At 43.4% G+C, this 142,670-nt stretch overlaps 3 protein-coding genes and 1 long non-coding RNA gene across 6 annotated transcripts in view; 2 read left to right on the top strand and 2 right to left on the bottom strand.

Moving 5' to 3' along the window:
- The first annotated feature begins 31,715 nt into the window (after positions 1-31,715).
- On the top strand, positions 31,716-100,470 carry MRTFA (myocardin related transcription factor A). 2 transcript variants are annotated; one of them, XM_041481747.1, is made up of 14 exons: positions 31,716-32,011; positions 69,937-70,002; positions 85,240-85,295; positions 86,828-86,903; positions 87,569-87,730; positions 89,161-89,336; positions 89,806-89,961; positions 90,460-90,710; positions 91,066-91,237; positions 91,379-92,473; positions 93,627-93,767; positions 95,587-95,763; positions 96,139-96,199; positions 96,638-100,470. In XM_041481747.1, the coding sequence occupies exons 1-14, from the start codon at positions 31,966-31,968 to the stop codon at positions 97,135-97,137; spliced, it is 3,135 nt and encodes a 1,044-aa protein (XP_041337681.1). In that variant the 5' UTR covers positions 31,716-31,965; the 3' UTR covers positions 97,138-100,470. The 2 variants fall into 2 exon arrangements, with proteins under 2 accessions (XP_041337681.1, XP_041337680.1); XM_041481746.1 differs by lacking the exon at positions 31,716-32,011 and adding an exon at positions 51,702-52,164.
- Positions 37,302-41,953, top strand: LOC121361238. Its single transcript, XR_005956315.1, has 2 exons — positions 37,302-37,586; positions 41,764-41,953. It is a non-coding gene; the product is annotated as an uncharacterized LOC121361238 (long non-coding RNA).
- Positions 100,471-101,314: 844 nt separating the features above from the next.
- On the bottom strand, positions 101,315-130,606 carry SGSM3 (small G protein signaling modulator 3). Of its 2 annotated transcripts, XM_041481748.1 has the most exons (23): positions 130,533-130,606; positions 129,701-129,750; positions 120,892-120,974; positions 119,596-119,681; positions 118,366-118,432; positions 116,748-116,956; positions 116,492-116,599; positions 115,190-115,333; positions 114,573-114,768; positions 114,223-114,368; positions 113,117-113,344; positions 112,226-112,280; positions 108,493-108,620; positions 108,043-108,198; positions 107,474-107,528; positions 107,003-107,052; positions 105,638-105,790; positions 105,470-105,540; positions 105,159-105,207; positions 104,853-104,938; positions 104,376-104,498; positions 102,907-102,967; positions 101,315-102,518 (listed from the first exon to the last, which is right to left on the bottom strand). In XM_041481748.1, exons 3-23 carry the CDS (start codon positions 120,896-120,898, stop codon positions 102,435-102,437), a joined length of 2,262 nt encoding a protein of 753 aa, XP_041337682.1. In that variant the 5' UTR covers positions 120,899-120,974; positions 129,701-129,750; positions 130,533-130,606; the 3' UTR covers positions 101,315-102,434. The 2 variants fall into 2 exon arrangements, with proteins under 2 accessions (XP_041337682.1, XP_041337683.1); XM_041481749.1 differs by lacking the exon at positions 129,701-129,750 and having other exon boundaries at positions 130,533-130,592.
- Positions 130,607-133,004: 2,398 nt separating this feature from the next.
- ADSL (adenylosuccinate lyase) overlaps positions 133,005-142,670 on the bottom strand; it is a 16,964-nt gene continuing 7,298 nt past the window's right edge. The window contains exons 5-13 of the mRNA XM_041481579.1: positions 141,312-141,483; positions 140,982-141,028; positions 140,499-140,589; positions 139,604-139,673; positions 138,393-138,540; positions 136,451-136,541; positions 135,513-135,602; positions 133,460-133,636; positions 133,005-133,147 (exon numbers count right to left, since the gene is read on the bottom strand). Coding sequence (XP_041337513.1) covers positions 133,061-133,147; positions 133,460-133,636; positions 135,513-135,602; positions 136,451-136,541; positions 138,393-138,540; positions 139,604-139,673; positions 140,499-140,589; positions 140,982-141,028; positions 141,312-141,483 — 973 coding nt within the window. The 3' untranslated portion in view covers positions 133,005-133,060. The remainder of the gene's footprint in view (positions 133,148-133,459; positions 133,637-135,512; positions 135,603-136,450; positions 136,542-138,392; positions 138,541-139,603; positions 139,674-140,498; positions 140,590-140,981; positions 141,029-141,311; positions 141,484-142,670) is intronic.

The following is a 142,670-nucleotide window of genomic DNA, read 5'->3' as shown; positions in this document are numbered from 1 at the left end:
CCACAGCCTCTTGCTGCACTCCATATGCCTCTGTGAAAGGGATAAAATGCCATGATAGGTGTAGAACGACAGGGATATAAAACTGTATGCAGATATTTTCTCCAAGGTGTAGAATGACAGGGATATAAAATTGTATGCAGCTCTTTTCTCCAGTTAGTTGCACAATTGTATGACTGGGATATTACCAACACACAGTCTGTGTTTCGATTCATCATGATTTAGTCTGATCACTGAATGGCAGGATAACAAGACAGACCCTTTAAATGTAATGGTCTTTTGAGAAAATTATGTATTCTGTGGTTTTGCTTAAAAATAAAAGGCTAGAAAAAGGGCACTCTGTCTAAGTTGCCTCAGATGTTTCCACAGCACTTTCAAATCCAGTGTAGTGACATCTGTTGCCAGGTAAGTAAAATCAGTGTGGAAATATTTACTCTTGCCCCTTACTGGGACATGAGTGGCTTTGCACTCTTCTAAACACAGATGTGAAGATGCCTTTCTTGGCTCTTGAATTGAGGTAAGAACGTTAAGTTGCTGTCAGGAGAGTAACTATGGTTTCTTACTCCCAAAGACTGGAAATGCTCACTCCTTACCCTGTAACTCTCTTATCCTTGTTTTGCTGATAGCTGTGTCTGTCTTCCTGATGCAGATTCTGATAAAATTGCTGTAATTTAGCTATCACTTCACAGGTGGCAGAGACTCTAGACTCCTCCTCTCTGTTCTCTGAAGTTCCTACTCTCTATTACAAGTCATTGCATTGCAATCATATAGATCCCAAACATTTTGCAGAGGGAGGCCAGAGTCATAAGAACTGGTAGACCAGAATTTTGCCCAAGATCACAGTATGACACGGAATGGAAAAGCCTCCAAAAGATGCTTTCAATGCCTTATCCATTCAATGTGCAGATTAATAGACCAGTAGCAAGAGCTGCGATATAATGTGTGGTTAGAAAGGTAATATTTGTAACATCTGAAAAAACACTTCCCCTCAAGCTGAAAGGGAAGGTCAGTGCCAGATCAGTGCACTTGTGTGTCACTGTCTGTCGCCGTGGCACTGTGGGAACAGACCAGGGAGGCAATGAACCAGCACTGGGAAGTCACTGGAGGGGAACAGGCAGGAAATGGGGCTTAGGGACCCATGACAAACTCCTGCTGCATAGCTCTCCTCTGATTTTGGGCAAGCTGCATGCACTACTGGTGAGTCACAGGCAGCCTGACGATGGGAGTTTGGCTCCATCTAAGGGAAGCAGGGAATACTACAAAGCCCCAGAAACGAGTCGGTGTCTGTTCCAGTCCTTTCGAGCCAAAAGACCATGGCCAACCTTCACCTCTTCTCACAAACCACAATGTAGCTTTGTCCCTGCACTTTTGAACCGATGAGTTTGTAAACTGTGTTGTTTACTACGTAAATGCTTTTCTATCTATATGGGTCACAACTTGGAAGTCACAGCCTCAAGTTAATGATTAGTGTATTCTTTGATAGAAGACAGTAATTATTAACCCTGGACTCTGATACTAATCCACACACTTTTTAATGAGCACTTCACTTCCCCAAACGATTTCTTTATTGCAATTTCTCGTGCTTGATATTTGCCTAAAGGACATTAAAAAAAGATTTCAGTTTCTTTTGCTCTGTTTTCCCCATATATTACTCTTTCTTTGAGCAGCTGAGGAGGCAAAATCCTCTTTTTGTGTAAAGGGCACACAGGAAGGTAGATTCCTCACCCAGTAAAACTTAGATTAATAGAAATACGTTTGTGTTTACCAAAGTGAAACGGCTGAGCCATTTCAAAACAGAAAATCCTTAGTAAGACAGGAAAATGAGTGTCTCTAACATTTTGAACAGTCATTGAACTGCCTCTCTAAGAGGTTTAAATCCTTGCCCAACTCCTTTCTCAAAATACACTTAAACTGTATGGATTTTAGGACAGAAATCAACCACTGATGTGCAGGTCATGGAAACAAAGAATGAAACCACGTAAAGAGCAGGGTTCAATTTAAAAAGTGAAAGCAACTGGCCTCACCAAAGGCAAGGAATCTTGTCAGGCACTTTCCCCAATTGTCTCTTGCTTGTTAGGACTTGATTAAATAAGGCTGAGAACACACCATCTCCTCCTAGTTTTACCATGCAACCCTGAAGTCAACTGCTCCATTTAAACTCTCCCAAGAGCTCCCAGCACAGCAGGACTGTGGCACCACCGTGGGGGTTGCAGCAGCTGCCTGCTCAGAGCTGGACCATTCACAGCCCTCTGCTTTCCATCAGGGGCCCAATCCTCAGTGTCCACAGCCTACTCCTCCTCCTGTGTGCCAAACACATGCCTGAACTCCAGTACTTCTGCATCCACCTGTTCCTTCCCTGCCCAATGTTTTCTGGCACACCCTCCTTCTCAACCTCTGCCCTGCAGCCTGTGAGGGCATTGTAGGCTCTGGCTCGAGGTCAGACAGGGAAACTGAGCTGATCAAGTGATGGACAGTGCTTGGTCTGCTGTAAGGGCTGCTGCAGCCCTGATCCAGGCAATTCTGGCTCAGCAGAATCCGTGCACATGCAAGAGCTCACCAGTGGTGCTGGGGCAGAGGTGCCACAGGGCTGGCTTCCCTCGAGCACAGGTCTTGCAGGAGCCTGGCCACAGCAGCTGGTGTGCAGGCTCTGCTGAGCCCAGGAGTGGCAACCATCCCTGTCTGGCCAGCTGCCTCTGGAAGGATCTTCCCCAGAGCCCTGGGAAGCCCCTGCATGCTCTGGCTTGTGGGTGCACACACACACGTGAGCACCTGCTGCTGGGGTCTGTGCAAACCACTGGCAAACCTGGGGTCTTGCTGAGCTGCTAAGATGCACGTTGCCAGTCAGAAGCCAAGATAGCAGAATGCATTGCTCCCCCAGAAATGAAGCTGGACCAGTTACCTGTGCCAACAAGGTTCTTTCTCCATCAGGAGATGATTTGTCCATCAGCCTAAAGCCGAGGCACTGTGTTAGGCATGTTCTGAGCTGTTGGGTCATTAAGGTTTCTGTAATAGTTTGTGGTTTTAAGCAGAGTCATCTTTAGATGGCTGAAGGCTATCCAGCCTTTAATGTTAAGCACCACATTGAGCCATTTTAAGAACTTCAGAAACACTCTTAGGGACACCTTTTGCTTTGTTCTCTTTTGATTTTTCCCCCCCTCCATTCTTACTTGCTTTTCTTTAAAGACAAAGGAAATCCAAATGCAAAAGTGAATCTAATGCTAAGTCAATGATGACTAAGATATCAGGTCAGGAAAATCCAATATTTCTGTGTAAGATCCCAAGCTTGGTTACAGTAGGCACCCAGAAGTAACTTGATATTGTAATTATGCAATAGAGTTCAGAACTGCACATATATGGTCTCACTATAACTGTATTGAATTCTACTTTATTCTGTCATACTGCACTGGTGCCTTCTTTGTTCAGTGCAAGCTTTCATCTAACGTTAAATCCAATGGAAGTAATTTAATAGACTTGATTTGCTGCCTTTACTAATGCTGCAGATGTTCTTATGCGTTTGTTAATAAAATGCGAATTCAATTAATTCATTATGAGTCTTAAGGAAACTGAAAGCTACTGAAAATAACGAGGACTTCAAAACTAAACCAAAAAATATAGCTTGTATGTAATACAAGTTCTTCACTTGTCCCTGTTCCTGGTGAAGACAGAAGGATTTTATGGACAAGCAGAATTATTTCTTTATGGTTTCCCCTACTGTATATTTATCCATGCCTGTACCTTTGGAAACTTGGAAAAGCATAGTGGCACCTACTGAAAACAATCTGTAACAGGCAGAGCCTGTAAATCAATTCTATCTCTTAAATGTTCTTATCTGATTGAAGGAAGATACAGTGAGTAGGACTTCAGCGTGTGAACTGGAAATAGGGGCAGAGCTGTGAGTTTTGCCACCACTTTGTGATCAGCCCTTGCACACATCATCCCTCCTCCCCTGTTCTGTAAACAGATCTACTAACAACTCTCCCAAGTGAATGATTTCAGGAATCAGACACACCATTGTTGCTAAAATTGGCAATGTAGAACAGGAAGACGTCCATGCTTTCTCATTCACTTGGAGTATTTGTCTCAGATCCCTAAAGAGCTGTTAGAAAACAAGGGAGAAAGGAAGGTAAATATTCCTGACTTGTCGTTAAACCAGAAACTCCCAGAAATATCATCATGCATGGGAATGTTTTGTGTTTTTGACTCTATTCTTCCACTAAACTACCTCTGGAGGGCTAACCCTGTCAAACAGCAGGGAGAAGAATTATGCTACTTCAAAAATTTATGTGTGTAGCCAAAGCTGAACTGGATCCCTGGGAAGGAAAAGCAAAAAGCTGTAAATGTCAGGATTGAAAACCAGGGCAACATAGGGGCTGACTGGCAGTAACTGGCTAAGAATTTTGGTTCTTCTTAACATACTTGTATCATCAAGCTTCTTATCATGAAGTTCACAGATTAATTGTACACGGCACAAACATTTTTTCCTAACTACTTCACATACATTGCTTTGCAGTTATATCACGTCCTCCAGTTCTCAGACTGTAGGGGAGAATAAGGAAAGGCCCACGACGCCTTTTTTGTATCACTTGTGTATTATTGTATACCTCGCTCTTTTCTTTGTTTTGGAAGGTGATCCTAACTTTTTCAGCTTCACAGTGCGAGCCAATCCTTCACAGAGCATCGCTGCAGTCTCTGTCATGACTCACTAAGCAGGGGTGAGAACATCACCGCAGGTGAAGTGCCCTGACTATTTATAATGATACGGTAACACTCCAGCTATGGTCCTCTGCCCTGCTCTAGGGATGCCACCATTCCTCTGTTTTCTGCACAACCCCAACGCAGTTCACCTTATAAGTTTTCCTTACGGACATTTCGCCCACTTGCACCATGTATTTTCTTGGCTCTGTAGCACACCAAGCAGCTCCGTGTGTCTCCAAGAGGAGGAGCAGCCCGCGCTGCCCGGCGGGCCCCAGGCCGGTGTCGGCCCGGCCGTGAGGGCAGCGCGGCCCGCACCGCTGCCTGCTCTGCGATCCCGACACTCCCCGAAATCGCTTTCGCACGTCAAAGCGTGGAAAAGTTAGAAACGCATTTCATTTGAAGATTTCTGCCGGCCAGTCCCTAATTTCCAGTAAACTTGCTCCACTGAATGTTATCTCCTGATTTCAGATTGCGACAGGCCGCGGTAAAGCTGAACAATCACCACGCTGCCGCATTTAGCGCGCAGCACTTAAAATCCATCCAGCCTCTGCCGGGAACCCCCACTCCCACCCCAAGGACAAGGAGACGGCGGTGCTGGGAGGGAACATGGGAGAAAGGAAGGGAAATATTGCTGGCTCGTCAGGAAACCCGAAGCTCCCAGCAGTGCTAGCACGACTGGGCTCTTCCACGGCTTTGCCTCCCCTCGTTACTGACTCGCCCCCACAGCGCCCACAAGGGCGGCGCTGCGCCTTTAAGGGCGAGGCCCCGCCCCTCCCCGCCCAGCAGGCACCCGCCCCCTCCGCCCCGCCCACGATGACCTCATTCCCGCCTTTCCATTGGCTGCACCTCCCGTCAGTCAGGCGGCGCACGCCCCTCTCTCCCGTTAGCTTCCCCAGGTGCTCGCGATCTATTGGTAGCTTCTCGTGCCGCTCACCGGCGGCTCTGCGCTCTGATTGGCGGGGCTGGCGGGGGGCGGGCGCTTCCGCGGTTGCGAGGCGCCGGCCGGCGGTGGCGCGGCCGGGCTGCGGGAGCGGGGGCGGCGCCTTCTCCGCCGGGGACGGGCGGGCTCGGGCGAGATGGAGCCGTGACCAGGTGAGCGCGGAGCTCCGGCTCGGCCGGGACCTGCGACGCGGCCTCGGAGAGCGCCAGCGGCAGACAGAGGGAGGGTGGGCGCGGGCCCGCCCCGAGGGGCCTCCCCGCGCTGGGGCACGGCCGCTCCCCGCGGGCGCGGGGCGGCTGCGCCCCCTGCGAGCCCCCGCGCCGTGCCCCGCTGCCCCGCAGCGCCCTGCACCCCTCCCCGCCCTCCCCCCGGGAAGGGCCCGGGCGTTCCGCGGGGCGGGGGCGGTGGTTCTGGGGGCTCTTTGCGGCGCTCGAGGCCGGGCAGCGCTGGCAGGGGCTCGCAGGGGTTTGGGCGGCAGCCGCCGCCGTGACCTGCCAGCCCCAGCGGGCTGCCTGGAGCCGTGGAGCTCCCCGCTGGGAAGATGCTGCTCCGTGCTGCGGCTCGGTGATGTCTGGGGTAACATCCGCGTGTCTGACCCAGCCGTCTGTCTGCTCTCTGTGGCTGTGAAACCCTGCAGCGGAGGGGACTGTAATTTCACGTCTCCCCCGATCGCGGGTGAAAGCTGACAGTTCTGTGTGTGTGTTGGTGGAAATAATCCTCCTGAGACCTTTGTGGTCGGGATCTGTGTAGCCTTACGCTGCACCATGCAAACTTTGTGTTCGTGCGGTTCTGTGTGGCTCTGTTCGACAAAACGAGCCTTGAGGGAGCTGAATAAAGGGTTGCAGGTTTGCTGCTGCTCATAGCAGTCCCCTCCTGGTATCGTTGGCCCAGACAGCATCAGGGCCTGTGAGAGTGCATTTTAACCTACCATCCATAGAAAATACATTTTGAAGACATTAAAAATGTTTCTGTTTAAGTCTGTAGCTTCTTTTCTGGATCCTTGAACCCAAAATGTGCTTTTTGTTTCTTGGTAGGCTCTGAAGACACAGCTCTGAATATTTGGAAAATACAAAATGTAGATATTCTGGGCTGGATGTGCATATCCCAACATTCTGTCTTTATTTTAAATTTGTATTTGACATCAGGGCTAGTTGTGGCATAGCTGACTTATTGGAAGTGTGTTTTTTACTTGTGTGTTGGTTTTCAGATAAAAATAAAAAGTAAAAATACAAATCCACCACTGATTTTAAAATATATCTGCTGCTTGCACAAAACTCGTCACTAGGTTTCTGTAAAGTCCGCACTGTTGAACTGGTGGAAGTGTAATGCCTTTAGATCTTCATAAGTATTTCCAAAAATATTTCAGTCATTACTGAATATGAAATGACAGGGACACCAATTTGTTCCCATTTGCTGCAGTGATTTAATGAGTGATCTAATAATTGTGATTAAATAGGATCTAATAATAGAATTTAAAATAAGTGTATGATCTGAAGCTGACTGTGAACTCCTTTTCTGTTCTTCAGATTCGTGCTTTCTGCTGAAAGGAGAAAAAGACTTGGGGCTAAAAGCAAAATGCCTTAAGCTTTCCATAAGTAGGCGAATTTGCCCTTCTTAATTACCAGATATTGGCTTACTGAGCCCTTTCCATTGCTTCCTCAGTTATAATTTAGAAACCAAATGTGATTTCTGGCAGAGTGAAATAATGCCAGTTACGGCTTCTTGAGCATCACACTGTTCTGTACAAAATGTGAGCAGTGCTGCGTTCGCTGGTTCCAGCAGTTGTGGAAGCAGCTTTAATCTCTCTTTAATTGAGGCCATCCACTCCTATCATCATGTGGGAGAAGGCTTCCAAATCTTCAGGCAACAAGCAGATCATCAAATAAAATGCAAAGAAAGGGAGTATAGAAGACATTTTGACGTAGAACTAAGAGAATGTGGCATTTTTCCAAAAGCAGTCTTTAATTTTTCCTCCTCTTGTATATGAAATAATGGGAAACTCTCAGGTTTGAGGAGGAGTGCTTGCTTACTTGTTTTGTTTGTTTTTTTTTTTTTTAATGCTGACTCCTACTGGCATGGCAAAACAGCAGCATTTTTCACAGACTTTCATCCTTGAACCTCCAGGTGAAATGTACATTCAGGCAATAAAAGTACCCTTTAATTTAATATGATGATGATGATAATAATAATAATAGCAATCCCTACTGGATTTCCTTCACTGTTGAACCGTGATTGAATTCCTGTATGGTATTTGGTGGTGAAAACAACAGCTGTACTAGAGAGAGAAATATCAGAACAAAAAAGGTTTGGATGTTGGAGCAGAAAGCAGATGAATTCTTACGATGTGTCAAAACATTATCACAAGATTAATTGTTGCACTCATTTGGAATGTGCAGTGTGTCTCCTTATATGCTTTTTACCTCAAAAGCTCAATTTATAACAACTCCAGCACTCTTCTGCCTTTTCTTTCTATACTCAGCTGTCCTTCCTGTGTTGTAGATAATACAATTGGACTATCTCAATGTCTGTTTACTTACTGATAACTCAGTATTTGATTAAGATTCTTTTTGAGGAGTACAGTTGACTTCCTCCATGTAAAAAGGGGTAATAATTAACAAAACATATTACAGTTATACAAAGCTCTTCCTTAAAAGTTGGGGTTTTTTTTTTTGTTTTTTATTTTTTTTTTATTTTTTGATCAGTTGTGTCCTGAGGGTCAATGTCTTTTCCTGAGAAACTGTTGGAGAGGAAGCAGAAAAAGCAATTGTTCAGCAGTCTCAAACTATCAGACACCTACTCTGGGAAAGCCTAATGTAATTATTTCCTGTTGGACATATTTGCTGAATTGAACTGAGACTGCAAATAGAGGATGTGGTTACACAGACATTTCTTTTAGTGGTGGGGCTGTCTTAAACAGCTTATATTCCCATTTGCCTTTTTTCCCCCTCCCCACCATGTGCTGTCACCTCAGTAGTGATGTGGAGTCTGTGGAGCTGCATGCTAGGCCAGGTTAGAGACCTGATTTTTAATCTGGGTGTGTTCTATTCCTCTCCCCCTGAGACCCCCCAAATAAAAAATGGAGAAGAGCTGCAGGAATGCGTAGCTGAAGTGGAGGAGTGCATTAGTAAGAGCTACAGCTAAAAGAACTACACTTTAAAATTGTTCCTATGATTATTCTTTTATGTGTGGGTGTTAGATGAAATGGATGAGTTTGTGTGAGTTCAGAGACGAATTTCTTTGTCAAATACTCTGTTCAGTTTTTCAGGGATGCTGTGTGTGTGGTTAATGTGGAAGTTTTAGCTCCCAACCTTTGAATGCTTTCTGGGGTGCAAACACTTAAGTGGCTTCTTCAGAGGAAATGGATGGCATTGGGCTGAGGACAGTTTTCATTGCCAGGCCCAGATGAGCCACACTGGTCGGTCAGAGCCTTCAGATTTTTAAATGTGGGTTGTCCTTGCGGAGGGCAAGCAGTGCATGCAGCTTGTACAGGAATCTGCCCTCAGTCTGATACTCTGTGTGCAGATGTGAAGAAACAAAGCTGCTAACAGTATTTCACTTCCTTTGATACTTTCCTATTTCTTATGCAAGACACTTATTTTCAATACAGATAAATCTTAGAATTTGTCACTTAGTGAGGTAATGCAATTGTTTAAATTAGTTTGGTTTATATTTCAGAAATTGATGTAATGAATTTAGTTTGTGCAGCATTCCTTTCCATTTCCCTCCCCCATTTTCCTGTGTGTGTGTGTGCAGCATCATTATTCTTGTGTGAAGAAATATTTTGGATTTAGGCACACAGCCATAGTGATAACATCTCTTCAAGAAGGTGAGATTTAACATAGAGTCACAAGTCTCTTTAAATCTTGAAAACTAAAGGCTGAGCTTCTAATTGGAGATTTCTGCACCTTAACCTCATGCCATCCATCTGCTTTTGCTCTCCTACTGCAAACTGGAGTGTTGACTACTTCTGCTTATCCTTCTTAATTAACTGGTGCTCCCTTTTTCAGCTTGTTTGAGCCCTGCTGATCCAGAAAAGCAGAGTTTTTGTGGAGTACAGCAGAGGAAGCATGGTAGCTGCTGCGTGTGCCAGCATGTTATTTGTTAACAGCTTATCACTGGGGGCTGCCTTTTTGGCACTGAAAGAAAAACTTTCTCCTGGACAGGGTCAGGAGTTGCTGCTGCTGTTGTCTCTGCTTGCCATGGGTGCATACTGAAATGTGTATGTACCACAGTGCAGGGGCCCTGGCATAAAGCAGTGCAGAAACTTCCCTATTTTGTCATCTTCTAGCGAGGCAAATCAATGTGCTGACCACACATCATCTTCAGATTATCTTCGTGTTAGGGGAACAGGAGACTGAAATGATAATGTCTAGTTCTGTGAAATTAATTTTGGTCTGGGACAGTCTACATCACAGATTGTTTCAACCTCAAATTAATGTTTCCTGTAATATATGGCAATTACAACTAGTTGTAGACACACCAGGGAGGGGATGTGTGATTCCTTGAGTCCTCCCCTTCCTGTGGTTTAGTGGAGCACTGAGGATATATCTTCATTGCACAACTGATCCATATGGTTGACACCCTGTTTAGGCTTACTCAGATGAGATCATCCTTTACACACAACCATAGCCATGTTATGATTAACTCGTTTGCTCTGCAATTGTTTATATGTGTGATGGTACAGCTCTGAGCAAAGATGAGACAGGATTCACTTTCTGTCAATTACAGGGAAGCTTTTCCTCCTCAGGCAGAAACTTTTGGAAAAAAACATTGAAAGACTCTACTTGAATGATTTAAAAAACCCGAAAAAACATTTTTGCCCTCCCTTGTGATTTTTTTTGCAATATAAGAAGTTTTCCAGCAGAATTATGCAATTACTGTCCACATTGTAACTTAATTTCTATTCCACTGTGCAAGATGGATCTGCATTCAGATGAGAGCTTTCTCTGAGGTCTGGTAGGGCTATGTTAATGTTAGGCCTAATATAACTGTCTCTAAATTCACTCTCATATGTCCTGTTGGATATGATTTACAGGAGCAGATCACTTGAGTCTGAATCTTTTGAAAGCCTCCATCTGAGAGACGGTCTGGGTGTTGGAAGGGTGGGATATGAACTCTGCATTGCCGTGTTCTGATCAGAGTTACGAGTCATGTCAGTGAGTTTCTGTGTTGTTCAGGCATGCTGAAACTCCAAGTCACCAGTGAAGGCAATAAGCCATTGTAATCACTGGAATAGCAGCCATTTGGCTTGAACATGTAAACACTGACATACAAACTTTTCCATTGGATGGAGAAGTTTATCAGCAAGATGAGAGTTCTGCATTTCTTAGAGATTACACTATTTTTTCTTCAGAAAATCTAGGACAGTCGAGTTCTGCCTGCATTGACTGTAGTGAGAGGAAAAAGGAGTGTTGGAGGAATGTTTTGATTGTGCTGTGGGCAAAGAATAGCAAAAGCAGTTTAACTGTGGAATTTTGCCAGAAAATGTTTCAGTTATCAGATTAATCTTTGCTCACTCACTGCAGCATAGAAGGAACAGTAAAAAGCTTGTCTTTCATTATGGTTGTAAGGCTGTTCTGCTAAATATTTGTGAAGTTTGACTTGTTAATTTTGAAGGCAGGGTGTGTCTGGATTTTGTGGTTTTTTTATCTTGAAGCTGGATTGAAATTTCATGAAGTGAGTGAATAAGAATAACGACAGGAATATGTTATACCTGCAGCATTTCTTACCTTAATAGCACACACATATTAGAAAAAAAATTAATTAATGACTGTTCATGCCTATTGCAAGCTAGTTATCTCCTATTTGGTGTTCATATGACCAAGCAGTAAATTGCAGGATGCAATACTTTAACTGTCTCAGGCTGAGCAGGAACTTTGTTGGCAAATGGGACTAAAAGTTTTAATGTTGACCTTTTATTGGCCAGAGTATCTGGAATAAAACTTTAGTTCTTGGTAGAGAAAGTAAGAAAAATGTCTGATGTCTGGGAGGATGAGTTTTGAGTGGGAGAACAAGGGTCTCTGGGCACCTGAGAAGGCTAATGGAAGTGTTGGAAAGTCAGGAGAGGTAAGTAAGCTAAGGCAAGGAAAAAAATGCACTGAAGAAAATACAGAGATTATTTTGACTGGTTATGGGGTTTCACGTCTGTAGAAAATGAGCAGATTCCCTGTTCCAGGACAGGCAGATAAAGAAAAAGCTCACTGTTGGACCTGTCTTGACTCAACTGAGACTCTGGAGAACATGGATCTTAAGTGCTGGAAACTAAATGGAGCAGCATGGTGATTGTTCAGCCTTATCACTGCTGTTGCAATCCTGGATTGGAAGATAATATTCAGTGAACCAAGATTACTGGAAATTAGTGATTGGCCAGCAGAAATCTTCAAATGAAATGCATTTCTAACTTTTCCACATTTCCCTGTTGTGAAAAGTGGTTTCAGGGATACCTTAGTCTCCAAAAAAAAAACCCAAAAAACCCAAAACAACAGCAAACTAAAAAAATAACAATCCCACTCAAAACCAAACTATGCCAAAAACTTGCATTGAAGTCAAGATTTAATATATGGATAAATTTCATTCACTTATAATTTGTGATTCAGAGAACCCGTATCATCAGAACTAAATTGTGATGCTATGTGCTTATTGCTGTCATTAAGCACAAGAAGAATGTTTCAGCAGAATTGTTTTGTAAAATTCTCAGGTGCCTTGTTCATCATGTTGGAATAGCAAACTCTTAACAGTGGTTCGCTGTTTGCTGTCTTTGTGGAAGACTTTCCTTGACTTCTTGAGGCCTTTTAGCCTTGCCTGTTAGGAAATCTAGGATCTGCAATTCTGTAAAAATTACATTGTAAGTATATCCTTCATTGTGTAGTCTTGCATCATTATTATGTTATAATTACAGTTGTATCAGTTTGACTGCTTTATTAAAGAAAAATAATTACTTATTATGGGTTCTCACATTAAATTAATTAAGTAGTTGTAAGTAATTTTAAATATTGACTTGATGACAAATACAGTGAGAGGTGGCAGAATGACTCCTTGATTCTGTGATAGAGCCATGATTAATGTGTGCTGGCACACTTTATTGAGGGAAAAATAGGAACATTCTCTGTAAGGGAATTTTCTGAAGTAGTGGTGTCCTTGTTGTATTTTTTTTTTCCTTTGGTAGCAGTATTGTAAATCCCTTCTCCTTCAAATTAGTGGAGTTAAGTGGAGGAGAGTGGACCAAGCAGGAGTGCAATTCATTACTTATAGCTCCTTCTAAACAGTGTAAACACAATTAAAGTCTTTTATTTGTTGGGAATCAGAAAACTCACATTTTGTGTTACGCTTATTATTCAGGCATTGAGACTAATCAGGCATTGAGACTAATCAGTCTAACTGATCTTACTCCTTCTGATGTTGAAGCAGTAGATAGCTTATACTATTTTTTTAACATTTTTTTTTCCTTTTCAGTAGAACTATGCTAATACTCATGTCCAAAGTCCATCTAGTCTGAAGTTCGCATTTAGGGAGGTGCCTCTTTCTTTTTTATTTTATCTTCTTGACAAAATATCATGGCATCTTGACTGCAGTTCTGTGCTTCTGATGTCTAGGAAGCCCTAAAGTCAGAAAAACTCAGAGGAGGAAATGGAATGGAAACATTTATGATGTGTTTTTTTCTTTTTTTTAAAGGTGGCTAAGGAAGTAGGAGTACACATATGGCAACTTCTGACCCTTTTTATTGCCATTTGAAACAACAGTCTTCCACAGCCTCTGAAGTAATTATTTTCTAGTTAGGTGCTGCTGGGTATGCCTTTTAGAATTGTATTGCCAAAGAAAATGAAGTGTTACTTCAGTACATTTATGAGTTTTTAAGGTGCATGGGATGATTCTTTTCCTCTCCTTCAAAATGAGATTCCTGTTGCTGTCTTGACAGATGTCTGTAATGTATTTTTATCATTTCCCTGTTTTTGTGTGAGTGGATAACCTGTTGTCATAAACTATTTATAACAGTCTCCAAGTTCTACTATCCAGTAGAATGATTTCAGTAGAGGGACTAGAAAATTGAGTATATGATTTATGTGAATATTATTGAATATTTATGTGAATATTCTGCCTTAGTAGACCTCAAACAATGCATTCTTCAGAACTGACAAAGCAGCAGTCCTAAAATAAAAGTTCTTCTCTGCAAGTAACACGGTGTGTGTTTACCAGCGTGGCAGTCTTGATGGTATTTCAATCCAGCTTCTGTAGTGTGTTCCAAATGAATTAAAGATTCTGTTTAAAAAGAATACCGGATAAAGGACATTGCACCTTGCTCTTAAAGGAGAAAATGGGATGTGTTTGGTTTTGTTTGGTTGTTGGTTTTGAAATCTCTGAATATTTGTGTCCTGTTTTCTCTTTCAGTGACTGGGGAGAGAGCTGCTGGCATGGAAGTGAGCTGGGTTTGTCCGTGGGAACTGTGAGTAAGGTATGTATTGTGTTCTTTATTTCTGTCTTTAGTCTGCACCTTTTGTTCTTAGGTTTTGACTTGAAAATTGCTTGTAGTCACTAAAAGTGAGGGATAGTATTGTTTAGAGTTAAAATATTTTGAATTTGTGTTAGTGTTGTTCAGCTGTGTAGCAAGGACTGTATAGTGTCAAGAGTATAAACAGCACATGTGTGCACTTTTCTGTGCTGCTGAGCAATTAGTAAGACATCTTTCAAAGAAAGAAGCAGTTGAATTTGGTAGCCTTTGAACTGGCAAAGAACAGCAGCAATTCTGATTCCCCCATCCCTATACCATGTCCTTTACTCATGTTGTTTAGATTTCCATGTTATGGAGTACTTGCTACTTCTTTTCAATAAACTGGTTAGCTTAAACAAGGCAATAATATTGGTCTTAGCTTCTCTGTGAAGCACTGAAGAAAATTCTTACCTATTTTCAGTAGTGGGGAAGTCCAAGGGTGGAAAGTTAGCTGTTTTAAGGGGAAAAGGGAACAGAATATCTAGTAAATCTCTTGCTGGGCCTTCCACTTAATGAATGTCATGCTGGGTAGCTGCACTAGAAGATGCCAATAAATGCAAAGAAATTTGAATTCCACACCCAGTGTCCGTTGATGGGGAGGAGAGACAAAACCACTTCAGATTGGTTTAATTTTTGTAGACCGTTTCATACTGTCATGACTAAAGAATGTCACTGGAGTCAGAAAACTTCTTGTATGCTGTTTCAGGCTTTGGTTTCACACTGTACTTCACATGAGGTAACTGAAAGCTGTCATTTTTCAGTGGGTCTTGCTCCCTGTTTCTTTTTTCTTTATTTGTTAGTTTAGGGCAATTATTTGTTTTGTTTGTTTGTTTGTTTGTTTTAATGAGATCTGAGAAATCTATGGTTGCGGGGTTAAGATTGCTATCACAATGGGGAAACAAGCATGTTTCAAGGTGTAGCTTCCCATCAGAACAGCAGGCTGAATTGACTTGCTCTATGGCTGCAGAGTCACTGCTTGAAGGAGAGAAGGTGAGAATTGCAAATTGTGGTGTGGTGATACAATTTGGACATACAATCTCAGTCACAGCCTGTGATCAGACTGAGTTAGATAAATTGTAAAATTACTTCCTCAGACACACAAAAGTAAGTTGCCAAAAAACCTTGCCAAAAAATCCTTAAGATTCTAAAGTTTTGCAGTTTTGCTTGCTGCTTTGTGCTGCAGTGAGTGCTTGTGCCAGGAACTGAGCTGACTGAAATGTAACTACTTTATCTTTGTTTTAATTCTTCCTTTTCTGTTAAAAATATATAAATTTAAAAATTTATTTTCTTTTATTTTAGTCTAGATTTGTTCCCTGAGCTGTCTTTCCTGCCTTGCCTAAGCCACCACTTTATTATGCCCTGTGTCATTCACTTCTAGACCCAAACTTCAATTCTTCTGTCTGAAAGTGTACTGTTTCTTCTGAGGCCTTACTTCCTACGCTTTTCTTGTCCAATGACTTTCTCATCCCAGGCTGCTCTAAATCCATATTCAGCAAGAGTTCCTTCCTACTTTTTCAGCTGTGAATTTCCAAGTCAAAGCTCACATCTGGCTGCAGATCATCAGCATTCCCTTTTCTAGTTTGCTGTAGCCTCCCTGCTTCCGTCGATCGTTGGCATCCACGGCCACATGCCTTTGCTGGCTGAATCCATTGCTTCCACTGCTTGCTCTGATGGGGTGAGGAGGAATGACTTGCCTTTAACATGAAGGAAATTTTAAAAGATGCATCAGACAGTGATTGCAAGGAAGCCAGCCAGTCAGAAGGTGGAAAGCAGGCAATCCTGTTCTAAACACACTGCAGTTCATCATGCATTTCTTTGGCAGCAGTGCAGGCTCAAACAGCTTGCTCCCTTTCTCAGCTCCCTCTGTTTTGCTGGCATAGCTGTTTTTGTGGCCATGGTGAACCACTCTGGGGAACACATCCTCCTGGAAAGAAGTGTTTTTCTCTAGATTATTTTTCATCTGGTCCAGTACATGTTGTCTCTGTAAGATTTATGCTGGTCTCACAATGAGGAAGGTATGAGAGTGGGAATGTGTAGCAGGCTGCCTAAGTTGGCACCGCTGCTAGATATTTGAGTGTGCTCTTTGACATTACAGTTAAGCTGATCTTTCAGCGTGCTGCTCTTGCAAAGGCAGGTCAAACCTTTGCACAGCCTTGCACTCCTGCTTCTTCCTTTGCATCAGAGCTGGTGATTGTGCAGCCACAGGGCACGGCCAGCCAGCCGACTGATCTGGGAAAAAATGGTTTCTGATGTTTCTCAGAGTGCATTTTCTGCTGGTTCGGCTGACCTGAGTCACCCCGTGGGTGCACAGTCATTAGATCAGACAAAAGGAAAGCAGCAGGAACCATCAGCTTCATGGCAGTAGGCTGAATTCTTCTTTCAATTATGGTGCTGACCTCTATCGTGACCAAGGCCTAAAATACATTAGTGTACCCACTGACACATGACACCTGAACATGACATTTTTTTTTGCTCTTTTGTTGTTTGAACTTCAGCAAAAACTGTTATTTCTTCAGTAGCTATCATCTTTAGTCTCACAAAGTAGATAATTCATTCAACACACTGAGAGGTATGAGAGAATTAGGTGTCTATAAAGAACTTCACCAGTCTGAGGCTTAATATCCTCTGAAATTAGAAGGATGTTGTCCTCATTCATGCTTTGAACTAAAGTAAGAACTCCAGAAATTGGTGGAGAGTTCATTTTCTTTTTCCAGCAAGGATTGTTTGTTCTAAATATAATTGCTAATCTCAAAACTAGCTTTGGTATTATCAGTTCTCTGTGTACCCAAAGTTCCATGGGCTTGAAAGCCACAAAGTTCCTCCAAATACATATTGAAGAATGAAAAATATTTCTTAAAAAATAGCTGGAATGTCAAACTGCATTTCTTAGCTTGCTATTTGTGGCTTTGAGAAATTAATGTTTATTGATGATTTTCCAAGACCTCTTAAAAACTTTCTATCACTGCTGGATGGAGTGAAGCAAATGTTAATATTTTATGAAGGAAATATTTAGGGCTTGAGAAATACCTTAATTGATGGATGGTTGTTAAAATCATGTGCAAGGCTGTGTTTGTCAATGCAGTTGATTGCTTTGTACTAGATGTACATCTTTTCTCTCTCAAGTCCTCACATCTCTATACAGCTGTTCATGCCTTTTGTCTGATAACATTTCTTGCTGGCCCAAGCATATTTTGGCTCTTGTACTGCTAGATTTGCTGGAGGTGGTAGCAGAGAGAGACTGTGAAGATTCAAAGATATCCTCTGTTACTGCAGTGTTATCGGCACAGCACACATATGGATTTGGTTCTTTAGCTCAGATAAAGTTGTACTCATCTGTGTTTTACCAGAGTCTTCATTCCCATGTGTTTCAGTCTTTGCTTCTATAATACAGGCTTTGCAGTGCAGTGGCTTGTGATCATGACAAAATGGACAATTTACACATCTGAATCACTGTTTCTAATCCAGAATGAATTTTGACTGCTTTTTGACTGCTTTCGCCCCTCTGCCCATCCCTGCTCCCAATTACTTTGTAAGTGAAGGAAGCTGATGACAGATTCATTTTGCAGAAGTCAAATGCATGTGGAATGTGTGTGTTAAAATAAAACTTCATAATCTAAGGTGGCCTCTTTTTAGTGGTCTGCATAGTTTAGTTTCTTAACTTAAGGTGGTTCCTGAAGAAGTCCTCAAGGCTGTACCTCTCCCAGGATACAGTCCTTGTCATGTTTGCCTCACTGCTGACTCTATTGTATATTCTTTATGGACAGTGTCATCATGCTGGCTCTCAATTAACTGGAGAAATAATTCTGCCAACAATTGTGTGCCTAAGTTAAGCTGACTGACAGGAAATGAAATAATTTTTTTAATATACCTTTGTAGGTTTTCCTGTTGGTGACTCTGATATCTAGAGATATTTCTCGTTCTGATTGTTATAACTTCTCAAGCTAGTGTAGTGCCTCTGCTTCCACCTGCTGTAAACTTCACTTCTCCTGGGTTATTCTTTTAGCTTGTGGTGACCTGGGGGATGTAGTTGCTTTTGGGCATGTCATGGCATTCTCTTCCAGTCTTCTCACTCATTTCAAAGATTTGTCCACTTAAAGCAACTTTGCTCCAAGATTGCTTCTTGGCTTGCTGATCTGAGCTGGCATGATAATTTAACAGAAGGCTGCTCATAAGTTTAAAATAAAAAAATGCCCTGTCTACTCAAAATAGCCCAGCTGCACACACATGCTGTTGCTGTTAGGTGCTGGAGGTTGCTTAGCAATTTTTAAATCAGTAGGAAATTGCTATTGCCCTGGCAACTTGGTCCTATAATGCAAACAAGGGAAAGCTGTTTAGAGAGGTGTCCTTTCTTGATTTGGAAATTGCATGTGTTTTGTGTTCTTTTCTCTGTGCTTCTCTGATTTTTACTCACTTATTTTAAATTTTCTTATGTGTTTTAATTTTAAGTTAAAATTCCTCTATGTTTTACTCTGGTTATTGAGTTTTCATGTATGGGAAGGGTGATAGTCCTTGGTTCATTTAAATACTGAGTGTCAAAATCTTAATTGTATCATGAGTATGTGAATATTTCCAAAATCATGCAGGGGCAAGAGCATGCTCTCAGGAGCCAGGAGTTTTTATGTTGCTATAAAACACAAACCACTGTCACAACAATACAAGCATGAACCATGACACCTGGGAGGAAACAGATCTGCTCAAGAGAAACAGTGGACATTGCTTGTAAATAATGACTAATCTTTATCCATTTCTAACTTCTGAAAGCATTTAAACACTTCAGTTTCAGACAGACAAACAAGACAGAGTCAGTTTTGCCAAGGTATAAGATTAAGAACAACAGCTATAAAGAATTTTCTGAAAAACATTGCCTTTATCCAACATGCAAACTACAAAGACTAAACTGCGCTGAAGCCTGTTTTACAAGGTAGCTGCTCAAGTGCATCCTCTTGCCATTGCAATACCATATCACAGTAAGCACACAGGAAACCTGATTAACTTAGTCATTGGTAAAAACAGTATTCTGCTTTACATTTACCATATGACAAAATTACTTAAAAGAAATTTCTGTTAAAGCTGCTCACCCAAGATCACTGAAAGATATCTCAAAGCCCGTGAGGTGAGAGGGAAACAGAATAGACACATACAGTATGGAAACCTCTCTGACCAATAGTAAATTAGTGAAAAGTAAACTGGGAGTGGGAGATGGGATTAGGATTAGTTTCCTGTCATTTCAGCTCCATTGATCATCCCATCATAAGGGCAGACAAGCACCAGTGTTGGCACAGGGAAGCAACAAAGGCATGCATCCAAGACCTCTCCTTTTGGCAAGGGCCAGCTTAGACCAACTTAGCTGTATCATACAACCACATCCTCTGGTTAGACACTAAACTGGCACTGCCAACAAAAGGAGCAGTCCAGCCTGCTCATTCCTCACCTCCTGTCAGCCAGCACAGGCTGAACCAGATTGAGGGACTGATCTGTGTTCATTTCGACCTGGTCATACACATACGCTACTAGTTTTAATCTGCATCTGTTGCTGACCTGGCTTGCCTGCCAGCCACACAAAAACTTGGTTATCCTGAGGGAGAATAAGGGACAAGGAAGTAAAAAAGAAATCAGGATGGCTACTTTTGGTAGCAGTCATCTTAAGGCATTATTAAATTTAATCTGTCCAACATTTGTGTTGGATATGGACACAGGCACTATGGTGACCCAGCTATGTGAGTAGTTGGCAATGGACTGGGAAACTGATTTTATTGAATACCCAAGAAATGAAGTCTAGTTTTCAGCTAAATAGATTCCCTAGTCAAAGAAGGGGCAGTGTAGGGACAGAAGTGAGCAGCTGGACAGTGGAGGACTTAAAGGTTGCTTAAGCTGATGTTGCTGCTGTAGGACATCTGTAGCATCACAGCCACTCTTGTCCCAGAAGCAGCTGGCCTAAAAGCAGGAAAATGCCATGACAGAAAGCTTTTGCCTGGTAAGGCAACAGATACAAATCCTTGAGGGTACTTACTCTGAAACCCTTATAGAGGATAAGAAATACTAGCTCTTAATACTGTCCATCAGCTTCTGGGTGACTCACTTAAAGATCATGGCATGGCACATTTCTCTATGGGAAAGTTTCTAGTCTGGTTGGAAATGACAGGAAAACAAACATTGTAAAATTTTAATTAGGTTCTAGATATTAATGTGTGTAACTATCTGATTGATCATTCTACAATGACAGTTATAGAGTGGTGTAACTGTCTGGGAAGTCTAGAAACAGACTGATGTTGGTTTGCAGAGAAGGATTCCACGTCTTTCACAGGACTTCCAAATACTGTAGCTTGAATGCTTATAAATCCTCAAAGCATCTTTGAAATCCCTCTCTGCCCTCGTCAGACTTGTAATTGAACATATTTAAATCAAACTCATCCAGTTACAGCTTTTATTGTAGTCTTGAGGATTGGATGCCTTTTTTCTTTTTTTAATTGTGGGGATGTGTTCCATACCAAAACTTGGCACTGATCTGAAAAAGAGCTCTCTTGGAAGAGGCTGGATGTTTGGATGTACTGATGGTATCAGCTGGTTCTGTCCTTGTGAAGCCCTGGCACAAATGCTGGTGATGCTGCACAGGGAACTGCACCAGGGACCCAACTCAGCTGGAGTGTGAACCAGAAAACTGGCTTTTACACCTGGTTTATTGTGTGTCATTGCAGCGTCTTGTGCTGGCCTGAAGTGGGAGGTGATGTGGAGGAAGGAGAAGACAGGCTTACCAAATGCATTTTAATTGTTCAAAATGTTTCATCCCAGTTTTGTTTCCTTTGAGCTGCAGCTCTACTTGGACTAACAGAATTGCTGCCCAAATTGTTGATTTTTTTTTTTTTTTAAATTTTGTGGTGGTGTTCCACTATACCATGCTGGTGCCTTGTATAGAGGAATTGATCCAGATGAAAAATTCAATTTCAGCTAAATCAGCTTTCTGATACAATTCACAGTATGGCTCTACAAACAGCACTTCAGCACAATTCAGGACATAGTGGCAGAGCAGGAATGAGTGTCAAGCCATGGTTTGCTTAAGCTGTGTTCTTTTGATGTGGGACAAACACTGACTGACATGCCATCTAGGAATAAGATACCTTCCATCTGTGGCTTTTTCTGCATGAGTTAGGAAATGTGCAGGTCCAGGTGCAATTTTAGATAGTCCAGCTGCTGTGATGAAATTTCATTGGACAATTTAATGGAGAAAGTCTGGTTTATAATCTCAATACCAATTAACACTGTTTGGTGTGGTGTTGCTCAAGGTCACATACCAAAAAGGTGTGTGAGCATGGGTCTCTTGGTCCTTGTTGTGCTGTAGCTGCCTCTGCTGAACTGCTTTTACTTAGTACCCTGCTTTTCCATAAATGATACAGTTTCAGTAGTCTGGCTAATTTCAATATACTGATTAGGGAAATAGATTCTATTTTACAACACTGTTGTTAAAGTGGTGTTTGAAATGGGATTTTCCTAGTTCATTGTGCAGGTTATAAATTCCTCTTGAAAAGAAAATCCAGTATGTTTGAAGTTCCTAAGGACATTTGCTGTTTACCTCATTGGAGCAGATTTTGCATATTTGAGACATGTCAAGGGTTTTTCTTCCCTTTAGAGAAGAGGAAGAAAATCTTTCTTTTCCAGGGTAGATTGAGGAAGGAAGGTTGAGAATCCTGCTGTTCCCTACCCTGGTGGGGTGACTGTTAGATATGTCTGTCACCTGTTCGCGATTTCAGGCCTGGCTGCACTTGTTGTTCCGCATGATCTGCCCTCCATGTGGAGCTAGGCAAGGTGTAATGTCCCCAGTACATCTCCTTCCATGAAGCACGCTGGCTTTGGCTCCTCTAGCTGGTGACAGCAGCCCCTACCAGCCAGCCTCCTGACTGGGCCATTACTCTGTCGTTTAGCCCCTTTCCACAGGTCTCCCATCCTACAGGGCCTGAGGCCAGCTGTTATTGCTTGTGTTTAACTCTTTACAGCCTTTGCAAAGGTTGTTGTGGTGTACCAAACTCTCTTCTTTTAAGGCTGTGGTTTAAGAGTATGTGTTTTCAGGTTTTCTCTATCCATTATTAAGAGAAGGGCATGATACCATTTTTTTCTCTTTTCAGATTACTGTTACGATTTGCTTTCAAATAGATATGATTTCATGTTTACTTTGGACAGGAATAATATCAAGGAAGGAGTAGGCACTTTCTAGCCAGATGTTAACTGAAGTAAAAGCAAATACTTCATATGGCAGTAAGGTTTGGCCCAGTCTCATTTGTTTTGTTTTAACAAGCACCAGCTTCAGTTGGTGGTTTTTGTTGTTTTCTATTTTTTTTCTCCACCCTTCTTTTCTTTGCTTCACTTCAGATCATGACATAGGGTCCTGGGAATGAATGTATGACAACATGGATGAAATAACATGTTTTCATTACCAGTGAATTTTATTGCTGTCTTAAATATACACTGAAAATTTTTTTGAAACAAGTTTTTGTACCACTTATAACTTTGTTCTGGATATTACAGAAAAAATGGTGCTTCTCAACTGAAATATGCAAGTGGGGAAAGTGACTATTTGAGCTCCTTTGTCAGCTGTTGATGTGTGGATGTTGTCACACTCATCCAGGTTAATTATGAGTGTTAAGTTGGGAATACTTAATAAAATCTGTATTGCTAAAATCCTTGTTTCCAGTTGATGGTTTTTGATCGGTTTCTGGAGGATTACCCTGATGTTTTTGACTTTACTTTACCTGCATCTTTTTAAAGTTGAAGGTTAGCATCTGCAAGTACCTTTTACTTGCTGAATTCCAACAGTGCAGCCGAGTCTTCTGAGTTGAAAGAGCAGAATGCTATGGAGCAGGAGACTTCCGTCCCCATTAATCAAAACCAAATATGATTGCCCTTGTATAATGTCCATTATTGTTTAAATGTTGACACAGTAACCATTTCACTGTAGACTTACAGCTGGTTTGTTTCTGTTTAAATTACTGAACAGAAAAGAATTTTAATTTGAACATAGAAGTGGCCTTTGAATACTTATTTAAAGAATTATGGAAATATAATAAAACATTTTAAAATTACTTATTTTGTTAAAGCCCTTTATATGTTGCACATTTTGGTTACTGTAGCTGAGGTTTAAGACAGAAAAGCTTTTTTGTGTATGTGGAATATTTTTCTTTTATTCACTTTCACTGATTCTGAATGGGGAGGACAGAATTATTTTTGACATGCTGTTGATTTTTATCTGAAAATCCTCATTTGTTATACTCAGCTGTCCTTCCAGGTTTATTATGATGGATTACTTTACCCGACTGGATTTCAAATAGACTGTTGTTAAAACACTATTGTTGATATAAAGGATAGTAGTCAATAGTTCAGCAAGGTTCCAAATAGGCTGACTTCACTGGAGTGAATCAATCTGTTCTCAAGACTGGGTTTCTAAAATACCAAAAATTGAGAACATTCTCATACTTTCTAAGAAAATTATAATAATCTGTAGTTTCATCAGTGGTTTCTGTGGTGATGCTGTTGGAGCTTTCTTCAAGTTTTTAAACTGCTACGTTGAGCAAGTTTCATTGGATTTCAACTGATGATGGTCACACAAACTCAACTTGTTTCTCTGTAGCATGGAGGGCACCATGATGAACTGGACATATGGCTAAGACTCTCATTTGAGATTTATGGTCTGTTTTTTGCTGTTTTGTCTTGCAGGTTGCCATCACGAAAGCCAAAGTGGATTTCTCCGGGGTGGTGTGCCTGCCCCCTTCCGTCATTGCTGGCAATGGGCTGGACGGAGGAGGGGCTGGCGAAAATGACGATGAGCCGGTGCTGGTGTCCCTTTCGGCGGCCCCCAGCCCGCAGAGCGAAGCTGTTGCCAATGAGCTGCAGGAGCTCTCCCTGCAGCCCGAGCTGACCCTCAGCCTCCATCATGGCCGGAACCCCAACCTCCCCCCACTCAGTGAGAGGAAGAATGGTAGGTGCTACAGTGTGCTCATGTCTCATGTAGTGTGTCCTCACCAAGTGGTGGTGTCTCGGTAGACGTTCTGATGATAGGTCTGCTTTTTATTGCTTTTAACTATGTTTTTTTTGTAGGAAAAACTAGTGATCCAGAGTTCACAAAACTTATTTGCGCTGTTCAGTTGGAAGGATTGATGTTAGTGGCTGTGGAAGTTCCACAGAGCTTCAGTGATAAATGCTTTATATTATTATTTTAGGTGAATCCCAGAAACAGCTTCCCTGTTGTTTGTGGTGACTGGGTTGTGCAAAAGTGAGACAGTCAAAGGAAGTGTTAGCTCACCTTCAGACTGTAGCCATAGGTGGATTTTTCTTTGTCACCTTGGTCTGCACTTGCCAAGGGTGAGTAAGTCTCTCACTGCAAATGTCTGAAAGGTTCTTTCAAACTTCCTGGAAGAAGAAGCAAGACCTAGAGTTAAAAATCAAGTGTCCCAATAGGCCTTCCGGTCCTAGAGTGAGAATGGCCTGTGCATGTTTATCAACTTGCAGGTGTCTTATGGGCAGCTATATAGAGGGTTACAATATAGTGGCAAAATGCAAGGCTACTCAGTGACCAGAATTCTTGGCTTTGAAAGTGTTAACTGTCTGAAGCTCAGGATCACCAGGCTGCCGTGAAAGCCTTTGCACCTTCAGCCTCATCCTATGGGAGAGTGATGAAACCATATGATAAGCAGTTTGGCAATTCCTTTTGGTGAGCTCCCTTCACTCCATCTTCTGGGGTATATTTTGGTAACTCTTGGCAATATGAGGGTCTTGCTGCAGTCTGCATTCATGCTATCATTTGCAGGGTCCCGTGGATTTGAGCATGGTCAAGTCCCGTGTGCCTTAGTGTTGGACATTATGGAGTTGCATGACACAGCATAGGAGAAATTCTGGGGAGCTGCAGAGTGGCTTTATAGCCAAAACATAATGCTTATGATTAAGTGATTTAGAATATGTGCACTGAAGGACAATAATTTGGATTGAAGGGGTACCTCACTTAACGTGGCTGGATCTTTATATCTAGAAAATGTCCATGCCTTTTTTTGAATGGTGTATCAATATTTTGCAATCTGGAAGAATTGATTAACTTAAACCCAAAGTGTTGGGTTTTTAGGAGGTTAAAAAGAGTTTCCTCATTCATATATGTTATACCATCATTATGTAATCACAATTATATTTACAAAAAAATGGAGAAGATAGAAATGACAAGAACAGAAAAAAAATTTCATCCTTAATGTTTGCAGTCTAAGATAAAATACAACAGATACAGATAAAGGTGGTGGTGGTAAATAGAAGAAAATTGGAATGTTAAGTCAGCAAGGTAGACTGTGATCTCAGCATATCTCAACTAGTGGTAGACTTGGGCATTTTATGGTTATGAAAGCAAGGAGAGAATTCAAATGGTATTTAATCAAGATAGCAGTGAAACTGATAGAGAGCTGGAACATGGGAAAAGCATATGAGCCTTTGTTTCCAGCACCTGACAGCTGGTGACATGAAGGTGACATTGTGATTTGTCTGGAAACAGGATTCTTCTCTTAGCCAATAAGAGATAATAATGATCAAGGATCCTGAAGTGGGAGGAAGCAGTTTATTTTTGATGCCACTAGGAAAAGGATACTAGTGCTGGGAACAGATAAGGGTACCTTTCAGAAAAATGAAACTTATGGCAGCACTTCGAATGGTATTGTTATAGTCAGAGGAAAGGATATTCTGGCACAGGAAAAAAGTTTTTACAGGATTCAGTTGTTTGGATAAGTTTAAAAATTGGTGTTTTGGGAATATTTAACAGAAATAGATAGTTTTCCTCTATCCTGAGTAATGTTATTTTTATGGACTGAGCTTTGAAGCAGTATCATAGTGGGCTGCAAATCTGCTGGACTGGAACAGGTAAAATGGAGTTGTACTTTTTAAGTATTTGAAAAGGAACATCTCTGCCCATAGCTTTTGCCAAAGAAAATTAGGATATTCCCGGAAATGACTCATTAGGTGGGCCTCTTCAGAGCTGATTCTTTATCAGGACTTAGCACAATTGTGGGAATTTTACTGCTGGAGGGGCAGTTTTTCAGGCGAGGCATAAAGTCCAAAGTCCCTGAGCTAGATTATCTGAATATTCCTTATCTTTGGAGGTACACAATGCGCTCTTGTCCTAGGCTGCAGTATTCTGTTATGTGTTGTGTACATTCATTAAAGTATTATGGGAATGAAAAGTGCTGTTGAAATACGGTTATTTGCAAACTGTCACAGCATAAAAGAACACTTGGTTTAGTGGGCTGCTAGGAAATTTAGTGAGCTGTTAAGAAATTTAGCCGATGCATTTTGCGTTAATAAATGTTTTCCTTCAAATGGGAACTTCTCAGTTATCTTGGGGTGGAGGTTGCACAGCTGTTGAAAGCTGTTGAGCTTGTTAAATCTCCTTTCTTAAATATGGTGTATCTTTGTTGTTGTTGTCCTCAGTTCCAAAGATGTTAAAAAAAGTTCACAGATGATCTGCCAGTTGAGATGGCAATCTGCTTAAACATTTGAGCAATCCAAAGTGGTTGTAGAACGTATCTTGTGCAGTGAAACTGCTTCTGTGACAACTTGCCAAATTCAAGGTATGAGGAAGATTCAAGCTGAGTGGCAGTGGGAGGGGAGGAGATGGTAAGTAAGAGACTTGCTGGAAGCTGCCTATCTGTGTCAAAGGGTCTCCTGTTTGCAGTTCTAGACAGGCACTGCTGACTCACAGCTGAGCTAACTACTTATGCTGAGAGTTTCTAACAGATTAACTCTTTCTGTAGCTTTTGCTAAACAGACTTGGCTTATCTGTAGGTATCTGTAGAAAAGTATTACATGGGTTTGTACCGTGTTTGTTGTGACAGACTGCAGTTCTGGAACATAAACTATTAGCTGACTTAAAATAGAAATGTCGTTGGCTTGTGAAGCATCATGGAATTATGTATCCCATGGGAAAACTGGGAGGGCAGTCCTGTATACACATGCTGCCATATGCCCTGGGACAGCAGATTCCTTTTTAATTTTTTTTTTCCTTCTCTTAGAACTGAAGAGCAGCCAGAAGCAGTTTCTGGGGGTTTTCTTGTTGGTTTTGGTTTGTTTCAGATCCAGATTTCTCTTAATATTCTCCCTTATCATAGCTACATGTTCTCCTGGAAGGATAGGTACACCTGGACACATGGATGTAAAGACCAATTTGACTGGACAGCTGTTAAGTTACACAATTAAAGTGCAATAAAAGATATTAAGGATATAGAATTCCAGGATGAAGCATTTGAACAGATAGCTAGGAAACAATTTTTTGTCACTTTGGTGAAAGGAAACCTTATGTGGTAAGGTGTTAGTAAACTATTTTGACACAGTTATTATGTTCTGTTCAGACTTAAAGCTTAATGAGACATTTAAAGTATAGTTATTTAATTTGTGCTTCACAGTGAGTTTTCTACCCCAGATTTACATTCCTTCCCCTTTTCTACCTGTGTTCATCAAGGCCTTAACTTTCTTTAACTATGAGAGATTACCTGTGACTGACTCATTTGTTGCCACACAAGCCAGAAAAAGGCCATTATGGAGTCATCTGAAGCTCTTCAGTATATCTTGATTTTTGTCAGTCACCTTACTAAGATGCTAAGATAACTTATCCCAGCCCTTAGGGCATGGTTAGAGCAGGTCCCCATGTTGACATTTACAAAAAAAAAAAAAAGAAAAAAGAAAGAAAAACCCCAGGTGATAACTACGTATCTTAGGTAGTTTGATAATTTCTAAATAACAAAGTCCTCTTCTCCTTAACTTTCATTTGAAATTATGATAATTGCTCTGTTAACTTATTAACACTCTCTCTTGACCTGCTTTCCCCAGATGAGTTCATAGTTGTCTTTGTCCAGGGGTTATGAAAAGCATTGTGTTAGAATCCACAGACACTCCTGGTTTCTTCTCTCTGTGGGGTTGTTTAAGATGAGGTAACATTCTTTCCAGTGAGCTGTTGCATTTTATGATTGCTGGTTTGGAGGGAACTTGCACCAGCTTGCAGGTGTTTGGGGTTTACTTGATCTGGGATGCTTGCCTTCTACAAAGTACCGTATGTGTTAGGGGAAGAGATTCTAGCTGGAATGTGTGGAATTTCGGTATGACTCAAGTCATATAAAAGGCATGTGCTTTAGGTATGGGAAGGTACTCCTGTTAGTGCTGTACAAAGCATGGGATAAATAGTTGCTATGTAAGCTGTTGGTGATTATACTCAGAAATTGCAGAGCTGAACTTTTAAAATGGTACTAAAGACTTCATTTAGTGCTTGTGTTCTTATGCCCATTTACTATTAAAATACGTGAGTATTAGGTCACCTTATTTTATTGTAAATAATTGTGTAGGTGATTTGCTCCTGTAATTCTGTTATAAGGCTATACATTCCCATCTCCGACTGCTGCTATCCCTTTCCCATTTTGAATTGTCATTACACTGAATACAGTTAGATTCAAATATTTCAAATATAACTTAGTATAAGGGGTTTGCAAATTTTATTATTGTCTTCCTGTTATTCTGACTTTAAAAACAAAAATGTTTTCTTAAAATCATGTCATAAACTGTCATTTAAGAGAGTAAATTATGTGACTCATGAACTCATTTGAGATGCTAGGCATGATTACTTATAAACAAGGATTGTATTTTTTCCTGAGAAAGGGCTTTAAAGAGATGAGAGTGTTCTGAAATTTTATCAGTGTTTGTGGCCTGATGGGGGGGTTTTTTGTTTGTTTTTGGTTTTGTATTTTTTTTTTTTTTCTAGTCTATATCTGCTTTCTGGAGACTCATAGTTACGTTTAATTACCAAGTGGTGGTTACTGCCTCATCCAGAACTTAGATGTGAAGAAGATTAAGTCTGCATTGTAGCAAAAGGACCAAGACAGGAAATATATAGCTTTTTCTGATCTGTCCTTCACACACATTCCAGTGAGGCTTGCTGTTTTCTCTTGTGTGAGAGTAAGGGGAATGGTTGTTAGAACAAAAACAACCAGTCTGTCTTGGATAGATTTGTGTTACGAGACTTTGTGTTCCCAGGAGACTGTAAATTTAGCATGCTGTCTGAAAGTTTCTGATAGAGCTATGAGATCCAGAGCATGACAGAATGGCCTGTTACTGATGGGAGCTACCAAACAACTGAGAAGGGGTAATCTCCTTGAAATATTTTAAACAAACTTTCAAATAGTGATGGGGGAATAGTTGAGCTGGAAAGAATACTGTCAAAGGCAGCTTTAACATAATGGCTTTAACAAGTTAGCTCTCAAAAAAGTTTTTGTTCCTTACCAAGGTAACAAGACTAACACCCTTCTACAATCACTGGCTCATAATATTACTCTCCCTTCTGTTTTTCCTTTCTAGTTTCTCTCTTCAGTTTGCCTTTGAGGTTTCAGGGTTAAGCGCTGCTGGATAAATGTTAGACATACAATTTGATAGCTGTTTGAAAAACATACCTTTTTCATGAATTTAAACTGCTTGCTAAACAAGTTAGGCCCAGATCTGGGCAGCTGTTTTGTCTGTGTAAGGACTTCTGTTGCTGGTGTTGCTGTTTTGAGTGTTAAGGGCAGTAATGGGGAAAAGAAGCCTGGCTCTTTAAAGGGAGAATGCCATTCAGCAGGATTCTCAATGTGTTCTACTTAAACAGAGAGAGGCTGCTCCATGAAGGAAAGATTGCACTATTTCACAACAGTCAGTTGCCCTTAGTGCTTAGCCAGCTGAATCCTAACTTTGGGGCCTTTGCTGCTTCTGTGGCTTTCTATAACTCATTTTTATTGGAGTACTATCAGCCACTTCTGGAGCTGTAGCTCTGCCCCTGCCACGATCAATACATTGCCACAAAGTATAATGAAGGAATGTGTTGGAATACATCTGGTAGTGAAGTCTTCGTCTTCCTTGCTGGTCAAATGAGCAATATCCTGCCTAATGCTGTAAATTTCATCTGCCTCTTCGTGGTCACCAACAGTGCACACCTGCATACTTCAGAGAGTTAATTGATATTCCTGGAAACTGTAGGAAAGATTTCCTTTCCACTTGGGTCATACTGCTTCCTCTTATATTTCCATATATCACAACAAAAACAAGCATACCTTCTGCTAAAAATAGGTGTTTCCTTTATTTACGATGCATATGAATATTCAGAGTAGGTGGTATAAAACGAGTTATTTCTGTCACTATGTCTCTGAATGCTCAGGATACAGTGCACTGCTGCAGTTTCTTTTCATAAAGATTGCATAGCAAGAAGGAACATTTTAGGCCTGCGATTTTTGCCTGCTCTGGCTGCAGATGTAGGACTGCAAAGGTGGCTTTGGAGTACTAGAGAAGCCCAAATGAGCTGATTCTTGTCCTTTTGCAACACACTGCTGATGTACAGTGTGAAAACCAGATACATACTACAATATCATCACTTTAAGGGATTTTCCTGCATTGTTTAAAGCTGCTAAATGAGTTTTTCCTGTCTCCTTTAAAGGTCCAGGTGTGTTTGTGTGTGGGAAGGAAGATACGCTGCTAAAACCTGCCATGCTCTTCCCTCAGCAGTCGAGCAGCTGCCGGGGAGTTCTTGTATCTTAGTGGTAGAGAAGTCCCAAAGTTATTTCACATTAGAGGGGTCAGAAAATAGGGCTTAAGCAGTTTTGCACACCTAGCTACTCATTTTTATGTTGTGGCAGGACAGGGATTCGGATTTGCTAAAATGGGATTTAAAATCTAAAAATTTGTCTGTCTCTTAGATGTGCACAGCTCAATATATTTTAGGGCTTGGTACAAATATATGCAGTTAGTTACTTAAATGACCTAAAGAGAAATGATGATGAGCCTTGTGGAAAGATGGGGAATAAGGGAATGATGCTCTGGGGACAGAAGTGTTGGAATTAGTTTGTTAAGATAATTAAATTATCTGTTGGGCAAATTACTTGAGACTCTTTAGAGACCAAGACTGAATTTCCTTTCTGTTGGGAGCTAGAATCATCTAGTGAGGAAAGACTTAATTCTATTTTTATCTTTTACTCAATAAATACTTGGCTGTAAAATTTTTGTCTACTATCCCAAATAATCTGAAACTGATCATGTGGATGTGGGAAACAAGACTGAATTTTTTTAACCCCTAGTCTGGTTAGATGGAGGGAGTGATCCATGGAGGGAGTGATCCATGGAGGGAAAAGTCTGAATGACAAAGGGCAGATATTTTGTTTTTAAGAAGCAGACACTACCATCTGTTAGAGTAGCTCAGGTTTAGTGATCAGCAAGGGGAGTTGGTTAGGGAGTAGTTTAATTATTGAGAAAAAGGACTGGCAAAGACTGAAGAAAAGTGACTGATCTATCAGCAGGATGTATATGTCTTTGGCCATGTTGTTTCAAAGCTGAGGATATCTGCATGTTTATGTTAACACTGGGTCTCCTTGTCCTTGGAACGAAATTGCCTCATCAGCAGAGCCCCTTAGGGGATTGCAAGTCTACCCAAGACGTCATCCTCCTCTTATAAAAGGGGGAAAACTGCCAGTTCCAGTGTCTGTGACCTCGTCCTCTCCCCTCCCTTCAGCTTACAGAGCGTCAAGGGGCGGACCTTACTTCTGCAAACTTCACATCTTGCTCTCCCTTGGAGTATTCATTTTTGTCCTCGCAGCAATTTGATCCTGGGCTGTTCCAACTTGCCTGTAGTGAATAAGCAGAGGACTGCATATTGAAAGACTTGAGTTTTCTCACTAGGCACAGTTTTCTGATATAAGGATGAGAATGTCTTGGAAATTTGAATGAGATTAAGGTTGAGAGGTCCTCTTGGATTACATTTTTTCTTTAACATATCTATGCCTATATAAAGAGAAGTCTTTAAGGGCTTGTAACTGTTGAGAAAAGAATCAACATGACACTGCTGGAACCAGAAATGCAGATGACAGCACTCCAATCAGGTACCACTCCAAACATATCCTGTGGTTAATTTTTGCTAGTGAATCATGGTTGCTGAACTGTATAGGAAGTGCCAGGAGGCTGTGTGACTTCAGATAAAGAGAAATCAGAGAACTGTGGTGATTTCATGTGCAGGTTGCAGATGGGTACTTTTTGGATGATAAGTACTGTTCAATTTTAGAGCTTGAAAATTCTCTCTTCTTCCCTTGTTGGTCTCCAGTGTTAAATTTATGTGGCTTATGAAGATGAAAAAACTCCAATCAAAGCTAAGACTTGTTCTAGAGACTTGTTCCTCCACTTAGCTTTTCACTGATTTATGTGTTTTTACTGTTAATTATTTTTCTGATTAAACATATTCTTGTTACTTTGGAGAGATTTAAAATTGTGTAGTTTAGGAAAAACTTGTATTAGAAACTTTCCAATATTTGTTTTATGTCTTGAAAGTCTGTTTCCTTGAGAATGGCAGTGGTTTTTGTTTACATGATTCATTGGTAAGTACTGGGGCCTTCTGGTGATACTGTGCTTACCCCTTAGATAGGTACAGGGTTCCATTTCTCACATGTTAGCCATGCTAGAATGAGAATTATCTATCAATAGGAGCATGAGATACTTCTGTAGGGTGTTTTTATCTGAGGCTCTAGGACATGATGTAGTCATGAAAATAAATATATATATATATATATAGATATGAATGGCCTTTGCTCTGTGGATGGGAACAGAGACTGTAACCTTGGTAAGATTTGACCACAAGCTTGTAGTAGCCTAGGAGTTGGGGTTTGTGTACTCTTAATCTCTTGGGCAGCCTTGTCTGAAAAGCAGCACATAGGTAATGCCACAAGTGTGAAGACAAACTTGTTCCTGAAAGTCAAATGCTTTTTCATTTCCTTAAGTAGTGACTGGGAAAGAGACACATAAAACAATAATTTCTTAGTTTATTTCCCCCCCCCAAAATTGCTGGATTTTGTTTGGTTATTTTCGGTTTGTTTTGTTTTTTTAGGTTTCTTTTCCTGAATTGACCATGTTAGTTTCCCTAACTTAATTTCGTGTATTTTTAAAATATCTCTGAAGGTTTTTTATGTCTATAAAGATTCAGATGTTTGACCTTTATTTTATAGTCCTGACATATTCTTTGTTGTTTAGAGAACCAAAGTATGGTTTTTTGTATCTCCTGTTGTAGATAGGAAAGACAGGCCTAGATCTTATGTAGTGTTTGTCTCAGTTTAGAAGAGGGTTTGTACATAATACATCATCCCTCTAGCTGGACTCTTGCAGTCTGTGACTTTGGAGGTAGGGTGTAGACACTAACAAGGTGTTTGGTATTGAAGAGAATGCATAGGGCTGGATAGTATCTTACCTGGCTTTGTGGGGAAGAAAGCTCTTATGTGAAGGCCTGAAAAAAGATGTTGACTTTAACATGCTTTATTTCTAATAAGGTTTTTAATTCACCCTCCCCCCGCCACCAACAAAGAACAGCCATGAAATGTATATTTCAGGGTTCTTGTAATTGAATTTGTGCATTATATTCTCGGGAAGATGACATAATTAAGGAACATTTGTTAAAATTAGGAAAACTGCCTTCATATTAGTATTGCTTTTTGTCAAAACTGTGTGGTTGTGTTTCTTGTCTCTTCCAAATTATGGTAACTCCTGAGGCTTTCATTTAATTCTGAGGGTGAGAGTTTCTCCCACTAAAGAGTACTTGTATGGGGCTTTTGCTTAAGTCCCCTAACCCTAGTCCTAGATTATGCAGGGGCGTTCTGTAATGTTGAGGCAATTTCCTGGCAAGCTTAGTTTACCTTAATGAGGGATACAGATTTATTGCGCCTCTTCCATCAGCAGCCACTCTCTCCTCTTCTGGATCAACCACTGCTGGAAAAACCTTAAGCAAGAAGTAGGCGAATGTTTACATAAATGGATTCACAAGATTGGTGGGGAAATGGAGTGTGACAACAGGAACATTATAAGTTTAAAAAATTTGTCTTGAATAATGGAAGTGTATTACAAGTTTCTAGATAAGGAAAACAGCTACTTGATGACGAGGCCAATTTGTTCATTTGTAATACTTAGGGACTTCAGATGATGTTGGTCTCTGCTCTTGTTTGGCTTAGCGAGGTAGTTGTGTGTTGGGCAAACTATTTGAGACTTCAGAGGCTGAAATTGGATCTCCTGTCTTTTGAGAGCTAGAATGAGGAAAATGACTTAGCTGAGGAAAGACTTAACTTCTCAAATCTTCTTCATCCTGATGTTCATCTCCAGAAGCCCTACTGGAAAAATGGAAAATGGAAACAGTTGTCCCAGTCAACTCCTCAAAGTTTCCAAACATCCACTGAAGAAATAGGAGAATCATGGCCTAAGCTGGGTAAATAAATGATCCTGGTAGAGTTTACACAGCTTGCACTCCATAGACCAAAAGTTCTTCAAGACCACAGGTCATGAGTGCTTATTTACTGCTTGGTATTGATGGGAGTCCACTCAAGAAGCAGGAGTAGCTGAAGCTGTTGCTGACCCAGGACATAGTGTCTGTATTCCATGTTGGTGGGCATTCCATGTGAAAAGAAGCTCCTTTGATGCTAAAGATGAGAAAACATTCTTAACGTTTTGGAGAAAGAACTGAGGGCGACATTACAACTTTACTCTTCTGGGAGCAGAATAGCTTAAGCAGAGAGAGACTGTTTCTTCAGAACAAAGAATAACTGAAGCAAGAATAATATGAACAGTGAGGTGCATATTGTATTAACCAGAGAAAAGTTAAAAATGCCTGTCAAACTGAAAAAAAAGAGGAGTAAGAAAACCAATGCAGGTGGTGACAGCGGAGGAAGGAAAAAGTAAAAGTGAAAATCAAGGTGAAAAGACATTCCAAAAAAGCAGTAGACCCAGGGGAAAAAAAAAAAAAAAAAAGCAAAAATAAGACCAAAAATGTAACAACTCTATTTGACATCTCATTGGACTACTAAACTTCTTTAAAGAACTGGTGTTACTGATCCAATCATTCAAAAAGCAGACATACACAGTGGGGTGAAATTCCTCATCCAGTTTCAAGTGTGTAGTTTTGGAACCAGCCCTGTGCCAGTTTGTGTGTTTTCATTCTGCTGACAATGAAGCTGATGTGTGATCTGTACCAAGCTCTTAGCAGTGGGAACTCTCTCTTTAGTGTTTTTTTTCTCCAAGAATCACTTGGTCTTTTTTGCTGCCTTGACTCTTTCAGCATCTGAATCATTTGTTTTCTTTATATTTATTTGCTGATTCCAAAAGCTTGCTGTTTCCTTCCCATTATATACTTCAACCTAATCTCCCCATGTAGCCTCTTTTTTTGTTCCCCTGAAACCTTTTTGTTATTTGTTTCATTATCTAATTATCCCATATAGGGATCTTGCAAATTCTTTTGCCGTTGGTCACTTTTCAGTCAGGATATGGACTAAATAGTTTTTGTTGTTATTTGGCTTTGTAACAGACTGGCCACTAAAGGAATGAGCAATGAATATTATGTTTTCTTTTCCTTTTTTTTTTTAATGGAGAGGCAAGAGTGCTAGAAGCATACTTTATTTTGGACACAATCTACAATTTAATAACACTTAAATATTTTTGAACAGCCATATGAGGGACTCATGCAACTGGGGGAAACCTCAGGAGTCTTGGGTGTGCCTCTATATGCAGGTTCTGTGTTTAAATAACAAATACAAACTTTCAAATATACTTTCACTTTCTTTTTAATTTATTTCGTTTTGTCACAATTTCCTTTTTATGGCTTCTAGCAGGTGGCTGGGCAGAGGTGTGCATGTAGTACACATACAGAGGTGCAACCAGCTGGAGAGAAACCCTAAATTTCAGGTTGTTTTTTGCCAACGTTTTGCATGGATGGAGAAGAGTTATGGCCTCTTAGGGTCATGTGGAGTCTAACAGTGCATTGCCAGAATTAATGGATGTTAGCACTTGGACAAATGGCTACTTCTGTTAATGAATTCTATTTCCTTATGGTTTTGCTCTACTTAAAACCTTTGTTTACTGTTCTGGGTAGCTTTGGTTTGTTTCAGTGCACAATAATGTTGTTTGCAGTGTCTTGGTATATATTGAATGTTAACAATTGTCCCATTTCAATCTTCTTTCTGTGAGTATACTGAAAAAAATTAAGATTGTTCAGTGTAGGGTAGTCTATTGAATAGCATCTTTGGGTTTTGATATGTTTGTTTTGTTGACCTGCTGAAAAAAAATCTTAAAGTCTATTAGATATGAAGACAGGTATGCAGACCCAGAAGCAGGTGGTTCTAAACTGTCAGAAGTTTGGTTTAGATGAACAAGAGGGTTTTTTTCCATGCATGCTGAGAGAACAAAAGAAGAGCTGTTTTGAAGTCAGCACTGTAAATGAGCACAGAAATAATTTAGTTCTCTGTAGTGGATAAAACTTGACTTCTGTGGTCTAATTTACTTTGTATCCAGCTGGTTCTGAAAAAGGAATAATTCTTTCAGCTAAAAATTAGTGTTATTTTGAATCAAATGCAAAACTTCCCTCATTTTCTGGGGAAAAGTTGGATTTTTGAGCTACTTTAGCAGATTAGGGATATATTAAATTCAATTTAGAAAAAAATCAGTGCTGATCCCTTAATTCTTTCTTTCAAAACACAACTTCCAGGCTCTTTTTCTTCCCTCTTTACAGGATTTAAGTGCTTTAGGGATGTCAGCTGCTAAACTGCTTTTAAAGGGAAGAAAGGGGACAGACAGCATATCTGTGTATTCTTAGAAGGGATATATCCCCCTCCTCAGCTCTTTCAGGAGTGGCAAATGTCAGAGCTGCAGTTTGTTGTTGGTGTTCTCATTCCTGTTTTAAATAGATTTGAAATTCAGTATTGGCTTTTAGTACATGAGGAATGACCTTTCCTTGATGCAGTAAAATGCTTTCTAACTTCATCTTGTCTTTTTCAAGCATCAGTTACATGGATTTTTTTTTCCTTGCTGTTGTTTCCATTTTCTAATGAGAGGTTTTTGTAGTTGTGAAGTTTTTTGCATTTCATTTTGTTTGAATAGTAGAACTTTTATTTTTCTTCTCTTTTCTTCCTCCCTCCCTCCCTCCCTCCAACTTGGAATTTCAAGATTGCAATGAGCTCTTGAATCAACACAGTTGGGATTTAGGTTTTGGGTGGAGGGTGGAGCTGAGGGGAGAACATTCCTGGCTCTATAGTTTGCATCATCACTACTTTAAAAATAGAACTTTTGATTTCTGTTTGGCATCGATGGCATTTGGAAATGTAACCTTTTGTATCTAGGTAGAAAGTTCCTGGGAAGTGTAAAGAGTTCCCCGGTTACTGGTGCAGCTCCCTGGGTGTGTATATTCTGAGTAGTGATAAAATGACTCTTCACTGGCTTTTAACCAGAATCCTGCATGTGATTCAAAGACTGAACAAAGCTATGTGAGCCTCATCGTCATCATGCAGTGGGAATTCTTTCCGAAGCAGCAAATGGGATGTTCCTGAAGTCAGCTTTAAATATGGAAATTTTTGTGCTGGAGCTACAAACTGCACAAAGTTCTGGGTTGGCTGTTATAAGACGTGGAGAGAGGAGTGCACAGCTGTAAGCTGCACATTAGTGAGTTATTCCATTCATGAAAGATCTGAACATAACCTTTTGCTACCTTTTATCCCTGTGATTAACTATTGAGTAAGCAAATCACAGTGTGATTGTGTTAGCCAAAGCAGAGTTAAAGGATTGTACTGAAACGAAATATATAAAGGATGCTTTTCTTTTTTCTATTTTTTTTGTGTCAAGAATGACAGTATACAATAAAGAGTACTCATTAAAATAATTTAGTTGAGCAGTACCTATTTCTACTGACAACCTTAAACTTAACAAGAAACTCCTGGAACTCTCTTTAACCCTGTAGTAAGTATTTGTTGAAGCATTAAATCATCTTTTGAAAATAATTTTTTTTTCTCCATCTGCTTTGAGAATACTCTGTTTATTCTTTTTATATGGCAAGGGTTACCCTACAGGTTAAAAAAGAGAGAGTAGGAAAACAACCATTCAGGCAGCTTTTTGCCCTTATCCCTTCTGTGAAGTAAGATTAACTTGCAGGGGGACACAGACAGGCTGCACTTGTTCTAAAACAGTAAAGACGTGGTAGACACAAAATGATTATTCACTGACTGCTTTGTCTCATAACCCTTCTTATGGCTTCAGCTTACTTTAAAATCCAGCTTCTGAAAATTAACTTTAGGGGTGTGTGTGTGTGCATTTTAACCAGTTTCCAGTGTACACAGTAAGACTGTCATCATCATACTGCAATTTTTGGTATCATTCACTTTTGTTATTAAAAACAAAACAAATGTTTAAAATGCATGTAAAGTCATGTCAGGTTTTATATGTTGTAACTGCAATCAAAACAGAGTCTTCCTTTCTGTGAAATTAGTGTATTATGTATAATGGGTCTTGTTTAGTTGTTGTCATCATACTCTTTGAGTTACCCACTCACATGATGAATATGAATCAACTTTTCTTTAGGAACATAGTTCAAATGCATTGGAAGAAAGAAGTGAAAGAGGATTACTTTAATTAGGTTCTTATTTGGGGTCTTTAGGCACACTTGTACAGGAATTATTATTGATTTTGTATCTAGGCTCAGATTGATAATTTTTCTTTTTGTGGCTCAGGCAGATCATAGTCATCTTCGTGGCCTGCCACTGATTTAGGCTCTGGATTAATATCTGAGCGTGTGCTGTGCTGAGTCTCTGAACTGGTATGATGATTACAGCACATTCTTTGCCCAAAGGGATGCACTGCAGACACACATCCGTTCTGTCTCCCAGTTACCTGGTGATTCCTTGCTATCCAGTGTTTGCCAGATTTTAGAGATGACTAATGTTTAACAAAGTGCTCAAGTTTCCATGCCTGTGTGATAGCAGAAATTTGCATTAGTGTTTATAATCAGGATTTTTTAAAATAATGGGATCCAAGTCTACATTTTGATTGTAGACATTAAAGAACAATTTTTTTGTGTCTAAGCATCAATGTAAATCAATCCCTAATGTTCTAATGTGTGCCCAGAGCTGTATAGATCAGTGATAGGGATTATAGGTAAGTCTTGAGGTTTTGGGAATGTCTCTGATGTTATTGTTTGATGTTATGTGGAAGCTACTGTAAATAAATTTTTGTAGTAACCTGTTTGCTGTCTGCTTTTACCAGTCTCAAATGACTCCTGCACCACAAAAATGCTTCCAAAACCAAACAAAAAAAACCCCGACAAAAATCCCACCCCAAAATCTGAAGTAATCTACAGCTTCATGTTGCATCTGGATTCTCCTTGCTGCGGAGCTGCCGCACCTCGGTTCAGACTTACAGCACCCTCTGCTGTTCTGACCTTAGGGCTCTTCCAAGGAGAGACTGGCGTTTCTTCCAAATTGTCTTTTTAAATGCAGAGACCTCAGCTGCTTGTCGTGAGTTGGTCTGGTTTTTCATTTGTGGCTAAGGAAACAAGAGCCCTGCTTTATGGGGGCGAAACCAGAATCTTTGCCTTAATAGAAGAAATATTGACCCCCTTTCCCCTCAATTTCTTTGTCAGGAGAATTTTGCTATCAAAATCAATATAGAAAACTGGTTTAATTACATTGGCACAGCTCCCTTTTGTGATTAACCTTAGTGTGGTTTAAGAATGCTGTCTAATGTAGCAATAGTTTAGGTAGGTAAGAGTCAAGAAGCGATGGAACTGGAATTACTCTTCAGGGCTGCGGAGCCCCCTCCTCTGCTGCTGCAAGTAATCCTGTCATATAGTCCTCTACAAAAAGTTATTGAGCACTACTTTAAAAAGTGTTAGATTTCACACTCATGTTGGACAGCTGTCCTAGAATTTCTCTCTTTGGTTAAGTCTTCTTATTTTCAATATTAAATGTGTCGGTGGGTTTCAGTGCAAATAACTCCTCGTAGTTTAACTGATGCAAACCTTAGTGCAGGCAAAATATTCTCCCTAGAAGAAGCTCCATCTACTTAAAATATTCTTAAAGTAGGCAAGTGCTAAAATAGTATCTGCTAATGTGACCTGCTTAATGTTTTTTTTTTGTATCTTTCTGTAGTGATGCTTATTTTAAATCAGATCTTCTATGTAGTGTTAATGATGCTTCCCAGGCATTATGCACAGCATTGGATCCCCAACAGGATATGAACCTATTTAATTAACCCGTGAGAAAAGTAGGTTGAGAAATGTATTTGTAGTTCTTTTTTGTCTTCCATTTTCTTTGCCCTGCTTGTTTTTCCTCAAAAAAGAGTATATTCCAAATAAAGAAGCTGCAGCTTCCAGTGAAGCACAAGCAGGCTTGATCAGTCTGTAATCACAAGTGACCTTGAAGAGTGTTTTGCTTTCTTTTTTTTTTTTTTTTTTTTTTTTTTAATTTTGCTGGAGATACTCTGGTTGAAGCTCTTGTTCCTTGTCTGTGTTTTTCAGTATTTGAGATTTGGACTTTGTGTTCACTGATGTCAACTCAAATATATGCCTTTTAAAAATATATTGAGTGTTTTTGATTTATTAAAGTTACTATGTGACACTGAGGTACCACTGATGAGAAATTGCAACTTGAAAAACATTTGCTTCAGAAAGTACCTTGAGCTTGACTTACTGCAAAACATTCCCTGAGCTTAGAGTCTTCAATGTTCTTTCACTAAAAACTGAAATAAAAAGAAAACGTTTCAGTATACCTTTGCTGATTTCATGTTACCTCTGAATAAGTAAGAACAAGATCCAGATTAGTAGACTCCTTTTGGAAAAACCACTGTTGCTAATCTTACCTTGAAAATTGAGAGATTAATGAGAGTCTGGAATATGTATGAAAAGTGGTCTCTAAGGCAGGAAAATTTCAGCCCATCTAACAGTCAAAGCATCTTTTAAGTTAAAGCTAGAAAGTTATTGGCAACTTTAAATGGTCCAGAAAAGAACAGCAATTTGAAACAGACTTGCAGTGCTCTACAGAATTTAACATTTGTTTGCTGTTTAGTTTATTATGATTTCTATATAGTGCACAACATACAATCTCCATTCTGGGATTTTAAAAAATTTGTTGTTCTTATGATTATTTTTCTTCTTCTCTTTGTACTGGGCTTTTGCATTATGGTGACAGACAAAGTGGCTGCATATAATAAGAGACTGCTCCACTCCTCCCAGCTTTCCTTGGAGAGAGGCAGTCACTGTTTGCTGTGGTTGTTGATTTAGTGCCTGGGAAGAATGAGGTTTTTTTGGACCCCTTCCTCATCTCTCTCTTGCTAAGGGAGCCTGCGTCATTGAGAAATGTTTAACCTTCTGGCCCTGAAGCAGGACTGGAAACTTTGCTGCAAAATCTAGAAGCTAAAACTGGATCTTGCAAATGTTATTTATGTGAGCTGCTCTTTCCTTTGATTTAATTGGGACAGGAGATTGCAGAGCTTGATTTAGAATTTTGAGTAGCATCTAATTTGGAGAGTTAGCAGGGGGGAAAATAATTTCTTTAGTGAAAAATGGTGAGTAACTGATTTAGGGAAAGAAGAGAGAAGAACTGGGAGCAGAAAACAGAAAAGTGTGGGAGGACTTAGTGGAGAAAAATGTCCTAAGATCATAATTCTGGCATTGTCAAGTACTTGAGTACTTCTTTCTAACTTGTATCAGGAGGCTGGCTGTGTGTAGTTTTATTCCTGTAACAGCAGTTGGTTTTGGAGAGCCAGGGGCCTAAATTGTGGTGGGAACCTAATTTCCAGGGGGTTGATTTAATAGCAGATACTGCTTCTTGTGTATGTCTTATTTTCCCAGACTGCCCACTTTTTCCTTCTGCCTCCTCCCCCATCCTGGACCATGAGGGTTCTTCTAACACTTCTGCAGAATTTCCAGATGTCTGGCTGCCCTGCTGCAACTTCACTCCACTAACCGAGAGGGAAGAAGACATTCAGAAATCCCAAACATTTCTGCAGCATAATCATAATAAATCTGACATATCATGAAACTGTTGTACTTGTGCTAATTAAGTGTCTAGTGTGCTTGTAGTACAAAGAGTAATCCTGATGTGCCCACAGAGTGTTGATTTTATTTCACATGCTCTGGCTGTCTATACGCAGCACATGCCTGTATGTTTATCTTCAAGATATTCCAAACAGAAATGTGGCAGCTCTGTCTCTTGGGACCCAATATCTTTATGGTAAACTAAAATAAAGAAACTAAATTGAAACAAAAATTAAGAAGCTTGTCTCAAGGGTGAAATAACACAAAACAGTTTAAATTATTTGTCCCAATGATTTGTTGTGAGCAGTGGAAGGGAGGGGAAGGGGTTGTACTTTCCTTCACTCCTCTTTTGTAGCAGCAGTAGCAGCTCAGTGCACCTGCTGCTTAGCCCCAGCTAGCTTGGACAACTGGACTTTCTTGTGAGGAGTCTTAATTCACTTTTGAAAACAAAGCCATTAAAACCCCCTCACTTTTCTGATAGATCAGTGACTTTAATTAACTCACTGAACTTTTTTATTAAACCTAGGGCTCTCAAAAAGAAGGAATGATAAGAGCATAATGCCAGATTATTTCATGTGGCTTGGGTAATAGCACTTCAACTCTGTACTGAACAGTGAAGCTGAGGAAGCAGATAAACAGTTTCAACTCTGAAATTGTATGTAGGGTGAGAAAACTACTGCATTCTAGGTCATGGAGCCTATAAATGGTGGCAGTGGCTGGGTAGTAAGTCCAAGAGACAGAAAAGATGGGCCAGCAAAGAATAATATACAGTGCATGATAGACTCAAAATATTAAGAATGAAATTAGAAGTGAGTGATTCTTAGGAGAATATTAAAAATATGAGCATTTCCCCAGTATGAGGTTTGCCATGTTAGAATTTGCTTTGATTTTACTCTGAGGTTACCTATTTATGAACAGACAAACAAGTCTCTGGAAAAAGGGTGGTTACACATCTCTCACAGAATGGTTGAAGCTGGAATGTTGCCTTCCCCAGCCCCCCTGCTCAAGCAGGTTCCCCTAGAGCCAGTTGCCTAGGACTGTGTTCAGATGGCTTTTGAATATCTCCATAGATGGAGTCTGGCTCTGTGCTCTTTGTACCTTTGTACCTTTCCTTCAGGTTTTTAGATGGATAAGCTCTGTATTATGGCCATGGCTCTCCTGTACTGGGGACCTCAGAGCTTGAGCCAGCACTCCAGGGGTGGCCTCACCAGGGCTGAGCAGAGTAGGATCACCTCCCATGATCTGCTGGGAGCTACTGCAGCCAAGGATGCCTTCCTTACCCTTCTTCGTCCTAGGGCACATGGCTGTATCATGCTCAACTTGGTGTCCTTTTCTGCCAAACTGCTTTGCAGCCGCTGAGCCCCCAGCGTGTGCTGCTGCACCCTCCTGGCCCAGCCAGTCAGTTTTCAGTCCACCTCAGTCTCCTCATCAGGCTCAGACTTACTTCATCAGCTTCTCTGGGAGGGTCTTGAGGAGGCAGTGTCAAAGCCTCACTGTGTCAGGACAGACAGGCAGACAGTACCCATTGCTCTCCTCTCTTGCACCAGGTCTGTCTCTGCACGCTGTAGCTTAAACCTAAAGACAGATTTGCTGTCGTGCCCAGGGAAAAATATTTTCTGATAGGAGAGAATTGTGAGTTCATAGTCAGTTCTGGCCTTACTATAGCATAGTTGCTAAAAGTAAGCATATGGCAATGTCTGTTATGTTAAAATTGGTTTTGTTCTAAAGAGTTTGTTCACAAGTGACTTCTGTTGAGCCGGCTGTTAGATGTACTGGCAGCGAGCAGCCACGTTCTGCCAGATCATAACAACTGGCAGCCATCTAAAAAACGTATCTTTTCCCTTTGCATGTTTGTCTCTTCAATTAGATCCTCCACGTGTTTGCTTTTATGCAGTCCCACCTTAATGGTCTCTCTCTTGTGTCTGGATTCATAAAGTAGATCCAGTAGCCAAGGAAGGGAGGATATGTGGATTTCTAATTCCCGTTCTGACACACAGACTCTGTGTTATATGTAAATCTGTCTGCTTGTGTTAACCTAGTTTATCCATCCAAATTGTTTTGGTTTTTTTTAAAATAGATTTGAATTTATTAGAATGCATAAATGTGAGGTTGTGACTGATACGTTCTGGTAACTTATACCAAAGCAAGAAGGGAAGATCTTAAAGAGGTGTGAGGCAGCTAATGGAAAATTGTGACTGAAGAGACTTCTCTGCATATTGTTTCAGGTGAACTTACAGATTTAGGAGGAGGCAAGCAGAACAAAAGCTGATGTCTGAATCAAAACATCATGTTCCAAGCACACTTTTCTTTACACTTATAAGCACTTAGGCTATGTGCCTTCCAATGCTTTTAGGCCGGTTGGTGATTTAAACTCCGAATATTTGGCAGGTTTTGCTGGGGAGAGGATACACCCTCACAGATACTTGCCTTTTTTCTTTGCTTTCATGGCTGACATTACCAGAAATCCTGAACATGAGATAAAATTTGTGTTAAGAGTAATCATGTGCCTTGCAAAGGAGGCCTGTATCTTTGTCCCCTCTTCCTTTAGATAAAGGAAAGTAAAGCTGTGGTTTGGTTGATTCAGCATAGGATTCACTTAAAAATGTAGTCTATGGAGAAGGAATGGTAGTACTGTCAGAACTGCATCTTCCTACAGTGATAGGCAAGTGAGTCCCATGAAAGCATTAAAGGACTTCTTCCACCATAACATGACAAGAATATTTTTCTTACTAATCAAAAGCTGAGTAATTTAGCAGCATCGAGGTAAAAACTATCCCAAATCTAGTCTAAAATTCTCTGCTTTTTGAGATTTGTGCTTTATGTTTCACTTAAGGTCTGAAAGGTATGCATGTGTGGAGGGGGGATGAATCCATACAAGACCCTGGAAGTTCTTTCCAGGATCAGTGTGTTCATATCATGAGTTTAACCATGTCATGGTTGTGTGCCTTGACATTGTCTCAGGCTCATTTTGTGTTGTAGCTATAGATTACAAAAACTCCAACACACTATACATTTTTATAATGGAAACAAATTCAGTTGTTGAAGCCACCATGAGAGCTTGAGATTGGCAGTGATATATCCAGGGAATAGCTGAATTCAGCACTGAAGGAGGAGTTTGAGCATTTGATGTTGGAAGTGATTTATAGATTTTTGGCAGTGCAAGAACTATACATTATACATTATAAAGAGAAATTTATTTCCTATCTCAAATAATCCTGACAATGGCAGTTTTCTACTGTGAGGTGAGATGAGCATCCATGACGAGGGAAAAGGAGGCCACTGCTTTTGCTGGCAGCTGACCACTGAATTGGTTTAGAGGTGTCATAAAACTTGGGTCTCCTACTTTACCTTAACCAAGCCTCTCCTATTACCTGATTGTGATAAAGGACTTCAGCCACTTTCAGAGAAAACGTTAAGAGTCAAAAAACCCCACATCTAAAATTATTAGGGTTGGCTACTAACTTATTAAATGAATGGGATGGTTTATGGTCTTTTTAGAATTATATCTCCATTAGTAAGTTGTGAAAAAACCTCTGCAACCATAAGGAAAAGATAACCTTTAATAACAATCTAGATTCTGAGATTGCAATTCTGTATCAGGTTAACCAAGAATAATGGTCACATTAAGCCTCAACAGTGTTGTTACTGCCCATGTAAGCAGTGTGTTTGGAGAAGGAAGTAGCGTTCTGGCCAAAAGTCAGTCCTGTAATGAAGGTTTACCTAGTAGCAATTCTGCTAGTATAAGCTGAGAAGTAAATGAAGGGTTTGCTAATCCTTCCACAAGCAGTGTGTGAACACAGAGTACAGCCTGGCTGTTTCCTCTCTTGTTTAGGTACTTTAAAAATAGACTGCGTTTTCCAAGTGTTTGCAGGTAACCTTCTTTTGCAGTAAGTGCAGTAAGTATGAGGGTTTCACAGAGAAGAAACCTTTTCTTGCTTTGTTTAAAGGATGTGGGAGAGAGAAGTGCAGGATAGCTTTTGCTCAACAACCACAGAATTAGTGACATAACTTTTCAAACTCTTAGACATGCCTTAATATGAGGGGAAGGGTATCTTCCTCCTGTCATTTCCCAGTTACTCCCTCCTAAAACCAATTTACTGTTTTAAGACAAATTCAAATTGCTTCCTTTTCCACTCTATCCCGCTCACTAACCCCCTTGGTCTGGCAGCCAGAACTTCCTCTGTTTTTCTGCTCTCGAGAGCAAAACCAAATGTTTTGGACTTCGCCGTTTTCACTTGTTCATAGTGGTTTAAATTAAAGTCTGGAATATCTGTGAGAGGAAATGTTTTGAAATGTTTTGAAAAGTCTTGTGCTCAGTGTTCTCCCCTGGTCACAGTGTATACTCACATGTCAGTGCTGTTCACTTAAGAGTTGGACTTGATGCTCTTGTGGGTTCCTTCCAACTCAGTATTCTGTGTCATTCTGTGTGTGTGATTTCTGCAGCCTCTGAGTGTTCCTGCTTGTGGGCAGTGGTGGGGAAATGCACATCTGCACCTGTGTGAGCACATCTGCCTACCCCTGGAGAAGTTGAAATTATCTGGGGAGCATGTGGGTGAATTAGCAGTTTAACTGTAGGCAGGAAGGCTGATAAGAACAATTTTAACTTGAACCTTGAGTGACTGTCTCTGGCTTGAAACCTCTGACTCTTTTATAACAAGTAAACTATTGCTCTTAAGTAAGAGCAAGGAACTGTTACTTCCTTTGGTCTGAGTAATTATTTTAGAGCAAGATGGGTAATAGCTGAACTAAAGGAATATATGGAATTCTGTTGTGATTCCAGCTGGAGCAGCTCTCAGTTAAGGCCCTGCACTGGAGATAGTCACCCCACATTTGAGATGTGGTTCTTGATGTGTGAGCTCTCACTGTGAAGCTCGTTGGCTTAGCCAAGGTAATTTGAGCTAATCTTTCTAACTTTGCACTGGAACAGAGTGAGAGCATTCATACAACCAGTTCTGGGGGCTCACAACGGGGTGGTAACTTGAAGAAGGGCTAGTAACTTTGAACTATAAAGAGGTATGCAACAGTGTTTGCATCTAACCAGAAGTTATCAACCAAAATGGTAAAAATAACAAATAAGATGTGCTTGGATATGTGTTTTTCATTTACTTGCTTGTTTTTGTTTGGCTTATATGCACAGTGGGCTGTAGTTGTTTGGGAACTGGTTGTAAAATTTCTTTCTCTTAATCCCTCTGCTTTTGTTCTACCCTCTACTGTGAAGTTTTCTGTCATGGACAGAGTCCTTCCACTGCTTTGGTCAGAGAAATCCAGCATTTCTTCTTCTCTGGGCTCAAAATCTCTCCTTGGGCAGCACCTTTTTGTAGTCAAGGAGTGTATATATAGCTTTTTAGAGCACGGAATTGACAGAACTGCTGTCAGTGGTTTTCTGAAGAAAATCCATCTAAATTAACCAACTTGTCTTTAAACATTGCACCATTTTCTTTGGCCATATAGGTGACACCTTCTGAGCAGATGTTACCCTCATGTAGTAGTATCAGGAGCATGTGCTGCATAGTGCTTTTGTTTGCACATGATCTAGAGTATTACAGACCTCTGGACCATTTCCTTCTCTTTATCACACCCAGCCTGCTCAGTGCAGTGGGTCCTGGAGGGAGGGAGGAGGAGAGGCAGGTCCATAAGTGAACCAACATCTTTGCTTCCCTTCCTCTCTCTTTTCCCTCTTTTCAGCCCTTGTAGCAATATTTCTGGAGTCTCTTTGCAGTACTGACATCTGAGCTCCTGATCTAGGGAGGGGAGAGGTGGGAAAATCAAAAGTTTTGGCTTTGTTGTGGCACACTTTGCTCCTCAGGTCTGCAGAGCCTGGGAGAGAGGCAAGGCTGAGTTACTCATTGTTAGCAGAGGGGGATGGGATTGCTGCTGCTGCCTTTCCACACCTCACTTACCATGTTGACTTGCATTGCTGGTTGGAAACTGCTTATCTATGGAGTTAATCAAATGCAGATCAGAGTTGCATTCCTTGGGCTCAACTGATTCTTCTTGGTCCAGTGTTTTGCAGATAGGGATCGAGGATTTCATGTGCTTTGTGTTTTCAGGGAAAGGCAAACTGACATCTTGGCTGAATCCCAAGGAATGGAGTGGGTGGCAGAGTTTATATATGGGCTGGGGGTTGATTTGGCTCTGGCTGCTGTGTAAAGTTCACTTTGACAGCTGAAAGATGCAGAGAGAAGCACTTTCAGAATTAGAGACAGTGAGGTAATGAGAAAGTGACATAGGAAAGGAAGTGGAGGGGGGGAGGTGGGGGGAAGGGAGGGCTCAAAACTCGCCTTGACATCATCTGATAGGTTTTCCACCCTGTGCAGCAGCTATTTTTATGCTTTCAATTCGCAGTAATTACAGCTCAATGACAGCCAGCTTGCCAAAAGCAGGGGTGGTGGTATATCCCAGAGTGGGTTGGAGGACTGAAGAGCTGCTCAAAAGCTACAACAAAAGTCCAGGTTCCCGGGCATGATTCCTGGTGCTGTGACCTATTTTTACATCTGCATGGTGGTTTAGCTTTGGCTACCTGTCATGTCTAGGAGTTTTCTCAATGCTGAATGGCAGCGCTAGCTGTCACCAGCTGGTTGAAAATATAAGAGTAGGTAAATTTCAGGGTCTTCCTGAGAACTGGAGAAACAAAAGTGTGCGGTGCTCCCAGCCTCGCTTTTCTTCCTCTTCCTAAAGGTCATTGTTGGTGGGAGGCATTGTTGGTGGATCCTGGGAATATCCACAGCGAACTCACATTACATAGATGTGATCCCTAGCTGAGAAATAAGCAACACAAGTGTCAGTGTGCAGTCTGTATTTATTTTGAAATATAAAATGAATTGAGTTGTAAGACATCAAAGCTTCACAGTGATGTAGTGCAGCATTCTATTATTTTCCCAGCTTTTGTCTACTTGCTAGAAATCTCAATCAGATCTTCAAATGTGGTGGGCTCATACTTCTCTCTTAGGATTTATCTGGCTTAGACCTTGGCTGAGATCTCTCTCGTGTTGCCTGTGTAAGTTTTTAGCAGTGCATTGTTTATATTTCATCACTAAATTATGTGCGTGCATCATTGCAGGCGTTGAGTCCTGTGAGAACGTTATTGTTGGGGGAAAGAGGAGAACCTGCATTGAACTGCAGAGAGGACTGGAGGTGAAAGGAGGAGAAAAATGCACATTTGAAGGTGGTGATGGAGATTAGGAATACATTTTCTATCTGTTTAATAATTTGAATTTAAAAATGCAGTATTTTTTGGGGGAAATAAACTAATGATGCAGTTTTGTGTTACAGCTGAGCTCATCTAAGGTCTGCTCTGTGTTAAGATTGGTGTGGCCCCTCTCTCCCTTCCCCTGGCTTTTGAAGATAGAAAGGTACAAGAAATTAATTCATTAAATTTGTGTGTATTTGAGGTACCACTACCTACTCATTACTTTGAGTGGTACCTGAAATGCAAGTGCTGCATTCCATGCCCTCCAGGCCTCAGAAGGAGCAGCAGTATCCATGCAAGCCTGTGTGCTCCTGATGCAGCATCTTGAGTAAGAATACATCCACATATTCTGTGTCTTTTTTCACACTTGAAAGTCAAAGGATGTACAGCTCAATTCATGTCTCATGGATAGATTATGAAAACTGGGCCTCATGTTTTTCAGGTGAGAAATCTGTGGCAAATACTTAGGTGCCCTTGGTAAAGGTGATTGTTTTGCCAACAGCACTTCTGCCAATTCCAGGGTAAAAGTTGTGCAAGACACTGAATGTTGGGTGTGCATTAGTGGGGTTGATCCTACTTTTCTGGAGTGGTTAAGCAACTGAAACTGTTGTTGGAATTCTAGCTCTGCTGTGAAATGGGTTTTCCAATCTACCCTGCTAATTTCCAGAGTAACTGTCAGAGTCACTTGTTCTTACAGTGCATTGATATTTCTGTCCATGTGATTGCTGATCAGACTTTCACATCTCTTACCAGTACATCAGGATCCACTAAACAAATCAAACTTTAAAAAACTTTTTTTATGTTTATAAACAAGTGGGAATGGTTTCAGTGTTTTGTACAAGACAGGTTGCTCTTGGCCTTTACCTCTGTAGCTGCATCTTGTCATTTTTACCATCCAGATGGTATATTCTTGCCAGGAAAAGTAGTACTGAGTCTGGCACTGGATAACTGTTTTTTAGTTATTACAATTATGGGACCTCCCTGCTCAGAGTTTCAGGCCTGACTCAGTGTTGCTGCTGAAAGGGGAGGTCTGGACAATATGTTGCTTTATCTTCTCCTTCATCCTGTCTTTGGAACTCTTGTGGTGTGCTGGGTCTCTTTCCCAAGACAGCTCTCCGCAGTGCAGTGACTGCTAATGCTCACGCAAAAACAGGCTCTTCTATTTATGCAGTAATTTGACCTTACTGGCTAAAGTTCACTGTGACACTGAACCTTCACCTGACTTTTACAAATCCTAAAATTAAGATGAAAATTTCTATTGAGTATATGGTGGTAATTCAGGAGTAGTGCAATTACAGAGCTTTATATTATCACCAAAGGTGTATTTTTACTCAGGGGAAGCCTGGAGTTTGGATTCTTTCCTGGGTGAAGGTTGGACATTTCAAAGTAAGAAGAGTACTGTTGAAAGTACTCAGAAATGTCACTGATGCCATCTAGCATTTGGTTGAACACTACTTTTTTTAGATATTAGTTTCATTATTAGAGACATTTTTTCCCTGATGTGATTCCAGCCTTGCTTTATAAAATGGCTTGAATGCCTCTCAAACTGTTTGGAAATGAGAAAATTTTGTCTTGATTGGGATGGGAATGGAATATGAATTGGAAACTGTTCCTGCAGTGTTTAGTGTATTAATATTTTTATTTTTGTAATGTCCATGTGGTTATCTTAGTTTAGGTGTGTAGGATGACACTGATTACTATTATTTTTTTTTTTTTCTGGAAAGATAACACGAATACTTTTTTTAAGTATATGTAATCATTGGATTTTTAAAATTTTTTTTAAAAATTTTTTTACCCCAGACTTCATTGCGCTTCTTATGATTCACGCTTAGCAAAATTAAAAACCACCATAGCTACCAGCTGTACTGGTGAGAGTACCTCCTGGTTGTTGCTCAGCTGGAATGTGTCTTTCCCTGGCCACTTCCAATGCCAGTACCATGCTGGGCAATGTGTATAACCCAAATTTGTCAGCCTTGTGGCATCTGTTCATGATACACATGAAGTAAGCTCAAGATGAGGTGGCTGCCCCCATACAAACACAGATTCTGAAGTTCTGGTGCTTGCAGTAGAGGGTTATTGATTTGGGGCTGCAGATTACCTTCAGGCAGGTGTTACTACTAGGTTGGGAGAATGGATTTAATGGAAGATGGGGAGAGAATAGTGCTTGAACAGCAGTAGCCTGCTCTTACCTGCATGTGGTCTCAGGGCAAATGCATATGAAGACTTTGTTTCTCAGATTATCAGTTTAGCTTTCCCCACAGCTAATACTCTTGTTTCTAAGAGTTTAAGCAAGAAGAGAGAAAAAGCACGTGGCTTCTGCAGTCCGACAGGGGTATTCTCCTAGCTGTGTGCACAGTGTGCTTACAGTCGGGAGATGCAGGGGGAGAGAGGGTTCTGCTCTATCACATGATATTGCCTGTCTGGCAGGTGTCTGCAGTGTGAGTAGAGAAACCAACTGTTCACTATTTTGGGTGAATGAGGTTGGCTGTAACTGCAAGTGGCCCCACAAAGAAGTCCACGCATCTGTTGATAAGCAGTGCTCTGCATACTGGGTGCCCGAATGCTTATAGCTGCTTGCTGAAACAGTGAAGTTTCTGTTTGAGCTTTGAGATCATAGGAAGGAAAATTTTGCCAAGAGCCTTGCTGGTTTTAATCTTTAGATGTTGGCTGTCAGGCTTTGTCTGTGCCTACAGAACCTCTCTGTTCTGATGCAAGCACAGCCTTGGAATCGAGCAGTAAACTGATTTTTTTTCTGCTCTACCGCTTGGTGCAGTGACCGAAACCTGGTAGAGGGGAATTGCAGTTGGGTCTCTTGGATTAAGGATTAAGCACCCCTTCACTTGCCTGGACATCTCCCGTGTTTCAGAATCCGCCTTCAGGTCCAGGGATTTCCTCTAACATGTTGGATAAAGCCAAGACACTCCAGCCTGCCTATGTGGGGATTGTGCCGCTCGCAGAGACTGTGTCAAAGCAAGGCAAGAGCTGCTCAAGCACGTATCAGGATTCATACCACAGCTTACGAGAAGGTTAGCAGGCTCTGCTCTCTTTGTTGTAGGCACTATGTAATTCATTTGTGGGGGTTTTATTCTGATTTTTTTTTTGGTGTTGTTGTGTTTTTTTCCCCTCTTGCATATTGAATCTGCCTGGTTTTTTGCTGTCTGGGCAGTAGTCCAGATTTTGGGTTTCCCACTGACTCCTGTGACCTCTTGTCCCTGAGGGTGTTCAAGCATGTCACTTGATAAGCCTGAAGCTCTGTATGAAGTGACTTGCAGTGCTGAGATCTTGAGACAATTGCATTTGGAAATTTTGGTTTCAAACTTTAAATTTCTTCTTCTCCCCTACATCTGTAGGCCTCTTGTGAGCAACGTTTTAAGGCTGTTTCATTAAAGGTGAAAAGGCTTGTTCTGAGTGACAGCTATGCCTTGAAGAGGACAAGAGTACCATGTTTTAAGTGTCTTTATGTTCCTGTTTTGAGAGTGTGCAAGGAGTGTTGTGTATATATCTAAATGTGATTTTGCTTTAGTTGATGGTATTCTGCAAATATGTGTGATTTTTTATGAGAATTTACCAGTTCTGAAAGATTATGTAGACAGAGAGAGGTCACATTCCAGGGAGTGATATCTAAAGGGAAAGAAAAGGATCTGGAGGGATTGAAAAAGATTGAGAAGACAAAACCAGGCAGTGATCCATTCATAGTGCACAGCATTATAAATATCAACAAACAGGAACTGGGAAAAGATTACAGAGAAAAATGGCACAACATCACAAAAAGCCAATAGCAAGCAGCAAGGTTTATGTTTTATCAGAAATACTGGATCTGTCTAGCTACATGTGAAATTTTAGTGGGAACTTGCAGAAGGAAACAATGATCTGGAGTACAGTGGCCTTAGAATAAGGTGATGACTGATTTTAAGAGTGAGTAATGTCGTCTGAAAGGAGGGGAAAATAACCTTCTGACATTTTGCACAGCAAAGCAAGATAAAGAAGGGGTGGGTGTTGAGGACAATAATCCAGATAGAATAAGGCCATGTTTGTTGCATAAAGATGGCCAGTGTGTGGAAGAGGATTTTAGCAGTTGCATTTAGAGGATTTTTCTCTGGTACATAGTTTAGGCCTGCTGGAGCTGCCAGACAAAACTGTTAGGTTTCTGCCTCCAATTGTCACTCCCCCTACCAAACTTATTTAACATCTATCAAGAGCTAGCTTGTTGTTAATTTTTAAAAATATTACCATTTTTGTGGCATGTTTTCATTGGAATATTCTTTGTTGAAATACTGTGGAGAAGGAAAAGAAAACTGAAGTCCCAAGTCCTCAAATTCAAGTTCAGGAGTTATAAATCCATTAGTATAGGCAGTGTTCCCAGATTTCTTTATCTGCTTTGGAGACATAGATCTGCAGCACATCAATCTTCAGAGGAAAAAAACAACCCAAAATTTAAAAAAGCCAGAACTTGCATCTGTCCTCTGTTTGCAAGGATTGGCTTTCACAGAAGGTGAATACTTTGCATTTGGATGTACCAGGATACATCTTTCATCCAATCACTAAATATCACAAACTGTACAGTGGGATAACGTGTACAAGGAACAAGCAATTCTGTCTTATTTTAATCAATATAAAAAGGTTTGCTGCTGTCTCAAGTTGAAGTGAATTAAGGCCATTGAAATAATTCTGGTTATTGGAAAAGCTATGTTGACTCTGCAAAGTCCAGCAATACCATCAGCCTACCCCATGGCTAATCCATGATGCTCTAAAGTCACATGTGATGAGGAAAGCTGCTTTCCACCAGCTACCAAATTAAAGTTGGGAAAGAGAAAGTGATGCTGCCAGCTTCTTTCCTGTCAGATGAAGAAAATAATAACACTTTAGGTTTGCTGCTGCTTCATTCAAGTCTCCTGTGGTCTTGGGATGCCTGTTGTATTTATTCTGTAGCATGCACTGTATTTTGCAGAGCCAGTTCTTACGGGCAGCAGAGGAGCAGATGCATCCATGTGTAAACCCTTATGGAAGTCCAGAATTAGCATTGAACTGAGACTGATGACAGTTGTGTCTTAGTTTTTGGTCCCCCTAAAAATGAGACAGCTTAGTTTCATTGTCCCCAAGACATAAAAAGCATGCATTTCTCTTCCTCACTCTTAATAAAACTGGACAAATAAGGGCTGTCTATACTAACGCTGACAATGCTCATCTATTCTCTTAATGGGTCTCATGAGAAGCAGCTATCTGGAATAGACTACATCTTGCTTCCTGATTTCTGGAAAACAGATGTCTCCTAAATCTGATTTATTTCTTTTTTTTGAATTAGGACTTGACATTGAAGTTTGGGAACTGGTGATCCTTTCTACACAGAAATGGATCTGATATGCAGAAGTCAAAGAACTTAAGCTTGTATTTTTCAAAGTATGTGTTGGGGCAGTTATTTGCAAAATTCCTAGAATTCAGGAATCCATAAACATGTTTTCTATTCAAGAATGCCTCGGAATGATTTAATCTTCAAATACTGGAGCCCAGTTTGCAGTTCCTGGATCAGTTAACACAACAGTATGGTAGCCCCTCATGAGAGATATGAAGAGGGAATTGCAGAACGCTACTCAAAACCCAGTTAGCATTCACATGAGTTTAGCTTAGAATTAAGTACTTCCAAAACTAAATTCCAACTTTTCCACTTCTGTACTACATCTGTGCTACATGAAACTTTTTTTTGTTTTTTGGCAAGTCCTCCCTTCAGAAACATTCGGTGTGACTCGGGGCCTGACAGTGAAACTCACCTGTCTTTTTCCAAGATTTGTATCTCAGGGCCCAGACACAGGAACAAGTTCCTGCATGCCATCTGATCTGCACGAACTGTGTGCACATTCCTGGTCCACAGCAAATGGGAGGTAATTTGAGTTAGCTTAGCCTTTGATTAAACTATTAATATCTGTTCAGTACTTTGAAGAGATCAGGAGTCGTGCGAGTGCTTGTTAGCATTTCACTTTGTTCAGGAGTCATCTAGACCTTATTGTCATTACACCTGCAGCACTGAAGGTCCAGCTGGCCCTGGCCCCACCTCATCCAGGAGGGGTCAGGAGACCTGCATGGGTAGACTTGGAAGCTCCCAGTCCCAAGAAGATCCCCAGCAAGAGGGCAGCCCCTGTGCCCAAGGCATCTCACAGGAATGCAGGGTGACATTTTTCTGTAAAGGGTGATCTGTGTCTTCCTGCTTCAGAGTGGACCTGAAGTTGCTGTGGGGAGATGTGTGAGCAATGCAAATTCATGGAGAAGCAGTGTCAGAAACCAGTCACAAAACACACAGATGCCTTTCTGAATTATGACCTAGTGCATCCCACTGTTTGGAATTATTTATGCAAATAGTGCTCTGACACATTAAAACACAGAAAATGTGTTGAATGTACGGGGAGCTGATGTGCTCTGGCATTCTTATGGCAGATCCAGAGGCACACCAGACTCCCTGTATCCTCTTGCTGCAACCACAGCCTGTGACTGCTTCAAAGTAAGAGGTGCAGTGAAGGTGAGATAATGATATATTTATGTGAAGTGGCTTGAATTTGACTGTCAATTTAAATTTATTTTTGTTTAATAGTGTGCCTCATTTGACTGGGAGGACTAGAGGTGTTTCAGGGTATTTGTTAACTCTGTGACATGAGTGGGAAGCTTGGGGAAAAGAGTTAACACTGAATGACCAGGGTTTGTGTAAGTCAGTTGTTATCCGTGGAAGAAGAGTCATAGCATTATCCCTGGAGCTGAATTCACATGTTTTTTCAGTCCTGATGCTCTAATGTGTTTTTGATTTTTTTGGATATGACATGTTTTCCCCTCTTGCAGTTTACTAAACTATTCCTGTCAGTGTAATGATCCCCAGCTGTTGCTTCAGCCCTAGCTATTTTCATGCTGGGAATGGGAAGAGGAGGAGGAGGAGAGGGACAGAGGCTAACTTGTTTACCACACTGTGATCTACTTAATTTGTCAAAAATGGCTATTACAGTGCTTTCTGTAGTGCAAAGTAATACTAAAAGGAAAGAGTTGCAGACTTGGCACTGCAAGAGTAAGGAGATGGACGGACTTAACACATGCAGAAAACAGAAAAGAGTAGAAACTGGGTGTGGTGCGATGAGTACAGCTGTCAGTAGCATTTATGCAGGCAATGCTTTGAACTGGTAATGATACCAAGTAAAATTTCCAGTAAGTACTTTCCTGCCCTGTCAACTGAATTTTCTTCTCAGTGGAACTGAGCTTCATATTCAGTGGCAGTGGTGCTGAGGTACTGATAATCCCAGCAACTGGGACACATATTAATAGAGCTTGAAAACACTTGAGTGGCTTTCAGATTTTTGATTTTTTTAAAATAATTATCTGTTGTTTATTTTTCAAGAAAACATCTCTTTCTATACTTCTAAACAGCAAATGACTGATGCTTAGACTTCCCAGGAGCTGTTGAAAAGCAGCTGCTTTTTTTGAAAATGGAACTATGATATTGAAACTCAAACTGTTTTCTCTGATCCAGAAAAAACGTTTGGAGTCCTTGCCCAAACATGAGGGTCAGTGACAGGAGTGGGTTTTCCTTCTGCTTTCGGATCCATCTCAGGCTGCCTGTGTAAATCTTTTCTCAGTAGTTCTGTCATGCACAAGATCTGTCAGGAGTCACCTCTGATTTTTCATCATGCAGTCACACCTGCAAGTCATTGATCAACAGCTTAGTCAATATCTATACCAAAAATAAGTGCCCGCTCAGATCTTTCATTTCATGCCCAACTCCCATATCTCCTGTCTTTTCTGAGCATTGAATTACTGATTTTGTCACCTGCTGCATCAATAAATTTCAATCCAAAAGGTAGAAGCAGCACATTTTTTGGCAAGAACCTCTGCAACCTATGGGTAGAAAATGGGATACGACTCCTGCTGTGGCTTAGATTTATCCAATTAAAATGTGTAGTGAGCCTGTGAGGCAAATTGTGCTGCTTTTTCTTGCAGGAGGCTCCTCAGGATGCATCATCTGCCCAAGGGCATTAACAGGGAGCAGAATTCATCGTGTCTTTCTTTTACTTGGGCTAGTAAAGTAGATGCAATGTTTTTCCCTGGCACTATGTAATTACTCACCTGGTATCTCTCCAAACTAAGAGCAGACCTGCAGTAGCTGAAATACGTTGCAATATGGTGGTTGCTAAGAAGAACTACAAATTTTTTTTTGCTTGTTGGTGTATTCAGGAGAGATGAGATGGGTAGAAGAACTGTGCAGGTGATCTTCTGCCAGAGTTTATAGTGCAGATAATATAATCAACATTCTTTCAAGTGAACAAAGGTTTGAACTTTCCAGCCTGCAGCTTTGCCATCTAAAGTTATATTGGCCTGATGTAGCTAACAAGAAATGGGAAAGAAGTTGGTGATAAGGAAGAGGGAAATAAATTCTTTGCAAAATTGACTGTGAAAATTGGTGAAATCCAAGCTTTCTTGACAATCTTATTTTAAAACTGGCTTTCAGAAATAAAGAGCTGTAGGAAAAAAAAAAAAACTTTTGTAAAAATATAGGTTTTTGGGAGTTTTCAGTGGAAGTGCCTATGATGGACTTTTCTCCATCACAGGGACAGGAATCATCTGTGGCAATCATACTTAAAAGACCTTGTTCTTTGGTCTCTGTCCCCAAAGACAGCTCAAAGGCCTGTCACCATTCTGAGGGTATTTCCCATAACAACTGCTGTACCAGCTGACACATTAACATCTTTTTGGTAACCTTCCTCACTGAAACACTTGTCAGGCACAAACATTGTGCTGCCCAGCTGGGTTGCTGGGGGCAGAGCTGAGTGATGCTCTCTGGGTGATGGAAGGAAGAGATCCAGTTTTGACTTTCTCTGCGTGGAGTTTCTGTAGCGTCCTGCTGCTCTGTGTCTCTGCAGCAGAAAGTGCATGGAGGACACAGCTGTGTTTTTGTAGGAGTGGAACGTGGCAGCAGGTATGATCTTTGGTTACTCACCTCTGCAAATCTCACAGCACTGCTGGAAGCCAGAAGCTCCCATTGCATAATTTGATCAGTATTGAAAGCAACATGTAACCTGTCCCTGCAAATTGCTGTGTGTTCTCTTTCTTACTTTGGTGGATGTTCTTTTTAGTTGCTTTCACCGTCCTTAGCATTCCTGCCTCTTTCTGTGTTACACTTAGGTGTGAAGGTCCTTCTAAGGCTGCTTGCAGCCCTTTTTCACACTGATGGGAAATTCTCCCTTTTCAGAAGTAGAAGACAGCATTTTAGAAGTAGATGCTAAACTAACTGTACCTTTGTGTCTCTCTGAGAGACTCTATTACTGCTGCTAATAATATCTGTCACATTGGCTGCAGGCAGTGTAGAGCGAGGATTGTATCTTCAGGACTGACATGTGACAGTGAATCTTGACTACAGCTGCAAACGCTGTCCCCTGCAGCCACCTCCCTGCCCCAGTGCTGGAGGGAGGGACACAAGGGAAACGTGGCTGCCCTTCCCCTGCCTTTGTTCAGGATGTGGGTGAAAGCCCACCTCCATTACCAGTTGGAGAGAATCTTGAAGTGTGTGTAATCTGCTGCTGCTGGCAGTCCCCTCTGTGCCCTTCAGCAGAGGACTGAGCCAGCAGGAACATTTTAAACATCTGCAGAATTTGTCCACCAGTCTGAAGTCAGTGGTCATGCAGGCCATTCGGGGTTTTTTTGGTTTGCTGATTGATCTGTTACACAGAATTACATTATTTAAATATTTATAGCTATGATAGCACATTAAGCCTCATAGCTCAAACTGCTCAATGCTGTGGATCTTCCCTCTTGGCAAAAACCACAACAGCCAGTCCTGGAGATGTGTAGTCCAAAGTTTTTTTGAAAGAAAGTAAATATCCATTGAGAAAGGAGGTTAAAAACTGTGGCTAGATGATGTATCATCAGTGAAAAGATTCTGAGGGACTTTGATGTGTTTTTTATGTGTAATGCAAATTCTGGGGATCAGCTTCCACACTGGGCTCCTGTGGAGGAACTGATTTCTGCTGTAGAATGATATGATGGGCATGGCTTGCAACGTTTTTTACAAGTAGCAACAGAATTCTAATAGAATTTATACTTAAGCAATAAATAAGCTGTACTCCAACAGTACAGAGGCCAGGATCTTTTATTTGAACCTCAGATGCCGTGACTGTGGCCAGTGTTCTTTGCAGTCTTTGAGAAAACAGCAAAGATGTTTTTAACAGCCATGAGTTAAAGAAATATGGTAATTCCTTGTAGTATCCATCTGAAATTCTTGCTAAGAGAGAATGCTGGGGCTTGGATAGAAGCTGGTGAAAGGAATGCTGACTAGATAGGGAATGCTCTGAGTCTTCCTTTTGCATGTAATATGCACCTTGGACAAAACCACTTTTGTTTCATGTCCCACGAAGCACAGTGAAGCAGCTGAAGCTGGGAGATGCTCAAGCTAGCTGCTTTATAATTATAAGGCCTGGCTTTCTGAATTCCCGGTATAACTAGTTAAATATTACTTTTAAAGAACTGCAGGTTTTGTATTTAAATTTGCAAACTTCTAAGTAATTTTTTCTACTACTTGTGGTAAAACACATTTGCTCTCATTTGCATTTGGTTTCAGTAAACCAAAGACCTTTAGGTGGTTAAAAATCCAAAATGGTCTTGGAAATACAGAATTGTTCCATGTTTTAGTGGAAAAACCCAAAACACAGCTCATATGTCAAGGTGTCCCAGCTGAAATTTTGCCACAGAAATTCTGTGGTGTCTTGACCATTAGATGATTCCTGCGAAGGGAACTTTCACCCTCTATCTGCAGAGGGTGCCCTGTGGCAGAAGGAAGGCTGAGTCACTGGGCCAAACCCAGTCTCAGAAATGTTTGAGGAAGTTTGTGACCTTGATCTATGAGGCTGTTTGTACACTGGAGCACTATGCTGTAGTAGAAATTGAAGTATGGGAGGTGAATTATGAAGGAAAAGTATTTGACCATATCTCCTTTGCTGCAAGGGGCATGGAAAGATTTGCTCATCAATTTTAGTGTTATAAACATATTGAATCAATCATGTGTTTTATGGATGTGTCTGGGCACTGTCTCAGTGCTTGATTTTCTTTCTGCTTGTAAGAAACCCACAAAAACACATCCCTTGAACTCAGAGTTTTAAATACAATGAAAAATTGTTCAGATTCTGACGTACCTCAAAACACCTGATTTTTAAATTCTGTATAGTTTTTGAAAAAAAAAACAACTCCCGTGTAGCATCTTCATGGAAAATGGAATGGTTGGAGCTCTTTCTTCTTTTAGGCAGAGATACCCCTATCTCTCCAAGAAAAAAATGTGAAGGGTCTGAACTTGTGTTTCCCTTGTGTAGCTTGCCTTTTGTACTGTCACCTTAGTAGACAGCCGTGGATCTAATTGTCAGGATATAGCAACCCATTCCTTCTTTTTTCTTCATTTGTCCCCATCTGCCATGTCATATTAAATTATCTGGGAGAATTTCTTTCTAGAGTCTTCTTTGCAGGCTGGTTAAGGGCAATGTTAGTTCCTCCTTGTTCATTGTTCCATGGAAAAATACAAATCAGTATAGGCTGTGACTCAAGTTTACACAGGGAAGTGGGAAATTCTCTGTGTTTTTCCCTCCTCAAGAATTCTCTTCCAGCTATAAATAGTAACAATGGATATATAGATGGCATCAACAAGTACTGATTACAGTTAATATTTACTGTATTATGATACCAGGGTCAATTTTAGGTAGACCTTTCCACCTAGGTATTTTGTTACAGGTCATCTTGTTGGATCATGCATGGTGGCCAGATTCCATGGAAATGGATATGTGCCTAGTTACTCACATGCTTAGTTTTCACCTAGCCAGTACTACTGAGACAAAATGATTTTATAAGAATCAGTACCCTGCACAGAAAGGAAACCAACTTTTCCTGTTGACAAGCTTGTTGTGCATTTTTACATGTTGCATATCTTACTAAATATACCTTGTTGCATGTATTTCAGGTGAATTTCTTAAAGTTGTATTTTAAGAGTTTCAGCAAGTGCTGAGAGGGATTATAGGTGTACCAAGATTTTATGGTTAAGAATGGGCTTCTGTGTGTTCAGTAGAAACTCTTACGTACTAATAGTAACAAACATGTATCTGGGTTTTAAAATTTGAGTATCAAAGAAGACAAAACTGGCATTGCATTAAATGTAGCAGTGAATAAAATGGCTTTAACCCCTAAATCTTAAATGTTTAATGGAAGTGTCAGGAGTTAAGTCATGAAGGAAGAAGGTAAAGGTAAATACTGAAAAATGCACAGCAACTGCTAGTCTTAATTTTAATTAAACATGAAAAGAACCCTGCAAAATTCAGCATAACTTCCATGGTAATATCAAGTTTGCATTTATTTGGAGTCATATACATGAGTAACTCCTGTGAAATAAACACGTTCAGTTGTGTGCAATATTGAGACCAAATCTCAGAAGTAACCAAGTAAACTTCTAAGGCTATGAACTGGTTCTTCCTCCAGGATCTCCACATTTTACCACCAAAGCCAGTGCTGACTTGAGCCTTGGAGTAACTGTTCTGTCCTGTCCAGATTTAGATCATATTATGTCTTGGTAGCTGGATGGTGCTACTGATTTTGTTTGTTTTATAGTGCTGTGTCCTAACAAAACTAAAATTGCTGTAAATGCTGATTTGATCTTCTAAATACAGTTTTTAATTAACATTAATGTGATGTCTACCTTTATCAAATTTGATATTAAACCTCACAACTGGCCTGCTGAGGTAGCTTGTTGTTCTGTGCCCTGTGAGCCAGCTACCTTGTGGTAATATGAGAATGGAAATAGATCCTTTTACTTTTGACTGTGTGCTTCTGATTTCATATTCTTTGGGGAGCACTTTCCTCTGTAGGCTGGGATTTTTGATTCTGCTAAATTAGCTGTATCAAAGAATCTCTATTTGTCCCCACTAAGAGAACTACTTAATGCCTCATAACATTGACTCATTAAAAGATAATGCAGTATTCCACCATCCTTTGAAAACATCTGTTTAAATCTTTCCTATTTCACATTCCTCTTCCAGTGACATCCTCCCAACAATAAAGAAATATTGCCCTAACCTGTTTTTTTTTTTTTTTTTTTTTTTTTTTTTTTGCCAAAACCAGTCTTCTGGAATTTGCTCCTATAGACCATCAACAGGCATGGTACACATGCCTGCTGCATGCCGTGTCAATGATTTGATATGACCCAAGAATATTTTGAGCTGTAGAAGCTTAGAAGAATGTGATTTTATCAAGAAACGAGTCCTTCTTGTTCTGAGAGTGACAGTCAGTTCATTTTCTCTTTTCCTTGTCTTTTTGTGTTCTTAATTGACCAGTCACTCTTTTTTTTTCTGTACTTTTCAGCTGCTTTTTAAAGCTGCTGGGCATTTGAGAGCGTGCAGGCTTTTAGAAGTGCTGGACAGTCAAAAACAACACTGGTGTGATATGCCCTCCATTGCATCCTTGGATTATTGCTAGCACATCCACTGTGAAGTATTTTGGAAGTTGTTGCTTTGGAGGTGAAGAAACTGTTCTGTTTTTTAAGAATCACTTGATAGAGGGTTTAGGTCTGCCTCAGGCAGAATCATACTCCTGTTCTCACCTGTACAAATGTTTAATGCTTTCATAAGCTCCCTAAGAGGATAAGAAATAAGAGGTGGTAATGAAAAAAGGTTCAAGTCCTCTATACAAGAACTCTCTGTGAAGCAGTGTTCCCCAAACTGGTCCAAGACACCTTTCCATCTCAGCATGTTGCAGCAGCATGTGCTAATTTCTGCATTTCTCTGAAAAAAAATCCACTTTCATCACTCTCAGAACCTGCAGTTTGGAGCTGCTCCCGATCCCAGTTTTGTTTCCTGTTCAGGATGTGCTTCACTAACCTTCTCTTCGGGCATGGGGAGAGTGGTCCCAGTCCTGCTTCTCACAGAGGGAAGACCACAGCATGAATATAAATAAGTGGCTTTTGCCTCTAGTGTGAAAGGTTGTTGTAACAGTTGAAGAGACCAAACCAAATTTTCTCTCTATTCTTTACCCTTTCAAACTCCATTTTCTCCCTAGCATGGTTGCTAAGGAAGAGCAGAGGAAGCTGCCTGCATTTTAATAGCAGCCCTTGCTCCTTCAGTAGAGAAAAGACGAAGTGGAATGTGAGATAGTCTCAAAAAGTAAAGAAATAAACTTCTGCTTAACTCTCCCTTTGTGCAGACTTGCTTCAAGCTATTCTTTAAAATGCATTGAGATGAACAGAAGCGTATGGCTGCTGCTCCCACCAACAGTGGATGCTTGCAAATTGTGAGGATCAACAGTGTGTCTGCTGCTTCTCCTTCACCCCACAGAGGGACATGAATTTTTGGCATCCCCTTCCCAGGGTAGCAAACTGTCATATAATCCCTGCAGTTTGGGTGTCATTTACAGTCTGCTTCACTTAAATGCTTCTCTGTTAACTGCACAGTCTGCTTAAATGCAAAGCCAGCATGTATTCCCCATCAGCACTGGGGAATGAAATGGATTTAGTGGATTAAAATGCTGTTAGGCTCAGAAGATTGCCTTTAAAAAAGGCCCAAAAAGTTTGCTTTTCTTTTTTGGTAACCCCCATTCTAGCACATTCTGTGTGGTGTGGGGTATGTTGTCAACAGCACGAGAAAAATGCAGCTCTAAAACAGAAAAAGGAATCCACCTCAGCAGTTTAAGATTGAAAGTTAATTTTGACCATTGTATTCTCACTCACTGATCACAATCTATCACAGCTGCTTTTTTCTTACACCTTCTTGTGGACCCTACACATAATTTAGTACACAAACAGCCCTTGGCTGCCTCTGCACAGAAAGGTGTTGCAACTGGAGTTTTATAGATGCTGCCCTTGCTGGTGAATCTAATCTGGCTTCCTATTGAAGCATGAAAAAATCTAATGCAAGTCGACATTTGTTTTGTAAGCTGGCACAACTGAAAAATGCTCAGAGACCATTTTTTGGTGTGAGATGAAGTTTTTCTTACCACATCTCCAAGGGACTGAATTCAGTAGGATATAGCTTCCACAGAAAACAACAGCTGGTGTGCTGCATATTCAAAAGTTGAATTTGTCATTTGCTTCTGGTCAAATGTGACTATTTAATCGGAAAGTAGGAAAAGAATTCTCTTCTTAGTGTGATTAGAGGGGCTGCTGGCTGAGTGGTAAGTGGAAAGGTGGCTCCATCCTTCCGAGCAGTGGTTACATGGCACTGTGATATTTGAGGTGGAGGCCCCAGTACTGCACAAACAGCTGTGCCAATTTTCTTCAGCAAATACTCTGTGTCATCAGAGTTGTCTTTCATTGTTGCATATTATAATTAAGTTGCTTGCATATGGTGTTACACAAATTGGAGTGAAAAATTGGAGAGTATGTGTGGGCTGCAGATGGTGGCCTGGAGTCGCATCTCCTTAGTCCATAGTCTCTGATCCTCCCCAAGTGAACCTGCTCAGACCTGCCCAGTGCTGGGCCAGTGAAAATGATCCTGCAATTCCTTTGACACTACAGAAAGGTAGAGGTGTTGAACTAACTGGCAAGTCCCTATTGCAGCTTGTACTGTATCAGGGCTTCCTTGTGAGTTAAGGGCATGCTGTAGCCGCTCAGTGCTTTCAAAATGGGCTCTCCAGAGGTGCTGAACAATGTACAAATAAATGAGCATTAAATTGCTTTTTACTGTCTTTACTTACGCTTGCACTTTCCTCGTCTTAGATAATGAAATTGGGCTAATTTCATTTGTTCTTCAGTAGTTTTGCTTCCTAATCATGTGGTTTATTCATTGGGTTGCAAGGATGAATTCTTCTATCAGCCAGACTGCTTTCACTGAATTTACAAAATTGATAAATCACTTCTGTGAGCATACAGCCTTTCTTGTTAATACACAGTTTGTGTCTTGCAGTCTCCCATTTTGGATGGGTATCCCAGCCCGTATTCCAGGGAGTTCTGCCTCCTTCAGTCCCTCTGTAGGGTTTCTTTTGGCTCTAGCAGCCTTCCTTCCTTCCTGATCTGCACTGCTGCTCATGCTGTCCCAGTTGTAATCCACCATATGGCTGTGCTTAATCATTACCTTGGTTGGGTGACCTTAAGTATCACTTGGGATTCCTGGCAGGAAAGGTTTTGCAGAAATGTGAGCACAGACTCCCTTTGGTAGCAAGTCTGTATTCAATATAACATGCACAAGGTCTCCCCACAAGCTGCAGTTCACAGCCGTGTGCTTCTTCTTGCTAGTTTTTAAAAAACAGGAAATACAGGGTATTTTATTAATTTCTTTTCACAAACCTGTCCTGGTATGTGAGACAGTCTTTGAAAAGAGATTTAAATTTTATTTTTCTCCGTTGAAATGCTGAGGTGCAGAATCTGCAGTCTAGTTTCTGCAGTAGTTCTAGTCACGCTGCTAAATGCAGCGTGGTTTAGAAATAGAAGGGCAGGCATGCTGCTGCAGATTTAGGTAATGAGCTGCAAAAAACAACTTAGCTCATCACAGATATTTGCTCTTGCTTCTGCTTACTACCAGTGCACCCCTGAACTACCACCAGAGCTGGAGCTGTCCTGAAAGTTCTCCTATGGGTGCAAGCTCTTTATATGAATTATATACTGTTAAATCTGAGCTGCCAACACCTGTGGGTTGGTTCCTTGTTGAGAAAGTTTTGTGCTAAGACAAACACAAAATAATCATATGCTGTATTTTTACTAATAGGGTGACTCTGTTGGTAGTAGCTGTATCAATATTATTTGTCATTTAATACATCTCCCACCATCGAAGTTCTCCTCTACCCTTCTTAAACTGCTGGCAGTGATTCTCTATCCTAGCTCACAGATTTCTGTGGAATGGTTTCCTAATTCTTGGAATGGTCCATTAGTGATATGAAAACATTGTTCAAAATTTAATTTGGAACGTTTCATAATTGTGAAATAAATAAGTTGTACCCACCTTTGAGTGGGAAAATCTGACAAGCATACAAATCCCACTAAATACTGCATCTGGTAGAAGGGCACCATTTGGAACTTATTTTCTGGCCAGCAGTTATACACCGTTCTTTGTATGACCTGATTTATTCTTAATTTGAAAACTAATTTTAGGTTTAGTACAGGGATAAAGGAAACAGAACATTGTCCATTAGTGACTGAAAGACTTGCACTTCATTCTGTCCTAGAGTAGCTTTGAATTTCTCTGGTCATTGTAGCCCTTTGGCTGAGCTCCATGTACAACAGCCTTGGACTGGTGCTTGGGACATCTGTTAATCTATATATAGGATTCACACACTTGAACATGTAAACAGGTGATCTCCTAAATATATGAAATGGCATTGGGAACTCCAAGTACTTAGTTAAGCCAAAATGTATTTAGGAGTGAAATAATCCTTTTTGCCCTCCTCCCTGCCACAAAAATAAGCTGTATTGGAAAAAAAAAATAAGTACCTTATGGCTGATTATAACTTGTGCTTAATGTGTATGTATATACATTCATAAATTACTTAGTGCTTATAAAAAGGGTCCTGAAAATTACTTTTTTTTCCCCTGTTCTTCAGTTTAGTTCTCTTGACAGTTGCTAGTTTCTTGCTGTGAAAGGACATAGGGTTTAAAAATTAAAGGTGCATATAATGGGTAGAGAAAATGGGTAGTAGATGGTAACTAATAAAGAAATAAGATATCTTCAGAAAATTTGTAAGGGAGGCTGCAGTCAGGAAGGGAATTTTAAGTCATTTGATGAAGTCTCTAGCAGTCTGACTGAGAGTCATTTTAAATAAATCTGGGAACAGCAGGGAGACTTCAGAAGAGCAAAAGACTGATAACGTTTTGCATCACTGCTGACAAAGGGTGAGTGAGTAAAGAGTGGCTCATCTGCTGTCAGTTCCAGGAAAAAAGATGGAAAATTTGATCAAGAATTTAGGTGGTATAAGAATAGCAGTATAATCCTGCTGATCAGCTTTTCAGTTTGTGAAAACAGATATGCTCAAATGTGATTCTGTCATTTGGATAAGTGAAATGTGGTTGCTAGGGGTTTTGTCTAGGTGCAACAGACTTTTGTAACATCTTTAACTTAGTAGCATGGTGTATTTTGGTTTTAAGAAGTGTATTTGAATTTAATGAAGTACTGCTTAATTGGATTTAGAACTGGTTGTAATCATAGAAAGCAGAAAAGTATTTCTGGTTGAGCTCAACCCGGTGCAGTCTGGAAACACATGCAAGAGGCTGTAACAGTGTGGACAGAACAAATACTAGTGGAGAAATAAATTGTGACATTAAAAAAAATAGTTTAGATCCTTTAGGCAAACTGAGACACTTGAGCAAAATGCACATTAATATGGGTGACAATACAGATGTGCATCCAGGAGCAAGAAATGCCGGCCACACATGTGTGGGGAGTTTTTAGTTGAAAATCCCTGGCTGGGAGGTGAAAGGGAAACAGTAGGTGTGGTTAGAAATGTGAGGGAAGGTAGATGGTTGTAGCAAGAAAGTGGCTAACAAAAAGAGCTAGCATACCTTACTAGATGTGTAAACAGAAGAGATGAGTAATAATGAGATTATCTGCTGGGGAGATGGGCCTGCTGCTGTAGGTTTGTGCCTTGCCTGTATACATTTAATAAGATGTGCTAATTTAGGGTGTGGATATATGGGCTCAGTAGGGAAGCAATGCCATGCAGTGAGATTCAATGGGCTGCTCCTGATGGGGCAGAAATCACTTAGTGGCAGTGTGCTGTGGGAAGGATGAAGTCCAACTCCCACCTTCAGTGCTGGCAAATACCAGGGGTCCTGGTTGTTCCACTACAGCTCCTGGCTACGTGGCCATCCTCTTCAACTCACTAATGCACAAACTGGTGCCAGTTTTGACTGGGCTGTACTCTCCGTCAGTGAGTCCATCCCCCAGTCAGGGGGACATGAGAGGTGATGGGGAGAGTGAGAGATTTGACACTGTCTCTCTCAGCAAGGTGTTAGATCAAGATTTGGGTTTTGATAACCTCAAAAGGAATCCAGCAGATGAGAAGCTCTGTGAGCTGTGCTAGCCCTCACACTAGCACAGAAGTCGGAGAGCGATCTCATGCTGGGTGGGAGGAAGAGTCTGGAACTACCACTTCTGTTTGCAGTTTCACAGCCAAATGAAGGGCTTGTTCCTTCCCCTCTCTGTTCCCTCCTCCTCCTTCTGGCTCTTGGCTGATCCCACACAGAATTACCATGGTGCTCTGTACATCCTCCTCCCCTCTCTCACTTCCATGTACTAAAAGAAAGTAGTTTCCTGCCCAGAATGCATATATTAAGAAATCATAGTTTGTCTTGAGAAACAGAAGAGAGGTAACTTGTTTGCACACTGTGTGCACAGAGGTGTTTCCACTGGTGGGAGGTACTCCTCTCACTGTCATAAACAGTTTCAGGGAAAGGTACTTCAAGAGTCAGTGGACATGGAAGCCAGAAAAATTCAAGAAGAAAATGAAATGTGATTTAAGTGAAGGTGATTAGGTGCTATGGAAACAACCATAGAAAGGAAGAGATGGATCTCTTTTTTTATACATATGAAGACCAGAACCCATTTTGGAAGATGTATCTTAGTCAAATGCAAACTGCAGATAGGAGGTTGAAAGAAACAGGTAAAATGTGGCGATGTCTGTAAGTAGACAAAATGGCATCTTCTTAAATTTTTTGATCTCTACTTTAGGGAGCGTACAATACGAATTTGGATATAATGTATGAAATTAATGTACTGGACAAACAAAGTGCTTAAGAAAGGAGACATAAGGGTTATAATGAGATTGTATAGTTAGACTGTAGAGAGCAGTTTTGCTCTGTAGTGGTTCCACAACATTTGTGTGGACTTTCATTACGTGGACTATAAAAAAGGCATAAGAGAAATTCAAATTAAAACAGGGGTGATGAGATGCATCGCATTCATTTTATAATATTTTATGTTGAGCATGCTTAGGAGTTTGGGCTTGATTGCAAATGGATTCAGTGATACTCAGGTTGTCCTATTTTGAGACGTGTGTCACATTCATGTGAATTTTTTCTTCAGTTTTGAAAGGTTGCTTTCATATGGAAGGTGTCTTTGACTGTAAGAACAATCTAGAATGTTGCTTTGATTGTATAGTTTAAAGGGAAGCTGCTGTTATAATCTAAATGTTGAAATTATTACTATTCCAGGGATTTGCACTAAAAAACCCCAGCTAATTGCATTTCACACAGGTCACGAATATGTTCTGTTATGCTAAAATAAGTAGAAAAAATTCTAGTGATAAGGGGATTCCTTTTGTAGTGGAAGGACACTTCTAGATGTATCTGTGGTATTTCACTTTCACGAGACATTTCTGAAGGTGAATTTCTGAGCTGAGGAAGGAAATCAGCCTTGTAATTTAGAGTAACGACCAACAATTTTGACATATCGTTTAATCTGCACATAGTAATTAGAGTTTTCAGGAGTCATTAGCAGCTGGGGTGTCACTCTGTGTTTATTGGAGGACTGTCAGCTGGTGTTTCTCTTTGTTTGTTTTTTAATATTAATGGTTTGGAAAGCAGTTGGTGCTCTAGAAAGAACTGAGAAACAGGCCTGGCTTTGTGGATTTTTATCACCCTGCCAAGACCCTGCGCAACTTCCTCTCCCCTGGCTGCAGCAGCCTACGGAAACCTGACTGCTGGGGGCCACTTCTGCAATTGCAGCAGGGCAGGGCAGCAGGGTGGGAGGGGGGGTCTTTTCCTTCTGCTGCTCACCAGTGCCTTGGCATCCAAAGAAGAAAACGAGATGCATTTGAAAATGTCTCTTCAGTTGTTTCTTGCACTGATGGGTTTCCTTCTCTCCCTTCTCTCTGCTGTCGTGCAGTGCTGCAGTTGAAGCTCCAGCAGCGACGCACGCGGGAGGAGTTGGTGAGCCAAGGGATCATGCCGCGTAAGTACCACTTCAGTTCTTTGCTTGGCGGTTGGATGCATGTTTTTTGGTGGAGAGTGGTTTCCCATATGATTCGAAAGGTCAGGTTCTCCGCTTCTGCATGGAAAACATCAAGTGTGAGAGCCCCACCCTGTCCCACCCAGCCTGGTCCTTCCGAAGTGTTGGTGCCACCTCCGATACTGAGGAAGAGCGCAATGGCTGCAGTAACTGTACTGCAAAACTAGGCTGGTGTTTCATCTCAGTGCACAGTCTTCTGGAGAACATACTCTGTTAGAAGTGCCTTATATACTTGACCCATGCTGGTAATCACTTTTAACAGGCTTCCTGCCTCTGCAGTTTCTGTTCTTACAGTGTGGCAGCTCCCCAGACCTCTGAGGCACCTGTAACTTGGTGTGTACATATTCCATAAACTGACCAAAACCAGGCATGGTGTACAAGATGTTAACCAACAAGGGACCCTCTTTTATGTTTGTAGCTAGAAAACAGCTGGAATGAGCCCTATGGGCATCAGTCATTGCCCTTCTTGCAGGGAAAGGCAAAATCTCTGCAGGCTGAGAACGCGTACTTTCCTGGGTAAACAGAGAGGATCTACCCTAAAGCCAAGCTTTCAGTGTCAGATTAGCGTTGGAGAAGGTGTTTTTTTGTTTTGCTCCCCTCCTTCCCCCAAAAATGCAAAAGAGGTGACAAATAAGTTTTGTCATGCTTTGGTACCTCTGAACCAGATGACTTACAGGTAACAATTTGAAGTAAGGCCACACAGCAAATGTTTTCTTTTTGAGGTCCTCTCAGTTTCACGCAACAGCTGTAGTAAAATGCAGTGGATCAGATATGTATTTTCTTCTTTCAAAAGCTTTTCTGCTGCTCTGTTTCAGAAGCTTTACTTGAAGATGGTGTAGTAATGAGGATTTTCTCATTTCTTCTGTTTCTGGGGTGTAACATGACACAGTGCTGTGACTTAGACTTCGCTGAGGGCTGAAGGTTGGACTAGCAGCTCTCTGACTGAAGAGAACCTGTCAGCAGCACTCTGTCAGCTGAAGTGGCTTGCTGGATGGCAGTGGTGTTCTTTAAGAGGTTTCTGGGGCCCCTGCTTAAAATTTGTGTTACCAAAGCAAAAAGAAAAGATTGTGCTGTCTGGATATATTGTACCTGTTGTCTGTTTTTTAATCTGAGGAGCTTGTATACGAGCTTCTCCAGAATACACTTACTTGCTTTTGGATGAAAGACTCGTGTCCCAGTAGCTGCCTTTTTACTAATGCTTCTCAGAAGAAAGTGTTCCTGACTTCTTTGTGGTGTCCTGCTTTAGGTGGATATGTATGCAAATACTGTATTAACTTATGTTCAGTACTGGCTTTCTTCAAAGTGTGCCTGGCCAAACTTGTGATTCCTGAGAGGGGTCTGTTTTCTAGGCCTTTTGAAAATGAGGCCCTTGCAAGTCATTGAAGTAAGGATTCCAGAATAATTAGTGAGTCTTAAATTTATTTAAAACATAGTCTAAATTACTAGTCTTTGCAGATTTGTGCCCTTTATTGCTTCATTTATATCTCTTACATGTGAATTTTGTGATGGACCAAAGAAAAACGCTTCGTGAAAATACTGGCAGCACATTAAAAGGTCCTTTCTGCAGTGGAAAAAACCTACTTTAACGCATCTGTTCTAAACATGATTTGAAATTGGTTTCTCCCAAGTAATGGTATCATTTACCCATACCTGCCAGCTGGAAATAACCACACATAGGGAAATGTTTAAAATGTAATTTGCCTGGGCAGTTTTTGAAGGGAAGATCAGATGTGAGATAAATTGTGATACATAAAGAAAAAAATCCCATTTTTAACCTGAGAAGTAAGGAGGATGACTAGGGACCATGTTCCTCCAGAAGGCATCTCAGCACCATGACAGCTCTACATCTACTTTCAGGAGTTCCAGAATAGATTTTTTTTACTGCTGGGAATATGCAAGTATCCTGTATTCCTTCTTCCTTTCTTCTCTCTGGCCTGTACCTCTTGTCAGTGAAAACACTGAGGTGCTTAACCTTGTTCTGCTGTCATCTGCTGCTGGGGATGGCTGTGCTGGACTTGTGTGTCCCTCTTGAGTTTGTTAGCCAGGAACCACACAGTCCTTCGTGATGATTCAACAAAAGAGTAAAAATTGGAATCCAGAGGATGCTTTGGTGCTGAACTAAAAGAGCTGGAGTGCTCTTTGCATGTCAGATGCTGGTTGGCTTCTTTTCTTTCCTTTATTTTCCTTCTGGAGAGTCTTAACACTCTTGAGAGAACTGTGGTGGTTGCAGTTCTATCTGCATTACAGCTTGTATCAGGAATGTGTTTTTGAAATGAAGCCCCTGATTGCACCTGCCTGCTGTGCCTTGCTTTGCACCATAAAATGAAGTTTGAGAGCTGGGTTAAATTGGAATGAAAGTAAAGTGGAAAATATTCTGCCTAGAGCTAATATGCATTCAGCCCATGGGACCAGACTACAGCTTGTCTGGCACCACACCTCCAATTCACCTTCACATCCAGAGTGGGGATGTCACTTCCTCACCATCGACTTGGTTTCTCTTTTGGTCTTACTGTGCTTTCCTGTGTGTTCCTTTGGATTGGCCTGTGATACAGATCAGTTCCTGTATATCTTGAGGCAAACAGCCATGGAAAAATCCCTGAGCCAAGTGTGGGAGAAGTGAAAGGTTTTGTTTTACATGACAAGCTATGGTACTGTGCAAACTCCCATTGGTACCTTTGGTTCTCCTGTCTGAATCTAAAGCCCACAAAAGATTTATTCTGCAAATTGGTGCCCTGAAAGAGAAATTTCATTGCAGGCTTCCATCAACACAAGGATTTTGGACACTGTAAATATGAGTGGGAGATGACACGTTTGTGTCACCCTTAAGTGAGAGTAGAGTCATGCTGCTCCTGCTGTGCTTGTTCATAACAGAACTGTGAATTGCTTACTTTGTCCCATGTGGAATTTTGTTTATATGGTAGAGTGGAAAGGCAAATGTTTCAACATTTTTTTACCAAGTACACTTAATCTCACTTAACCTTCCCAACCCACCAGCCACCTACAGTGGGGCTTTGCTCCACTGAAAGATTACTGTATTGTAGCAAGAAATAAAGCATTTATAGGCAGTGAAAAATGATTCAAAATAATTGCATTTTGTTCTTCAGTAATTCTTCTTGCTTTCTGTTACCACTTTGTGTAACCTTTTACTAGTAGCAGGATTCATTAGTTCAAGATTAAAATTCTCAATTGCCCTTAGAAAAAGGATGGGAAGCAAGTCTTCACCTGCAGCTGACATATCTGTGATCTGATTTAGAATGACAGTATCTTGAAAAAAGGAGAGCTGGATTTTTATGTTTATTCAGGTTTTGGCCTATTTTCTAACAGTGCAAATAGACAAGTCTTTTTGCTATTTGCATTTTTTTGTAGCTATGCAGAGATAATTTTCATCTTCTTGTCCTCACAAAATACAAGTTATACAAAATCTGCTGTCTGTGCTCAACTCTTTGAACTCTGTTGTGCTGTAGAGGAACAGTCAGATGCTGTCATTTTTTAGTATTGAGGTTTTAAAGGTTATAGCTATTGTAAGGTTTTTGGAGGGAATATCAAACACCCCATTTTTTCACTCTTGAAGACAGTGTTTAAACAGTAGCTAATGCACATCTGAGTAGAAAGTTATGTGGAAAGTATCTTCAACTAAAACAGCAAAAAATTTTAGGGGAAAGACATTTGGCAAACGTAGCAGTACTCTGTAATGCAAAATATGTGTCTCTTTTTCTCTTTTGCAAGATTTAAAGCTTCACATGCCGTTTGTTTTATCCGTCAGGATTTTGGTCTTTGGCTTCTGGCTGCAAACACTAAGCACAGGCAAGAATGCAAGGTTGTTGTATGGCACAGTCCTGCAGGAAAGCTGTTTTGACCATCACATCTATCCAAGCAGGCGAAGCAGAAGTAGATAATTTCTGGGAATGTGCCTTGTGTTTCTCTGTAGTGGTGCTGTGTGAGTCTCTGAAAAATGACACAGGCGTCCTTTGAAAAGGGCATTGCCTGCCCTGGAAGCTAGAAGGAGGCTGCTGTACAGGCTGAGAACTTCCAGGAGCTTCTTTTTCACTTCAGTGTATCTGATATTTGCCAGTTTTTGTGCCCACATCCACCTCCTCTGTATGTTTGTGTTCTGGGATGCAGAGCACGTGGCTGTGTGTAGATCCAAAGAGGATGGAATTTGTGCATGGAGATTCTAAAGGGACTGCTTTAACAGGTGCTGAGGTGTTTCTGTGCCCTAGGTCTGTGCTACCAACACTGGGATGCAGTTTCTGCTGGGACGTGCAGCCTGCTGGATGCTCGAGCTTATTTCAGAGTACAAGAGTGCATTTTATCCTCAGACTCCATGAGGAGAGCGTGCCATGGTTCAATCCAGCATGTCACATGATTAGAAATTACTGTAATACAGCAGGCAGTCTAATGATTATCATCTCATTAGGCCTTTCATATCACTTGCTGCATTTTTTATTAGCGGTAGGGTTAGTGGACAAAATGTAATATTTGTTATAAAACTAAAATGCAGTATTTGCTTTTTTGGGAGTCTGTGAGACATTGCTTAGAATGAATTTTGAAGGAATTGCTATTTAGTGGAGACAGCTGGTGATTTAAGAGTACAGAACACAGGTTATGCTTTGACATATCAGTGTTGATCATCATCTAGACAAAGCTTGTAGTAGCTGGGCTTCTGCATCCAGCACAGCTAGCATCACAAAAACCTAAGGATCTTTGATATACTGAATTTGGGAAGCAAACTGCTTGCCACATGTGAATTTCTAAGGTTAAATCATGTCTCTAGACTTCAACATCTCAACCCCAGGATTTGGCCATACATTCACACTTGTGTTTGTGTAGAGGAGCTAAAAATGCTATTTCTGCTTTAGCCTTTACCTGATAGTCTAACCACTTTTCAGTTTAGAAAAAAAAAAAAATTAAATACTTGAAAATGATGCACTTCTAGCTTTATTGGTGCATGGCTCTGTAATTAATATTTATGTCAATATTTTCTTATTTATTCTTATTTCTAATTATGAATCTTGTCGATTTACACTGTGTGTGCTAATTGAAGGAGACCTGTCAACCTTTGGTTCCTGTTACATACAATAGCTACAGTAGAACATATGAAATGTCAGAAACAAAACAAAAGCAAATAAAAGTTTTATAAATTTCAGCTGTTAATTGGCAAGTAGGAGCATCTTTCTGTGTTTGTCAGAGAAAGGAGAGGCAGCAAGCTGTTGGAACATGAGAGTAACCCGCAGGTGCAGTATTTTTCATGGCACGAGCTGTTCTGCCATCATGCTGGTGACTTCAGGGGCAATTCTTCATGCCTCAGATATGTTTTGTCTTCTACATAAGGGCCAGGATAGATGAACTGCTATGCCTGGGTGGAGTTCTACTGATTTGGAACTGTTGCAGCGTGGCTCCACAGCCGACATTTCAAGGTTGTGATGTGTTCTATTAGAGCTGCAGCTAAACCCATTGCTTTAACACCCTGAAATATCTCTTCCTGCTACGTAATGTGTCCCCGTCATTCTCTCACCACTTTACATACCAGATCATTGTAGTGACATTCCTGCAGTTTTATGGAATCTATTTATAGTAATCAAGCAAAAATACAAGTTTTCACTTGGCTGCCATTTTATGTCTGTTGTTCTGCGCATTGGCAGCTGCTTCTCTTTCATGCTTTTAAGCTGGAACTGTAATTTCATTTAGGACAAGGAGTTAAAAAGATATATGTGGAATGTAAATAAAGCTGCAGCTAGACTTTTAATATACTCAGTGTCATGCTCTGAGAGTAAAACTGGAACACTGAGCAAGTATTGTAAAATTAAAAAAAAAAAAAAGTAGAGGACACTTGCTGTAGCTGTCCTCTCCATTTTTTCTGTTTCTGGTGTGTTGCACAGAAATCTGTAACTGTTTTTATTTTAGTTTCATTGTATACCTATAACTTGTCTCCAAGGAATTATTTGCTGGTTATTTGACTTTGATAATTTTTCTTAGAGCACAATTTCAAAGCCTTCAGGCTTTGTGTGTAGAAGGCTGTCTGTACATTTAAGCTGAGAGTCTCATTGTCATAGGACTAAAAACTGCATCTGCTTTTCTTTTATTTTTAGATACCTGTCTGAGTAGGTTCTCCATGTGTCTGTATGATCTGTGATTAATAAGACACAATTGGAGTAATAAAGTCATTGTGTTAGGATGGAAATGTGCTGTTTGCCCTTTCTGAAGCTGTAGAAGGAAGACCATGCTCAGGTGTTTGATAGGCTGCATTTGGTCCTTGATCCCTGCCATGATAAAAGATTTAACTCTGCCAGTTGCAAGAGAAACGTGATAGTTCAGGAGAGTAAAGTCTGACAGGCAATACAGTTGTTTCCCTTCGTGTTCCCACAGTTGTCTTAGCTTCATTCTTACTTGTTGTCTGGGAATGGTCTCTCATTTTTGTGACCCCATGCCTTTCTCACCCTGGGCACTCTGGAGAATTATCAGAAGAGTTTGCAAAGGCCAATTGTCCATGCAAGACACAGGCATGAAGTCTGGTCCACGAATGCGTGGATCAAAGGGTTCCTGGTAGATGTTCCTTCTGTCCATTTTCCTTTCCAGTTCGGAGGTGGCATAATCCTGATTGTAATGAAGCTTTGCCTTTTTTTATTTCAGGATTTAGGTAGTGTCTTTTGAATGCAAAGAGTTAATGGTGATGGATGGAGCAGATTATACATTATTTGTATTTGCTGTAAATGTTTTTTGACACAAAGCCATAGCCATAGTCATCCACAGATCTGATAACTGTTACCATGGGTGACAATTTCCATTTTGCTTCTAAAGAGGATGAACTTTCTGAGAAATTGCACATATGTTAGATTTTAAATTAACTCAGTGTCGGGCCTTGGAAAAATCTTAGTCCTTTCTGCCAGTAATTTCATGTTTACTGTGACAAACCTTTAGGCTTTTCGCGCAGTTAATGAAAATCTTAAACTTCAGCTGCATCGGTGGGATACTCTGTACTGAAGTCACTGCCAGTCTTGCTGAAGGTGGGCTCTGGAGCAGTGCCTGCTGCAGGCCCTGGAAGCAGCTCGGCTGCGAGTGTCTCCATGGTGAGTGAGCTGAGGCACACCGCAGCTCCCCTGCCTGAGTGCTCAGCAGCCAGGGCAAGCCCAGGGAGGGAGCTGGAAAGTGGCTCTTCTTGGGGAAAACAGCTGCCTGAGCCGTGCAGGTTCAGAATGCTGAGCCAGGAGAAGGGCTGGCTCTCTAAGGCAGGGTGTCAGGGAGGATGTCAGGGAGGCAGGACCTCAGCTCTGGCTCCCACAGCAGCCTGGGGCTCACAGGCGATCTGCTAGCAGGGACTTCGTTTGGCTGCTGTTTTCTGCGTGTGTCTCTGTTGACTGGAGTAGCAGGGCAGTGCTGCTACAAGCTGCAGCTCTGTGTCTGTAATGCTGTGCTTTGGCAGTGCTGGCAGCAGAAGCAGCATGGGAAGGAGCCTTTCTCCAGTCTTTCATCTGTTTGGGACTGGGAACACTCATAATCCTTCAGTCACAATAATGCTCTCATTGAAGGGTGCCTGTCACTGAAGGGCAAGCTGCATCTGTTTGAATGTCAGAGATGTGTTTCTTACCTTCATAAACATTTGCACTGACTTTTTTATGACAGTCTTAATTTTGAATTTTCTGAGTTTATGCATTTTGGGATTTGAATAATCACGATTTACCAGTTGTGGTTTTTTCCCCTATCTTTAATTTGATACTCATATTTTACCCTTAATCCAAAGTCATTTACCAGTGTTGAGGTATGGTATCAAGAATTCTGAAGTGTGATCTGTTCTGTGTCTTGAGTGAGAAACTCCCCAGAGCTGCAAACGGAGAAAAGGATGCTGATGGACATCTCTCTTCTCTCAGCTGTGTATTCTCCAGCCCCTTTTCATATTTCTGCAGCACACAGCAGCAGCTCTTTGACACTGCCCCACTGGCAAGATGACAACCCCTTCAGTGCATGTGACCCAGTTTTTTAATACCTTTTTCTTCCATGCTGTGAGAAATGCTTTTTGAACATGCTTTTTGAAAGTGGGGTGAAGATGAAGGGAGGAAGAAAGTGCTAAAACTGCCTTGCTCTGTGGTTCAAGTTCTGTGTCTCTTAGCAAATCCTATGGGTGGGAGCCCCACCCTCAACCAACGGCGGAAGTCATCGAGCCTATTTCCAGTACTTATCTCATCTTTTTACGAAAGCATAGTAAACAAGAGAGAGAAACCAGAATTTGGTTGAGAGCAGGGGTATATAGCTGCAGCAGAAGGCCTTCTGCCTTTCTGGATTAAATCAGTGTGTCTGAGTTAGGGTTTGGATATGTCTCTTTGTCATAGCAAAGGAAGGTTTCTCCTTTCCCTTAGGAATGAGTCTAACTGAGGAGCGAAGTATTGACTCAGTATTCTGAATTTAGCTGTAGCCTTTCTACACACATTGTGTGTTGTCTTACCAACTGATTTGCAGTTGAAATATCACCTTGTTGTCTATGATGAGCTAGATACTATGGCCAAGGACAGCTCATGTGCTTCCTCTCCTCTGTCAGTCTACAAGTCTGATAGCCTTGAATAGTGATTTACTGATTACAGAAGGCTTTGCAGCCTCTGCTTCCCACAAGGCACTTGAGCTATGAGGATCTGTGCAGATCCTTTTGCCTTTCTTTCTTCCCTCTGTTTGGTTCCGTGCAAACCTCAGTGTCTTCTGTCAGCTGTATAAGCAAATGCAGGGTGTATGGGTATTTTGGCCTCTTTTTCTCAGCAGTTGGGTCAGTCCCCTTCCCCTGCTGTGTTTCATTCTTAGAGTGTCTCAGTGTGCTTCTGATTCCACTTATTTCTCACACTAGGTAACAGGAACTCAGAGTCTGCCTATGAATATCTTTGAAAGCTTTGCATGGCTAAAATCTGCTTTTGTACACTGTGGGATAAGCCCTGAACAGAAATGTGTGGGACATTTTACCCAGCTTTTTGTCTCTGCTGTTACGTTGAAGATTTGGATTTGATTCCTGATCCTTGATTCAGTCTGTTGTTCATAGCAGCACCAGTTTGATGCTTTGCAGCAGTGTCTCAAGGCCTGGCTGGATGGGACTCGGAGCAATCTGGTCTAGTGGAAGGTGTCCCTGCAACCATAGCAGGGGGGTTGGAACTACATGATCTTTAAGGTTTCTTCCAACCCAAACCATTCTGTGGTTCTGTGATTCATTCACACTTTGCCATCTGCAAAATGTGGCTTGGGCTGGGGGAACACTGAACTCAGGCATTGCAGTTTGCACCCTGTTTCATAGGAATTAATACATTGCTTTGAAGTGAAGATTAGCAACTTTCATCTCTGGGTTTTATATGGAAAGGTGTGGGTGAATGTAGATGGTCTTGTGTGCTGCTGCTTGGTTTTGGGGGTCAGGTGCAAGAACACAGTTGCAATGGATGGCTGCAACATATTTGAAGCAGGGTGGAGGCGCAGAGTTGCATCATTGATGTGCAGGGAGGTTTCTCATGGTAGCTAAGGGTGTGGCCACAAAGATGCTAATACTTCAGGAATTCCGGAGATGAAGCCTCAAAATGCTCCACAACAGGCAGCAGAGAGACTAAAGAAATAGGATGCTTGTGGTAGGAATTTCATGAGATCCTTGCTAGCCAGCCCATCTGTGGCAGGAAAATCAAGTCCTGCTGTCAGTCATCTAAAGGTGAGGGGTAAAACTCATCCTCCTAACAACAGATGTCACAAACATCCACAGTTGTCCAAGTGTGACAAAAGTGTGAACAGCTCAGTGGAGGTCACCTGCTGGACTGTGCTGTCCCAAGCCCCATTGGTGATGCTATTGCCCCATCTGTCACTGAGCCTTTCTTAGTGCTTGTTGGGGCATTTGTAACACCAGGCTGTCTTCCTGTGGTGGATGGGGCAATTTAAAGATGTGGGGGCCATGGTTCCATGGTTAAAGATTGGGGCTCCTGCTAGAGTGCTGGCCTTAAACTCAGCCTCTCATTTCTGACTTTGTCTGGCAAGGCAGTTGTGCTCAGCTTTGCTGACACTATTATTTGTGGAGCTGTGCTGTAAACCAGCATACCAATCCAGGTTAAAATAACTTTCAAAACAACTGTGATCAGAGTCTACAGATGATTTTGTCAGCATAACCAAGGGCTGACATGCTTTGACCCAGACCTAGGTACAGGAATGAGGGAGAAATGGAACTGCAGGTTACTGAGGCTGAAAATGCCATGTACATATCATGTAGAAATAAAATCAAAATGCAAGCAGGAGGTAATCTAACTGAAATTGAGTAGAAGTTACTTCTGCATTGTCAACTATTTATTTTCTGCATACAGTGGAAAACAAAAACCCACCAGCTCATACTGCTGTTGTAGTTTGGCAAGTTCGGTGTTTTTTTTTTCCTCTGGCAGCACTCAGTTCTCATCAGGGCTCACTCAAAGGTAGCTGGACAGTTAGGTCAAGGATTCACGTTAAGTTTGGAGAGGAGCAGGTGCCATGGAGAGGTGCAGGAGATACTTCATGGCAGCAGTTCCATAGCAGAGCTCCCTGTGCAGTACAATTGGAGCATTGGTGGCAAGGCAAAAACATATGGGACATGGAAAGCGGGGAAAAGGAGATCACTACTGAAGCTGGATCTGCCAGCAGACTAAATATTTGTTGAAATGCTTCCCAGGGAATTCAGGGTATTAAATGTGGTTTTGCACTTCTTGGGTTTAGTAAGGTGCTTGAAACAGCCTTTCCTGATATTTGTTCCTTGGACGCAAGCTGGGACTACTTGAAGCTGCCTTATGCAACTTGTGAGGGAACAGGATTGGAAAAGGCTTGGTGTCAGACTGGGAGGCTGAGTTGAGCAGGGTTGTTGGGTGGGATGGGAAGGGAGAAAATCAGTGTTTGACAGGATTCAGTATTTTCAGTGATGTGATGTAAACAAAGGAACAGTCTGCCTGGTTATTAAGCTCCAGGTTAATAGGCTGGGGGGAGGACAGGAGTGGGACTCCCAGTGTTGGAGAAGCCAACAACATGAGTGAAAGAGAAAGGCAGAATGTCTACATTTCGTAACACCTAGTCAGTGGATTGAATTGAGGATGAGGAGTGGCTGGCTTGGTACCAGCTCTGCAGAAGAGGATTGGGGAGTGGATGGTGAGACAAACACAAGTAAATGTTGTTTGTTTTATGTACAAAAACAAGGCAAACTGGCTGGGACATGTGGCTGAGAAGTGTTATTGAATAATCATTTATCTCTATAACAGCCAGTAAAGCCTAGACTGGAATATGTACCCGGTTCTGGACACTAGGCTTCAACAAAAATGCACCTCAAATGGAAGGAGTCCAAAAGAGACTAAACAAGCAAAGGTCTGGATAATGTTACCTGCAAGGGAAGGTTGAAGCAACTGCCTTTGGTAATTTTGTATATCAGAAGATTGTAGGAGAACTGAAGTTTTCAAAAGGGATAGATGCAAAGAGGAAGAAAATAAATCATTCTCTGTAATGTTTGCAGGCAAGGTGGAGAACAAAGAGTATAAAATGTAGGAAGGAAAATATAAGTTAGATATTCAGAAAGGTTTTTAAATAGTAAAAACATTTGTGTAGTGATAATTCCTCTGCAATAATGCTACATTTTTTTCATGAGAGGTCTCCAAGAACAGGTTAGACAAACTACTGTAAGGAAAAGTTTAGTGTATTTTATGCAGGCTGAGCAGTCAGAAGGCATCAGGTGATTGGAATTTCCTCATCCCTAACCCTCTGTGGTTATATGTGATGCTTCAGGTCCTAAGGGCTGTGGGCAGAGTGGGAATGCTGCCCCACACCCCCCTGGTTTGCACAGGTTCTGCCCCACCGGCTCAGCCACTCATTCACATACAGTGCCAGAAGGAGCCCCCACAGCTGATAGGGCTGAGAAGGGCAGAGCTTGGGCAGTTTGGATACTTGTGAGTGGAATGGATGGAGCAGCACTCTGGTGAGCCACCCAGATTGCTTATGAGGCACAGGAACAGTTTTGCAGGGATCAGTGCTAAGTGGTTGGGAAGGGCAGGGGTAGGAGCTAGAAAAGGGGCATATCTGCGCTTTAGGGTCTCCTTTAGACCTCACCCAGACCCTTATTGCTTCAGAGTTCTTAATGGGATTATATTTTTCCTTTTTTTAATTTGCTGTAGTTAAGTTAACAGAGTTGCTCCACAGCTCTGGGTTAAGTAGTCATTTCAAAGCAAAAAATTGTGCAAGGATTAGTTAACTTCAAGTGGAGCATGATTTTACAATAGACACCCTGTTCTGACTTATCAACCTCATCCTGGATTGCTGAGGGAAGCAGTGAAGGATTTGTGCCCTCTTGACATTTTCAGAGGTCAAATATGAAGTTCTCTGTCATGTTGCCAGCCCAGAGAGCTACATCCCAGCACACGTGTCAGAGAACTGGTCATGAGTGTTCTTTGCAAGATTATTCCTGTGGCAGCTCTGCGTTACTTACTATTAAATGCATGCGTGTTTTTCTTTTTTCCTACTCAGGGATTCTTCTCTTGCTTTGTTCTTCTGTATGCAAGAGTTTTCCTGGACTGCCTATGACACCAGCTGAACTCCTGCAGTTGGCTTTCCTGACCATTAGCTGTGGTCAGGGAAATGTCACTTAAAGTTCATCTGCTGCCTCATACTGACAGCAGAGGTAGGCAGGAAGGGGAGAGTAAAGAATTAATTACTGCTGTGTCTGCGCATTCTGCTAGAGAGTTTTTGAAGACTCAAGATGAATCCTGCTTCGCTTGTCTCCAGGGTAGATGTTTATGCAGGTTTAAATGTCGCTTGCTCTCTTTGCCCAAGTGGACCTGAGCTTTTATTTTGCTTTTGTGTGAGATGCCCACAGTGAAAGGAAAGCAGGTTCAGGTTCAAGCACATGGGAATTCACAAACAGCTCACTTGACTTGAAAAGAGTATTGCTTGTTCCTTGCTCTTCATTGAAGTGCCATGGTCAGGACACCTCATTGCCAGCATCAGCTGAGGCCTTGTTGGTGCCTCAGCGAGATGGGGAAGTTTTCTGCCTTATTTTTGTAGTTATTGCCAAACAATATCCCTACCATACCTCTGGTTTATCTCAAAGTGTGTTTCACAGCTTGTGTAACTTTCTCTGGTGATTTCTCTCTGTAATCAGATTTATGGAACTACTCTGAGCAGGAACTATTTGCCCCATTGTTGTAGGGGTCTGTATACACACTCACTGTGGTTTTCAGTTATTGTTAATTTATTCTACAAATTATTCTTCATTCACTTCTGTACTCCAAATCCATCTACGATGCCTGGCATGTTCAGAATTCCTGCCATGTGGACTGAATTCTACTTCTTACTCCATTGATGTGAACCTAGAGGTGATGCCTTTCCCTGGTCTTAAAAAATTGAGAGCCAGACACGGTTAAGGGATAAGGGTTTTTACTCCAGTATTTTAATAAGGACCCTTATGGTGCATCACTTTGCGGAGGTGGGATGTGCCGCAATGCACGCACACGATAGATTGTGTATACAATTTACAGACCTCACAAATTAGCATATCTAACAAGGATGCCCCAGTGGGAGGCCTGGATGAATGGTGTGATATTTTCCCATCTGAGGAATTCCCCCATGGATGTGCCACATCTCTAGTTTACAGGATATGTTCTAGGGAGGACCTTGGTTTCCCAAGGTAGTGCAGGGCTTTCCGGCCTCCAGCTGCGAGGCCTTTAGGATGTTTGGTCTCCTGGCCTAACAGAATACTAGGACAATTCTACATTATCAGACTTAAGGAATTACAAGTATGCATCCTAAGAATATTGAGGATACGTAAAAGGTATATAAAAGAAAAGGCAAAAAACCATCTTGGTATCAGAAGGAGACTCTATATGTCACACAATGTGTCTTAAACCTTTCTGTGGCTGCTCAGTTTCATTCTGTAAGGAAGAGTGTGGAAAGCTCCACGTGTGTTAGAAGTAGTTTCTTACATTGTGTTAATGCAGGGGCTTTTATTTAAGTCTTTTGAGACTTCATTATGAACTTATAGTTGAGAAGTATTTAATCACTAGTCTTAAGTAAAAAATAATATCAGCAGACTATTTTTCACAGGACCTAGATGCAACACTTCAGAGTCACTAACTCTATGAGCTTAGTTTTCTGTCTTCAAAAGACTTGCAATTTATCTTTTAAGCTGAAGTTCTTTAACTTTTCTGTTTAGCTGGATGGTAATTCAGATGGTTTAAGATATGAGCAATTTAGAAATATGAAAAGAAATTATTACACTCCCTTCAGCGACTTAATACAAACCACAGTGTGGTCGTTTTTTTAAAAAACAAGCTACTTGCAGCTTCAGGGAAACTGTGAGGAGCTCCTGACACCACCAGCCCCCCACCCCTCTGGTTTTACTGTGGGACGTGAGCGTTGTGTGCTCCAGAGGAGCCAGGCAGAGTGAGAGATTCCTCCAGGGTTAGTGTGGTCCTGGACAGCAGAGGATCAGTTTCTTAAAACCTGATCCATTTTGGCTCTGGTTTTAAACAGGGCCCAAGGGGGTGAGAAGGTCTGTTCTCTGGAGAGCTGAAGTTAATTCCTCAAGCTGTGGTTTTCTGTCACTACACAGACAGATGTACTTTTCTCTCCCAGTGTCCCTGTTCTCACAGTAATTCCTCTTACAGGGAGCAGTAGATGTGTGCTGTGGACTCTCAGGGTTTGCAGCCAGTCCTTGCATGTGTACAAAACACAGGCCCAGATTCTGGAAAGACCTGCAGCTTCCTTTAAAAGATTAAAAGATAGTAAAGGGGATTTACAGTTCATTAGCATTGTCCCCCATCCTTCCAACAGTTTGACCTCTTCAATGTTTCAGAGCCATTCCCACAAGGGTCCTGGATATTTTAGTCTCTACTGAAGCTTGTAAAAGGCTTTTTTTGGGGGGCTGTTTCTGAATCCTGCTCTTGGACCCAACTTTGGGAACAGTGATTAGTTTGACTAGGAGTGTACTTGTAGACACTTTTTAGGCACTCCAGTGGCCCACAAAAATTTCAGCTCAGTTCCTGTGTCCCTGTGCTGTCAGATGGAGTGTGGCACTTTCCATTGCTTGGTACCAGCTGCAGATCTGCCTCAGTGTGTTGGAAGATGCAGGAGGCAGTTGCTGTGGTGTGTTTGTTAACTTAGTTGGCGTGAAGGGTTGTGCAGTGAGAGAACTTCCATCATTCTAATTAATTTTGTAAATACTTTTCCTCTCCACAGCTCTGAAAAGTCCAGCTGCATTTCATGAACAAAGAAAGAGTTTGGAGCGTGCCAGGGTAAGATGCAATATAATCTTTAATGTTTTGGGCAAGTCAGGAATAGTATGTGTTGTGTTTTGGGCATCCTGTAGCTGCTAAAGAGATGCAGAAGGGAAGGGTTCATATTCTGGATGTAATGCAGCTTTCTGTAGTCAGAGGTGTATTAGATGGGGTGTTCTGAGCTTGCATGTGGTGCTGGTTAACCCTCAGTGAAATAGTTATGCCTAAAGCCATTGAAAATGGTGCCTGGATTTTCCCTGGAGTCATCTTTCTGGAAGTGGCTGATACTCTTCTTCCCCACTGTCCAGGCACTTGACATTTTTATTTTTATGGTGTTAGTTTTGCCCTTAAATGCTATTAAATGCTCTTATCATGTGGAGCTTAGTTCCAGCTTTGAGTAAAGTTTCTCTGCTACCTGCACATGCAATTTTTACCTAGGAGACTAGAAAAATTGAAAATTCAATAGAGAGGATCCCCCCAAAAATCTTGTGACACTGAAATCACAGACTTGTGGCTCTACAGAAAGAGGAAGCCAGGCATCATACTTCATGTACCACCTTTTCTAACTGGGGAGTTTCTTGATAATTTCTGTTCCTCAAAAGGCCTCTGGGGATATTCTTTTCTGATTAGCCTACAGTGGAATGAATGTTATGACTAAGTTTTGTTTTAAAAGTGAAAGCAACATAAGTAAAGAAAAATAACAGCTGTGATTAAAAACTGCAAGGGAGGCCATTTAAACTGTGGAAGGATTGCAATAGGGGCTTTGCATTAAGACCAGTGACCAAAGGGCTTTTGCTTATTTCTCTTTTTTTCCTAAAACCTTACTAAGTTAATATTTTTATGTGGGCAGCTGAGCAACTGTGGTGCAGTTTTCTGACCGACTTTAATACTTATTTTCTCTGAAGGCCCATCCTGATGTCCAGTACTTACCAGTCTATTACCTGCTGCTTCCAGCTTCCCATTCCTCAGCAGTGTAAAGAGTAACATGTTCAGCCTGTCAGGGTCATCTCTGCACATTGCTCCATAACACTTTCTCTAAAGACAGAGCCAAAAGCAGCTCTGGAAGTGAAATCAGCCTTGTCACAGCATTTAGATTCTGCCACCCAAGGGACTGCATGGGGTCTTTAGCTTAACAAATAACATATCTTTAGTCAAAGTAAAGAGTATGCCCAAACTACAAGTCAGCCCTGAATGCCATTTATCTTTCACGTAAAAAGAAATCTCATGGATGTTTCTCTGACACAAGTTGGTGGTGGTGCATACAATGGGAAAAGAGGACTTCAGCTCCTGAGGAAGTCCTTCCCAGTTTCTGTTCTGTGGGGCAGCATTGCACAATTGACTGAGGTCATTACAATAGAAGGTCATCTTTAGAGTAAGCTCGTTCTCTGGGTGCACTGGGACAGGAGATAGGTCCCTTCTCCGTTTTGTGCTTATTTAGATCTCAGTAACAGCTAAAGATGGTTGTTTCTTTTCATTGTGCTGTTCAAGAGTCCTTCACTCCTGTGTCTGATCAGCTGAAAGTGGTTCTTGCTTGTCTGTTTTTGCTGCAGACAGAGGACTATCTGAAACGCAAAATCCGCTCCCGGCCAGAGAGATCAGAGTTGGTTAGGATGCACATTCTGGAAGGTATGGCAAGTGCTGAACATGAAAACATCAACAATAAACTTTATTGTAACTACCTTTTTAACAGCATTCTGCTTTGCCTCTGATCCCCAAAGCTTCCTTCCACTTGGGAATGGGCAGAAGATCATGCCTGTTGCATGATTCCTTGAGAGGGATTCAACTCTGCTTGCTTGGAGATTATTCTCAGTAAAATCTGTTGTGTGAATTCATACTGTGCAGTTTTGTATAGCTGAGCAGCAATGAAATAGAATGACCATGGATTGCTCTTCTGCGAAGGGAAGACACTATAACATGTCCAAGAGGGATTGAGGCAGATTTGATCTGATTAATAACAAACCTCAGCTTCAGAGAGGGAGCGCTGTGCTGCTGCTGAGCACCAAGCTTGGGGCACAACCAGGGGGAAAAGATGAATGAGAATTGGGTGGCATCAGTTTGAGAACAGTGGATTTGTCAAAAGGGCTACTGTAGTTATCTTTATAACCTAAATATACATAACATCTCTCATATCTTTGTAGTGCATAGTTACCTATTGTTATCTATCAACTATTTTTCTGTAGTTACCTACTGTTATCTACAGTTACCTTTCTGAATAGAATTAAAATACTGCTGAAGGGCATGGCTTGACCATTGTTGGATTGATGCCATTTTACTTACTTTTCCCCAAACAGAGACCTCAGCTGAACCCTCCTTGCAGGCTAAGCAGCTGAAGCTGAAGAGAGCCAGGCTGGCAGATGACCTCAATGAGAAGATAGCGCAGAGGCCAGGGCCCATGGAGCTGGTGGAGAAGAACATCTTGCCTGTGGAATCGAGCCTGAAGGAAGCTATTATTGGTAAGGTCAGAGGAAGATCTTTGTGGAGGGCATTTCCCACATGTGGCTGTGATTACCTATCAATTCACCTGCATGTCTAAGAGAGTGCAATTCCATGGCTGGTCTCATTTTCCTGGCCCAAAACCACAGGCTTTTAGCCCAAGAATTCGAAAAAGCAGATCTTCGTCTGGCCCAGATAATGCTGTGGAGACATTAAATTATAGGGAATGTGGACATTCCAGAATAATATGAAAGCAGCTGTATACCTTAAAAACTTGAAAGACTGTTGAAGATTGAATTCCCTAGATTGTCTCCTTAAAATCCCTCTCTCAGTATAACATGTCAACAACATTGGTCAGGGAGAACCCACTGACTTAGATCAGAAGGGGAGACAGAATATAAACAGGTGTGATGAAACAAAAGATGTCTGTGAACTCAAAAACTTCAGAGGATTCAACCCCTTTAAAAATAAACCAGAACAGATGTAAATCATGCCACTGCCATTCCAAGGGCTGAAAGGAATGCTGAGGAATGGCCTTCCCACTGCCTCAGCAGTGCTCTTTCCTGTCTCCCCAGACTGAGCAGTCTGTGTGTCTGTGGTTATTCATCCCCTCAAACACGCACAGCTACTGTAAAGACAAATGGGACACAACTGTGAGCAAGATGGAATACTTTCCATAAAAAAGGAAAAGGATAGTGTTGTGAGAGAGCCTGGCTTCACTACTGAACAAGAAGCAGTTGAGGAAGGGTGAACTTGTGAACTGAAGCATAAGAGATGTGGCTTCCTTCTGACAGAGCAAAGTACATCTCTGGGTTCCTCTTGATTTTAGGTGAGGTGCAAATGACAGTATTTCCCTGCTTAGCAGGATTCATTTGAGAAAATGTACTTTGGTACATTGCAAGTCTACACTCATGTGAATTCATCTACTGGGCATGTAGATGGACAGAAATGCTGATAGCAGCCAGGGCCATCGCTTAGTCCATAGCCTTTATTGCTTGTAAGTCTAGAGGATAGTTTGGGATTCTGTCTTCCAAGGCAGAAGAATCCAAGAGAGATTCTACCTTCCACCATACAGGATGAACACCAGAGAAGCCATGATTCAACCTTATACTGTCCAGTCTTCTTCTTCGGTGCCAGATGATAATGAAATAAGCCATGCCACAGAGCTGGGTTTGGGCAGACCTGAATATCTCTTCTTACGCTCACTGATCTTGCCAGGCTAGGAATCCAGGGAAATGGTTCACCCCAGTCCACACCATTTTATTGTATTGATAGATAGTGAATGTAAACACGTAAACCTGATCCAGTTTGGACTCTGTTCTCTCATTTTTAGCTGGTGCTTTAAGCACAGCTCTCTACATGCCATCATTGTCTTTGTGAAACATCTAGTGTCAAGCCAAGTAATTTCTTATTCCACTTTACAGACCACGATTGATGTTTGTGTTTTTAGTTGGACAGGTGAACTACCCAAAGGTTGCAGACAATTCCTCCTTTGATGAGGACAGCAGTGATGCCCTCTCCCCAGAGCAGCCAGCCAGCCATGAGTCCCAAGGCTCTGTCCCATCGCCGATGGACTCCCGGATTTGTGAGCCTCTCCCTGGCACCACTGGTACATCACTAGCTCAGGTGAGAATGTGGAGGCCTCCTGCAGTGCCCTGGAGCTTCATGCTGATTTGTGGCAGAGGAGCCTAAAAAGTGAGACTAAGGCTTCCCTAAGAGGTACAGTCTGTGACATTTCACAAGGGTCTTAGTTCTGTGTGGTGTCAGTGACATCCTCCTCTGGTTATTCACAAACCCTCATGGTGGTGTCTTGTGGGAAGTGGGCAGCCATTGCTTGGTGATACAGCCTATGTGCAGCTGATCCCAGCAGGAAATGCTGGGAATCAAAATCCAACAACAGGTGTTGGATTTTGATTCCTTTTCTGCCCTAAGAAGTTGTACTGCTTCTCAGGGACAACTGAAGCAGTGGGTTAAAGGCATCAGATTAAAGATTTGAAGCCCATGCTCCTTCCTTCTAAGTGGATACTTCCTGCACTCTGTTAAACTATTTCTCTCCTCTTGTGTGTATTCATTATGACTTTTTCTGTCCCTGCAGGGTTCGTCCCAGTTGCAGATTAGTGCAGATTCCACTGAAACTCTTTTCCTACCTGAGCAGCCACCTCCACCACTGCCACCTCCACCTCTTCTGCCCCCTAGTCTTACCAATGGAGTGGCTCTTACTGCTGCCAAGCCCCCACCAACACTCATTAAGGTACTGTTTTGGCTGATGTCTTCATTGTTGTAGTCTAATGGGAGATAAGAAGGTTACGTTTAAGCAGGTTTGGAGTTGGAAGTATTAGATTAACAGATGCAAGTGGAGGAAACCTTTCTCACTAGTGTCTTCCTCTGACACTAATTGTAACATACTTAATGGGGTTTTCTGTTCCATGGTGTATTCATCTTCTATAAAACGGATGCTGAATGCAAAATGTTTTGAAACAATCAGTGTTATCTATAATTAGAGTCAGTGAGTCTGCACTGGATGAGCAAAGGATCTGGTGTGCTGGGAAAGGTGACCTGCATTATGGTGCAGCATAAGCTGCTGCCACTGCGGTGTCTGTAATGTCTCAGAGAAGCATGGAAAGACCCTGAGGTGAACAAACTAGAGAATTTCAAAATTAAAATCCCACTGTGTGTTCTGGTTTACATGGGGTATTACATTATATCAGTGTTTCCATTCTTACTTGCTTCCTCCTTTTCTTCTAAATAGCAAAGCCAGCCCAAGTCTGCTAGTGAGAAGTCTCAGCGCAGTAAAAAAGCCAAGGAGTTGAAGCCGAAGGTCAAGAAGCTTAAGTATCATCAGTATATTCCCCCGGACCAAAAGCAGGACAAGGGAGCTCCTCCCATGGATTCATCCTATGCCAAAATACTGCAGCAACAGCAGCTCTTTCTCCAGCTTCAGATCCTCAACCAGCAGCAGCAGCACTACAACTATCAGACCATCCTGCCAGCCCCACCTAAGTACGGGTCCGCAGTGGCAGGTCTCTTAGCAAGCACTTACCAGCACTCTTACCAGAGACATGGTCTTCTGGGTGTGAGGGGTGGCCACGGGGTGTGACAGTGTGACACACTCAGCCTCGTAGGTTCCAGAGGGCCTCAAAAAGAGCCTGTGCGAGATGAATCAGACAAAAGCAGCTGAAGTGAGTCGGTTGGCACAGCAAGGGGCAGGGATATAGTCGAGAGCACTGGTGTGCTTCAGAGTCTAGGGCAGCACTAGTGACCCAGATGTTTCTGAGTGTGTATGTTTGTGGACAATGAGGGCCTCTGGTGTCTTTCTACTGTGGTTTTGATGTCTGTGTTCTTTCTTTTCTTGCAGGCCTCCAGGAGAGCAGCAGAGTGGTGCCAGTGCCCCTGCCGTACGCAATCTCTCTACCACAGTCAGCAGCACATCTTCAGTATCTTCTGGTTCTAGTGGGCTGATGAGACAAAACAGTAACGCTGCGGTGGGCAAGCCTGGCCCTCTCCCTGCCAACCTGGATGAGATGAAGGTAAATGTCCTGTGAAGCTGAATAGACCCTTTCTGCCACTGTCAGCGGGCAGTACTGAACAATGCTGCTGCTGATATCTAACTGATAGTTGTTCAGTTAGAAGTTCTCTTAATGTTGCCCTCTTTTTTCCCCCCTTACCAGGTAGCAGAGCTGAAGCAAGAGCTAAAGCTGAGGGCCTTGCCTGTCTCGGGCACAAAGACGGACCTGATTGAGCGTCTCCGAGCTTACCAAGAGCAAAACGGTGCAGCCAGCCAAACAACCCCCACTCCTAAGCCCAGCACAGCAGCCGTCCTCCCTAAAGCTGCTGAAGTGGTGGTGGCCTTCCCAACTGCCAGGCTGAGCACAGGGCCAGCCCTGGTCACCACTGGCATTGCACCAGCAGAAGTAGTTGTGGCCACAGTTACTGGTGGCGGCGTGATGAAGTTTGGGAGCACAGGCTCAACTCCTCCTGTTTCTCCAACTCCTTCTGAGCGCTCGCAAATGAGTACAGGGGATGAAAACTCAGGCACTGGAGATACCTTTGGAGAGATGGTGACTTCACCTCTGACCCAGCTCACCTTGCAGACATCTCCAGTGCAGTTCTTGGTGAAGGAAGAAAGCTCCAAGTCCGCCTCCTGTGGCATAAATGTGGCACCCAAGTCAGAGTGGTGTGGTGCTGGTAACAGCAGAGATGCAGAAGTTAGGGACAAAGACCAGATGCTGCAGGAGAAGGACAAGCAGATTGAGGAACTCACCCGCATGCTGAAACAGAAGCAGCAGCTGGTAGAGATGCTTAGGCTGCAGCTGGAGCAGGAGAAGCGCTCTCAGCAGTCACAGCCAGCCCCAACAGCTGCGGGAGAAGGAACAGCCCTCGCCTCCAAACCAGGAGCGTTTGGCGCCCAGGTCAAGAGTGAAAATGGTTTCCTGAGTTGCCAGTGTGCGAAGCAATCCAGTGGCCAAACAGACCAATTCAGCCCTGCACCAAGCGCTAGCCAAATGGACACTTCGAATCCAAGCCCGGTGCCAAAGAAAGCCGTGATGGTGAAGCAGGAGGAGGCAGAGCCGCCGTGCCAGTCCCACAGCCCGCGGCTTTTCCTTGGCCAGCAAGGGAGCGCCCTCATCAAGGGCACCCCTCCCCCCACCCTCATCACTGACTCCACAGGGACCCACATTGTCCTCACCGTGACCAAGCAGAGCGCCGAGAGGCAGGGCCTCTCTCCCCACGGGATGGCAGGGAGCAGCTGCCCACCCTTGCAGGTAGGCAAGGGTCGGATCCCATCACTGCTGCAGGCAGTCGGTTCCTCTCTCCTTGTCCAACTCAGGTTACCATAGGATGGCCTCACGGGGTGGAAATTCAATACAGTAAATACTGAAAGGGCTGAGTTGCTCACTGCAGTGGTTGGTAGATCGTGGCTTTGTAAAACAGAGCAGTGTAAGCAGATCTTTGGCAAAAAGACTGGAATTTGACAGTGATGAGCTGTGTACAGCAATGCACGATGCACGGCTCTGTGCATCACAGGATGTTCAGCGTTCTTCCAAACGCATGGTTCTGCCTTTTGTCAGGCAGGACCTTGGGCTTGGACTACAAGAGTTTGCTGCTACAGTTCACTGGTTTTTAACAACTATGCCCGTGGTAGTAAAATGAGCAGAGTGTATTTCACCTCTTGTCCTTAACTGTAGAGATCGTAGTTGGAGTGATAGATGGGTCATCTTATCTACCAAGAGGTGAAATCAGACCCTGGGAGCAGACTGTTTGCTTTTTGGCTGCTCTTTGTTTTAATGCATGTCAGTATTTCAGTGTTAACAGAGTCTTTCATCAGAGATGATTTACGAATCCCCTGCTGGCATGAGCTCAGCACTTAACAGAAGTGTTCCGAGTGTTCCTTCCAGGAAGGGATAAATATGCCCAAGTTTGATGGCATAAGTCAAACCTCAGCACCTTCCATGACATCAAAGATAATTTTCATTCTCTGCTGATACATTTCTTGCACTTTCTGCAGAGCAAGTGGCAGTGTCTGCCATTAGTGACAGGCACTGAGCAGGCTGCGTTTGCTGCATAGCAGGTGAGATGTCGGCAGCTGTCTGAACATCAACCTTGTCAACCTTGAAACTCCAGAGTATCTCACCTGAGCTCCGCCACTGCTCTGCTAGGCACAGCTCCTCTGTCAGGTCTGGCAGTCCTTGAGGCGTGTCATGGGTAGCCCAGGGATTTAACCTGGTACTGCCTCCTCTCTTATGACTCTCAGTCTCATCCAGTCTGATTTCTCTGCTCAGGGAAAGACAAGGATGGAATTTCATAAAGAATGAAGAGTGGGGAAAAAACAAACTTATGAATGCTGTAAGAAGCCTAAGCCCTGTGTCCATGTCATGTCCGGGGAATAAGCTCTTATGGATACCCTTTTCTTTCCAGAGCGTACAATCATCACCCGCTAAAACTTCCAGCCAACTGCCGTGTCAGGTACCTGCAAACACCCCTCAGCAGCCCACGCAGCAGCAGCAGCAGCAGCAGCAGCAGCAGCAGCAGCAGCCCAGAGGACCAAACCAATCTAAGGTAGTTCACTGCCTGCTCATTTTTCTCCCTTGGTTTTCTTTGCCTGCTGCCAGCATTTGCACCCACAGGCAGTGGGTACAAACCTACCACATTCCAGTGCGTGTTGTCTGTGGATTAAAAACAATGAGGGGCTGGAGTGAGCAGCCTTGATTCACAGGAGTGTTCCAGATTCTTGAAGGACTACTGCTGAACAGAAGAGGTGGCTGCTGCATGGAGAGAGGGTGGTGTGGATTGTGTGGCTGCTGCTGAAGGGGCATGTGAGTTCAGAGGGGTAAAAAGGCTGTGACCTTTTAGTCTCTGGTACTGCTGAGCATGCTGTCATTTCCATTCCCCTGCCCTGAGCATGCCAGTTAATCATCACTTTGTGAAGTGCTATACTGCTTCAGGAAAAAGAGCTCCTCTGCCTTTAACTCTCTCCAGGTGCTGGCTGTAAAGAGGCTGTGCTGTACATCTCAACCCTTTCTTGCCTGCTTAGCTGTCTCTCTAAACTGTAATTAAGATAAGGTACAGAAAGATGATGAAGAGTTTTTAGAGCTTGGAGGATCATTTCCAAGTCAGTTCCTGGAAAGGGTATGAAGACAGAAGTAATTTCTAACATATTTAGAGTGAGAAATCTACTTTGCAAAGGGTCAGTGCCTTGGTTTGCTTTGGAGAAAGTGGAGAAGGTAAATAAAGGCACCTTTTTCCTTGGAGTTCCTTAGCCTTTGTGCTGCAGAGGTGTCTGTACTGACTCTTCCAGTCCTTTTGCCTCCCTTTGGGGTCAGAAGCCAGGTCTGCAGGTGGTCACAGGCCAGCTGGCCTACACCAAGTTGTCTTTCTCAGCACCTCCAAACCTGCAGCCTTTCTTCCCCGATGGTTTCCATAAGCAGTCGCTGAAAATTGGTACTTCTGGTAAAACCAGCCCACCCAGTGAGCCAAAAAAGGTACCCTGCCAGCACATCCCATGGCCTGTGCCATGCTTTCCAGCCCTTCTCAGGAAGAGTGGACCTCAGCAGAGCTGGTCTGGGGTCGCTCCTCTACCTGTGGGTCACAGAACAGATGAGCAGCTTTCCAGGGAACACAGGATGGGCAAAGGCATCGATATGTGCACATATGAAAGTGGCATTCAGCTGCTGCCCAGGGCTCGCTGCTCTAGGGGAGCAAGATTCTGTGTGGGTCATGCATAGCTGCTGTAGAGGGAAAGGCCTGATCCTCCTTCTTATGGGCAGTTATGTGCTGATTCATCTGGCAAAGCTGAGTCATGAGCACCACTTCCTGCAACACTTCTTGGGGTTTCCTTTGGAGCTGTGGTGCTGCTGAGTGCTCTGGTGTTCTCTGCCCACCAGCAGGCTGTGAAACTTGCTGCTAAGTGAAGCTGGCTTGTGCCTCCAAAGCAGGCACTGTAGAGGGAGGTGGGTAGAAGACAGGCCCTGGATATATTGCACAGAGTAGGCTGAGCACTCAAGGGAAATGCCCTTTCCCCTCCAAAGTGCGGCAGGAATCCCCCGCTTGGACAGACGAGGCTCTCCCCGTCCAGGAGAAGTGAGGAGGTGGTTTGTGGTGTGGCTGTATTAGCATTGGAAAAATCAGCTAAAGATTTCCAGCTGTGAGTCGAGGGGAAATTTGTCTTCTTCCCCTGCAGTCAGGGCATAGTGCACAGAGTCCAGGGAAGGAGGCAGGCTGCTGTGGGCAGAGCAGTGCAGACTGCTGTGCAGTGCTCACAGGGAGAGGTGATGGTCTCTCAAAGCAGCTGTGAGACAGAAGTTGATGGAGGATTTTTGTTGATCAGGACTTTTCCCTGATTTGCATTCATTCCCTCTTCTGCCTTCATTCTAAACAGTCCTCATCACAGCCTGGCTCTCCTGCTGCATCTTCCCCCTCCCAGATGGACCTGGAGCAGCAACAGCACACGCCGCTTTTTGGAACTCCTCCACCTCCTCTTCCTGTTCCCTCGGTCCCAATGAAAGAGCCACCACCAGGCTATGAAGAGGCCATGAAGCAACAGCCAAAGGCCCAGGTGAGAGCAGTTATTCTCCCTGGTTTCCTTGAAGAGCAGATGAAAAGTTGCCATTGTAAATCTGTTTAGTTTCGTGATGTGGGCCAGTGATAGGGAATGGAGACACAGCTGCACCTTTCTTGTTTAACATTCTCTGGAGGGTTTGGGGCGAGCCCTAAATCACAGGTAAAAAAATCCCAAGCCATTCGTTGCCATTGCTGACCATACTTTCCCAGCCAGTAAAAGAGGACTGGTGTCACGTCATGGTGTGCTCATTCTTGCTAGAAAACAGCCCCATGCCTGGGGCAAGGGAGGAGAGCCAGCAGCCAAGGGTTTTGCTGGAAGTGGAGGTTCCCCTGGTAAATAGGAAGCTAATGCTGCACTTGCTCTCCCCAGGAGAACGGCTGTTCCAGCCAGCAGATGGATGACCTGTTTGATATCCTCATCGAAAGTGGAGGTAAGGAGACAAAGCCAGCATTTCCCACAGTCCCTGGGTCTGAGTCTGGGAATTGCAGAGCACAGAGGGCAGAGTCTGTCATGGCCTTACTCTCTTCTCCAATGTCCCTACCAGTGCCTTTAGCACTGGCAGTAGCCATAAAGGCACTGAGGGAGATGTCAGTCAGGCCTTAATATGATTCTGTGATTCTTGATGGCTCTGCTGCATCAGATTCAGGCGCATCACTTCCGAGATACTGGACAGAGATGGGATTTTGTGGAGGTGGGCTGAAAACTCCCCATAGCGAGGCAAGCACGGGCACAGGACATTTCCTCATGCCAGCTGGTGGTCAGTGATGGCTTAGTCTGGGGAGGGTGTCTGTGGCCCTGGTGGGTGGGAGGGATCCTTCTGGTGTTCAGCCAGACTTTTCCTTACCTGGCCTGTTTGTTCTCTCTACAGAGATTTCTGCTGACTTCAAGGATCAGTCGTCTCCAGCTGGGAAGGAACCACCTGTGGCCCCGGCCTGTTCCCCACCGCCCAGCAGCCACCACTCCTCCGAGCTGGCGGTGCCGGTGTCCCTGGGGCAGCCGGTGCTCGTGGGCCGCCTGGAGGACTTCCTGGAGAGCAGCACCGGCCTCCCGCTGCTGACGGCAGGCCACGACGGGCCGGAGCCCCTGTCCCTCATTGATGACCTCCACAGTGAGATGCTGAGCAGCTCGGCCATCCTGGACCACCCGCCTTCACCTATGGACACCTCGGAATTGCACTTTGCTCACGAGCCGTCTGGGGGCATAGCCCTGGATCTGGCTGAGGCTAACTTGGACAGCATGGACTGGCTGGAGCTGCCAGGGGGTTCTGTCATGAGCCTGGCTCCCCTGAGCACCACGGCTCCCAGCCTCTTTTCCACAGACTTTCTTGATGGACATGATCTGCAGCTGCACTGGGATTCTTGCTTGTAATTCTGTGAGCAGAGACTGAAGGGAATGGGAGTGGGAGGGCACAGGCATGCAGAGGGAAGAGGCCAGTCAACCAAAAAAAAGAAAAAAGAAAGAGCTCCTAGTATTTGTACTCCTCCCCTAACAGTGTCCTTCCTGCGTGAAGCCGGCAGTGGGCCAGGCCAGGGCAGGGAGAACGGCTTCTGGGGGCGACGAGGCAGGAGGAGCTGTGGGGCTGGCGGCCTCCTGCCCACTCCACAGAGCCTGGCCCAGCTGGGGTAAGAACAGAGCCAGCAGCCCCTGGTCCTCCAGGCAGGAGCAATGGCAGCACATTGTTCCCTCAATGGGACAGAGCATGACTGGGCCTGAGCCGTTTCCAGAAGCAGCACTCTGCGCCTTCCTGGGATTGGCGGATGAAGGGGGTTGTGCTCCCCCAGCATGGTTGGTCTTAACGGTTGTGGAAGGGGATTCTACCTCTGGAGCAGGACACAAAGGCAGGAGGGCTGGCTGGGGCCCAGAGCAGCTGTCCTCTGCACCACCTGCCATCTCTCGGGGGAGGGTCTGATCTGCCACAGGGCTGGGAGGAGCTGGGCAGAACAGGCACCTTCTCTAAATGTAGCCAAAGGGAACCAGGGCTCCCCACCAACCTGGTAACGTCTAAGCTGGTTTCCCAAATATTGTTGAGCTTGGCAGAGGCCTGCCGGCCTGCCTGCTAGCTTCACTCACTTTGGGCGGCAAAACGGTTTTTTAAGGTGCTAAAATCAGGTCCTTATATGTTAAAACTGCTGTCAGGCACAGCCCATTGCCCCCAGCTCCCACGGCACTCGTGACGTCCCCAGGTGAGCAGGGCAGTCAGCCTGGGCAGGGACACAAAAGTGCCTGGGCATCCTGGGGAGCGGGTGAGGGGCACAGCTGATCAGTAACATATCATTGGGGGCCACGTGCAATCTGTCTCTGCCTTTGCTGTGTTGGTGCCTCACCGTAGCACGTGCCCCAGTGGAAAGCAGCAGCTGGGAATGGATGTTGGACCCTATAGGCAAGGAAGGGGAAGTGGGACTGCAAGAGTGGTGTTGGATGGCACAGCGCAGGTCCTGGCTCAGTGACTGTGAGGGCAGCTGACCTCTACTATTCCCCCTCTTCTGTCCCACAGGGTAAAAGGCAAAAGTAAATGGCTGCTTACTTTGAGCTGGTGCCCTGTGTCCCTGTAGGGCCCCAGGCTGGTGCCCTGGGGCAACTGCAGACTGAGGAGTCGGTGGACAAGCTCCCAGGACCTCAGAGCCATGACGATGCCATTGCTTGGGCAGGGCTCTGTGGTGGAACACCAGGCCTGTAGCTCACTCTTATGCTGTTACTCCTGTTACTTTAGAATTCCTGTCAGTAGTAATGCATGGCCACACTGAGCAGGTGGGACACGGTTTACGTGAATGTGGCCACCTTGCCACAAGGCTGTTCCTGCTTTGGCCCTGAGCTGGGTCCAGGCTGCTTCTGCTGAGTGAGGTGGGGGAAGCTGTGGCTTCTGAAGTCATGCAGACTGAGGTACTGACCTGCTCAGGCAATTAAAGGATCAGCTGCCATCCTTCTCGGTATCTCCTCAAGGATGCTGTCCCCACCTTTCCCCCATGCTGGGCTGCAGAGCTTCCTGCTGGGGAGGGGTAGCTGTGAGCCACGTGCTGCTTCCCTACAACTTTGGTACCTGGTCCTCATCCCAGGGAGAGGCTGTGCCACAGGGGTGCTGGTACCTCTGCTCCATGGTGAGGCAGGTAAATGCCAACCCTGCACAATGTGCTCTCCCTCAGCCACTGAACTGGCAGCTGGGTGGGGTCACGCCTGTTTGCAGCTGGGAGACACTCCTGCTTTCCTGAGCCCTTTGCTTGTTAACTGCATGGGGAGCCACTTTCTTAATCATTAGCAGGGGGAGCCTGCTGGCAGCTTCCTTTCTTACCCCTCCTCTCTCCTCTGGCCCTGAGCTGTAAGCAAGTTGGAGCCTCTTATCTGCCTTCCTCAGTGTCCGGGTTGGGGAGGACACCACCCCCCTCCCCCCTTCTCAGAGGCTTTCTATTCCTCAAGCTACAGTGTCACATCCTAAAAATCAGAATAAAAGAGTCTGGTGAGCACCCTCTTTATCCTCCTGAGCCCTCCCGGAATTCTCTCCTGGTGCAGCCCAGGTGCTCACTGGGAGCAGTGAGTACTTAGCAATCACCTCAAGAGCTTTCACCAGCTCTGCCTGGGCAGCTGCCCAGCTGTGGGGGCAGGAGGCAAGGAGTTCCTGAGGAAGAAAGTATGGGGGGAAAGAGACTCTCCGAGATGCTAGGGGGAAAATGTCAGGCTGCCTGTTTGCCAGACTCAAACAAAATCAGGTTCTTCAGCCCATAGCTGCAGTAGCCCCCAGAAAACCAGCTGTGAGATTTCTTTGGTACAAATAATTACAATTCCGCAGCTCTTAAATAAAGAAGGAAATGATCGCTAAAGTGATCAATGCTATGAGCTCCTAGAGGAAGGTGGGAGCACTCCAGCTGCAGTCCTGGCCTGACCCAGCCCTAGTTCCTTGCCCCAGCCAGGTACTCCATTGATTGGCAGAGATGCCAATGCCTGATAGCAGAGTAGCCCTTCCCAGAGATTGCTGGTGGAAGGCTGAGCTCACAGCTGCTCCCTTTCACCTTCACCCATCCACCATCATCAGGTGTGAAACTGTAGGAATTTAATGACCCTGACTTTGCCCAACATACTTGCACTGGCTGAAGAGCTTCAAGGAGCCCAGAGGATACAGAACCATGAGCCTCATGTTCTGAGGAGCCCGGCTGACCTGTGGGAGCCCCTCCATCCAAGGGACTTCTGCCAGGAGAGTGAGTGCTAACCCTTTGCCTGTGGGCAGAGGGGAAGGTGGTGCCTCAGCCCCGGAAATGTTAGAAAGTCTTTTCCCCAAGCAGTGCCCAGAGCAGGCTTGCCCAGTTCTCTGCTTTCTTACTATTATTTCTTTGAATAATAGTTCAATAGTTCTTTGTTGGAAGAGGTATTCCCCTGGACATACATTTTTTGCACCCATTGGGAAAAACGAAGTCTGATGTTCTGCCTCTACCTTGAATGTAATCCTGAATCTTTCTGCTGTAACCACTACTTGTTTGTAATGTGTATTTGACTAGCACGCACTCTCCCTTCCACTATGCAGCCACTGGCGAGGGGTGATCAGCACCATCAGAGTCGGATGGTGTTGGGGCATCAGATCCAGAGCGAGTATTCAACTGGAAAAGGATAAAAGTGACAAGTTAATGGGGGAGAGAATGGATCTTTAAATTGAATTATTTTTTCAGTTACAAATATTTGAAGAAAAAAAATCCATTTTATTAAAAAAATTCCAAACAGCCACATTCTCAAAAACTTTTCTGCTATGCTGGTGGGAGGGCTTGGGGCCATTCTGCCTTTTCCAGCTAAGGGTGGGTGGGTGATCCCTCTGTGTCTTTCTCAAACCTGAAAAAAACAGCTTAAGTGGTGGTGGCTCATGCTTCTCAGCTGCAGGGAGATTCCCTCAGTGTATGGAAATTACCTACCCTGCAACCAGAAGCAGGTTTTACCAGGGACAGCTGTTTGTCTCCCCCAGCCCAGCAGGCTGGTCTGGACTGCAGGTGGTGGTGAGGTGACACTGCCCCTTCTGCAGCCACATTCCAAAGGAATTATCTTCACTGAAGACGCTCACTTTCAAATCAGAATATATGCTGCAACTTCCACCCTCCTACAAGCTTGGACTTCTAACACAGTTCTCCCAAGGGCCTGTGCCCTCCTACTGTCCCACTTTGCAGCTCAGCCTACACCCGCTTTTTCCAGAGACACTTCTTGTACAGACAGCACTGCTGTCCCCACCACCCAGCCCTGCTTTCTGCTAGCCCCTCTGCCTTTCTTAAGGGTCCTCCCTCCACAGTGTCCCTACAACCCACAGTTTCCAGTATTTCTGGCTTTTCTGAGGCTCTGCTGTGGACCTGCTCTTAGGGCTGGTAGCAGAGGCGAGGCAGGGCTGGCACTGCTGGCAGCAGAACTGGCTCTGCCCTGGCTGCTGCCTGACCTTGTGAGCTGCTCCAATGCAAGGAGCTCCCTCGGTGCCAGCACAGAAATGGGACTGCCACTGTCAAATGGCAGAAAGGAAAAATTAAACCAAATCCTGGCCCTGTCAAAAAAAAAAAAAAAAAAAAAAAGACAAAGCCCAGCACTCTCCCAAGACGCAGTTTTTATTTACAAACCCACCAAATAAAGGAAAGTAAGAATCTAGTGTCATCCCATCAGTAGTTTGTGCTCACAGACAAGCGCTTTCAGTAGAAAGTCACAGACTCCGTATCCAGAGCCACCACCACAAAGCAGCAATTCTCCACTCCTGACCCACCTCCCCGTTGCCATCGCAGGGCAAGGAGGACGAGTTAGTCTCCCTGAGCCAGCTCCAACCTAAACCTTGTCCTGAGCTACAACGGTGCCAAAATATACATGCTCCTGGAGTAAATTTACAGCTTTTTGGTTAACAGTAAAAATCATCTCAAGACTAAAACGACAGCATGAAACACTCTTGTTTAGAGGAGAGGTGGTTTTTGTCTGCTCCCAGAGTAGACAATGACCATCCCCTAAGGCTGTTACAGTGGTAACAGGCTGGTAAATTTGGGCAACTCCTGTCAACACCCCACACCAGTGCCAGGGAGGTGGGATGAAACTGATGCCAGTTCCCTCTTCTTAGCTCCAAGTCAAAGGAACTTGTACATGTCTCCCTAGCAGAGGGGAGCCCTTGGCTGCCATGGGGAGGGGATGTGCTCTCCCTGCTCCTGTACAGCAGTGAGTCTCTCACCAGCCCAATTCCCCATGCAGCTGCAGTGCCAACTGTAAGTGGCACCAGCTCTCATGGATCAAAGCCACCCCAAAAGGGCCATCTCTTCCCCACAGCTCCAGCCACAGAACGCTCACATCCCCACATGTGACTGCTGGCCCATGGGGCAGAGCACAATGCCTCCAGCCAGGCTGCTCCCCTGGGCACTGCTGGGGAGGCAGGGCCGAGGAAAGCAGAAGATAGGGGTGGCAGAGTCGTGGAAAACTGGGAGGGGGCACTTGCTTTTAGTAGCCAGAACACACTTGTCCCTTTGCAGCATCACCCTCAACCATCAGCCCCCTCGGGTCTGCAGCTCAGCCTCCTGGCACTGCTCCATCTGTCCCAGGTGGTTTGGCAGCCCCCAGGGGGGATTTTGTCACAGATACAAGTGGGTGGGGTGGGGAAGGGCAGGGGGTGAGACATGATGGGGTGGAGGAGAGGGTGTGGCCATTGAGAAGGTCCCCAGGATGGGGTGGGGTGGGGGTCACCCATCTATGTCCCAGCTGAAGAGATGGTGCTTCACGAGCATGTCTTGCACCCCTTCTTTCAGTGGCTTCTTCTCCTTCTCCTGCAGGATGACACAGAGACCCAGGTCAGTGCACCACACCCAGAAAAAGAGAGGTTTTGTCTGCAGGCAGAGCCTGAGGGCACCGAGGCTCTGGCACCCAGAGCAGCTTCCTGCACTTCCCACCTTTGCACAGCTGGCACAGCGAGAGGCCTTTGGTTTGGAGAGCATCGGGGAAAGGGACACTTCCCTCTGCCCCAGCTGGGCAGGCAGTCCCCTCTGCCACCACTGCCCCACAGCTCCTGCCCTGGCAGGGAAAGCAGCCCCATCCACAGCCTCTGGAGCTGGCTCCAGAGGAGGCAGATGATGGGCTGAAGCACAAAGCTGGGAGAGGGAGGCAGTAAGTGAAGCCCCTGGCTGAGTGAAAGAATGAGAGATGCCACCTACTGACCTCCCTCTTTATTGGCAGCTCCCAGTCCTGAGAGAGGCTGAAAGCAAATTTGCCGAGGACTCTGCAACAAAACCAGAAGAGAGCGATGTTAAAATGGACCCCCCAGACACACTCCCAGCCTTTGCCACAACTGCTGCCCCAGGCATACAAATACACTGTCTCCCCAGCTTGTCCTGGCATGCCACTAAGCTCACAAGCATGAAATTCCTTGTTTGATGGTGTTGAAAAGACAGCAGCAGTCATTCATTCCCTGTTTTCCCCTCCTCACTGGGCTTCACATCCTCCCAGGCCCAGGCTGGAAGAAGGAGCTTGAAGATGTAACTCAAGTGCAGCCCCTACAGAGCCTGGAGCAGCAGCGCAGGGCAGCACAAGGAGGCAGCCCCGGGTCTGGGGGACTGCAGACATGCCTGGCTCAGGGCTGCATGCAGCTGGCAATGGCAGGTTCCTCTAGAAAGCAGACCCCTTCCTGCAGCACCTCAGAGTTCTGCAGTGCCCTCCCTCTCCCTGGAGCAAGAGAAGTGTCCTGCAGCAGAAGTGCTCAAAGGGGCTGGCACGGGGCGCTCCCTTGATGGCTGGGAGAAGTAGGACATAAGACATGAACCAGTCCCACTCAGTCCTTGGCTCTGCCCACTGGCACTGCCCCCCTGCTGTGGGACACGGCAGCCCAGAGGGGGCAGAAACCCCCTCCCATTCAGCAGCAGGCTGAGAACAAGACACTCTGAAGTGTGCACACACAGGCCTGCTCTGGCTACAGATGCTCCCACTGGGGCCTGAGGCAAGTGGGTGGTGCACACAAAAGCCAGCTTCCACTGAACAACAGCAGGAACCAGGCTGGAGCAGTGGTGATGCCATGGGATTTTCCTTCCAGCTCCCTGGGACTTCACCTGGCTTTGCAGAGTGCAGGAGGGCCAGGAGCATGGATGCCTGGAGCCCCAGCGATGTGTGCCCTGGGCTCCAAGTGAGTGCCTCGTACAAGCTCAGGCACTAAAGCTGCTTTCAGCCCCCGACACCACTCCCTCACCTAACCAGGGAGTCAGTGGGTGACTGAATCCTTCCCAGCCAATGACTGTCCAACTGTCTCCCTAGGACATTCCCTGCCCCCTTCTTGGACTTAGAGTGCTTGGCAAAGTGTCCTGCAAAGGACATGGAGAGCAGTGGGGTTGAAAAGGCAGACTCTCCATCAGAGTAGCAGGAGGCAGGCAAAGGCTGCCTGCTTGTCACAACAGGACCCCAGGAGCCAAGCTCTGCTCTTGGATCAGGCAGGCACAGTGCCTCACAATAAACTGTCCAGAGATTTCCTGCTGCCTCAGCACACAGCAGGAAATGTCTATGGCTAGGATGTCTGGGCAGCCCATGCTGCAACTCAGTGGAGAGGGCCCAAACCCAGCCGTAGTGAGGGCCACCTCCTGCTGAGGAGGGGAAAATCTATTCCAGACACTGGCATGGGGACATGCCACAGGGACACTCACCTCAGCTCACATTTGATCTGCACCCACCCAGGACTACGCAGGAACGACCAGGGATGGAACCACTTCTCCACGGTCTGCAGGCTTGAGCACAGCACCTCCAGCCACAAATGCAGCACCTGCTCGCTGCAACAATGGGGTATAGGCTTGTTACTCAGCTGCAGCCAGGAAAGAAACCCATCCCTCTAGGGTAGCCTATTTTCAGACCAAGCCTTGACCCCCATCCACAGCCCTGTCCCCAGTGGGAACAGGATAACGCCGATAAACTTGTGTGAGCCACCCCATACAACAGGAGCTCCTTCTTCCAGCTAGGAATCAGGCCAGCACAACGCACAAGTCTCTCCCAGTGGCTGCAGTGAGAGGGGGGATAAATGATGCTGTGGCCTAAGATTGAAACCACTGCTGCGCTTAAGCCCACTCTATCCCTTCCCAAGCTCTTTGCAGCCAAAATGCCGAGGGTACAAGGGTCAGATGACTCACTTGAGTCCAACACAGATAAGAGAACGAAGCTTCACATCCATCTGTGCATGTGCAGCATCGTGTGTCATGTTCACAGCCTGAACCGCCTGTTGGGAGGGAAGGTGTGGTTACTGCTGGGCAGCCACTTCAGCAATACAGCAAATGCGGCCCTCCCTGGAGCTCCCACCCCCACCAGCGCCTCCTGCTAGCACCAGAGGGGATAAGGGAAGGTCTAGGAGACTCTGGAGCATCTCCCTCCAACAGTCTCCACAGGAAATATCCCCAAAGTAGGAGCTGGGCTCTGGCTGGGCTCAGGGCAGCACTCACCCGGTAAAGCAGCTCCTCTGGAGTAAGGACTTTGCCATCTTCATCAAGCCTGTAAAGATCACAGCAGAGACCCAGCTAGCTCCAGTCACCCTGAGCACATAGCAGGCCTTTCCTGCTTCATAGCCCAACAGCTCTCATGCTACTGCTGAGCCCAGAGGTGCCCCCAAAGTCTTGAGAGCCAGATACAGACCCAGAATCAAACACAGAGCCCCAGGGGAGGGAACAAGAGTCACTGCCAGCCCCAGGTCAGCACAGACACAGCAGCCTGCTGACACCACACCCAGAGGAGCATGGAGGAGGAGGGCACAGACCTGTAAGTCTTGCAGAGCACAAGGCGAGAATACACGGAGTCAAAGTCCCGTTCCACTTCCCGGCTTGCAGCCTGGAGGAGCAGAGGGACATTCAGCAAGCCTGCCCTACAACCCACCACCTCAGCCCTCTGGCAACACTGCCCCACAAAAGGCACTGGGACATCTCACCTCTTCAATGAACAGCCAAGGGTGGCAGGCACCCCCCAGCAGAGATGGCTTCTTCAATCCATGTTCAAATATGGACTTCAAGGCTGGACAGAGTGTCCCTCGCACCAAGTCTGTCACTCCCTCTGTGACAGAGTCATCTCCAGCGATGGAGTACTGAGGAACAGAAAGAGCCAGCTCTCAGGGGGCAGAGCATGGAGGTGGTCCACTCACCTACGCCTCTGCACAGACCATCTCCACTCCCAGGGAGTGTGTGCCTGCCAGAACCCCTTCCCCTTCCTCTACCTGTCATGCTCTTCCATAAGGCCCCATGTTCTGTGCTACTGCAGGGGATCTCCTGAGACCTTTGTGTTCAGGTGGTGCCCAGGAGACCCCACAAGTCATCCCAGCACCACCCCAGCAGCATTCAGCACATAGGAATGTGATGGTGTGATGCTGACTGAGCTAAGGTGTGGAGAGGGACTTGCACTGAGGGTGTCTGGGACTCTGTAAGCTGCTAAAAGTCAAGACAAACAGAATCAAATAGGAATTTCCAGGTCAGGGGGAACACCACTTTGAGGTATCACGCTGACACTCTGCTAACACTCCCATAAATGGGATCCTTTCTGTTTCCACAGTTAGGAGCAGAAACACTCAGCAGTGCAGGACATTTCTCTGCACAGAGAGGTGATCTGCATCTAAGGAGCCAGCCCTGAGAGAGGGGGAAGGAAACGATATGTCAATATTGGCATCTCTCTGGGGGCTTCTCTAGAGGGACTTGGGTCAGCCTTTCAGCTCTTCCTCACTCCCCAGATGCTGAGAAGAGAGAGAACTGGGCCTTCTCCACTTCCCCTGAAAACTGCTAAGGTCAACAGCTGCTGATGTTTGTCTCATACACACTACCTGAATCTTGAGGACACACTGAAGTATCTGCTATAGAAGTGCCATCCTATCACTGCCAGCTGTAAGAGGAACTAAGACAGGTTGTCAATTGGGCACAGCTGCTTGGGTAGAATTTACTGTCATGGTCACAAAGCACGAGCAGGATCCATAGGTACAGGCTCAAAGGAGTAAAAGAACAAAGGCAGCTGGGAGCAGACAGAAACACTGCCCTGCTTCTTCATCTCTAGCGTCCTTGCAACCCCAGGCATCTCACACAGGTGCCTTGGCAGCCCTCTGGGGCCCTCACTCTCCACTTGGTCAGCATGAGGAAGTTGAGCAAACAGGTTTAGGAAGATAAGCTGCCTGATCACATCACAAAATAGTCAGAGAAAGCAAACAGACTGAAGGAGGAAATCTATGGCTCTTTTCAACTGTAGTATTTTTAGTTATGACATAACCCTTTTTTAAAATGTGAAGTTCTTTCATAATTGTGGGATTTTTAAGTACCTCTTTACTCCGCTCATCCAAGATCTCCACAAATTTTGCAGGAAACCAACCTACAAAGAGTGAACAAAGAGATAAGCCTGACAAAGATACTGAGAAATCCTTACAGAAAGCCCAGTGGGAGCTGAGAAAAAAATCAGAGTTCATAGGGCCTACCACCAAAGAAGGAAGCAAGCTGCCTCAAAACCACAATAACTAAGGCAACTGCACAAGAAAGCCAGTTGCAGGACACTGCCCACATGCAGCAGTGGTGACATGCACCCAAACCACCCCATGCCAGGAGGATGGAGCCAAAACCTACTGCTTGCAAGAAGTGACCAGGTCACTGCTGCATGACTGCTCTCATACATTTCCTTGCCCCTGGCAGATACTCTGGGTACTGGCAGAGCCTTTGCTGCCAGAGCAGTTGTTGTAGATGAATGGGTGCTCTGCATCCGGCCCCATTCTCCCCAGTGCAATCCATCCTGTTCTCACCTCTCAGTCCATTCAGCTCCCCCACCCAACAGTGCTCATCCTTCTGGGAAATGATCTGAAAAAGAGGGAGTGGAAAATATCAGTTGAAGAGGTTGCAGTGGCATGAGGGGTACAGCTGCCTGGCTGTGTGCCCACAATGAGGAACTGCTTTCTTCTCAGCTGCTTTGCCAGTGTTCACTTCTCACATAGCCCAGGGCCTTCAAGGGCACAAAGCTACTGCAAACATCCTCTTCTCCCCAATTTTTGATGGAATGCTCACAGTTAAATGCAAATGGATGCTTTTACAATTCAGTGTGTGGTGTTAAACTAGGACTTGGGTTGGACTAAATCCATCTTTTGCACAGCTGTACAGCAGCCAGGAAAGGGACTTTGTGGTGACAGTGAGAACGACCCACAGGAGCACACTGCCTCATTCCCAGGCAGCCCTAGGAGCACCAGCTGCTTCTCTTGGGCTCCTAACTGTGCTCTGAGCTTATCACCCCCTTCTTTCCCTGCAGGAGAGGTAGCACAGCATCCCTAACAAGCTGGGTCTGCTTGTCCCCCCGGTGCCTGTCCCCAGGCCGACACACCGTAATGATGTCGTTCTTGCGGAAGCCCAGCTCGTCGTCATCGTGGCGCTCAAAATCCAGCAATGCCTTGGCTCGGCGGCGCCGGTTGCGGGAACAGGCCACGTAGTTCTCGTGGTCCCGCTGGTGGCTCTCCATGCTGTAGTCTGGGGTCAGATCCTAGCAGGCATACACATGACAGCAGAGAGGAATCAAAGTGCACAGGTGACTCCCAGCTATCTGCCAAAGCTTGCCTGCCCATTCCCAAACCTTTTCCTGCTCCTAGACAGCAGACAACCTCTCAGCCCTCCACCACAGACAGATTAAGCAAGCCTCACCCTCCAGCCACTACTCATGGCATGTTCTTTCTCAAGCCCATGCTTCAAGAGCATTTGAATAGCCCTGTCCTGTGTTGAACACTCAAAACCCATGCCTGGAGCACACAGCAGTGCAGATCCAGCTGTTTCCACTCACAATTATGCAGTTCTTGGGATCCACACACTGGAAGTGCCGTGCCACCTGGAGAATGGCCTCACGCAGGTCAGCCACCAGCTCTGTCTGCTTGATGTTCTTGGCTTTCAGTGCCTCCAGATCATCATCCCCTGGTGGAGCCCATGCAGCCAGAGGGAAGACAAGGGAAGTAGAACAAGTACATGGTATTTACTTTTTTGTTACTGTTAGAAAATACTGGTTCTGAAGAAACCAAAAAAGCCTAACATCAGAAGTACCTAAACTAAGGCAGGTACTTACTGCCAATCTATTAAATAATGTAAATAGTACTTACCAATGTGACTGCATCAAATTTTAAGGAGATGATACTTCAAACTGCATATGGAACTGGAATATGTCATCTTTGATCTGTCTGGGAAACTCAGTATACCAAGGTACTACTTTAGAGAAGTGTCTATAATATATAGTCAGCTAAAAGGTGGGACACAAGACTGGGGAACTTGCAATAATTCTCTTCAACTGAAATTCTCTTGAAACTGAATCAGGTTTTGGTTGAATTACTTCTGATATTTGTATAACTCACAGGCTGAGAGCACATTCTTCACCGAGTCTTGGAAAAGATCTGAAAAACCAAGACAGCCCACTTTCCTGTGCCAGTCATGAAGTCAGAGCCACGAGAGACCTCAAACTCATTAAGAGCCAAACTTCAAATGTTTGGGGTGTACAGAAATGCTCATGAGCCCAAAGTAAAAGTTACCAAAGCACCTTTCAACTATCACTAATCCCCCCAGGAGTTTTGAGAGCCTATGTCTATTACCTAATGCAGAAAGATACCTGATGGGATGGATTCTTTAGACAGTTAATGTATCTAAATGCCTTAAACATTGAGTACATGATGTTTGGGAACAATGAACCATTTGCTTATTTTTTTTAAAAAATCATCTTGTACTTTCATATATCTATTTCTGCTCCCTCTATAATATACTGAAGATGTGGCAGCTTGATTAACAAAATTAACATTTAAACTGATATATTTATTCACTGAACTCCAATGTTTGTACAAACACAGCTTTTATCCAGGAGCCAAGTAAATCACTGGCTAGCAAATTAGTACTCTGCTTATCTTCTAGCAGCATTATAGAAAACCATATGAAAAAAGCACGGCCTGAGCTAAAGCTGTTGCAACAGCTATATACATATTAAGCTTCTGCTAACTGAAAAGTGATTAAGAGTATCTCTTAATCATGTGATCCTAATTAAAAAGACCCAAACTTTAGAAACATAAATAAAAGCACAAAATTAGATATAAACTTATTTTTGTAATTGTTTTCTATTTGCTACTTTAAATTATTTGAGATACATCAGACACACAGAGCTTAACAGAAAATTGAACTTTGCTTCTGAACTAGAAAAATTGTGGGGCATAGTTACTCCCAGTCCCAGCAATAAAAAAAAATAACAAAATCTCCTCCTCTGTATCCAGGGGTAGGTACAGAGCATGCCAGAACTCTCACTATTCAGAAATGCAGAAACTGAAAATAGATAGGTGAGCATGTAGATGTCGGGGGTTCCCAGAAATTTCATGCTGCTAAAATAGAATGCGACTAGAGAAGAAACTAAACCACAGCTACACTAGCTCTGTGGGCTGCCCTCATTTACATAAGATCATTGATTCTTTCTGTCATCTCTCAGTCCCATCTGGCCAAAATACCATGCTCTTCCCTCTGCACTCAGATCAATCCTAGCCAAACACAAGCAGGAGATGTGGGGAACGAGTTTCACACTCTCCCACCTTAGAGTGGGCATGGTACAGAGGAAAGCAGCTGGCGTGTCCCGCCCCAGACTCACCTCACTGCACTCAACATGTACACTTTCAAACTTCAACACACACATTTCCAAACAGGAAACCACACTGCATGATCAGCCACACGTGAGCAGGCTCTACTTTGAGCCTGCAAAGGCTGACGAGCTGCACAGCTCTGCACAGGAGGAGCTCTTCTGCATTCCCTCGCTGCAATGCCCACACAACAGGAAAACACCTCTTGCACATTCTGCTCTCCACCAAATAATCTTTCATTATTTCTTTATCTTCCTGCACTGTAAATCTGGTTAAATTCAACTACAGAAGGCCCGGACCAACCTGATTTAGCATGAGCAAGAGTCTGCTTCAAGCAGGAGACACTGGAATACAGACACTGAGAGGTGTCTTCTAAACAAAAGTGCTCCTGTGATTCTATGACTTCTGCCCAAGTTACTTCCACATCTGAATTCACTCGAAGGAAGAAGAATGGAGCTCTGGGTAAGTTCTCCTTCCCTCCCAGATGAGGGCTAAGTACCAATTCTACACAGCAATTATCACAGGCAAGCAGACTTTACATTTAGGATTGACTGTCAGTTCCAGTAGAGGGTGAATTTATCACATACAAGCTTTCCTTCCTCTCACTTGGGCTGAATTTTTCCCTTGTGGTCAACTGCTGCAGGACAATGACAATTTCTCAGTTTTAACCACCATTTTAAATACTAAGAATAATGTTAGGTAAAACACATGATGGTCATTGTACAGAAGCTCCCTTAAAATAATAAAACTCTATCAATTATCTCTTTTCTACCACTGATGTATTATGAAGCTTGAACTTAAAATGTATCTTTTTGTGCAAATCATAACTCACTATCACCTCCATAAAAATACTCAAACTGTCAAGGAGACTGAGACACAAGAAAGGTGTGTGTGGCAGCCAAGTTCCCTGCTAGTTCAGTCTCTACCTACTGTATGATAACGTTACATACAAAAGCTCTGAGTTCAGATTGCACAAGCAACCTTCCTGCATTTCTTCACTTCTGCATGCTTGACCTTACAGCATCATGGGTATTCCATCATATTTTTTCTATGTAATTTTCTGTGTGCTTGTAGAAAACCCGTGACAATATATCAGCTTCCTGGAGAACATGAGAAAAGCTCCTCTAGGGACAGACCAGTAAAGCCCATTTTTAGATTTATCCAGGCCATTTCACCACAACAGGAACACTGTTTGAGCCCTGCAAATTCAGTATGTTGTCTTCTTCCGGAAAAACAATTCCTGTGGTGACGTGGCAATTTCAAGAAGGCTAGCCAATTTCAAGTGAGGTGATGACACTGAGGCTTACAGCAGAAAGGGCTCTTATGGAGTCAAGAAATAAGTTACTCTTAAACTCCTGCAAAAGCTATTCTGACTGTGCCCTTTCTGTACATATGTTGGCTTGGCTCATAAGTGAAGAAAATTACGAGTCAAAAGCAAGACTTCTTCCCCTTGTTGAAGTCACAATATCAAACTCTCAGAATAAGTAAGGGAAAACATAATGATGCTTGCATTTATAATTTTGATGGGTCACACACTAGACATCCTGCCCTGTCTCACAGAGATGTTCCTGAACTGAGCAGAGTGAGATCAGAGAGTACCACATCCAGCCTGTGAACTGCATAAGATCTGCCAGAAAATGTTTGACCTGTTGGTCAGTGCAAGAAGGACATTACAGCTGGGCTGAGCTGCACCTCCTGTTGGTCCACTATTCGTGGACTGCCTAACCTAAAATTTACTTTCTAAGCTCAGATCAAAGAAATCAAGTAGTAAACTGCACTTCTTCCTTCTCATCCTTCAGTTCTGACTCCCTTCTCTCCAATCCCTCTGTCCCAATGTTTCCATGCTTTGCCTGCTCCCCTCCTTCCTAAGCTGCTATAGCCACCAACTACACAACACGAAAAGCACAGGATTGTCCTTACCGAAAAGCAGAGAGGTGATGCCAGATTTCCTGCGCTGAGTCCTGCGTCGCACAATCTGTGGGAGAGGGAACAGAGAACAAAGTGCACACATCAGGACAGATTTCAGAAATAAAATAAAGCAACCCCCCACACCAGTCAGCTCTGGGCAAGGGGTCCTGACAGCTACCACTAGAAGGGGCAGGCCAGTGAACTGGCAGTTTTAAACAGGAGTTGTTCTAGTCCTAATGCATTGATTCAGCTTTACTGCTCCATCTGCTCCACGTGCAACAGGTTATGTTTACCTTAATTATTACAAAAGCATAACTGAAGTTCAAGAATCAACCACGATCCATGTAAATAATTTTAACTCTAATTCTATTTGTTGCAAAAAGCAGTTCCACATTTAATTGCATATAAATTTCTAAGCGGATGGGTATTACATTTTAGAATTGCCTGAATTTGTTTGCAACTGTAGATTTTAGTCTAAGATTAAACACAGGTGCATTTTTAATTTGGCTCCTCAAAAGCAGCTGCTGCTGTTTTTTGACTCTACCTTCCAAGATTATTTTAGTGTACCAGTTTCTTACTAATGTATTAAATTCAGTTCCTACTCTGTATGCTTTAAGAAAATTCTGCCAAAAGCATATGTTGTTTCTTTTAGTTTCCATTAATGAAATGCATCACATTTCATCATCACTCTCATGAATGATAATTACCATCAGTGCTAATATCCCTTTCATCTGGGTATTTATCAACCAGGACAGAACTGGCAGCATGTCATTGACATTTTCTTCACTGGGTAACAATCATCCTGGAACCAAAAATCCTCTCAAACAGCAGAACCTCCTGCTCACAAACCGTAATTGGGTGGGAATATGTAAGGAATGGTAAAAAGGGACTCTGTGCACTCACTTTGGATAGGTTGTTAACCGTGGTGCTGGAGTTGAGCAGCTGCCCCTGCTCAGCGATGAGGTAGGCCAGGTGTTTGCGGCGCTGGGTCTCCACCGCCACGTCCGTCAGCGAGCCAGCCACGCGCATGGCCTCTCGCAGCAACACATCTGCGTCTTCAATCTGGCTCGGGATGTCTGACAGCGTGTTGAAGATCGAGGCAGAGTTCTCAGACTGGATCAGCTCATCCTCCTACAACAATACAGTTATTTTTGCCTCATGGAGGGGTGAACATGACAACTGTGCTCCTGAGGCTGCTAGATGCAGTTTTACATTCCGTGTACAGCCTGGGCAGGTACAACTAGAAAATTCCATTAAAAAAAGCTTCAACAGGAAAAGTCCTAGCTGCTTTTGAGAGGGGAACAGCATCTTCTACTGCTCTATTGCACTCTACTCCTAGAATTCTAGCCAGCATTTTTTTGAATCACAGCATTCACCATTGAAATGAAATCAAATCAGCACGGAAAACCAAACTCAAACCTATTCTGCACCAACCACTAGGACTGGTCACAGCAGGGATAAAAGAATGGGAGCTGCACTCTAGAGCACCATGTCAAACTGTGCTCCACCTTCCCCTTACTCCCACCAGGATCACCCTTGCCCTTCACACAGCAAACTGAATACAAAACTGTTTTTCACATAGAAAAGGAAAAGATCAGGTCAGTCAAATCAAATGCAGTCAGGACAATGCTCATCTCTTACAGCATTCAAGCAATAGCATCCAAACTTCCCAGATGATCACAACTTTGACTTTCTCTTTCCTCCCAGATTGTGCAAAATCAAGAGGTATTTAGGTTTAGATACAGTGGACCCTCAGGTTGGGATCTAGACTGATAAAATCAGCTGGTGGCAGCTGATGAGGTTTAATTACGTGGCAACAAATGAGGTATGCATGGGAAACAGCATTCTCTAATTTCAGTGAAGTTTTTCACAGCCTCCAGTTCTGAAGGCAGCAGGAAGTTGTCTTCCCTAACACACTTCCAAACCACATACAACAAGTGGATACAAAACCTTCTTGGCCCTAAATCTCAGAATTAAACAATAAAGGCGGGAGAAGAGTTGGGAATTACCTTCATACTTAGCATGCCCAAAGTGACTTGGAACAGCACCAGAGAGCCCTCGTAGAAGAAGAGGTCCCAAATACGCAGCAGCAGCTTGATGTGGACAACACTAGCAAAAGAGGTGAGGAACCAGTGCAAGGTGATCAAGGAGAGCTCTGTGAACAGAGACATGGAAAATAATCACAACAAAGGAAGTCAGTCAACCAGTGAAGGTGGACTCTCCTAAGGGCTTTCCTCCATGCATTGCCTCCAGCGTCAGCAGGTTCACTCCTCTCCCTGCTGCTCCCCTTTGTGGAAAAAGAACAATACTCTCTGTCTGCATATCACCTTGGCAAGAAATTTCTAGGGCACACTTTTACCAATGTCGTGCTCCTGAAGCAGCTTGTCCAGGCGGGGCAGGTACTGCACGATGAGCTGCCGCAGGACACGCTGGTCTGTCTGCACACCCATGAGGGTGGTGCTGAAGTAGGAGGCAGGAACCAATTCCTCAATGATAGCACACATCATCCAGAAGGCATCTTCCTCCTCCAAGAAGAGTAGCAGAGAGGCAGCCACCTAGGATTTTGAAGGAAGAAAAACTCTATGTTCTAGGAGGGAACTCTTAAGAGTAGAGAAAAACTGCATATTCTAAGAGTAGAACTCTTTCCCCACTTTCTCACATGGAGAGATGGACCAGTATCTAGGTGACAAAAATCTTCCTTCTGCAAGAGCTCTACTGCAGTCTCTACTGAAGGGATTTCTCCTCAGTATAATGACTGCCCCTTCCCCAACAGATGGATCAAAGTCTTCCATATCTTTGGATGTATGGTGCTACTCTGCTCTCCCTTCTTCAGGAAAAGTATCAGGTGAAAGGGATTTTTCTTCAGGCCACCTGGAGACCACAGTATCTGACAGCACTACCTCAAATCATTTGCTGCGGTGTAGTAACCAGAGACAAACTGATCCCTATCACAAAGACACTCTGAAAGCAGGTTACCATGCCAGTGCCCTGACAATATCCAATGTCTGGGTAGAGCCAGGCAAGTCCCCGTAGTATCCTGCGCAGCCGTGGCACCCCAATGCTGTTCATGTTGGAGAAGCAGGCGTTGCTGGGCATTGTGCGTAGCAAGTCCTTTTCAATCTGTCAGGCAGCCATAAACAAGGACAGAGTCAACTTGCAGCATCTGAAAATCTGCTTTCAGCTCTCTGCACTTCCCCCAGCCCCCTGCCTCAGGGAACTCTGCCTCTCCACACCCACCCATAATCCTCAGGCACCAAAGAAGATGTCCCTGTCCAAGCATCTGGGGTCAGCTTAACAGCCTTCGCTGACATGTGGGAAAATGCCAGTGCAGACAGTGGCTTACTGAATCCCTAGAAATACTTGCCTAAACTCAGACCCTAGTTTCACCACTGACAATAGGAAACATAGACTAGTTGGGAATTACATCTGCTTGGATTTCAAGCACGCCTTCTCAATGAACGTATTCCAGAGAAAAACCAACAACCTGGCCAAATCCGTGAGGTCAAAGGAAGAGGGAAAACAGCCTTTAATAGTCTTTAACAGATGTTCAGAAACATTGTGTTCGAGGGAAGAAAGGCCCTGAAAGCATCTGCCACAATCTCAACAGGGTTGCATCTGTCAGCCTTTCATCCTTCCCTTCCCTCAGTGACTATGAGGATGTTTGCTGAGATGCAACTGCAGCATTTTTCTTATGATAGCAGGGAGCCCCTGTGCCTTCAGCCTAGGCTGCAGTACAAGTCAGCAGTCACCAGATATCGTAGCAATGGGCCCCTGCTAGGTAAAAATTAGCACTGACTCCATGAGTCACAGAAGGCTGATCGATCTATCTTCATTAAGAAACCCATTGCTTTTATAGATAGTTACAATACACGGGTACTTCATTGGTCCTTTAATTAAAACACAATCACCATTGGCTAATTAGGAAACCACCCTTTGGTAAACCAATTTCCATAACACATTCCATATGTTCACAACAACAGGTGCAGCAAGTTAAGATAAAAATTGTTTCTCATTCTTTTCTCTGATCTTCTCACAGCCTTTCCCAGAAAGGCCTGAGAAAGTTGTCTGTTGCTCTCTGTGGCCAGAGAGCTGCTGCCACATTTTCTAACCCTTTTCTTGCTGTCCTCAGAAAGAGCAGAGCTAAACAATTGTTTTTTCCAACAAAACAGATGAGAAATATGCCCCACAGGATTAAGCTTTAGCAGGATTTAACCACACATCCTCTCACACAGCACATCTTGCCCTTCTTGCCACTCAGCACTAGGAAGGATCTCCTACCTGTTTGGCAGCAATGGTTTCATCGTTAGAGCTGTTCTTCACGATATCTCGATATGACATCTCTGAGTTCCTCTTCTTCTGCAAAGCCCCTGAAAGGCGCATCCACAGCTGGGGGGACAGGGTGAACAGAGACAGAAGTCACTCAGCCACAGAAAGCCATAATCTGGCAGGCTCTCAACTGCCATCTCGAGAGATCCCATTCCATGATCTCTTACTCCAGGCAGGAGTGCCTGCCCAGAAGAGGCAGCATTCTCACCTGTGGCCTCATGCTATGTGGGATGCCAGCCAGCACCAGGGAGCGCAGCTTGTCTGAATGTGGCAGGGTGACCTCAATTTTGTCCCAGGTGAGGTCGCCCACATCATGGTTGTGTGTGAATTCCAGATGAGCCTGCCACTTGAGCCTCTGCTGTGGCTCCTCTGTCAGTGGGACCCCCAGAAGCTTGCTGGAGTTTGGCTCAGCACCATCTGCTTCAGCAAAGGGAAGAGAAAGGAATGGAGACAAGTGAGAAAGGGAACAGGAGAGGAAATGAACACATGACAGGGTGGGAAATAGGATGGCCATCTGAAAAAAGCACGTTCAAAACATTCATATCTTCCAGGCAGAGCCTGAAAAGGCAAAGGTTGGTTTCTAACTGCCCTACTCCATGCAGCAAATTTTATGATCATAAGCAGAAGGCTTAGGACCTTGAGAACTAAAGAAGCTTCTAAACTAAAGTCAGCAGGCTTCTAGTCTCTACTTATGATTTAGACCACAGTGTAGCTGGAATTAGACAAGATCCTGGCAGCAGTCACCCTGCTGGGTTTTGTAAGGATCTGTAAACCAGGCTGACAAAAGCATAGCAAGCCTCAGAGCTGGAAAGCAGAAGCGATATACTCATGGAAGTAATGAGGTGCAAAATGTTAACTTTGGGGATATTTAATCACCAAAAATGCTTTAATAAGGACACTTCCAGATTCACAATGAGAAAGCACCTTAACCTGAGGCTGGCTTCCTAAAATAGATACTTTAGCACAAGGACAGGTTTGACATAAAGCACTCTGTCCTTCATCATATAATACATCCCAGCAATGCGCTCCAAATCTTTTGGCTGATTTTATAATACACAGATGTTCTGGCTGAAAAAAAAAAATCACTGTGTTCTGTCCTCATCTTCAGGTCATTGCTTCAAAGAGGATCCTCTATGACTCAAGGTGCCTCAGGGCACACATGCAAAGAACTTCTGCCCTTACATTATACAGCCTGAGCCCTGGGAATGACCCCCAGAGCACATGAAACAATTTCCATATCTCCTACTTTTTTCTCTTTCTCTTTGCTAAGGCAGACAGCTTGTAGTTTAATGCTCAGCTTCAACAGCGCTCCATGTCTCCTTCTATTTGATGGTCTGTGTCCATAGCTTGCAGAAAAACTAGGATGTAGGTTTTTCCCCTACAATTTGCTCTACACCTTGCTTGAGATGCTGAGGTGGGCAGAACATACCACCGCTCTCCTTGGCTATGAGTTTTTCAGCAAGACAGCAAATTTTACTGTGCCTGCTATGAGCCCTTGCAGTGCTACTGAACACAAAGGAGATCCCACTGTGAAATGGGAAAGTTGCCCTTCTCCAGCATGCAGCTGTTAATGGAAATGGTAACTCCTCAACTCTTCTCCCTCTTCCCCATGGCACAGCATAAGGAGATGGAAATGACTGCTGCATAGTCTATGCTCTGGACTTCCATAAGGCCAGCACATCTAATGCACTTGATTACAAACAGTAGGATACAGAAACAGGTGGGTAGACAAGACTTAGCACAGAATGGCTGCAAAACCCTGCCACACTTGAAAGCATGGGAGGAGCTGAACACAATGCAAGTGGGACGGACAGGACTGGTTTTACCTTCCTTGTCAACTCGGAAACCGAATTCATCATAGCGGAACTCTGGCTGCTCGACGGATTCTTCTTTCTGGGAGATGGAAGGAAGGAAGGAAAACAGACATTTTCAGCGGTTTATCACTGAATAACCAAACAGAGACACACAGATATTGCCTCATCCCATCACTGCCCACTCTGTGCCCTTTGAGCAACTAGACCCTTTGCCCTTTAATTTTTAAAGCCTCCCACCACAATTCCCAGCTGAGGAGATGTTGCCTGCCGTTGCCATTTTGACTTCTCCGTGGAAAAAAACTATAAAGATTTTCCCAGCAGGACTTGAGCTCAGCATCTTATCAAGATCAGAACTGGAGGTGAGCACAGCCCTCCTTCATGGACTAAGGAATATACACACACCAGCTAAAGTGACCTCTACTGCCTGCATCACTAATACACAGCCATCCTTCCTGTTACCTCTGCACACACATTGCAAACTCAGCTCCCTGCACCACTCCATCTTCTGCCTGTTGCTCTCAAATTTCCTTTGAAAGGCAGCAGGCAAAACTGGGATTTGCACCTGTGATGCAAGTCCAAATTATAGGCCAAAGAAAGTTAAGGTCCATGACCCAAATCTCAACCGCGCTCATGGTTGGCATTGGGGCGTACTGGGGGATACACACTGGAGATTACCTCCAGGATTTTTTTAGTAGTAAAAACCTACTGCTCTCTCCTCTTTCCTGCAAGCCCACCTGCACCTCCTGTGGGGACTCCTGCAAGCACTACAACCAGACAGCACCTAAAAAGCAAGAAGCACTGCCCACATAACTCCAACAAAAAGCTTTAATCTGCTTTCAGCAAACATTGTGGCTAAATTACAAAATTCCACAGCTGTTTCCTTCCTTCCTGCTCTACCCACCTGGTGACAAGCTTGAAACTAGCATTTCCTGCCATGCACAAGTTGACCAAAGTAGCTTGATGATGACAGAGGCTTCCTGAGGGTGTCAACATTTTTACAGTGGAGCAATAGTTGCAAAACAGCAGGGAAATAATTCACAGAAGTTTCTTTGTGCTCTGCAAGGTCCTCTTGCAAAAGCCAGGATGCAACCACAAAACTTGTGAAGTCCATAACCAAAGCATTGGAGGAAAAGTGTACCTCTCTCTCCTTTTCCCTGTGGCTTTCAGAGACCACCAGAAAATACCAGGTTCCCTCTACTTTTGCAGAGCCAGAGAACATCCTCACCCTGTCCCACACTGTACCTGTGTGTACTTTGCCAGGATCTCCTGAGGCCAAATGCTGGGTGTGAGTGCTGAGAAAGGACCCCCAGCAGAGGGAGTGTGATGGCCTAAAAACAGAAAGAGATCAACACATAGCAGTGAAAATCTGGAAGAACACCCTTGGAAGATACACACTCCATACAGACTGTTCCAGCATGGGAAGGACTCATTCATCAGTTTGTTGCTACTGCTACTCTAAACATTGAGACAGCTCCCACTTCACCAGGGAAGCCAGTAATTTCAGATGGTTTTGCTCTTTTTTATTGAGCAAAAGGGCCAAATGGAGTTATCTCTAAAAAAGCAATTCTTAGGGAAGAGAAATAGTTCCATGGCATCACATGATCACTCACCTGGCTTGGAAAAGCTGTATAATCAGCAACAAGCCAAGGATATCATCATCAAATAAATACTATTTTGCAGAAGTAAATTCCTCCTATGTATCAGCACCAGCAGAACTCCAGAGTTCCCTGAAACTGTCACTCAGGCACCAGAATGAAAAATGAGAGCCCTCAGAAAGATACTCAACTGTTCCTTTTTTTCCCCAATGGGAAGTATGCCTATAATCTTGGTATTTTGTGTTCAACACAAGCACCCTTCCAGTGTCTCGGGTAGAATCCCAGTGAACAGCTTCCCTTGGAATACAAGCAGACATTGAGTCTTGCAATTGAAGCAGATAAACAATAGAAAGCCTTCTGTTGTTCTATCAGCAAGACAAAGGTCTACTTGGCCTTGAAGTATAGTCTCCCCCAGGGTTATGTGCCCTGAAATAACCAGCTTGACCAGGAAGGAAGGTTAGAAAAAAGTACAAGGCGGGAAAGTTGGCTTCTCTAAGAAGGAGAAGACCTAGTTTTAGCGAAGCTTCTGTCTCAGAAGTCCACAATTGAACTCCAGTTATTCTTCAGCATTTTGCATGTCCTAGAGCTACCTACCATTGTACAGCAAAAATCTCTCACAGTCATTGTGAGCCACTCACTTCGGGGGAAGTGCTGGGGGGAGAACAGAATCAAGCAAATCTTAAGGAAAAATGGGGAAGGCAGAACACATTTCAACCTCCTTCCTCCTCTCTGTTCAATGGCTGAAAAAGCTTCTACATTGTAAAAGAAGGAACTGAGTTCACACTGTGTGAAAATGTCTTGGGTCACAAAGTTTCCTCTCTCTCAATCTGACCACAAAGTACCTTCATGTAAAGAATGGCTCTTGGAACAAAAAACCTTTGTTATGAAGTTTCAGTTGAAGACAGAGCAAGCAAGGATACTGTGTCAATTTCTGTGTGCTCACCTGACATTGCACTAGGCAAGGCTGAGTGGTACAGGTGTCAGCAGGTCCAGAAATGCTGTCCACAGAGCTGAGATGTCACACTCCTGTTATAAAAAGAAAAAAAGTGTTATGAGAGAATTCAATTAACATCTAAGAACATGGTGGGGGACTGACAGACCCCTCACACACAACTTCCTCATGTGAAAATTAAATTCCTTAGTATACAAGAAATAAATTCCAGAGACTGGAATTTCCTTTTGGTTTCATACTTACTGACCAGCTAGAAAGAGCACACTGTCATTTGCCCAATTTCTTGTGGAAATAACAGCATTGCTGGTTGGAAGAATGTCAAAAAAACAAGTCAACTTTTAACACCTTTTCAATGGCATACAGTGAGTCCTTTCTTTAATGATGTGAACTAAGAAAATACCCCACACATCATCATTCTCTGAAGACACTGACCATGGAGAAGGGACAGGAGTGGTGAAAAGGGTTTAAGGGGTAATCATTAGATGCTCTAAGTCCAAAAGAGACTTTAGGAGTAGCACCACAAAGCACAGGAGTAAAGTGTGTAGGGCTGCAGAATACAAGTCCCTGAAACATGTGGATGTGGACAAGATGCTATCAAGTACCTCTGCAGTGAGTCATGAACCAGGCTCCTCTGAAATAATCAGGCAACAGAGCTCCCCTCCTTGCTTTCCTGACACTAGTTAACAGGATATTTTTTATGGGGATTTCTGTGGGGATTTCCAGGAAAACAATGGAATACTACAATAATCAGAGAGATTCTGGACTTCAAGATCAACGTTACAATTTGTGTGTGGAACAGCAAGAGCCACCTCTACCGAGCAGATAAAGCCAGTGCTGGGATAGATCAGCCACTCACACTTCCTTGGGAAAGAACCTGGGAGAAACTAACATTTGCACACCTAGGATGGCTTTTCCAGCTTCCCTTTTCAGTAAAGCTACTTATGACTGTAAGCTGCTAAAAGGAGGAACCCCAGGGATTCATCCCACAGGCCCTATCCAAGTTGTTTCACAGTTCTGATTAGTACAAGGTTATACTGCCTTTGCATCTCAGTGAACTTTCCAGTGAGCACTGGAACCAACCAGGAACCAACTTGCTGCAGCTCTCCAAGATAAGTAGCTGCAGAGCACTGTAAAAGCATAAAAAACATCTGTGTCTGGGAACACAAATGATAAGGTTTGCTCCTTATGGATTTAAACAACTCTCTGCCTGAGAAAGGCCAGCAAGGATGAACAGACACTCTGATCCATTCTGACACTAACGCTTAGGGCAAAAAGAATCACAAACAAACAAAAAAATAAAATCCAGCTTTTGTTTCTGAGAAGTAATGTTGTCCACAGGATGGTCAGTTGCATTTCCACCAGCTCTGTAAATGTTTGTGTGTTCTTCCCTACACTTCAGTCCCATTTTTTCCCTTAGCACCAACTCAACTCTTAGTAGTTGAAGACATAGCAACAATTACAAAATGAGCATCTGCATGTTCATATTACATGGGAACACACAGAGCATGCACCCCAAGCAGGTAAATTGGCTGACATTGCTTACTTCCCTTTCAACACTGCTGAGAAGGTATTTTGATGCTTTTTTCACTGCCTTGCAACCATGGCTGCTCTGCTCCTGAGCCTGCAAGGCGTCCTTCTCCCCTGCCTTCTCTGAGCCCAGTGAACCCTATTTCCAGTGGCTTTTATTAGGAATGCAGTCACCACGTGGTACGTCTGCCACGCTTGTCATTGTCTCTGCTCCGAATCCATCCTCAGTGCTTTGAGCTTGTGAGTAGAGATTCCCCTCAGCCAATTAGCAACCTTCATTGCAAGTACAACCACTGCTGACCCAACCTGCTGCAGAGGAGCCAGGCCAGGGCGTCAGAGAAAAAACCCCATCATAAGGGAATTAACCACAGTGCTTGGAAGCAGGGCAGGAGAGTGCTGAGTGAGCCTCTCCTTGTCCTGAGACAGGTGTAGCAGATGGAACACCCTCCCTTGCCCACGTCATCACGCCTTGGCCTCCGCCTTGCTGGGGATCACTCCCCTGCCTGCTCTCCTATCCCTGACATTAGAGCACTGAACTTGGTGGGCAGGTTTTTCCTGCCCCTGGTTCCCATAGAAACCTTCCTGCAAGCACCCATCTGGGACAGAGGCCAGAGAGAGTGTGAGGCTCACTTTGCTGCTGACATGGTTGTGCAGAAGGGCAGGGTGAGCAGCAGGAATCACACCAAGGGAAGGCTCCTGCTGTGGCACATGGAGACACTGCCCTGGGCACTGCCCTCAGAGCCAGGTGTATCCAAGAGAAGGTGCTGAGGCCACTGAACCAGTCCTTCCAGCATCACAGGAACTGGGAAGAAGGTTCCCTGACACAGTCAGGCACCACCTAGTGTGAGCCAGGAGGAGGATATCTCATATGTGGGATTGACATAGTAAGGTCTTTCCTCTGACTGACAGATATAAACCTAAAGCAACTCTCTACCTCTCCTAGCCAGGAGATAGCAAGTAACAAAAAGGCCTCCACAAAGCTTGTGAAACCACACGTGGGAAATTGCTGTTATTTGCAACCTGTACAATTCTGAAATAAAGCAACAGTAAGAAATGCAAAGGAAAAAATACATCAGATGCAACAAATATTAATGGCAACTCCCAAACCCTCAGTACTACAAAATTAAAACCAGTTTCACACACACATTAAGGAACATCTCCCATGTTTAAAGGCAATTTAAACTTCTTATATGAAGCAATTTTGGTCACACAACAGGTAATCTTCATATTTTGAAAAAAATGTATTTTTTGCTAAATTGCAAATAGTACCTGTTAATCACAGATTTACTTTTTGAATTCAGAGTCCAAAACAAATCACACCACCATTGTTTCCAGCCTGCTAGAACAGAGGTGTGATGTACCTGAAAAAGAAGACTACAATGGAAGCATGAAGTCAGCATCAGGTACAGCCATTTGAAGAACTCCACCTGCAACACTTTTGTTGGAGTTGCAAACACACATAATGCAGGATTATGTCCAATTAGTTTACTTTCTAGTGCAGGTGTCCTTTAGAAATTGATGTTTGCAAAGGAGTCCTGCAAATTTACTTCCACTTGGAAATAATGTGCCTCCCCTGGACACACTGGCTCTTCCCCACAGCTGTAGTATGAGACATTTCAATTACCTGGCTTCTAGCAAACACCAGACAGCAACCTCCTGCTGCTTGTGTTTTACCTGCTTGGCCTCTTTTGCTTAGGTGATCTCCACCTAAGCCTGTGGTGGTAAGGCCCTGGATGTGCTAAGCACAGAATTACACTGTCTGGAGCCTTTCAGTAGGACCTTTATTTTGGGACAGAAACTCTTTCCCAAGAGTGTTCTTCTCCCACTGGTTAAAAAAGAAAAATCGACCAAAAAGGCAGCATACCTCTAGCAGACTGTGCAGAAAACAAACATTTTACCAAGCAATGTTTTTGTATCCTGAAAACTTCACAACCAGTAACTATGCAGAAACCTCCACTAAGTATCATCAGAAGGAACAGAACAGAATTCTTTCTAGAATAATTTTAATTCACTGTTACAAGAACTGCACCTCTGTTCTGACAGTTACAACACCTCTTTTGACAGTAAGCTAGCATGGGAAAAACTGTTTTCCTTTGTTTAATGAACAGAAAGCAAAAGTGTATGCAGTAAATCCCACTGCCACAGCTGGTTTCCACTGTTCTCTATTCTCTTCCTTTATTAAGAAAGAAAGTTTTGGAAGAGAGAGAAGTGATTGAAAGTCACAGCACCCATCAGGAAGCTATGCATGTAGGTGTAGTTCTAGAAGCCTCTTCCAGCTCAGCTTTTGAAATCCCAAGTAGATTGCATCCAATTTAACATCTCCCTCTCTCAGAAATCAGACAAAAGTTCTGCACTGAACCAGGCAGTTCAATTCTGTCTTCTCAAAACCTGAAAACTTATATTTTCCAAATTATAATCCTGATTTGCTCAGTGAAATGTCTAAGGGAACTCTCAGCAGGACACCCTTGGCCTTCCTTCCCTCCCCCCATCAGCGTCTCCCTCAAGTCAGGCAAAGGCATATCCTGGAGCTGCAAATGCCATTAGTCCACAAGTCAATATTTGCTTTGCACACAGAGTCAGAAGAGAACTCCAGCCTCCCAAACAAATACATAAGCGAGCAAAGAGCAGCCACACACCCGACCAAGGGGGGCAGACAAGATGCAGAGAGCTCCTGTTCCACACATCCCAACTGGCTGGCTTTGTAAAAACTGTGGAATCCCACACAGACACTGGTTAAGGAGTCAATATGGTGTTAATGAACCTGGCTCATCCCAAACTTCCTGTCTGAGGCTTACAAACCATGACCAGCCTCACACTGCTTTGGGTGTTGAGCAACATGTATGGCTGGAAGTGCGGAGGTGGCCTCCAAGCTTCCTCTCTACAACATGACTGGGAATGAAGAGCTGGGAACTTTAAATGCCCTCACCCCACTTCTTGTAGTACTGGAAGTGAACCAGAGATGCACCAGAAGCTTAGGGCAGATCTCAAAAGGGGGATGAGAGACCTGGAGAGCAGTGAGGTGGGCAGGCAGGCAGGATGCTGAGAGGTTACACCACTGACTGCAGAGGCACCACCCAGGACTCCAGTGCTGCCCAGTCATCAACTGGGATCACATACTGACAGCAGGAATGTGGCAGGCCAAAGTGTTTCCTCCCAGCTGCCTCAGGGCACTATAAGAGCAACATAGGCAGCAAAAGGTAAACTGGAACTCTGTGTCTCCTGCCATAAAGCACCTTGTTGAGTCCTGCCCTCATTGGAAATGTAATTCCATGCAGAAAGGTAACAAAAAGGTACTTCCATGTAACAGTTCTGCTCCTTGCACAGCTAGGCGTCCAGCAATGCCTGCTGCAATGACAGAGAGAGCTCCAGTGGAGCTGAAGCTGCTGAACAACGTAAACTATCAGTTCACACAAGGAACAAAACAAGTAACTTGCAGTTTTGTTCCCACTGCATCTCCGTTTTGAAAATAAGGATGTGAAAAAGTGGAATCCTGCTTCCTACCGCTTATGCATTGGACGGGCGGATCACAGATGGACTTCCTGACCACAGCTCAATGCGTCAACCTTGTCTCAGAAACACCCCTACGGAACACCGACTTGTGCAGAATGCAGATATCCTACACATCAACTGATATTTTATTTCCAGAGCAGAACTGCCTTTTATTTACCTGGCTCCAAAGCAAACAGCATGCCAGCTAAGCATGAACTGCACCTCTGTGGAGAACCTCTTGTTAGCCAAGACCCTTGGGATGAGAGGAAGAGGAGGAGTTTCTCCTTTCCCGGTACTCCCATTATTTGAGTGGTGAAAAAATATGTGACAGGAATAGAGAGTGCTCCTTGCAACTCATACAGGAGGACTACAGTCGACTACAGGAACAACAGTTTTTGGGGTTTTCTATTTGCATCAAATGAAATTAGAAAGAGAGGCCAGGATACAAACTGGCATGGTGCTCACTTTCACTGCACAGCAAAATTCTCCTTGCTTTCAACACAGAGGCAAGAAGACCTGTATGTGCCAAAAAAGGCAGGCCTGCAGTCACCCCAGCCTTCAAGGCTTAGGGTAAAGGCAATTCCCTGTTAAACACCACTATGCACATATAAACCAAAGGTTTCTCATTAGTGTCTAAACATATCTTCCACGAGGGTCAAGTACTGCACAATAAATGGGAAATTTCACCTAAATAAGCACAGGGCTTATTAATAATACCAGGGCACTTCTGCAGAGCTCTACAGAAATTTGCTTTTCCAAAAAATTTTCTGAAGAGTTGTTTACTTTCTGGTCCATTGCAAGACTGTAAAAGATGTCTGTGGAAAGCAAGCAATCACAACTGTCCAGTTTCATTAGAATACAGAAACTTGGACAAAAAAATTCTTGTTAGAGATGTGGGGCTGTACCAACCAAGAAAGGTTAAAAGACACTACTGACAGTTATTTTAGGTCAAGTATTATGAAGTATTTTATATCACATCCCTGTCCTGAGTGGTGACAAGCAGTGCCATCTGAGGCAGTCTCCATCAGCAGCCCTGTAGGCTCACCTGGGTGGAAGTTTGATTCTCAAGCTGGTCTCATCCTACTGCTCCCAGTGACAATGGAACAAGGGCCTGAACAATGGCTCCTCCTTGACAGGGCCTCAGAGGATTGGCAAGGGTTGTGCTGTTACCTTGGTGAGGCACAGGCTCATTTCAGGTCACTCTCCTGCAGCTCTGTTTTGTTACTATTTGCTCCGGTATTCACAAAAAAAAGTCAGATTCACTCCACAGGACTCTAAGCAGGTCTTGTTTCATTTGGCTTCAAAAAATGGCTTTTAAGGCAAGTATATTCCACAGCATTCAAAACTTTTCCTTCAGGGCTTTGTCTTTATAGGAGTCAACTTTCTGAAGAGGTTAGTAACACTCGAAACACCTCTCAGGACTGTTTGCAAAGCTCTTATCCAGCATGTCATGTTGGACTACTTAGATCTTACTCCCTGAAGGAATTTATATGCACAGATAACTTAAGAGGAAAAAAAGCAAAATATACAAGGATTGTTAACATTTGTAACAAAACAAGACAAAACCTCTGATATTTCCCGATTCTGCCGATCAGAAAGATTTCTTCTCCAGAGAAGAAAAGGACTGTCAGGTTATGGACTTTCTTTCTCATCTCTGAATCATCAAATACTTCCCAGCCAGCACTTACTGAGCAGTAACAACAGTTCTTGTAGTCATACATACTAATACCAATTAGTATGGTAATGTCCACCAGTTCTGTAAATGTTTGTGTGTTCTTCCCAACACTCTTCTCTTCACCTATCTCATAAAACAAGCGTGTTTGCATTTCTTCCAGGGTGTTTTCCTTAAATCAGGAACAAAATTGCTCTGTTACCAATGTAACTGGTTACACTCCAGTTTAAAAAAATCTGAGACCTCCCCAAAGACAAATGTGGCACGACAACATCCTTCTCTTCCCTAGCCAGTGCCAGCAGTAACACAGCTGACAAGTGAGATTTTCCCCAGCACTCCCAGATACGCAGCCTGTGTAAGCTTTATGTACCAAAGCCCTTGACCCTGGGATAAGAAGTGGCAGAGAAAGAAGTTTAGTGTGGCTGAGGACACAAACCTGAAGTACCAAAACCTCTCCATCTCTTAAGGCACACTTAGGACACCACACCCACAACACAGAATGAAGCTGTTTGTTTACCTCCTCCTACTGGACAGTTGCAAATTCTCTGCATCTTATCCATCTGAATTAGGGTAGGATCTAGAATAACCAGTGTGATACAGATCACCAGCAAAGGTCATTGCTGATTTAGCTAGAAAAGCTGTAGCACCACATACACCAAAATATAAAGCACCTTAACTTTACTACTGCAGATAAAGTTGCAATACTCCTTAGGATTTATTTTTAAAAAGTTTTCATTACTTCTGATGTGTCAGTGAGAAGTTTGCAATTTAGAGCCAGGAAGAGGCATCATTCCAACCACTTCCAGAACAGTTATTGTCTCAAACACGGTATCACTAATTTCTTTGTCAAAGCATCCCAAATACCAAACACCGGAAACAATTTCACAACACACAAATCAACTCACCAAGAATGGGACTAAGACTGGCAGCTCTCACACAGATCTCTGAACCAATAATCTCTACTGTTACCATGTCACCTTAGGTAAGACACAGTAATTTTTAAAAGCCAAATATTTTGATTGTTGCCTGTCTTTTAATATTGTCAAGGTTCTTTAGAACACTGAGGTTGGCAGAAGATCCCACCTTGTGGGAAAGTGACAGGTTAAATGCACAGCAAAGAAGAAAAACCTAAACATCAGCAGAGAAACCTAAAATTGGAGAATTACTTCTGGCCTGAGCAAGTGTGCAGTACGTTGCTCACCTCAATTCTATCATTCCCTGATCAGTGCAATTCCTCCAGAAATATGCCCCTCCCCTCTGCTGCCCCTCAGGAATTCCTTTCACCCTTCTTCAGAAGAAGAGTCACTAAGAATGACATGTCCCTAAGAATATCAAACCACATTATCAAAATTTTATCATAATCAGGAATTAAGACAGGCAGTATTTGTCATTTCACTCTGTTAAACACAGAATGAACACTGTATTAACATGACACAACCAGTCTCCACCCTGACCTCTTCAATTACATGTCATGCCTCTTCTCACCCTCTTAATTTCCTTTTACTTTATGAATTTTCCAGAGTAGGAATTCAGCCTTCATTTCTGCATAGGGACAGTCACACACACATTGTGTGGATCCAGAAATAAATAATGAAATTGAATTTTGTTCCAGTGGCTGTTTCTTTCCAGGCCGCCACTCCAGACTCCATAGCAGCTGAAAAACTAATCTAGAATTCAGATTATCCAGCAAGCAACTGTATCATGATCAACAGCTCAGCAAAATCACAGCAGTGCCCCACTCCTGCTAGGCTGACAGCTCCTTCTTGAGTGATTTAAGAGTCTTGCACTACTATAAACCCACTGATCTTAATTCCAGTAAGACTGCTTTGCTCTTCCATCTACTTGCACTAAAGGATCCTCCATTTCCTCACGGCACTGTTCTTCCTTTATTCCCACTTCCCCCCTTAAAAAAAAACAAACACAGCAAGCCATCAAGAGTAGGGCTGAGACATCATGAAGTAGGAAGCTATGACATCACATAAAACCCCCACACACCAACACTGAAACTGACTTGTTTAGAAGGAAAGCACCTGCTTAAATTCAGGCATCCCTCAAAAAAATTAGGAAGGTAGCAAAGCCACACATAGGAAATTTTTTCTGTCTAGCCCTTACCAGTTCTGTGAAGAGTCATCAAGAGCCGTCCCGGAGCCCACAGCCACTGCCTGCAACGAGATTTAAATCCGCGTGACTGTGGCTCTTTGCTTCCTTCGATTTACATCACCAGGTACGAAGAATTACATCTGCCTCCTGCTCTCCTTCTAACATTTATTACAGCTGACAATCACAGGGCCTGCAGCACGTCTATCTGTGCCCATTGCCTAGGGGATACTGCCATATTTCCATCTGTGTTTCGTGACTGCTCCTTCCCCCCAGCCAGACAGGAGACAGACTGTCTCTCCTCCGGGGCACTCGGAAAAGGCGCAGGCGTGGAGAGCAGATGAGTATGGCAGAGCAGGACCCCCGGGAGTCGCAGCCACGGGCAGGAGAAGAGGCGGGTTAGAGGAGAGCCACGTCCCGGGGAGCAGGGGGAGCCCAGCCGGGGAAGCGGAGCGCAGGAAGAACGTGCCCCGGGCAGCGCAGACGGAGAAGCACAGCGTGAGTCACTCCCGGAGCCAGACCCTGCGTCAGCGCGGCCGGAGCGCGGAGCCTTCATCGGGCCGGGGTCCCTCCCGGCTCCCCCGCCCCAGCCCGGCGAGCGGAGCCGCGGCCGCGCACCCCCGCCCCGCACGCAGCCCAGCGGCGGGGCCGCCCCGGCGGGCTCGGCCCCCCGAGGGGCCAGCAGGGCAGGGGGTGCCGGGGTGAGGTGTGCGCGGGGGGCGCCGCACAGGTGGCGCAGCAGCTCCTGGGGAGCGACCCCGGCGCGGTGGGAGTTGCGGGGCTGAGAGCCCCGGGGGGCGAAGGGCGGTCCCCGCCCGCCCCGGCACGCACCTGCCCCGGCACTCACCTGCTGCCGCTGCCGCCACCGCCGTCCCCTCAGGGCGGGCGCCCGGCCCCGACCCGGCGGCCTCACGCGCCGCTGCCGGGGCGCATGCGCGGGAGGCGCGCGGCGCGGTGGGGACTGTAGGCCGGGAAGCGCGGCCCGGCAGGCGCGGAGGAGGCGGCGGGATGGCCCTGCCCAGCACGGGCACGGGCTGCAGGGACACGCACCGAAGGGCCCAGAGCGTGATCGGGCCTCACGAAGCTGTCACGGAATCACAGAATCAATTAGGTTGGAAAAGCTCTCAGAGATCATGGAGTCTACCCTCTGACCGAACGCCACCATGTCAGCCAGCCCATGGCACTGATTGCCACGTCCAATCTTTCCTTAAACACCTCCAGGGACGGTGACTCCACCGCCCTGTCTAATCACCCTTTCTGTGAAATTCCTCTTAATGTCCAACCTGAATCGCCCCTGGTCCAGCTTAAGGCTATGGCTCCTGTCCTTTTGCTGGTTGCCTGGGAGAAGAGACAAACCCGCACCTGGCTACACCCTACTTCCAGGTAGTTGTAGGGAGTGACAATTCCCCTAAACATCCTTTTCTGCAGGCTAAACAACACCAGCTCCCTCAGCTGCTCCTCCTCAGATCTGTGCTCCTGACTCTTCACCAGCTTCGCTGTCCCTCTCTGGACTTGCCCCAGAACCTCAATGTCCTTTGTGAACTGAGGGGCTCCGAACTGGACACAGGACTCAAGGCGTGCCCTCACCAGTGCTAAGTACAGCTGAACACTTGTGAGCTGCTCCTGAAGCACTGCTTGCTGACCTCCTCCCAACAACCAAGCACAGGCGACAATTACATCTCTGGCTGTTGTCACTGTTGTCACTGCCAACTCTGCAGGAAAGTAGAAAGTCAGGTCCCAAACCAAGGAGTGGAAGTCTCCTAAGGGATTTGTTTATCATGCCAATTTTCTAGGAGGATGACTTTTCCTCTGCACCACTGTTACTTGTTTTAGAATTTCCAGGAAAACAAGTCCAATAGCTCACAGCTGGCAGCCTCTACCTGACAAATACTTATTTCTAATGATGAGAAAAGATACTGTTCCTCCTCTCCACACAGGGTTGGTTGGTTTTTTTTAAGGAGGAAAGAGGACAAAAAAAGGAGGACTTACGCATCTGTCTGTTTTCTTTCTTGGCTTCAGTAATAGCCTGAAAATGACGAGGGTTCAATTAGAGTTATTCTTTTCAAACAGATGGCTAATTAAATGTTAATAGCACAAGCAAGCAAAATGTTTTAAACACCATCAAACTCGCAAATGTTTGAGACATTTTGAATGCCATATTCTAGGGGCAAGGTAAAGCCAGAGCAGTCTCAATGGAAGAAGATCACAGCCTGAAGCTTCCCACTGCTTTTAACTACTTAATAAAGACAAGCCTTATTAAAACATACAGTATTTTAAAATCCTCTTTCAACAAGGATGACCTGAAGGACACCAGGTAGCCTCTTTCAGTTAGTTCTGCTTTTTAAAATTCTCTTTAGCAACCACACTTCAAAAATCATCAAGTAATCCTTATCATGTCACCTCTGAGGGTCTGAATAAGAGGCCAGAGAGAGCTTTTTACTGCACTGAAGCAGAAGAAATGCTCTGTGATGTAATAACACTGGAAGAAGAGGTAAGGGAATTATTCCAGATTAAGTCAAAGGGAAAAGAATTTGATCCACTAGTAAATGTCCAGTAAAGCACAGACATTACCAAACAGATCATTCATGTCAGAAATAAAACTGAAGTTCTTGAATTTCTCTGCCATTCAATGAACTCCAGTATCTTTTTTATTTCCTTATCAGACAAAACTTGTAGTAGAGAACAACTTTCACATGCCAGAGTCCAACTGCCACCCATAATCACACACCTGCAGCCAAGGACCACAATCACAGCCAGAACACAGTGACTGGTTTCTTACCAACAACTGTAAATATGATTTTCAGAAGCTACAGAGCCACAGCTACAGTATTAAACTAGGAAAGGAGCACTGAAGGAGCACCAGTTTGATGAGCCATCAAGTTCCATGGCGTCCCTCTTTCATTATTTCTAATATTTTGGCTTGTTTGCTCCCCAAGTCACAGTACTCTGAAAGCCAGGACAGACTTGTCAACTTTTGAGACACCTGTGGAGAAAGTTTCAGGGCATGGAAAGAAAGATGAAAATGGGAGTGGGCTCAGTTCCCCTTACCTCTGCTCTTCAACAAGTCAGTCCTACATGAATGTCAGGCAGCACCAGGCATTGCTCCTTGATGGTGCTGTGATAAAGGTACCTTGTCACAATTGAGTTTCTCAGTAACTCAGCACACTACAGATAGAGGCATGACCTCCATCAATAGTCAAAGACCTCCATCAAACAGCAAACAAAGAATGAAAAGCCCATCTGGAATCAAGGTGGCTGTAAGCTCTGGGGGCTAAATGTACTGCAGAGAACCAAAAGAATGTGACACAGTAAATAGACGTGGGTCAATAAGGCTTTTATTATCTTCCTGTACCCACACACATTTGCAGATTATACCTAAAGTGCCAGTTCAACTTTCCCACCCATCTTGCTTTGGTATGGAATCAGTGCTGGTCGAACCTCCTCCTTCAGGAACTTTGCCACCTGTTCAAGATGAGAAAAATAAAATTAGGAAAAGGACTTGCCTCCTCTTCCCCATCTAGACCTGCTTGTCTTGCTGGGGTCTCTCTTTCACAGAGACACCCAACAGTCTGGTATGTCCAGGGTCAAAAGTGTGAAGCCACAGGGAAGAAAGTCAAGAAAGCCAAGGAAATCAAAGGAAAAAAATGTGTCTTCCTTAGCAGTATGGCTAGAGCTCTATAATATGTACACTCTGTAGCAAACAGAGTGTACAAAAGGATGCAGGATTAAACTACACATTGCATTACAACCCACAGCCTCTTTCCACTACTTTACCTGTTGAGGAGCACGTCCAGTGAAGGAGGAGGGATCCAACAGGCTTTCAAGTTGTTTATGGATAGGGCTGAAGTAAGGATCAGCACGGACACGGGCAATGAAGTCATTATCACCCCCTTCCTGTTTCACAACAGCTGCTGCTTGCTGAGAGAGAACACGAATTTTCTCGTGGCAATCCTGTAGGTACAGGGAGAGGAAGATGGAAAAAGAAAAAAGTCATTCCATTGCTACTGACAGCACATGTTCATCTCACCAGCTTGTGTGGGAGGAAAAAATATCTAAGTGTATTGCCCTGGACAGTGCAAAAACAAGATGCAGTTTTGACTGCAGTGCTTCACGTGCCACTACAATGAAACAAGATTTTCTTCATCCTTTCACATCTGCCCTTTGAGGCTAAAACAGTCCAAATGTCACATACATTCCCTGTTGAACTATAACATAAACTAATGACACTGGAATAATTTATACTTCTTCCAGTTTCCCAAATACTCTTAGGAGTCATTCTAGGGCTTGTTTGTGTTTTTTTTTCCCCAATTGTAAATAATGTAAAACCTACAGATTTTGAAAAGGGAGAAGAAAAGAATCTGCCCAACTTCACAAGTAGTGAGACTTTGCAAACCATGGCCTACATAAGGATAGACTTAGGAAAAAAAGCCATTCCTTTGGAATCAACCCATTCCTTTGGAAAGAACAAGGGAACCCAACTGTAGTCAGGTACCACCTGCAAAATCAGATATTGCCATGCTGGTCCTAAAATACAGCCATGTGACTGCATTTACAGCTATGCAGGAATCTTCTCCTTAAATGTAATATCCTTGATCTACAATTAGGACAAAAATAATCCTGCTTCCTCTATCCAAATGTCATCACCACTGACCTGCCTCAGGTGAACACATCTATCTTCTGGATATTTAGGGGAGGGATCTGTTTAGTAGTGGGGAAAGGAAGTGAGGTTCAGTGATATGAGGTGGAAAAACCTAGAAAAGATGCTGTTCCAAAGTTCCCAGCACACAAAATCAGAACATATGAATGTGAATATGAACACCTTCTACAAAGTACTAAGCCCTATGGGTATCTAATTAAACAGCACCAGAAAGAAGGCAGGTCAACAAGAGACACAAATGAATCACAGAATGTGATTCATATGATGTGACCCTTAATGCATTTAGTCAGGAAGCTTACTCACTGACCCACTGACATCAGAAACACAGGGAGAAAAAAAGGAAAAAAAAGATGTTTCCTGACTAATATAATGGGGGTGATTTGCCACAACTGTTTCAGAAAACTGAAACCACATATATTCTGCTCAAACCTTCTATCAAACCCTTTCATTATTCTTGCAAGTTTCACTTCTATCCTTGATGTGAAAATAATCATAGAAGGAAAAATTATTATCTAAAAGGTAAATGAAAATAAGGTGTTTCATTAAGATGGAAATTCAATGATCAACTTTGACCTGAACTGTGAAATTAAATGATAAGGAAATATAATCTAATTGTGTCTGGGTTTATTTACTAAGGAAAATATATAATTACAGTTTTCTTGAACACAGGAAGCTGAATGAAGGACTATAAACAGAGTGGTTAATATATTGTACTGAGTTAGGGAAGAATGACACATGAATGAGTGATTCAGAATGGTCTTACTTGCTTTTTTTGCTAACAGTACTGATTCATCCTTTTTTAATTTATAAGGTAGCCAACTGCCAACATGTTCCATTTAAAGAAGCCTGGCCTGTGTTCCAAGTGCCTTCAAACACTTAAAAAAGGAAAACGCCTACTAGTATCAAACACAAAAATAGATCTCCCTCTTCTCCAGCACAGCCAGCCAGATTAGCCCAAACACACAGTGTTCCTAACAGAAAATAGGGATCTCCACAAGTGCTCTCCCCTCAGAGAGCAGAGCCTGGCTTTGCAGCACCAGTGTAATAACTCTGTGGGAGCAGGTGAAGAGTGGAGAAAGGTGAGACAGGACAAGAGCCCAGATACATTTGTTTCTCAAAGAGACAAACACCAGGCTGTAAACAAAGGTAATTTGGACACTTCATTTGTACCTGACGATTGCCCCCAGCCTTCACCATTGCCATGATTATGTTCTCTGTGGCCATGAATGGCAGCTCCTGCCGGATCCTTCTCTCAATCACCTTAAACACACACACAAAACAAACAGGAAAAAAGAAACAGCATTAGAGAAAGTCTATAGACGACTGAAAACTTCGCAGTGAATTTTTTTTCCTCTCCCCTTGAATCTCTGGGACTGGACAATGGTGACAGAATCACAAAAAAGTTTGGGTTGGAAGGGACCTTTAAAGACCATCTAGTTCAACCACCTGCAATGAGCAGGGACATCTTCAATTAGATCAGGTTCTGTCCAACCTGATGCTGAATGTTTCCAGTGATGGGACATCCACCACTTCTCTGAGCAACTTATTCTAGTGTTTCATCACCCTCTTTGTAATAAAACTTCTTTCCTATATCATCTGAATTGCTCCTTTGTCAGTTTAAAACCATTACCCCTTGTCCTATTATAACAGGCCCTGAAAAAAAATTTGTTCCCATGATGCAAAGACACATTGTCATTTTGAACTTAGCTCTGGAAATCCAGATATTGAAGTTGATAATACTTAGAAGCCGTATCTTGTATGAGACATTAGTTTGGAAAAGATGTCCAATAGGTTTTTTTAAACTTGTAGTAAGTTCCAGGACTGGACGAGATCTGTCTAGACAGTATCTTTTGCTGCTGAGTTCTACAGGTCTGTTCTGTAATTCAGGGAAAAATATCCTTTGTGACAAGTTTTGTATTTACTATGTTATTGGCCTCATAAGAGGCCCCTAACGTATGTCCTACAACAGTGAGAATATGGCAAGAATAGAGCAAAATTCAGAAACCATTTGAACTAACATAAGGACGTAATTCTTGGAGTGGGAGCATTTTTGTACACTTTGGCACAGTTGTAGCATTACCAAGGAGGTCCATTATCTCCTGCTTTACCTTTGGATACACCACAAGTCCCTCGGAGACATTCTGCAGTGTACTCAGAATGATGTCAGCTGTGAGGAAAGCCTCAGCCAGACACACGCGCCTACGAGACACACATACCCAGAACCCTGGTCAGCAACAAAGCCATGTTCCAGCCCACCTCAGATCCTTCAGCTTCTCTAAATAATGCTCTAAATAGCATTAATGTGGCCTAAAACTGGAGCTGTTCTCTTTTTTTTTTTTGTTTTTGGTCAGTAGAGAGGGAAAAGGGTGAAGGCACACACAGAAAGCTCCAAGATAATTCAGTGATTACACAGATAGGAAACAGGGCAGCAATCTACAGGATCTTCCCCTGCGTGTTCTTCGTTGAAGTGTCTACTACTGATCCTACCCTCCAGCAGTAAGACATGCTGCATGCTCATGCTGTGCCTGGCTGTGCTCAGTGGGGAATTTCCAAGGGGATCCATGCGTTTGGTGAGGGCTTCCTCCAAGAAACCAGCTCCTGGTCACAAAGGAGGCTCCTGACAAAAAGCAGAGGAGGGAAACAAGAGGAGTAGTGGGAACTGAGCTGTATCAGGCAAAATGCTCTGCATCACAATGCAGCAAACATAGCATCATCTATCTGTGACAGCAGGGCCTGGCCCATCCTAAACTGTAATCTTTTAAAATATCCTAGTTCTTAAACCTTGTGCTACATCTAAACCCTCCAATTCTATCACAGTGCCTTAAAACAACTTTGCTGGATTGTAGATTGATTGAACTTTCTCTGGCTTGTTCTCCTTGCAAAACACTATAGCTTTAACAAGAGCACAGATTTTTATAACTGGTTAATGAAGTGGACAGATGAGTCTTTCTATTAGATAAGATGAAAGTAAAATATTAAACATTCCAGTACATTTCTCAACACTTGGTAGCTATTGGGAAATAAACACACCATATCAACCAGCATGCAATTTCTTAAATTTACATTGTTTTTTGCTGCCTATGCAGCTCTTTTTTTAATGAGACTAGGAGCTGTGAAGTAAGGTCCCCCTGGGAAAAAATCTTCTATTTTTGCACAAAATGTTATGCAGCTATTATGTTTGTGGAGACATTTTAAAAATAACATTCCTGTCAGCAATCTTAATGCTAATCTAGCATTAATTAAGCCAAAACTGCTGCTGTTCATTGTCTCACAGGTGCCATACCTTAGAAGTCTAGAGATTTCTAAGATTCTAAGAGATCAAATTCTGCAACAGAATATGACTTTGAAACTAAAATGTTTCAAAGGTAAATATGAGCTTTATGCAGACTTAGTACTAAATAAGATGGAAACATTGAATTTAATTGCTGTAATTTACTTGATAATAATTGTAGATAACTTCTGCTCAGCTCAAAATAGTCATAATGAAGAATTATAAAACAAAGCAAAATTTGCTGAGTAATATCCTAAAGACCTGCACAGATTTTAATGAAACTTTTTAAAACATAGAGTAATTGTGCTCTTTCTCCAGGATCCGATTACTTATTGTAAAGAATATTTTTCAAAATTAAAATATGTTTTTTAAGATTATTTGGAAGGTTAAGGTATTGGATTATTCTCCAAAAAGTGAAAAAAAAAAGCAGGGTCAAAAAACTCCATGCAAAATAAGGAGCAGAATTTGAGAAATGTGATTACTGTAATACTGTGCTATTGAAACAGGAAGACTATGAAAGCAATCTATTACCCTGGCTTCTGTATCCCTCCCTTTCACTGCTGGTTTACTTTACAGAAGATCTTGACATTAAGAACCTAACAGTTTTTATCTGATAGTACAGAGGAAACCAGTTTGTAGTCTCCAGGTTCTATTGAGACTGCTTTTTGTCAAGGTGGTATTTTGTGGGTTTAGTTTAAAGGCAGTATTTTCTAAAGAGGCCAGAGGACCTTTCTGCACAAGGCCACCTGCAGCTGCTGCGGAGCACAATGTGAACAGACCTGTTGGCACTGTCATCCAGCGTGCGCTCAAACCACTGCACGGCGGCCGTTTGGAGGGGATCCATCACCAGCGTCATCAGGTGCCGAGCCAGGCTGCAGCAGCGCTCCGAGCGCATCGGGTTCCTCTTGTAAGGCATAGCACTGGAGCCTGTCAAAGCAGGAAAAACGATGCAAACAGGGCTACAGAAGGAGTGCTACATTCAGGGAGAAGAGATGAAGGTTCTCTCCCAGGAAAGAAAAATGTGTCAGGAATCAGTTTTGACTAAAGCTTCAAAATACAACAATTTTCTAAGGGCATTATATAATAACAAAAATGACATCACCGTTTTCCCCTTCGGATCAGAAACATCTAAATGTGGGCAAACAAAAAGTGAGATGACATTTTTGCAGTTCTGCAAAACAGAAGTACTACCACATAAAAGGGACAAATGTACTTTTTAATGTTGTATTTAGCACCATCTCTCTAGGCTACCCATAGCAATCTTAGCAGTGTTTGAGCCTCCATCTGCTCAGCAACACTGTCCTTCAAAGTCAGATGCTTACACTGCTGCCTGTTGCTCTAGTGAATGGGTATTAAAATCATCCACAGAATGTAGTAGAATGGTACAAGTACCAGACAGGACTAAGGCTTAATTCGCTGATTCAATTCTATACAACTATTTAAGGGACCCGAACTTTCTTTCAGCCAAGAGCCAAAATGCAACATTTGCTTTTCCCTTTCTAGCAGTGTCAGAATCACATCATTGGTGTTCTTCCGGCAAGGGTGCAAGGGTCCACCCTAGTTTCATTGTTCCTAATTGTCTGCTTATAAAGATCAAAATGCTGAGCTGGGCTGAAAATCTACTTTCCAGTCAGCCTCATGAGGACTGGAAAACATGAAGCACTCCTCAGACCCATGTCTGCCTCACTAGGCAATGGACATACATGGCTACTCCTGCTCGCCCCACAAACACAGGGAGTGCACAAAAACAAATCTGATTTTAATTACTTAATATTCAGAAACCTTTAGGCAAGGTGGTTTTTTTTTCTTTTTCCTTCTCCCCTCCCCTCTTTTCTTTTTCTTTTAAAAGGATTGAAAATACTAACAATGTCAACTCCAGTTAATTTAAAGAAAATTCTGTCAGTGACATTTCTAAGTTTGTTTAGAAGGCCACACCAACATAAATGAAAAGATACATACACCGATCCAGGAAAACTCTCTCATCCCTTACCAATCTGGTCTTTCTCAAAAGGCTCCTCTATCTCTTTCAGGTTGGCCAAAAGACGAATGTCAGTGCAAATCTAGAAAGCAAGCATGAGAAATGAACAAAACAGAACCGAACTGACACCCACCAATGTATCTTAGCGTTACTGCTCTCGGAGAATCTTTGCATATATGTGCAAAAGTAAACTGGGGGCAGTGAAAAATTTGACAAAAAAATTGACACTGCAATCATACTTCCTGGCCTAAAAATATTTGTCAAGACAACACAGAAAACAGCATGTCCACTGGATTAGGTGGGAAAAGGACTCCAACAAGGCAAATGCTTGCAGGGAATAGAAAACAAATCAGAAGAAAACACTGAAAATGCATAACAAAAGTGCACAGTGATTTGCAAACACAGATAATGTGTGCTCACTGAACTGGGAAAAAACCAAAACAGAAGAAAATACCACAGATCACTTTAGCCCAAGAGGAGGAAGAAGGAGGGAACAGAGATAAATCAATGAAAAGAATCCACAAGGACAGAGAGAATAACACCATTATCAGAAAGGCAATTAACTAGGAGGAAATGGTGAAATTTAAGAACTCATACACCACTAGGAAAGACATTTACACTAATTGGATCAATTTAGCATAGATTAGACTAATATCTGGTGTGGGAGTTGTTAACCCATTTTAGAATCTGCTCAGTTAACTTGCTTTATTTGTCACTGGTTTTAAGATCTTTGAGATTTGAGTAACAGGCATGTACCCAGCGGTGAATTTTCATGATCACAAAGAAGACAGCTGAACAAGGAACACCAATATTTCTTGAGCAGAGCATTCTGCACCAAAGCACCTTCTCTTCAAGATCTGAAACATTTCTCCTTCTTCCCAATGTATCAGGATGCTAGGATGCTCACCTTGTGTATAGAAGCCCCCAGACTGGCCAGCACAGCCAGGACTCCAATATCCACCTTACGACTGTAGGTCTGCCCTGTGACCATGTAAGCCCTAGAAATAAGCACAGAAGTTGAGTGTTCCAGCCAGGCACAACAGTACTGCAAGACTTTGAGCAAGCAGCGACATGGCTCTTGAAGTGGAGGGCTGTCATTCTGCTCAGATGAAAACAACTTTGGATTCAGGCTGTCAATTTCTTGGGGCAGCATGCAGGTGAGAGAGAGGTAAACAGAGGAAAAGAGACAGTTGTGCTTTGACAGGGAGACAAGAAGAAGTGGCCTATTTACAAGGTGAAGCTTCATGCAGGAAAATGCAACTGGGAATGGAAGGGGGAATGCAAGGGGGAATAAGTGAACAGCAGCACAGATGCCGGTTTGGCAACCAGGGGAATCTGGGCCAACAGTCCCAGCAGGAGTCACACACTGCTAAGAATGTGTATTACATACCGCTTGAATCCTGCCTTCTCAGTCACTAATCTGTCCAGTTCTTCAACCTTGGGGTGAAGTGAAAAAAAAACAGAGCTCAAAATACAACTCAGCAAGGTCAGCAAGAGCAAAAATGATCTTTGCTTTTCTAAGTTTACTGTCAAAAAATCTTCTACTTTCTGTGAAACATCCCTTCCCAAATGCTGCTTACTTTCACAGAGCCTTGTCAATGATCCAGAGGGATCAGGGTGACATTGTAAATTTAATGTGAGAATATCAATGTTCCCTCAAAGACAACAGCATTCCAGAGCAGAAAATTGCCAAGACTGCACCCTGGGCTGTCTGACGTACTTTACTGTGGTCTCCCTCAAAGAGCTGCAAGAAGCTGGCTTGAGTGCCAGTGGTGCCTTTCACACCCCGGAAGCGCAGGTCATCCCGAGCCCGCTCCAGGTTCTGCAGGTCCATGCACAAATCTTGAATCCACAAGCAGCAGCGTTTCCCCACAGTGGTGAGCTGGGCAGGTCTGAAAACAATCAAGAACATAACAGAACTCATTGAGGATTTGCCCAAGCACCACACTTCACTGCTGAGTCTGCCATTAAGAGTTCCCTACAGATTCAGCTCTATTGACTCATTTGAGCAGAAATTAACAGGATTTGGCTTAGGCAGAAGGATGTACCAATGTCAGCAGTAAATGGTACTGAAGATGTAATAATTCCTTTCAGGAATAAGATGGAATTACGTTACCAGAAAACAGCAATTCTGCGTCCAAGTGCCAGGCGGGCGCCCCCTGCCGGCCTGCAGGGGCTGTGCCAGACTGGGGTGCATCTGTCCCCCACCCCAATTCCGCTCACGGGGGGCACCCTGGCTGAATTACAGCACTGGTATGAACCTCTCAGCACAGACACATCTGCATTCACTTTGTGATTTTGAATTATTCCTCTCAGGAACCTTTCCTTCTTATTTATGAAAACGTGTTCCTCAGCCTCTGGGCAAACATGCTTCAAACAACGCTGTGAGCCAACACTTCTTGTAAAACCTTGGAATAAGTAACTGCAAGCTTCAGCTACACTTCACTCCCCCTGAAAATGCTGTGAGGCAAAACCAGGGGTGTTTCTGGAAATCACTTTCCAGAAAGTGAAATATTTCAAATTATCCACATGAACTCCAAAGAAAACTTCTACACCACTTCAAAAACCATACACACATGAACAATGTGCTCCTCATTAAGCTCAGACATAAAAAGGAAGCTTGTAAAATCTGGAAGCAGGGACAGGCAATCCAGGAGGAATACAAAGGAACTATTCAACACTGCAGAGACGGGGCAAGGAAAGCCAAAACCCACCTGGATGAATTTAGTATGGGATGTGAAAGGTAACAAGAAAGGCCTCTGCAAGTACATAAGCAGGAAAAGGCAAGGCTAGGGAAAACAGGGACGTGATTGTAAACAGAGTAAAGGCCCTGCTGACAAACGACACAGAAAAGGCTGAGACATCAATTATGATTTCACCTTGTATACGCTTCTTGAACACTCCTCTGTCCTCTTTCCAAAAGCCCAAATAAAACTAACAGATACTCCTCCAAAAAGTAGATTAAGAGGGCTGTAGGACTAGAGCTGATGGAACGGACACTACATATACAGCAAGACAATAAATCAGAGACCTGACCTGATGCTTTCCCTCTCCTTTGGGAGAAATATTAAAAGTGCCA

Source organism: Pyrgilauda ruficollis, unplaced genomic scaffold (genome assembly GCF_017590135.1).
Source record: "Pyrgilauda ruficollis isolate IOZ18807 unplaced genomic scaffold, ASM1759013v1 scaffold56, whole genome shotgun sequence".
Classification (NCBI taxonomy): Eukaryota; Metazoa; Chordata; class Aves; order Passeriformes; family Passeridae; genus Pyrgilauda; species Pyrgilauda ruficollis.
This window is presented reverse-complemented; position numbering and strand designations above follow the sequence as displayed.

Coding starts and splice junctions, on each gene's coding strand:
- MRTFA (XM_041481746.1), top strand. CDS start 52,038: ATGTTGGATAAAGCCAAGACACTCCAGCCTGCCTATGTGGGGATTGTG. Junction 70,003..85,239: donor GAGCCAAGGGATCATGCCGC/GTAAGTACCACT, acceptor TCCTCTCCACAG/CTCTGAAAAGTCCAGCTGCA. Junction 92,474..93,626: donor GCAGCTGCCCACCCTTGCAG/GTAGGCAAGGGT, acceptor TTTTCTTTCCAG/AGCGTACAATCATCACCCGC.
- SGSM3 (XM_041481748.1), bottom strand. Junction 115,334..116,491: donor AAACCATTGCTGCCAAACAG/GTAGGAGATCCT, acceptor GCTGCCTGACAG/ATTGAAAAGGACTTGCTACG. Junction 102,968..104,375: donor CAGATCAAATGTGAGCTGAG/GTGAGTGTCCCT, acceptor GTTTTGTTGCAG/AGTCCTCGGCAAATTTGCTT.